Source organism: Erithacus rubecula, assembly GCF_903797595.1.
Source record: "Erithacus rubecula genome assembly, chromosome: 4".
NCBI classification, from domain to species: Eukaryota; Metazoa; Chordata; class Aves; order Passeriformes; family Muscicapidae; genus Erithacus; species Erithacus rubecula.
Window position 1 is genome coordinate 50,349,510 of NC_136686.1, and position 144,179 is coordinate 50,493,688.

Below are 144,179 nucleotides of genomic sequence, written 5' to 3' on the forward strand. Positions count from 1 at the left end.
AGTTCTGAACTATAATGGTTTTAATTCATCTAAAAAATTGCAGTGGAGTATTTGATTCATGTCCAGAATCTATGTGCCATTGCTTTCAGGTGACTCTGAGTGACTGGCAGTGACCCATCAGGCCAGGCACAGACCTTGCCTGCAATCCTGTCACAGGTGATGCTCCACTCATGTACTTGGATGGAATGAGACCCAGGCTATGCAGGTGTAGATTTGCTATTTAAAACCAGGCCAGTGCCTTTTCCCAAGGCTGGAAGGAGACAAGCCAGCAGGAGCCATGGCAGTCCTGTCTCCCAGGACTGAGCTCCATGTCCCCCACCAGCTGTGTGCCCACTGCTCCGGGACCTCGGGGTGTTACAGCCAGGTCCTCCAGCTGTCCCCAGCCCTCTGCCCTGCTGCCATGCCTTGCTGCCATGGTGCTATTGGGCTCCTCAGGCCAAAGAGGCCGTGCAGCTGGGCACAACTGAAGTAATGTAATGGTGGCTTTACATTATGTAAATTACAGGTCCCCCATACTGCTTATCATAAAATCCCCATTGTATGTAACAATGTGTGATGGACTGAACTTTGCTTGGATGGGCTGCTTGAGCTCTGCTATTGTCTCCCTCATAACATGGGACTGATGAATTAAACAAAGCATTTTTATGCCAGATAAGGTAAAAGGCTGTTAAGAAGCCTATCCTGCAGAGAAGGGGTAATGCTTTTCCTCATACCAGTTTCCTCCCCCTAGTTAAGCTGACAGCATAAAGCTCCCTTCCAGGGCAGGTGTTGGGCACTCACACAGAGACCTGAAGCCATTCCTTCCTAAGGAGGCACAACTGGCACAGTCAGAAACCTGGCCAAAGAAGCAGCCATGTCAATGGAAACCATCAAAAGACCCCCAAAGAAAATCCCTCCCTGGGGGAAGTACTGGGGCATTCCCTCATAAGCCTGAATGTATATAAGCTGTCAAACTCTTTGTTGTGTGGGTGCTGGCCTCAACAGAACAAGACTGGCATGATGACTTCAACCATGAGCATCAAAATTGCAACAATCAAGTCTTTTTGCTGGATCCACGGGTGGTGGCATCTTTTCTCCCCACTCTCTACTCTTGTCCTTCTCTTTCTTTCTTCTCCTTATATTGTTTCTTTGTCATATTTTTATAATTGTATAGAGGAGAACCAAAATGGCTGCGTGCCTCCTTTTCAGTGCAACCAAATTGTTCTAAAATAAACTTGCCTTAAAAATGCACATTGATCATTCAGTGTCACATTACTCTAATCCACCCCAAGGGATCTATTGACAAGAACCTCAGTTACCCTGCTTTAGAGGTGGAGTGTAACACTAAGCTAGGAAGTAGTACACATTAAAATATTCAGAATAATAGGCATTTATTTTCAGTATTATTTTCATTAAATATTGGTATAATATATCCATGTCTGAGGTAATAAATTAAAAATAAACTCAAGATTCAGTCCCATATTTGTGCTGCATATTTTTTCTACCATTATACATAATTTTGAAGCAAACACACACAGTCTGTAATTCTGAATGCAGCTAGGAATATTGTTTTAACACAGTCACTTTTTGTTTCACTATCATTTTGCTGAGAATGGTTATTGCATGATACACTTTTAATAGACGTTTTAGTTATACTAGAGTTTTCTATTAAATCACACATATTGTAATTATATAAGATGGGCATGAAGATGTGCTTTGAGCCAAGGATGGCAAATATTGGATCAGTGATAGCACATACTGCAGGATTATTGTCTGCCTTCACTAGAGCCCAGATCCAGCAAAGCCATTTCAGTGTGTGCTTAGTTTTAGACAGGAGTCATTTCAGTGTCATCCATGGCCTTAATTTTTGCTGAATCAAGGACTAGCCAAATCTGTAGAACTAAATTAATAGACTTCTTTAACTGTGTGTTATTTGCAAACAGGTTTGCTGGTTTCATATTTTGTAAGATATTTTGTAATGACCTCTGTAAGCTTGTTTGTATCAGTGAAGCACCCATGAAAGTTTCTAACCTGGTTCATAAATACACTATGAAAAAATAAGCAGCTACAATGACTCTCTGTTCTACACATTTTGTTAAAAGTAACACCTGGTTTGAAAAGTTATTAAAGTAATTTTTTCCATGGTAAAATATATTTAAAAAAATAAACTCTTAATTTAATCATCTTCCATCAAACATATAAGCATGTTAAAGGGCGGGGCATACTTCAGGTATTTTCATTTATAAATGCAAGAGATCGAGTGTATCGATCTTTTGCACTTAAATGCTGGTGGTAGTAAGGCCCTTTCAGCTAAGTCTCCATCAAGCCCAACATCAGTGAGCTAAAGAAACAAACAAACACAAATTTTGCTTGCATATAACTTTTTCATAATCCTGAAATAAAAGAAAATAAAATCCTCCCTGCTTAAAAAAGAACTCTTATTTCACTGCTGCCATTAAAAAGTACACCTCACCTCCATGTTAACTTTAATCAGTGATTCTGAATGCAAAGGATTTAAACACTCACTAAAATTGCTGTGGCACACCATTAGACTCTTAATGTTCATAAATTGTGCTAATTCCCAGTTAAATCAGGAAGCTATAGTTTAGAGTTAGAGCTAATGGTTGTCTTAGTGTTAAAGGTCTATTTCCACCAGATTCTCTTTATTCTATTTTGCAAATGACTGACAGTGCTTATGACGTGATCCTGAAAAGCCGTTTGGTGCTGTTAGCAGAAGCTACAGTCCGTGGGCAAGCTCTCCATGCTCATGCAGCGAGGGCATTGCCGGGGCCGTGGCCAGCGCCGCCGTGCCCGGCTGGCCCGGGCTCTCAGTACTCCACCGAGCTCACCATGGCCATGGGCTCGTCGAACGTGGCCAGCCGGATCTGCTTCGGGGTGGGCATGGAGAGCATCTCCCCGGCGTCCGGCGGGGAGTGGATCCCGTTGTCCATCACGGTGGAGACCTCCTCCTCGTGGTCCTCGTACAGCGTGTTGATGTGCAGCAAAGGGTGGGCTGGGTTGCAGCTCAGAGCGGGCGTGGGCTCTGCCTTGACCTGGTTCAAAGCCATACTGGTGGCAGCAGCAGTTGTGGCTATGTGGTTGTGGTTGCACGTGACAAAAGCCGCAGCGGCAGGCACAGTTCTGCATGTCTCGGAGGAGTACAGGATCTCTTTTGCAGGATGAGGGGTGTCTGAAAAAGAGCAAAACAGATAAAGGACAGGTAGTCTTTCACCATTCCAGTCCATCAGAGAGCAGTGCCCCGAACCAATAAAAGTCATTGGCAGTCTTGCCACTGATTTCAGTGGGATCAGAACAGGATCCCAAACTGAATTTTCTTGGGACCTTTTGAGAAATCCAAACAGGACTGTTTCAAAATAACAAGGTTGTAAGCTCAGGGAAACAGGACAAACAAGAAGTGGGGTTTGCAAATCTCGCTCTTTTTTATGCATGCTCATGCTTCTTTATGTGAATGGTATTTTTGTAAAATGAAGAAAAAACCCCAACTGAAATGCACATTTATTCCCCTCTACAGTCTGGCCAGTGTTTTTAAAACAGTATGATTTAATGTTTTGACAGATGTAATGACTATTGAAATCCACAGGATGGAATACAAAAGGCATTGATATTTTCAATGGGAAAAACTAGTGGTTACACATTGTAAGCCACTTCTCTTTAGAAAGAACTCAGCAATTTGTCATCAACTGAAGTCTCTTTCCAGAAATTGTAAGTCTGCCTTACCTGATGGACTGCAATGTAGGTCTAACTCAAAAACAAAGTTGAAAATTTTTAATATGAATTGGGAGTCACAGAGTCCCAAAACTTCAGTAATTATTTTTTGCCCTTAAAATATTCAAGCACTAATTTAGATGAAGGTAATTGAACCAGAAAACCCCAGTAGTTTTGAGGAGTTGGAATCAGAGCAGGTGACTGGATAAGGAATGCTGTAGAACAGCTCACATGCACATTGGGGAGTTGGAGGGCTCTAAGGAGCACAGGGATTTGGAAGTGACAGAAACTTTTATACCTCAAATCACTTCTTTGCTGGGCAGTGGGGTGACGGTAGAGGTCAGTCTGTCGAAGCCCAGAGGGAGGTCTTAGCTTGTAATGAGATGAGAGCCATTGCTTTAAGTACGTACAGATTTTTCTGTAACTTCAACTGCATAGTGCTTCTTTCTTATGTCAGTAGCTTACAAAAATAAACAAGAAGATATCTGTCTATCAGTTTATCTACTGATCTATCACTTTTCTTAATGTTCAAATGGCTTTCCTCATCACCCTAGCACTTAGCAATTACTGATATATTTGAAATACTCCTTTGAGTTAAGTGACAAGCATTACAAGACACACAGGGAACTGAGGCACAGAATGAGCATCTCCTGTGAGGTCACAGAGGAAGGGAATGGCAGAAATCCTGAATCCCTGACCAGCACCCACACTTAAGAACATCCATCCTCTTGTCCCCGTAACACAGGGCAATTTAAAGTGTGCATGAAGAACAATGTTAACAAGCTGAGCTTTGATTTTCTAAGTGACAAACATATGCCAACCCCTAAGTTGATAGTCTAAGAGATCTTTTTTCCACAGCAACTTTAACTGCCATTCATAGTCTCCCACACACTCCAAAGGGGCTGTTACTGTTCAGGGTACTGGTCATCCAGTTTCCTATGACTGAAAATAAGGCAGGTTTGCAACGTGCCAGGTGCTGGTAGAGCAGGAAGGGTATCATGGAAGCCAAACGCTTCTCATTTCCTTGGCAAGGCATGACCCCATTTGTAGTTGTGAAAACCTGCTTACATTTGAAACATTACCCACACCAACAGCCTGTTTTGTACAGCTCTACCTCTAATAATCCTTATCCTCCATTTAGTTGTTAAAGAGAGAGAACCTCTGTTTCTGAGACCTGCAAGCCTTGAGATTACTAGCTATCCCCAGATCTAGCAAGGTAGGCAAATAGTCCAAATAAACTCTGAGTTCCTTAAGATTGCTATGTAAATTATGGCCTATGGAGGTGATATGGGCATTATGGCATACTGTACCTTTGAGAGAGGAGGTAACATGCACTACAACATTCTCTTCTTGGTTTAAAAATCCACCCTCTTGGCTTTTTGACGTAGGCATCGAGGGGATGGCTTGAACCTCTGGCTTGGGTTTTTTGCTACTAAGTATATATGGATGAACATCCAAGGAAAAGTGCCGTGTGTGCTTTTTTTCACTGCTTGTGCTTGGGATGGCGTTTGGCTCGCTCTTATGAGCGGAGGATTGCTGAGAGGTTTTTGCAGCAGACTCCAGCAAAGGAGCTATAAGGCTGTCTGTCGCTGTTTTTCTCCGCACAGGCTTCGGTTTATCCGGCTTATGGTTCTCAACCTTCATAATGGCTAACTGCTCCTTGAACGGCTGGGGAAGGGGGTTGGTGGTCGGGATCCATTTCATCTTCTTCCTTGGTCTCTTAATGATGAGCTGTTCATTAGCATCAATGTCTGCTGGATCAACACTGGGGTCGATGGTCTGGATCCCCGAATCACGCATGGTTGGAGTGGCATCGTGATTGGACTGGGCCAATGCTGCCAGCAGCTGGCGCACAACGTTGTCGTACATCAGATCACTTTCATTTGTAATAAAATCCAGGCGGTTCAAGGATTTTATGTGGTCCCTATTTTCATTACAAAACATGGCCAAAATATTGATATCACAAAACTGGGACTTCTGCCACTGTTTCTTGGTCTTTATTCCAACTTTGTTCAGTTTATCAAATATGAAGTTAGACTTGCGAAATATGAAGAGGTGAATCAAGTTGATGAGGATTATCAAGTTCATGAAGCAGAGGAGAACGATATCTACACCAGCAATAATCCGCTGGAGCTGGACAGATGGCAGCTTACAGTTCACTCTGATGTGCAATTTGGAACTGCTCGTTTTGTCTGGAGGCTCCCCTAGTGCACATGTAAATTCATTTTGCTTCTGTGTAGCATAGTAGGTGGATAAGTATGTGATTGGTATGATGCTTAAAAAGATGATGAACAGATGTCTTGCAAGATAAAGTTTAGCTAAGAAGTTACTTCGTCCTCTTCTTTCCAGATATTTCTCAAACAAGTTCTGCTCAGGGCTTTTTTCCTTCTCTGCATTCTCAATGATTTCTCTTTTCTCTCTCTCGGTGATCCCTGGACCTTTGGACTGAATCTGTTTCTCTATTTTGGGGGCCCGCCCTTCAGCTGCACGGTGGTAGCAGTTATCGATCTCCTGAAGCAAAAAATTCAGCTCTGAAGTCAGTCGAGTGGAGGCCAGAAATTCCCAGCCCAGAGCTGGAATGTACATTATCCCAGCAAAAGCCAGCAGTGCATAAGGTAGGAACTTATGCTCAAACAAGGAGGGCCAGTGGCTGGCATCAACTCCTGGCAAGGCATCTTTTAATTCTGTCCAACAATATCCTCTGGCATACAAGGCTTGATCGCGGGTGAAGTTGTGTGGTGTGTAACAGTATATTGGCTCCTCTGTATAACAGAGAGAAAAGTCACTGCTGTGCATTTAACCTACAAAAGGAGCTCTGGAAAATAAACATTTCAAATTATATCAATTTTATTTTACTGTATCCTTACATGACCATTAAGCCCTCCACATCCAGCTCAGGCTGCACACATCCTCACAAACCCTATGGCAAAACTATTTACCTGAAAGCTTTAGAATGAGCCTGAGGTAGAAATACCAGCAAGAAATGCATATTTTGGTTTAATGACTTCTCTGAAAACAATATCCTAAGCAACTGAGACTGTAAAGCTAAAAGACCTGATATTTACTACAAAGCCACCAGCTGATGGTGTTCCATGCAAATGCTGAAAATTAGATGAAATTTAAGGTTTATCCCAGCTAAACATTCTTCTAAATAAAAAAAAGTTAGCTGCAGCTTAAGAAAATATTTTTAATAACTATTAACAAAGTCAACCCATTTGATATGGTAGACAAAACTCAAGATATACAAGGATTTAGCCAAATGTATCCCTCTCAGCTAATACTCTTGAATTAAAGTGTGACTAACCAGGACAGAATCTGGTGTGTTAACTATTTATCGGTATGAAAATTTAATTCTACATTTGAAACTGTAACTTTAGGTTTTTTACACGTGTAATTAAATGCAACTTGCCATCAGATACTATTACAGAAGAAACTAATACTGTGGATCAAGAAAGAAATCAAAGTAATAGGAGAAAAAGTATAGCAAGGGTTATTAAATTCACAGTGATGCTATTTCTCTCTCAGGGAATGTTTCAGTCATATTCTGCTGGAGGATGGAAGGGTTTGACAAAGGAAATTACATCACATACTTGCCTATTTTAACACTCCTTCTAAGCATTTGTATTTTATCATCATCATCAGGGTGTTGAGATTAAAGATCCTGACCCACTAGATAAATTTGGTTCTTACATGATCAACCTTTTTTCTAGCAATACATGAAAGAAAGAGAGAAAAACCTGTGAAAGCTAAAGCAGCATTAATTTCCCAAAGAACAACCATTATGAAGACACCCTATTCAAAGAGGAAAATCGTGATTACATGTTTTGACAGGTAGCACAAAAAGAAAATATTTTACAGTGTTCTGGTACACCTTTAAAAAACTTTCCAGGATGAAACCCATTGGAGTAGGCATGCTCTCTTGACTTGAGAATTGTTCAAGAACACCAAGCCTGCACTTACTCTAAATGTGGTCTACAATTCAGATCAATAACAGCTCCCTGGAAGAGCATGGTGGCACTGTTCTCTTTATAATAAGAATGAAAACAAATAATATCATATTGATAATAATAAATAAAATATTAGAAATTAATAGGCAGGCATTTCTCCTTAATCTTTCTGGCTTAATAAATGACTCCTTACTTGACCACTAACTTTTCACATGTGAGCAAATCAAAAGTTAGTTCTTTGGTGTGGAGGTATAAACCTCTTCTGTGACCTAGAGAAAATTAATACTACCAACTTAAACAGATTTGACAAAATAAATGCTGCTACTCAAGACAGCATGTAAAGTAAGTATGCCCTGTAAATTCTTTAATGTTGCTTTTGAAGACTATTTTTAAATGATCTAGCTTCAATCTCAGAGGATAGCTTAAAGCACTCCAATTTAGACTATTTTTGTGTACTTACAGACATGTGGAACAAGAAAAATGCACACTGATTCCCTTGGTTTTGTAATTATGTGGCCTCCCAACACTACCCATGAAGGGATGCATACAAAAAATTCAATCTCCTACTATCAAAGAATTATTGTAGCATTTCCCAGGAGACCAGACAAATTCCTGTGTAAAAATGTTCCCATGGGGTAAAAAAAAAGGCAAAGCAGAATGCTGTATTTCTCAAAAGCAAAATTTTTCTGAATTGGGTTTCTCTAAGTCCAGTAGAACTTTCCAATATAAAACCAAGTTTCCTGTGGCATACATGAGCTCATTTCTCCTAGGTCTCAATATGAAAAATACTTGGGAAAACAGCAGCAAGTATTGTTACAAATCAGCCATAAAGATTATTTTTGGATTCCTGCATCAGTTACTGCTATCAAATAAACTGACTAGTTCTTTCAGTTCTATTCACTGAGACCCAAAAGCTCAAGTGACTTTTGCCAAAATTGTATATATATAGAACAACAATCCAATATCTTATTACTTTATAAATGAAAAAAAAGAAACAAATTAAAATGTCTTAATATTTTAAATTTCCATTGGACAGGCCACTGAGAGACTAACTGCACTCCATCCATTGCCACTGCTTTGGTGAAAAAAGTCTAAAGAGCTTCACAACTTCCAGCTGCATTACAGACTGCAAAATTACGCTGTTCCAAACAGTAGGAAAAGCAAATGTCACTTTAGAGGAATTTGTTCTCTTTTCCTCTGTTAAACATGTTTTTATATGACCTAATTGTCTGTGAGGTTGTAAAAGATCTCTAATTTATTTGGCCAGCTGAGCATGGTGTCCCATTCTTACTCAATGTTTGGTACCTTGTTGCTACTAGTCCAGTATTTTCGTCTTTGCATATTTGCAAAATTGGCCTGATTTCCAGTGTATGACATGTAAATCCCAAGACCCTTCAGACAAAAACAAATCCTCTGTGAAGCCAGTGGGACTTCTGATAACTGACTGAAGTGGAAGCAGTGGGGTTCCAACAAAATTTTGTTTTTTCTAATGTAGAATCACAGAATCACAGATTGGTATGGGCTGGAAGGGATCTTAGAGATCACCTAGTCCCAGTCCCCCTGCCATGGGTAGGGACACCTTTCCTACACCAGGCTGCTCAAAACCCCATCCAGCCTTGCCTTGAACACTGCCAGGGATGGGGCTGCCACAACCTCTCTTGGCATTATCCTTGAGCTGTATTTGCTGTCAGAGAATGACATAAATTTTGGTAAAGTTATTCTATGGGGATATTTAGCTTAACCCTCTCATCAGGACTTGACTAGCAAAGCATTGCATCAGACTTGGATGCTCATTCTTCTAGAAAATGGCCCAGACAATGGAGAAGAGAGGAATTCCCTTCTGAAGTGATTCAAAGCAGAGGACTCATTCAGCTGTTGCCTGGATAAAGAACCTGTCTGTCCCCATTGACAAGAGGCTGCCAAGCAGGACCCACACCAGGCTTTGAGTTACCTTTTGTGAATGTCAGACAGTGTCAGCATTAACCTGGCATTTGACAGACACCCTGAAGGTGTCTGATCCAGGTATAGTAGGGTATGGGACTGTTTCTTCTCCACTGCAGCCTGTGTCCACTGTTAATTAACAAAAAAGAAAAGCACCATGTCAGTAACTAATCCTGCTATCAAACCTGGCAATGGTGTGCAGCTGGATCTTAACATGCAGATCTGATGAGGAGAGCAGAAGAACAAGTTGTTCTCACACACAAAACTCACTTAGCTGTGAGACCCCTGCTTAACTGCAGTTTCAAGAAGACACAGCAGATTTTTTTTGTCTTTACAATGTTCTCCTGATAGGTAAATAGCATAAAAAAAAGGTTGCAATGGTGTTAAAATCATAGCTCTGATGTTGGATCATGCAATATAAAAAATGTATTTGCTTTTAACTATATATTCATAAATATAGAAAGTTTCTACTGATACTCTTCTTTCACCCTGAAAATTCTTAAGCAGTTTATGAAGGTCCTTTTTCAGGTAACTATTCCAGCCACCATGAAACACAGCTTTTTCCTGAGATGCCAGTTTGCATATGGCAATGAAGTAAAGTGTTCTAAAGAAAAATTTTGAAAGGCTTAAGGAGCATTACTATGGCTGAGTGGATTGGTCATACTCTCAATGTTGTTTAGTCTAAAGCCCATAAAAATAATGTCTCTCTGCTCCTTGAAAGAGATACTCCTAATAATCACTACTTAATTTTAATTAATAATTAATAGTTGAAAAAACCAAGTCTTTGATGGTAATATATGATTTTTTTTTTTTAATACCAACTTAAGCCTAAACATGCACACTAAGAAGTTTCATTTCCCCTTTTTTCAATATGTCATATGTTTTCAAGAATTGTACATAAATACATTTTATCCTGCTCACTACACACCTAAGTAGCTTCTAAAAATTTTCAGAACTATCCTCTAGGATAAGGTATGAGACAGATCTCACTGCATTTTTCAGACATGCAATCAAGATGAAATAAACAACACAGAATTACTTAGTTGTGTAATATAACTGATTGTGTTATGCCACTTGAAAAATTAAAATCCCTTGGCAGCTAAGTTTTTTTCAAATGCTCCATTCTGTAACATCTCACCCCATCCCATCATTTTAAGTGTTATTTAAACAGAGAGAAGTGACTTGCTGGAGGTACTGTGGTACAGAAGTCATACCTCAGGGGAATCAAAGTGCATGGCTGCAGAAGATACTCAGGGTAGGGAGAGGGATAAAGGAAGGGGCTGTGTCAAAAACCTCTTCAGAAATAATCTAAACAGACAGTATGGAAAGGAGTGAAGTCAAAGCACTGAAGCCAGGAGCTGTCAGTCTGCTACTCACAGAAGAGGCTTGCAGAAATATCTGTGGGCTTCCTGCAGGCACATGCTCCCACTCCTGCTGTTTCCAATCCAAGGTCACCCCCCTCCTTTCAGGGGCTCCCCAGCCTCCATATGCTTTAATAGACATTCAACTGTCCTCTTTGAGGGGCCCTGAACTAAGCATCATTTTTCAGGCTGCAAGTTCTAGGCATGAAAATATGTTAGAAAAATAAATCTCCCACTAAATTTCAAACTGGAGTTAGAATACTCCAAGTTTTGGATTCCTCAGGAAAGGGGCTGGAATGCTGAGGTTTGGGGATGGAGCCCTTGTAAAACTTCCCACTACAGAAATGAATGTCAGATGTGGAAGTGGAGTTACCAGTGGAGAAATCTGATGACTGCTGTTCCTAGACCATTTCCTGAAATTATACCCCAATGCAGAATCACAGAAATGCTGAGTCCCATATCCCACCCAAAACAGGGTCAGGACTGCTTTCAGACCAGCTTGATTTGGGCTTTGTCAGTCTGAAAACCTCCAAAGACAGGAGCTACTCAACCTGCCTGTGCATCCTGCTCAGGCAGGGACAAGCCTGACTGTCCACAAAGTGAATTTTCATCTTCTTTAGGTCATGTTCAGCAAGAAAGGATGATCCATGCAGGAGTAATTGTTTTCATTTTTGAGAAACGGCCATTTCAAAAAATGAAAGCAATGGCTGTTGCATTGAGAACACATCCAGTAAAATACAGCTAGAAGGCTTTCACAGACACACCAGTGGCTAGAGCTCAGGCAGCAACACTGCATCTCACCTGGAGGAAGAGATGCCAGAGTGTGTGTGTGTGTGTGTGTCTGTCTGTCTGTCTGTCTACACCTGTGCATTTGCCCATCTATAATAAGAAACACTTGTTCTAACAAGAAATGTGGCCTGGTTTATGGGACACCAAAATGATACTGGCAAGAAGATAGAGTGAGACTATAGATATGCATCATTCTCCATTGTCTATTCAAAGCTAAGATTTTACAAGTCTTTCTGGGAAAGTGAATGAGTTGCATCTAACACACTCACCACTTAAAAATAAAGATAACAGTGATAATCTCTTAGCATTCAAAGCTATAAAAAGTCACACCTGTTTGTGAAAAGACTGAAGAAACTGCATGCATTGGCATTTCCCTTAATGTGATTACTCAGTGCACAAAATCTGGCACATGCATTTCTTTGAAGAACTGATGCTGTAGTTATAAAGCTTCTAAAATATTATTATGAGCAAAATTTATTTGAGTAAATGTGGACAACACATTTAGAGTGTTTTGGTAGGCATTACAAAAAAAAGAAAATATTAATAATAAATAGCATATGCTCCCACATAACAGGGCAAATGATTTCTCTTACCTATTGCATTCCCAGTGGAATAAAGTATATTTGCTAAAATATAAACCATGATAACAAATTGTATATGCCTCCTGTGACCTCCAGCTTTTAGAATTTACTCTACATAAAGAAATCACACCTCATTAATCTTCCCACTGAAATGCATTATTTAGCATTCCAGTGCAATAACTGAGTAAAGCAGAAGAAACAGTAAAATTTTCCAACAGCATATAAAATAATGAAATTGTTTTGAGAAAATATAATACAAAAATGTAAAAAAAGATGAAAATTCTTGTACTCGCTACACCAAAGAAAAGGTAAGTACAGCTCTTGTGTGAAGATTTCTTCAAGGATCTAGTAAGCATTCAGCATGACTGCCACCACCCACACGGGGTACAGGCAGCAGAACAGTGAGCAGGTGCTGCTCATCAGGCTGGATCTCTCCTCTGGACAAGTGCCTAAACACCCTTGCTAGGACCCAAGCTAAGCATCAGGTGAGTGTATTGATAACTACATTTACTGAGTTAAATATCCTACAGACTCACCCTAGCCCAGTGCTCTCTAGCAGCTGGCATTCTGCCCTCTTGAAGAGAGCTGCTAAATCCTCCTCATTCCTGAGCTCAGCCTGCCTGTGAAGATAAGCTGGCAATCCAGTCAAGATCTCTGAAGCACCCCTTGTGCAGCCCTCTCCACTTGTCCCAAGGAGAAATTCAACATTTAGGTAGAATCTCTGAATCTCCCTGTCCATCACTTCCCAGTACACACATTTCTAACAGACAAAATAAATTAGAAACTCCTTGAATTCAGCAATAAATGGCAGTACTTAACAAGGGTATTCTTTATCATATTGCTTTGTGGCACATACATGTAAGCAATCTGACATACATCCCTCATTTATCTTGGGTACTAAAAGGATTGACAAGAAAGCAGGTAACAAACTGTTTATTTTTAGAAACAGAAATAATTTATTTAGTACTTTTTCAGCAATTTTTATATGGAAAAGAAGAAATGTCCTGGATCCTCTTCTCTCTGGAAAAAAATGAATAAAGAACATTTATATTACTGAAGTTAAAAATGTAGTCTAAGAAAATAAAATATTATCTAAACAGTATAGTCTTCCATCCCAGTCACACAGTCCACAAGGAATATGCAACTCCTTTGCATGATTTTAACAAATGCTAGCTTTGAATGATTTTAACAAATGCTAGCTAATACCCAAATTAAATGTCAGCAGAAGGAAAAACTCAATTTAACTGGTTTATTTCAACCACTTTATTTAAAGGTTAGAAAATAGTGCAGTGTAAGGATGGATCCCTAAAATTAATTTTGTGTCATACAGTCCTATTTAACTCACTGAGTTTACTGATATGAATAAGAAAACCTCCATCAAACTAAGCCTTAACTTAGCAAGCTAATTATATATTACTAGTTTTACTGAAATAAAAAACCAATACCTTTACCTTTCTTAGGGAATATTCTTTCCAATCTGAATACAGGTCCCATGCCCATGAAGTCTTCCTAAGGTACAAATTTCTCCATGATCAGCAAGGTAAGGTAAGCCTTTTTTGCCCAATCTCTGAAACCACTTGTCCTGTTTAAGAAAAAAATCTTGAAAAGAAGGTCCCTAAAAAAATGAGATAGGAAACCACTGCTCCTATTAGGTTTTATTGGCCTATACTCTGTAAGGATTAGTCATAATGAGTGAGATGTAGATAAGCAATTTCAAAGATTGACAGGTAATGGGTCACCCATAAGGGGAACAGCAGTGCAAGGGTAGCAGCAGGTCTCTGTATTTCCAATTTGGGTATTTTTGCCTTGCAGGACTGCTGCTTGGACTGCATATATTTTGGATCTGTAGAATCAATGAATTAGCAATGCACTTTTCTAGTGTATATATAAATTTACAGAACCCTATTCCCTGTATGTAATAGACCCTGGCTCTTCTAAAAGTAGGTGCTGTGCTCATCCTTACTGACAATCTGAGGCTTAAGGTTTTGTACACCTGCCCAGGTTAGTCAGGAGAAAAAAGACACCTACTCCTGCTTGTCTGGTATGTTAGAAACAGCAACTCTTATGAGGAAGGTGCAGAAACACTCCAATGAAATCCCTTAGGCTGCTCCTATAGAGGAATGTGTCCTCAGTAATGAGCTGCCATCCAACACATGGTGGCCATGCAGCACAGTGGTAAAGTCACTCAACAGAGAGCTTATTTACAGTGGCTGGACTATTGATGCCCAGATTTGAGGGAAGGTTAGATCTGAATTTAAAGGAATGTATTAATGTAAATATAATTAACAAAATTCAGCCATGCAGTCAGTACTACACAAGAGATCTGAAAACCATTTACCTCTAAATTTGGCGCTTACATGAGGAGGTAATTTCAGTGATGTACAGATCTTCTGCACAGGAGAAGTAGTAAGTTGTGAAAATAATATTTTAATGTTTTGCAGAGGTCAAAAATCGCCCTCTAGAGATGGAACCCCAAAGCAACTACATGCACTCAGACAGTATGATAATGTGGACTGCAGTAATACCTGAAGTAAACTGCAATAAATGTTGAAATGAAATGAAACATGAAAATCCAGTGAAATCCACGATACATGAACAATGGTGGCTTCTTAAACCCAGGGTCTAGTAAAAAATTAAACCACAGGAAGCAACAGGCAACAGCACGTTTGGTCTATTGCATTGTTATTATTTAATGACTAGAAATTAAAAGGATGGCATATTGAAAAAGAAGAAAAAGACCAACAGTTAGCTCATTAGGTAATAACATTATTTTAATAACATAGAATTTAGAGGGCAGAGATGGCTGGACTACTGCCTTTAGAAAACTGATTCCTCCATGTGTAGAAAAATTGGGTTTGTGAAGTATCAGAACTGTTTTGATTCATCACAGAAGAGACAGAAGAATCCACCACCCGAGGGTCTCAAGGGCTCTGCCAGTTCCAGTGTGGAGGTCTCCTGACCTCCTGAAGAAAACATGGATCTCACAGGAGATAAAGTATCTCAACTCAAAATGTGATATAATTACTTTATCATAAAAGTAAAACCCTCCAGAAACAGTCACTGAGCTGCAAAAGCCACACCAGAGATCTCAGCACCTGGCTGCAGCACTACCCATGAACTTTGAGTCTGCATGGCAGGCTTGGTGCCACTGAAGAAAAGCAAATAAATTCCCAAAGCCTGTTGTCATTGTGAACAGCTGCACTTCCCCATTCAAATGCAGGAGTACAATACATGCCTGGGACAAAATCCCCAATGATGCAAATACGTGCCCTGATTTCAATGTTTTTCTTAGAATAAATCCTGTATCGTGAAAAAAAGGGAATCTATAAGAATTATGCCAGTCTAGTGTGAAGCTATTCAGCTTTTGTAATTAAACATATACACATACTGAGGGTGTCCACTGCAGCTATTTTTAACACTGAGAGAACCCAAGGAACTCAGTGATGATGCAGATTCTTCCTGAAGACATTTATAGCTGTAAGAAACCACACAAGCTGAAATTTCCTCTGCATCATGGATGCATGATTCCTACCTAGAGACAACAAAGAGCCTCAAACACTTCAGAGTACATTTGAAAAACAGTCTCAACCTTACTCTTTATTTATTCACAAGGTTTCTGATTGATAAAGGTGAACAAATTAAGTAGCTCTTAAACAAAAATATTTTTGACCATCTGTTCAAATCTCTTGATTATCTGAAAGCATGTAGTAAGTTAAAATTCATCCATATTTAGGACCTCTTCCACATATGGCAGTTGAAAAAATGAAGGGGTTAATAATGCAATCAGGTCATTAAAGACATAAAAAATGATGATGTATTGTGTGATATGATGATAATATGTTGATGAAGTCTGAAAAATGAAATTTATGACACGAAAAATATCTGCAGTTACTAGGAGCTGCAGTGGAGTGAGGTATGGCTCATGCATTTCCTCAAGAATACTTTTCTAGTCACCATTCACATGTGTAACTGCAAATCTTTAAATGATCAAAACTCAGAGAGTCCCAGCTAGTGTATCTTTTGCACACCTCGAGTTTGTATGTGTGTAAACAACCCTTATCCTTTGGGAAAAATTCCATGAGCAATGTGAACAGCCAGCAGCCAAACTGCAGCCAGGACTTTAGTCCTTTTAAAAAATGCATGCTAAAAAAGCACTTAAGTGGTACTGTGACACTCCTTAAATTCTCTTTTCTCTGCTAATATTGCCTCAGAAACAATTTCTGCACTGGTGTCACCAGTTTGTCATACACTAAACAATCTGGCTCTGTACTCTGAGCACTAACAAAGTTACTTGGGAAAATGCCATCTTCACTTTCTTTTAAGTGCAGTTGGAGAGAAAAAATGGAAAGTAAGATCAAAAGCCATCTATTAGGTAAGTCACCTAAACAAGCATATGCAATTATTCTGACACAATTCAAAACAGAAATACAAATTAGAAAATTGACCAGAAATACAAAATAAAATTCCATCTCATAACATAAAAATCTGACATATACTATTTCAAACATACCATAGGGTATGTTTCACCCTATGTACCATAGGGTGGAAAGTAAAAAAGACATTGAACTCATGCATATACTGTATTACACAGTAATGTAAGCATTGCTTATGCAAATGATTACAAATCAGAAAATAAAACATAAAACCTTGAACTGATACTTCAGTCATTAGACAGTTTCCTTCCATTGCTTCCTTATGAAAATTTTCTAGCAGAAGGATGGTAGAGGGCTGAACTATACAATTGCTAAGAGACATAGAAATACAGCATTTCTGAGCAACCACTTTTGCATTTTGTAGGCACTGTTTTAAGAACCTAGCATGAAAACCAATGCCAAAGCTTGGCTTCTGACTAAAGTATAAAAATCAACTGGATGAATGCTTTATTTTAATAAAATACCAGCATTTAATAGCTTGGGTGGGAAAAACAAACATGACTGCAATACAGAAAGAATAATTCACTGTGAATAGAAAGCATGAGGCACTGTAGAAGAGGGATATGATCTAGCAACACCTTGACAACATCAGTTTGGAAACCAAAGTATTTCGAAATTGTGAAGATAATACAACAAAACCAGCAATGTAATCTTCTTTGGAACCCACCACTATCTAGTCCCTTACAGAGAGAACTTCCCACAGACTTATTGATGGGGCTGTTTCTGGAATATTTAAACCACTTGCAAATAACACGAATTGATGCAAAAGAACTAAGAAGCACATCATGGAAGCCAAGTGTCTCTTAATTTACTGGATTATAGAAGAGTGTCCTGGAAGTTCATCCAATGCCATGAGACACTTGATACAAAAGGCAAAAAAGGGGAGAGTGAAGGATAAAAAACACATGGAACATCAAACAGATCCACCCCAAACTGGCAGTCTAACACTCCCTTTCTATCACTAAATATAAACCTAAGGATGACTTAGGTTAACAAATAAACACTTTCAATAAAAAGAATCCCAAAACTCTTATTGTAGGAAAGGGAACAATCCAGCAGGCTTCAATGCAGCTAAAATAGAAAGACAAAAGTGACAACCTATACTAACAGACATAAAATTTGCTTTACCACCAGGCAGTACCTGGTATAGTCACCTATTCATTCTCTGGGACTGTGCAGTACTATCAAATCTGAACTCTCTATCCCTATTGGTTATATTTTATTTCTAGTTTGCACAGGAACTGTTGGGAAATAAAAAGCTAGGTATGAGAAATCAAACCCCAGGAGAGTCAAATACAAGCATGGATCTCTACAAAGCACTGCATACACATCTGCATGAGTGCTTCAGAAGATGCCTTAGACTATATAGGGTGTGATGGGGGTTATGTCACTGTTCTGACAGAATTTCAAACACATTTGCTCTCATATTTAAATTTTAAAAAATCAGTTATCTGTAAAGCAGTAATTTTCAAACAAAAACAGAGCAGACCAAAGTTCCCTTGGGACCACCCACTGCATGCATTGTTACCTCAACAAGGACTCTGCTATTGCAGAGGCTTCCTTTAGCCTATGCTGCCTTCTGAGAGCCCTGTGACTCCAGGAAACTCTAAGTTAAATATAGATTCCATCCACTAGGTGAGAGAAAAATCCCTCAAAAACTTTATTATCCTCAAGGTTACCATACATTGGCCTCTTAATAGATGTTTAATAATATGCCAGTTTTATGCAAAGTCCATTCATGGGTGAGTTCTAGAAATGGAAAGAATATTCATTCTTCTTTTATGAGTGCTCATGTGGGCTTTTGTTGTGCTGGGCAGCTGAGTATTGTTCCTAAATGGCTTTATGATGATCTTACACTCAGTAAAAATATGGCTCATGGATTTATTTCAATTAACTTTCTAGGGGCGTCCTGTCTAGAATCACACTGGTTTCCTGGAAAAATAAAGGAGAATTAGGAGACTCAGAAATGACACAGCAGGAGGTTAGCTAGGTAACCTTCTTTCCTCCTGTGATAAAACTTCAGAAAGTGGGGGCTATTTCACAATATGGGCATAGTACCTGCTAAGCAATTAGGTCTTGCCTCTTAAACTCCTAAACCAGTAATTTGTCATTTAGTTTCTCAAAAAAGATGTACAGATCAAGGGCAAACAAATCACTTTCATGAAGAGCACACGCATTTACCTAAGCAATGACTATGCCCATAGCATTAAAGGAAGATAACTAACTAAGTAACTTTATCTTCAGCCACAGGCAAAATAGAATATACACTGTATTATGCTACAGACATAATGATTTTAAGGTTGTCAATTTCAGTCTTTAAATAAACACCACACACTTTCTTTGTCCTCTGTTTTAGGGCTTTGCATGCTGCTTTCAGAAGCATGTATGAAAGCAAAGTTCAGTCCTTCAACAGAGCAGCCTCTGGCCCCAGAAGACTTACTGCTGCTTGGGACTCCCATCTTCCCAAGGTGGTGGGGTGCCTACTGCACATCCAGAGCAGGACATTCACCCTGTGGGACCAAGGAGTTCCCACTACACTTGTTGGACTGACTGTACAGTTGGTCTTGACTGCACTTTGAGCTACACTTTGCACACATATAAACTCAAATGTCAATCAATGAGATGAGAGGCTCTTATTTCCTCTACCCACTGATCATGAGGGTTCTTCCAACCCTCAACAAAAGAGTTTTGTGACAATTACATTTTCATGTCTTGAGTGCACACACCATTGTTCCAAAAGCTTTACCAATACTGATTAAGTAAGATGGTACAAACCCCAGAAAAGGGGTTGTTTTCAGTTTAGTGGCATGATGGTATCTTCACATGGCTTGCACTAGGTATCATTAACTGAATGAGGAATAATGGCAAGTATCAGACAAGCACACAAGGGCCCAAAGCAAAGTCTGGGAAGCTACTATGATATTCTCAACCAAAGGGCAGTAGCTATCTTACTCAATTTCATCAGCAAAGTTTGCACCTGCTTAGCTACTATTTAAATTACACAGAAGGAGTTGTATCCAAAGCAAACAAAGTTAGATTTTTTTCAAGATTGGTGACAGTGTATGGGTGAAACAACACAAACTGTAGAATCAGTAGTAAGCATGAACGCAGCTGAACTATTGTTATTACCAGGGTCAGTATCTCTGGACATGCAAAAGTAAAAAAGTCTGAGTAAATACTGTTTCATTAAAAGAACAACACCCGATTAATATCACATTAAAATTAATGTAAGTTTTGCTCTTGTACTCTGTGGAAGCAGAACTGAACTCACTAACCTGGAACCCTGCAACTCAAGACTAAAAAAGTGTCTATTTAATTTTATTAGATCCTTAGGGTTTTGCTATTACATTTTCTTGCATAATTTTTTCTTTTTCTCATATTATTTTTATATCTTCAGACCATCTGAACAAACATGACATCATATGAGAGAACAGCATTATCCCACCTTTTCCCAGAGACATAAGGGTGTGTTTTGAGTTACCTGGTAAGTTTTGTCCTGGCAGGACACAATAGGCTACTGATCTCTATCTTACTGGGTCAAATCACCATACACAGCTCATAAGAAGACATAAGAAACATTGCTTTTAGTCCTTCTGAAAAACAAATCTGGAACACAACTGTGAGCCTAGATAATAATCTTCCACAGCACAAAATAAACTCAACAGCAGAAATATAGGCAGATGTGAACAAATTCAATAGGCCCTCTTTCTTCCATATGTTTGTGGACTACAGTTTAGCCTTGCAGAGGGACATCCACTATGTAAATCTGAGTCTCAGACTTGGTACTTCCTCCACGATCTGCAGTCTCAGATGACTTCTTCACATGGAGCAAGTACTGCTGTCTGGCCAAGCAGTGAGGAGCAAGGGGCTTCTGCTAGCAACCCTGCACTGTGGCAGGAACACACATCAAGGGGCATGACCTTGCCTGCATCCAAGGCTGTCTTTAGGCTTGCTGAGATTCCAATCTGTACATCTCAAACATTATGGAAGCATGGAAGCATGCACTCTCGTGAGCTGCTGTGGGATTGCCTTTCTATTAGCTTAGTTCTCTACAGAGGAAATGATCACAAAACTTTTGCATTCCACAGAGGGGCCTCAAAGGTGACCTTGAAACCTGTCTTTCAGTTGCTATGAAAAGCCAGTTTTCATGTACTCTGTAAACATGGTTCCTCCAAGATACTTCCAGAAGAGCATCCAAAAGATGAGGATCTTATTAAATAGGGCTGAAGATCTTGAGTTATGTAACTATTTTACTAAAAACTGAGGTAGAGTTGAAAAAAAATTAACCATAATTAAGAAATATCTCCAGACTCCATTTACAAGCAGTTGTACTTTAACTTTACCTCATAATGAAAAAAAGTATGAAGGATTGGAAGTCAACCACAAAGTAGCATGAAAAGCACCTGATTCTCATATGTTTAAACTGGTTAAATACAGCCAATTCTCACCAATTTCACAAGCTGCAGAGTGCCAGATCAGTCCTGTATATTAAAGGGCTAATAATTTCCCATGGATTCTCAGTATGGAGCTTCAAGGGACATTAAAAGCAGTCATGCACTGGCAGCTATACTCATCAAGCCTACAATCCACGCAGCAAAACAATGTTTACACACGTGCTAGTGGCCCATAAGGTGTTGTAACAGTTTACGGCATTAGTAAGTTCCAAGGCTCACCAAAACTTGACCTTCTGAGACTGGTGGTGATGGGCACTCAAACCAGGCTTTTTAATCTGTTACCAGTTTATGCGAGATGCTGACCCTCACCAGAAACAGATACCAGTGACTTCCACTGTCACAATATGGCAAAGCACACTGCATGGGGCTCCAGGCATAGTATCCATAGTATCTCCACGAAAGCATCATCAGCCTCTCCCTGGCAGGCCAGTTAACACTGACGCTGCAGACGCCTGAAGTAACATCAGGGCAATGCTTGACATCAGCCAGGATCCAGCTGAGGATCCACCTCAAGCATTAACCTGCTCTGGCACTCACGCCCGCTCTCACCCGCTGCGGGGCAATGGACACCGTCCCACGCTACTCTGCCTGCAGCTCAGTGACCCGGGGCTGCTCGCCCGGGGGGTGGCCGGGGATCCCTTCCCACCTGCCAGCCAAGACAAGAGACAGCAGCTGTCCCCGGCAGGGACCGGCCAGGAGGGCGACCCCGCTGCCCTGCCCGCGGTGCCAAGGCAGCAGCTCGGCTCTGCCCGCCAGGAGGGGCAGCGGCCGCCTCCCGGGCACAGGTGGCCCCGGGCAGTGTCCTTAGCCGCCCTGCCGCTGTCCCCAGCCGCCAAGGCGAGCCGTGGCTGACATCTCTCAGCACCTGTGGTCTCGTTCAGCGGCCACCGGGACACGACCCTGCCCGTCCTGCCGCCCTTACCGGCAAAGTTCTTGGTGAAGACGAGGGTGACGAGGAGGATGGGGATGAGGACGGTCCCGATGGTGACCACGCGGTCGAAGGGCAGCTCCAGCTTCAGCTGGAGGAGCAGAGCCGCCAGCGCGCCCGCCTTGTCATCCTGCTGCCCCGGCAGGATGAGCTCCTTCAGCTTCTCGCCCGCCAGCAGCGCCGTGGCCATGTCGGGGTGGTTATCGATGATGTGTTGCATAAGCGGCGGCGGCGGGCGGCCTCACGCCGCCGGGCTTCCCCGGGGACGGGCGGCGCCGCCCGGCCTGCGGGGACAACACCGACAGCGGTGACGGCGGGGCCGGGCCGGGCCGCGCTGCCGCAGCGCCCCGAGCGCTCCGCGGCCCCGAGCGCTCCCGCCCCGCCGGCCCGGAGCGCAGACCCCGCCGCCCCGGAGCGCTGCGGGCGGGCCGGGGCCGCCACCCCGGCGGCAGCGGCAGCAGCGCCGTGCGGCGCTCGGCAGCCTCCCGCTCCCCGCAGCCGTGCGGAGCCGAATCACGGGAGGCGGGCGGCGACACGAGATGCCCGGTGACAGCTGTGCCATTAAGCGCTGCCTCTGCTTCGCAACCCGTGCTGTACAGCAGCGGCGCAGCAGCCATGCAACCAGGCAGACCGGAGCCGCCTCCCCAAGTGCTGCAGACAAGGAAGGGGGCATTTACCTGGCAACTTCGCTTTCCTCGGCTCCCGGGGGATGGTGAACAAAATCGGTGGCCGGTACAGAAGAGCGGAAGACGAAAATAAACTTACACTGGACCTTCCTGCCGAAAAAAAGGTCCCTGGACGACCACAAATAATGAAATCGCTCCGGGCTCGGAGCGGGAGGTGGATGATGTGCTGATGCTCGTTACAGCAGCGGGCGGCTGGCTCTCGCATGGAAATGCCCGCCCGCACCGAGCAGCGACAGCGTGCCCAGCAGTTCAAGAATCAAGAGGGGGCTCGCAGCCGTGGGGAGGAGGAGGAGCAGGCGAGAGCAGCCCGGAATGAAGTGCGGGAACGCAGAGGTCGCTGAAGGCACGCCAGCCAACAGCCGGAGCGTGCGGGGCCGGGCGCGCCGCGGCAGGGCGGCCGGGAGCGGCGCGGCCGCAGCAGCCGGTGCGGCACAGCCCATGCGGGCTCCGAGCGCAACACGTCGCGGCGGCCCCGGCCCGCGTCCCCGCAGAGCCCGCGCGGGGCGGCACCGCGCATGCGCCGGCGGCCCGGGAGCGCGGGGGCAGCGGCGGGTCCGGGCAGGGCTCGGGGGCAGCGGCGGGTCCGGGCAGGGCTCGGGGGCAGCGGCGGGTCCGGGCTCGGCTCGGGGGTAGCGGCGGGTCCGGGCAGGGCTCGGGGGCGGCGGCGGGTCCGGGCTCGGCTCGGGGGCAGCGGCGGGTCCGCGCTCGGCTCGGGGGCGGCGGCGGGTCCGGGCTCGGCTCGGGGGTGGCCGCAGGACGGGACCGGCGCCCTGCCCTCTCCTGCCGCAGCCCGCACAGGGGAGCTCCCGCGGCTTAGGGAGAGAGCGGGGAGTGACGAGGGAAAGGGAAACCCTCACCCAAGCGGCCCTGAAGGTCTTGGACCTGCGGGCACGTCAGGATCCAAGTGCTGCCAATAGAAAGCCCTTCCAGATGCCGCCTTTTTAAAGCACATGTGGAGTGACCACACCTGGCAGAACAGCCTAAGAGCAGAGCACTTGCCAAACCGGCAGAGGCCAGCTTCCAGCCACAGCCTCTGATACTGTCTGCACAGAGATGGCCAGACCTTGCTGTCCTTCCCTGGATCGCGCTGGAACGGAGCATCAACGCTCTGGGAAGAAGCTGGACCACACAGCATCAAAGGAGGCCATGTGTGCTGCATCATAGCTTGCAGCAATGGTGTTCAGAGAAAAGCTCAGGTCACAGATACTGCTTCTTGACTTGTTTATGGATTTTATATTTAGCAGTACTTAGATAAAAAACGGAGATGAACAAGTATTGCTGATATTTCTCACAAAGATTTACAGTTGTCATCTTCAACTCACATGAGTAATGCAGGGATTTTTATCTTTGCCTTGAAATTTGTTTCCCTGGTCACTGTGAACAATATGTTTATTATTCTAGTTTAAATACTGAGTGCAAGCTTTAAATAATACTTCTTGGCAAGGGTCCTTCCATCCAGGCAGGGAGATAATGAGCAAGGCAAGAGGCACGTCCTGATGGTGACTGAGCAAGGATCCCAGGCAGCAGACACAAAGCTGTCAGTTCTGCATGCTCCTGAAGAGTACTGAAGATCAGAAGGCAGTAGAGCCTAAACCTGAACCTGTAACCATCACTCGTTTCATCTTCCCTGCTTCAAATCCTCCCGGGGCTCTGCCTCTGCCGGTCTCCTGTAAGGGCTGACAGGCACTATCTGCCTCACAGGCAGAAGGCAGGGAGGAGAGGTACCCTTTTCTCACCCCTTTGTCCAGTGGGTGCTTGTGATACAGTGCAGCAGAGTTCTTGGTCAACAGCTGTACCCTAGGTAGGGCAAGGTAGGAGGCAGAGCAGTGAGGATCCTGATGTGGTGAACTTGGGAACAGAGTACAGCCTTCCCACAGCTGAGGAAACGTAGGGACAGTTTCTGGGTCACAGTTCAAGCCTCAATAATCCTAGCTATCTGTGATGAGGGACAGATACATCAATTTCTCTTGCTCTAGCTGTATTTGGACTACATTTGTATTTTATCAGCCTCTAATATACAAGCTTTCTGTTTCAACAATGAAGAACGAAAATACCTTATGCACTTGTTACTGCTGCTGCCAGAGGGATGATACTGAGCATGTACTGACAGCCCGAGGCAGTACAGCTGATGTGCAAAACTTTTGCTCACTTTCAACATTGTAATTGTTTCACCATGATTTATTTGTCTGCTGTTGACAGTCTTGTTCTGCTCCTTGAGACTGTAGCTGAAAGACCACTTTTCTCACTGTGTCATCTCCTTTCTGAATCCTCTTTCACCCATCCAGTTACTTAATTCAAAACAATCAGCTTGCTTTTTGTTTTCAGAAACTGCCAGTGGTATTTTTGTCTTCACCTTCCTAAACCCTTTAGCACCCATCTGCTATCTAGATGCTGATTCTAGATGCTTACTCATGTTTTTCCATGAAGAACTAATGCCAGCTCCTCATTTCTGAGGAACCTTGGTCTAAACAGCTACAAACTTTATGAACTAGTACCTTGCATTTCCAAATGTGGCTGCAACTGGTCAATTAAGGAAGTGTTAAAATGAGACAGCCTGTGTTGATGCCTTTCCCTAACTGCTCCAGCTTCCAACAATGTTGAGGAAATTTCCCAAACTTGTGGTGGTTAGATAACCCCCAAAAGATCTCAGGGTATTTTTTCTGGTCTCCTGTTGGGACTGTGTAAATTTCTGGCATCCACACCCTCTTTATTAAGGAATTCCAAAGGCCTACAACCTGTTGGATCAAACCTACCTTGTTCTATTTGCTTCAAATGTAATCAAATCATCAAATTTGACAGGCTCCTATGGGAATATATCTGGATCAATCCATACCCATCTTTTCCATGAAGTATATACTTCTGTAGACATCTATTATATCTTCCCCTTAAATGATATCTAGTTCCACATTTAATATCCAAAGCATAGAAGGATAACCATAAATCAGACACTCTGCTTTTAAAATATGACATCCACGAGTGATTAAAATTTCTCTTGTGAAGCTTGCTTCATTATAATGTCATTATTTGATTTAATCATATTGATTTTGTAATCCTGCTTTGCAAGATTATGTCTGTACAGCAAGCCAAAGATATGCAAGATGAAATGGAACTGTCAGACCAAAATTTGGGTAAACAGAAACCTATAGTAAAGCAGAGAGTGGGACATGGAAAATTACTGTCACAATTTACAGATAACACTGTAGCCAAGTTTCTCAGCAATAACATCCTTGCATGTATGCTGCTGGATGATCTAGACAATAATCAGGCTCTGATAATATTCCTGTGCTAATAAATATTTCACAAGTTGCTGGTAGGGTCAGAAATTGATTTACAGATCAAAGTGGAAAGTCATGTGAAGGAATTCTAATTAATTCTAACAAAAGATAAAAAAAGGAATATTATTTTTTAGTTTGAATAAATCACTTGTTATCACATAGAAAATACTGATTATTGAAGATAAAGTGTGGGGTTTTTTTAGTCTTATTTTCTCCAGTTCTGAAGGTTAAAAAGCAAAAGAGAAAAAGTGAGATTGATTTCAAGTTCTGACAGGGATACTTGTAGCACCTAGAATTTACCTTTTAAGCAGAGGGCACACTACCTCTAGGTGTGGTGTGAGATCTATCTATCCAAACATAAAGGCACCTGAGAGAGATACTGCAGAGCACTATTCCTGAATCATGTAGGAGGAGAAATAGCTAAATGTAAGAGTGCAGTTCATGTGACCAAATGTAGATGTTCTCTTCCAAATGAGATGAATCATTTACACATTGTAGGTGTCAAGAGTTTACACATGAATCCCACTCACTGTCTCTTATATTACAGCTTGTCTTAGCTTAGCCATTTCCCCAATGGTGACTGTGTGCTGTCCTTGTCCTTATCACTTCCCAGTCTCTTGAAAATTGCTTTAATCTGAAGGTTTTAAAATTGATCATGCTATCATGAATCCTTCATGCAGTTCCTCACACTGAATTTATGGAAAGGATGCAGATTCCCTGTTAACATTGTTATGAAGGACTGGGAAGCACTTGTGGAGCATTTCTTACCTTCAGCCAGGGCTGTGAAATCCACGTGGTCTTTACCCCACCTTGGGAATCACATCTCTCAGCCCAGGGGTGGTGTGGCCCTGCACAGAGCAGCTACTCCCACGCTGGCAGGGATGCTCTCAGCAGTGCTGCCATGGCAGTGCAGGTGCTGCTGCAGTGCTGTCTGTGTGAGCAGCAGCCACAGCTTTGGGAGTGCAGCCATGCCTCTGCAGAATGCTCCCAGTGAGACAAAACTCTGTAGGGCTGGAAATGGCAACTGGCAGATGGCAGGGAGCTGTGACAGTGTGCCTTAGCTCACAGGTGACATTTTGGTGGTAAAGTGAAGTGAGATGCCAGATGATAGTGAAAAGGAGCAACTGGCAATGCAGCCTGGTGTTTTGGCAGTAACAGGGGGCTCTGTGCTCCCTGGTAAGAAGTGACTCTTAACAGCAAGATGTGATATGTTGCTGACATCAATGAAATATTTTTTGCTGCAATGCACATCTCCTTGCTAGTGGGTCTCTTTTGGGGCTATTTAGAGTAGAATAGACCATTTCAGATTCAGTGAACATCTAGTCCAAGTGCCGGACCACTTTAGGGATGACCAAAAATTAAAGCACATTGTTAAAACAGCCCTAAAACAGTGACAGGCTTCTCTAGGAAGCCTGTGCCAGTATTTAATCACCCTCTCAGTAAAGAAATACTTTCTAATGTCCAGTCAAACCCACTCCTGAGGCACCTCTGAACCATTTCCATGGGACTTTAGATAGCATGGAGAAGAGATCAAAGTCTCCTCCTCCACCTACCCTCCTCAGTAGCAAAGACTTTTCACCTTTCAGCTTTTTCTCCAACCTAGACAGGCCTGAAGTAGTCAGCTGCTCCTCAATGGACATTCCTTGCACCCTTACTGTGAGCCAGAGACTCAAACACTGGGCTTCAAAACCAGCTAATGCCACCCTGGGAACCTGGAGGGTAACTGAAGCTGTTCAAAGGCAAAGAGATTGTATAAGCACAAAATGGGTTATTCTGTTGCTCTGGTATGCAAGCTGTCTCTGCATAAATCAAGAAACTGCTTGGCTTAAATAGCTAGTAGGGAAATCAAGGCTGAAGTAAGATAACATATTTCTGCTCAAAAAGCATATGGCATAGAGGAAATGTAACCAGCTTGAATAAAAGGGTCTGAAGGGAGCCTTGGGACTATCTAGATAACAGCATGAGCAATACCATATTGTATCAAAAGTGCCTGGATAACAGTGTTAGAAATAATAAATTTGGATGTGGATATAACAGAATTTGGACCAGTGAGGACAAAATAATTACAAGCATGTCATTAAATAGGTCCCATTTGTCTGAGAGGATCCTAGGCAGAGAAAGAGGTGCAGTTTTGGTGAAAAGGAAGGTCCAGGAAAATGACCACTAGGAATTAATTAAATAGGAAAAAAAGCCCAGGAAATAAATTTTAAAACAGGCATTAGGTATATTCCTCTGGAGAACAAAGAGGGATGAGATATTCTGGTTGTTGGAGTGTGAACACCTCCAGTGTTAAAGCTAATCTGTGACCCCAGGTCCCCCAGGATGGTCGACAGCACCCCAAGACAACCTGCTGCACTCTCACCAGGGCAATGTCCAAAAGACTTGGTGTACAAGGGTGGGATGAGAAGGGATGGGCTTGTGCCCTAATAGCAAGTGGAAAAGGAAAGGAAACTGTGGCATTATCAGAGCTTGCATAGGAATGATATGATTTCTTCATCCAATTGCAAATTTGTAGTACTAGTAATGGGCAACATAACTGCAACTCAAAATTGGTGTGCTTGTGGTGATACAGTTGTGAGTCCTGCTCACATCAGACATTGTTCATTAGCCAGTTAAGGTGGTATCAGTCTCTTGTGAGTGTGTAGATTAATCAACAGACATATAAGTGTTAGTTACATTATCAGGTCTCCAGTCTAAAGGAGAAGAGTCAGACACATAAGATACCACGACCATAATTTTAAAAGCTATTTTATATGCAAAAAGCTAAAACCATTTGATTTTCCCAAGACTTTCTGATCACACCCAATAAAGAAGAAAATTAAAGGGGCAGTACTTTTTGTCCTGTGATGTGGGATTTTTTCAGAATTGGCTTAATGCTTTTTTTTTTTTTTCTACTCTCATTATAATACTATCTCAACCCATGAGTTTTCTCACTGTGACTCTTCCAACTGTCTCCCTCATCCCTCTGGGGGAGTGTGAGTGGCTGCGGGGGGATTAGCTCCCAGCTGGGGTTAAACCATGACAATATTGATTTAAGGGTGTCTTTATACTTTTATCTTTCTGTTGACAGAGGATTTGTTTCTTGTTTCAGTCTCTTGCTTCAAAATTTTAAATTCTGACAAAAGAAAGCAAAGCATACACTGAATGCTTTGCTCTCAGTACAGACTGCAATCAGCAACATTCTTTCAAATTCCACTCTAAAGCTTGCAGAGGAAAGGCTCCATTCTGCCAGGCGGTGGTATTAAGTATCACATGGAAGGCAGTCATAATTCCAGTTCACTGTAGCAAGGAGCATTTAAAGTTGAAGCAAACTCATAATGCAAGTGAACGAGGAAGCACAGATCAGATCATCTGCTTCTTTTTGTTAAGCCTTAAATGAAGAGATAAGAGCCCTGATATCTGCTCCAAGTCCTGCTTGTTTGAGCATGTTCCTTGGCTCCAAATACATAAATTTCATTTGGAGCCAAGGAATAAAACTCTCCCGAACTCACAAACTGCTGGGAGTCCTCATCTTGTGCTATACTACAGACAGGTCGCCTATAGCTTGTCTCCTCTCCCTGATCCCATTAATCTTGCACTGTGCTGCACTCTGGCTCTGCTCCAACAAGGCAGACGGAGAACATTGCTGTAGCCTATTTCATAGCATGATTAAGCATTTTATTGAGAACTACAAATTCTTCAGGCTGAAGAGGGCTCAGATTTTTCACTTCCAGGGATAAGTGAAAATTCCTAGGATATTACATTGTCTCCTCTGCTACTGGATCTCAGAATTTTCAATAACAAAATAGAAAAAAATGCTAATGTAATTTCACAGTTCCTCAGAGCGTTCTGTTATGCTCAATTATTGCCTTGCTATTTCTGTTCTTCACCATTCAAATAAATGGTATATGAAGAGGAAGGAAGGTTTTAACCCTACATCTTGTCATACAGAAGTATTGCTGGAAGGATTCCTTCTCTTGCACATTTATTAAGGATTTCTAGCTTTGGAGGGAGCTCTCAGATCTGCATGATAAGCTGTGCTGCCAGAAGGCTGAGCATCCTGCTGCTCCCCGGGTGTGGGTTTAAGAAGAAAGCTGTGGAACATTCTGATGCAGAGGCAAAAGAGAGAGACTGTGCTCCAGGAAGAGGAAAGCAGGACAAACAGAGCAGAGATTTTTACACAGGTTTGTGGAATAAAGAGAGTTTTCTTGTGGATCTGTGATCCTGTAGAGAGTTATGAGTTCACAGCTCCCTCTCCCTGCGGTGGGGTCTGATCTCTCTATCTTACTGTGGAGAGAGGCAGATCCTTTTCAATGCAAACATTCCTTTGCAGATGCTTAACAGGGATTTAATCTGGCCTTTACATTTTTGCTACTGCAGTATGAAGGCAATTCCAGGGAGGACAGCTCAAGCAAATGAATAGGAGAAACAAGTCTCATCCAGGTAGCCTCTAGCCATCCCTGTATCACATGTTCAAGTAAAGATTTAAAAGGGAAAGAAAATGAGAAGGGACGAAGGTCCTGCATTTTTTCATCACTTTTTGCTCATGCAGGCTGAAGTCTTTTTGGGACTGTTAAATGTTATTATCTATCTGTAGTTAGCTGATCTAACTACACAACTATTTTAGCCCCCTTGCATACACTGACAAAATGCATACAAAACATAACTTGTCTTTAACACTTGGTATTGTCCATTTAATTGTAAGGAATTAAGAAGGAGCAGCTGTGCCAACACATTATTATTAATGTATTTGAAAACAGTGAGTAATCTACACAGTTCAATTACAGAGATTCCCATGTCCCAAAGAAAGCAACTGTAAAGATTTACATTTTAATTGATATTTTATTCTGTAAAGAAAAATAAAAGCCCTCAGCTACCTAAGTCCTTACAATTAATTAGGCACAAAATACTCCATAAAGATTAACAGTGCCCTCATCCCAGGAGTGCTCAAATAAAAAAACCCCAAAGGCAGAAGAACATTAAAATTTGTAAGTTATCAGTATAACATGTCTAGTTTTGCAGTTACAGACTGTGACAAAACCAAGTCATGGCTGTGTATACACACTTGACATCCAGTCTTGATATTTTCAAGTGCCATTTTGCTTTTGTGTTCCACATGCACACGCCAGCCTTACTCTGAATCTTCTAAATGTACTGGATTGCAAAATACAATAGCTGAGAGCCTGTTTCAGTACTTGAATGGACTCCATCAGTCATGTTCCACAGCCCTGAAAGGCTGGAGTACCTCCCTTGCAGCCACACCATTCTCCAGACACTGTGGAGCCATACTGCTCATCCCATGTCAGCAAGGCAGCACTGTCCCACCTACCAGCTGTGTCTGGTTCTGCTGTTCCTCAAGTGTTGATGGAGAGAATGCAGCACCCGCCTTGTCTGCCAGATTTATCGTGTGCTCTGTGCTCAGTCTCCATACCCAATGAATTCACATAAAGAACTGTCCTTCTGATCCACTGTCCCAAACCACAGCTGCCAGTAAACACAACCAGTGTGCAGGCCCAGCAAAGCCATATGCCTTGGCAGTCCAACAAACTTCTGCCCTTGAGCCTGCTACAAAAAATGAAGTCTCACAATGCACCACAGGGACGTGTCCTCCTGGGAGCAGTTCTGCACTCCATGGAGGAGGGTGGATTTGCTCCTAGGAACTGCCACAAAACTGTCAGGCACAGCATGGCCACTGAGAGCTGCTGCCTGCAGCCTGTTAGGCAGGACAGCTTGCAGGGCGCTGAGGCATTCACAGGTGCAGATGTGTGGATACTTGCCAACACCTACCTACCTTGTAAGGTCAATTATGCTTTGTACATTGAGTTATGGGGGTCAGGCAGTCTTTGTCACATCTTCTGGCAGATGCTGCCTGCATATGAATTTAGGCATTGGCCTACCCACACGTTCCACTGTAAAATGAACATTGTATCGGAAGGACTTTGTGTTCAGGAACTTCAGCTGGTGACATTCGTCATTTTATACCCCAGAAAAGGTCATGCAGAACCAAAATACAATCTTCTACTGTTAATGTTTGCAAATGGAGATTTCCTGGCAATAACTTCCAGACATACGCCTACTTTCTCATGGATGTCAAAATACATATGTGCAACAAGATTGGACAAAAACTCCTAATAAAACCAGTCCTTTGCCAAGTTAATAATACAATTGCTTTTTATTACAATATAGCAACAAAGGTAAAATATCTAATTTTACTATTCAAGAACTCACAATCATCTTTTCCCTTTGACTACAGCTTACACAAGAATGTTTTGGCTTTGTAGATGTGTTGCTGAGTTTGAGCTCAGAGATTTAGAAGTAACTGAAGTAAAGAACTGAGAAAGGAAAAAATCTTGCAGCATTTCTAAAAAGAATCAGAATTCAAATGTATTTGAGAAAGAGCAAATTCTTAAAAGCAATGAGCAATATTGGAGCCACAGATATTCCCTGATGTAGCACAGTGGAAACATGTTTTTGCCCATTAGAACTGGCAGCAGCAGCAAGCAGCATGTACACTGCATCCTGTGGTAGGACTTCTGTTTCTGACAGAAATGCACAAAATCTGCCACAGAGGAGACTCCTCACAACTTCTACATGCACGCTGCACCTGCAATCTGCCCAGCCCAGTATGGCCTGACCAAGTCAGGTCTGCTGTGCACTAGGAGACTCTCTGCTACAGCAGTGTTTGCATCTGCAAACTCAGCATCCCCAGCACCAGATCTTTGTCCCCAGGGGACCTGCACCTTTTCCTTCAGGGTCCCTGTATCTGGCACTGGTGAGGTTGCACCTCGAGTTCTGTGTTCAGTTCTGGGCCCCTCCTAACAAGAAAGACATTGAGGTGCTGGAGCAAGTCCAGAGAAAGACAGCAAAGTAAGGGGGGAAGGCTCTGGAGTATGAGTCTGATGGAGTGGCTGGGGAAGCTGGAGTTGTTTATCCTGGAGAAAATGAGTCTCAGAGAGACCTTATCACTCTCTACAAGTACCTGAAAGGAGGTTGGAGCCAGGTGGGAGTCAGTTTCTTCTCCCAGGTAACAAATGACACAAGAAGAAGAAATGTCCTCAAGTTGTGCCAGAAGAGGTTCAGATTGGACATCAGGAAAAGTTTTTTTCACAGAAAGGATTGTCAAACATTGGAACTGACTTCCCAGAGGAGTGGCTGAGTCATCACCCCTGGAAGAATTTAAAAAAGCTGAAGATGTATAACTTAGGGACATGCTTTAGTGGTGGACTTTAGCAGAGCTGAGTTAATAGCTGGACTCAATGACCTTTACCTTTCCAATGTAAATGGTTCTATGATTCAGTGTCCAGCAGCTGGGTCTGAACCATTGCTGCAACAAAGCGCCCAACGCTTGACAAATTCTCACAACAGTGAATTCTTTCTAGTCCATCCAGTAGCCTTATTCCAGCTTGATGTGGCTTAGTAGCTCAGGTGTAGTATGGGACAAAGGCAAGAAACCCATCTGGTCTGAGCAGGAAGAACAGGAACCACTTCCCAGGAATCTGGAGTGCTGGGCAATGTCACACAAGGTCATTAAGTGTGACTGTCATTTTTGCTGCCAGCATCTCTGTTATCTAGGACTATTTTAGGACTATCTCTCAGAGCATCCTAGCCTCCTGTGACTTTGAACTAAGTAAAATTGCAACTCAAAACCTGAATAAACATATTTTTTGTAATTTATACCCTCTTAAATAGTCGACTGATTTTATGTTAAAATGGTAAGCAAATTTGATGCTTAAAATTATCACAATGCAAACTAAACTGATAAATAATATTGAAATAGTACGATTTCTGTCTTTAACCAGAGATAGTAATTAACAGTCCTTCTATGAAAACATATTCTCCCAGATTTGTTGCAAGGAACTTCTCTCTACTTAACAAAGTTTAGACAAGATTAATTTTTATAACTGACCTTGTCTTATTTCAGATTATTGAAGAAACATTTTTATTTCCATGTTCTTTTGAGGACTCATTTGTACAGTAGAAATTCAAATTAGGAATAAGAAAAAAAAATTAGCAAAATTGTGGCCAAACTCTGGATCCTTGGAACTACTAAAAATCCAACTGTACATGGCTCTGAACAACCAGACCCTGTTGTTGGACAGGCTGAGAACAGGGTGGATGGGCTAGGTGATCTCCAGAGGTCTCTTCCTCACTAAACCTCTGGCCTTATGTTACACTGGTAGCATTTCTTGTCTCTTATATCTGGAAAGATGCCCAAACCCAGAAAGAAAATATGCCTTGGGGCTGCAGTGTGTACAGCTAAGTGCTGCACAGTAGCTGCAAATCATGTCCCTGCATTCCTGGCTGCAAACACTGAGCTTGTAAGGGATGTTCTCCTAAGAGCTATGAGGGTGAGATTACATTCAACACATCTAATGAAGAGCTGGATTCTCATCTATCAACATAACAGGTTTTTCTTGTAATCCTATGACTGAAGCCTTGGGCATACTTTTTAAATTCATGTGGTGTTTTATTAGTTTTGGCAAACCTGCAGGTGCTGATGGTTTACCTGTTTGCTTCTTTAACCCAACACACTTCCTTAATTTTATTGCCTCATACAGCCACGTTTAAAAAAGTGAAAATGCTCTCATTAGTAAAGGTAAACCACTGCACATGTGCACATAAATGGTCTGCATTTGTGCATGCCTTAGCAAGTGGGTGCTCTGTAATCTACTGTAGTAATGTGGAGGTCTCCAGCATTATCCTGGTTGCATTGAACTTACCTACTTACCTCTGACAAATAAATATCAGTGATTGCATTGTTTCTCATTATTCTAAATTTATATTATTAAATACTAATTTGGACACAGCCCCTATTGTTAGACCATGCCTAAGGCTATAAGCTGAAGTTATGGATAAAACTCATTTTCTTTGTCCAGACAGAGACAAGAAGCAAATTCCTCATACTAACTAGGTACAGATGAAATCCTGAGCGCTGAACAGAGCAGACTGTGGGTGAGGATGGTAAAGTTGTCAGTCATGGTGTAGAAAATAATGTATTGTATTAAGGGGAGACACTTTATATCCCAACCCACACCAATTAAAGGAAACAGCTAGTCTGCAAACTGTTTATTAAGGAGTTAATTAACAAGTAATCTGAACAATTTTCAACTTAACTGCTTGAAAACCCTGAAGTTCTATTAAAATGGAACACATCCCTCCCTCCCCTCACCCTTTTACAAAGGGAACTATGGGCCACCATGCAGTCTGCCCTGAAGAGAAACTAGAGATCATGCTGTGTGAGTGTCATAGCTAATGCCAACAAACAAGGTAAGGGCAGACACTCTCTAGCATAAAGGCTGTGGAATGGATGTGCCTTCTTCTCAACCCTGCTAGTGTCACATCATGTCATGTCTCCTGCTGGCAAGAACTGAAAGCTTTCCAGCTCTTCATCATAAAGTAATGTCTCTGTAGTTTCTTGTAACTGATGTGTTTTGTTGAGAAACCAGAGAGAAGAGCAGGAGTTACACCAAGAACCCAGAAAGCCACATCTGAAGCCAACTGTATCAAATACACTTAGACAAAATGACAATTTTGGATGATATACTCAGAAGTAATTACTTGATGCACTAGATTCTTTTGAAGGTTTTTCTAAGATATTAAATATATATTTGTCAGCTTTTTGATACAGAAAATTACAGCATATGAATAACTTTCATGCTTATTCACAAGCTGCTAGATATATGACTATAACAGCAAAGATATTTGATGGAGAAAGGTTAGAGGCATGTATTATTAAATAAAGCTGCTGCTGGAGCAGAATTAAATTAGGATATGACATTTTCACATAAGAAGAAAAAGTAAAACAAAAAAATAAAGTCAAGTCAAGCATCACAGGTATTATCTGCAGAAAATATAATGTTGCCCCTGGGCATTCAGCTATTTGTGGCTCTAGTTGTTAATCATGATTCTAAAGCCATAAAAGGAAAATTAGTCTTTATGATATTAGATTACAGTGTATTTCTTTATGTGAACATAAGACAAATATACATTATTAATTACTAGAAGAAATGAAATAATGTTAAAGGAATGTCAACTACTAAAACCTGCAAAAGCCTATTTTCTGAAGAAAGAAACAAGGTGCTGTATCAACTTTGCTCTGTATCACACAATGGAAAGCAGGAGTGACTCTACCAAAATCTGGAAAACATGGCATGGAACAGTTGGCAGCAGGAGCTGGATCAGGCTACATGGTTTCTCTAAACACAGTGCTTCTGCAGCTCTGCAGAGGGTGTGCAGGGATTCCTAGCTCTGCCAGGGACAGGGAGGTGTGTGCCTCCCCAGGCACTGCTGATGCAGATGATGTCAGTGAGGTGGAATAATTGCTGAGGTACCTGTCTCATTCTATCTGTGCTAAGGGAACCACTCAGGTGTTAATGGATCGAGACACTGCATACATTTACCACAAAACAGGCAGCAGCTGCTCAAAAATTCACACTGAAACTGTAGTATCCTGGCAAAAGGGGAGAGAGATTCAATGTATACCTAAATGAAAGTCATCATTTAAAGGTTTTCATCCCTTGCATACAAATACTGATGTAGAAACAGTGCACTTCCTGAACATAAAAAAAAAAAAAAAATCACATTATCTCCTGGGATTTTAGTGGGATTTTTGGTTTTGCAGTCACTGGAGAGCGGAGAGAGCCCTTACACAGAGCCTGTATTTGCACTGCATTTCAAAGGATCAAAAATCAGTAAGAAAGAAGTTAATTTTCCAGATGCAAACAGTACATGGATATTTTTTAGAAACTAATCTTTGGGATTACTATTAAATAAAACTGGGATGGTTTCATTCCTCATGTTCTTAAACATTTCTGCATTTCCCAGTCTTTAAAATGAGATAAATAAATCCACAGCTCCACAGGCCTGGCTACATGGAAACTGTGGGTTTATTCACACTTTTAACATGATATTAGCTGTCTAAATTTATATGCAGCACTCAGGGTACTTGCATAAACCTCCTCCTCACACATTTTGAGACTTTCTGCATACATACCTACCTATTTACAAACAGGAGATGGGGGAAAAAAGAAAGAGTCAAAACTCTTAAATAAATCTACAGCTTCATGAACTCTGTAATGTCCACAAAGTGGACAGGAATTTAAAATTACATTCCTCTTTGGGCATGGAGTACTCAGCCCTTTCTCAGAAAATATCTGAATTTCAATGGCATTGCTGAGAAGAGGGAATTTACTTCTTAGTATCTAGGTCCTATCTTCAGACTACATGAGGTAAGTTCCTCAAGAGCTGTTTTACCATTCAGCAGAAAGCTTTTTGGTACAAATTTTGTCTGGAGTTTTGTTTCAACACAAATTTTCTGCAACCTCAGGCTTGTGAATTGCAACATCTGATGTGCTATGAGTTTCCAGCCAAAAATGCAGTGCAAAAACTCCCAGCATATAAAACAACAAATGGCAAATTATTTTTGTAAGGGCCCAAGGAATTACTAGAATAGACATTTTTGGAACACAGGTTGCTCTTGCATCGCAAATGTAATTTTATTTTGTAGGAAATAATGAGGAGTTTGATGCACTGGGGACAAACAGAAGTAAAGAAAGAAAATGCAATTTTAAAGACTTCACTATACTCAAGAGATTTTAAAAAATGTATCTACAGTGTTATATGGTAAGAGTTGATTTCTACATGGTTCACTTGAAAATTTACTCTTAAAACTCTCTGAAACATCATTTATAGAAGGAACATGTTTGAGACCACATTAACATGCAGTTCAAACCACTGTCACCAGACCTGTGCTACCATTTCTTCAGCAATGACTAAAGGCAGTACTCTGCTCTTGCCTGGATGTACAATGAGTGACACAAACACTAGGAAATTAAAAACAGAGGGAAAACTATGTTGAACCGTTCACATTTCTTAGGGTGAGGAAATAACAGTGACTTATTTTAGAGTATCTCTACAAGCAGGCAGCAGGACAATACAGATTGGCTTTTAACTCCATACCAAATCTTGTTAACGTCAATCCCGGTAAGATGTGCAGTTTAATCTGGATAAAGATTACACAGCAATATAAAACATAGCATTAATTTGCTTGTAATGAATTTATTGTTATTTCTACTATTAATAAATCCAGTAAAAATTAATTCTGTCTTCTTTTTACATGTTTCTTTCCCTGTGTATCTGCTGCAAGTCACTTTTCTCTTTTTTTTTTAATTAGTCCTTGAAGTTTTCTCTTGCTTCATTTTTTTATGGTGGTAGCAGTGACTCCATACACAAACGAGGCTCATGTTCAGGGCATTACCACAGAGGGCACACATGCTTCCAGCACAAAATAATTTTTAAGACTTAAGTTCTGGATATAATAAAGTAAAAAGGGTAACATTATTGCTACCATTTTCAGTGCAAACAGGACAGAATGTATCTGGAATGACCTATTGTGTAGCTAGCAGTACCCAGCATACTTCAAAAACACCTTGATTGTATTTTTTAGATGAAGAAATCTGACAGAAGACTGGCAAATGAGTTTTTTAAAAAATGTGTGATGGCTTAAGAAAAATTAATGACCAGCCTCAGAAAGTTAATAATCGCCCCATCTGATAAATGTCGAGTCTTAAAAGAGGCAACTGCAGCACAACCTCAAGACTACAGAAATCTGGATAGAAAAATTGCATCACCTGCCAGCAAAACAACAGTACAGCACATGCTGAACTTGACTGGCTTTCACCATGCCAGCACCTGCCCTTTCTGCTGGACTGGCAGAAGTAGGGAGCTTGTGAACACCAGCATGCTACTTCAAGGATGGAAATACACATCTGGAGGGCTACAGGCACAGTTCTTTTTCACAGCAAGACCTGAACAATCTGCAGAAAGCTCTTCCCAAAACAGAAACGATGCAAGGTGAAAATGACTTTTGGTCTCTATTCTGTTCCACACAAAGCACGTCTTCATTTAAGGCAGTCTAAATGGAATATTTATGTTGGATTTCTTCTTCTGCCTCACTTATCCCATCTGGGCAGTTTGCTCATTAATTTAAGGGAAGCCAAAAGAGAGATTTTCACTACCCTTCTGCTCTCACTACCTCCTCCTCTTCAATGCCTCAGGGCACAGCTCTCAGAAACAGAATGGAAACCACCAAAGGCCCTTGACTTCCCAAGAGCTGTTTTCAGGAAATTGCCAAGAGCTGACAATATGCATATTTTCATGCTTCTGCCCTCCCTGCTCCCTGCTGCCAGGGCTGTGTATGGGTTTGGCTCAGCTCTCTGTCCCAGCTGGCCTGGCCACCTGCTCTGTGCCAAGGGCAGGCCTTTCAGTGCAGCAGGAACTGCACCTTGCTCTGGCTGGGCTGCTCTGCCAGGTCATGCTGCAGGCCCTGCCACCCTTCCTTGCTCTAGAGCCACTCTGCTGTCAAGGATCAATTGAAATAACAAATTTGCTTGTCCTTTGGAGCACAATTTTGTCTTTGTGTCAACATGGTACATGTTGTTGCTCAAAAAGTCTCACTATGAGGCACAACACTGTGTCCCCTTTCCCCTTACAGTAGCTTCACTGCTCTTTTGGCTGCTATATGCCCTCTCATCACACACGAATATGGTGATAAGCCATCACCTTCCAAGTTGTCAGTGACTGGGATCATCCCTCTGGTACTCATATAGGGACACGTTTTGTTGTTTGACAGACACAGCATCACAGAATTATTGAATAGAAGATCATTTAGTTCTATGTCCCCTTGTGTGGACAGGAAGACCTTCCACTAGACCAGCTTGCTCAGAGCTCCATCCAGTCTAGCCTTGAACACTTCCAGAGATGAGGAAGTGCTATATTGATAGGAATACATGGATCTCTTATGAAAACACACTTCTGCTAAGCATCATTGAACTAAAAGGCACATTAACAGTCTCTGTTCACAAAAAAGCACCAAATACCCCAGATTTTATTGAAGCAAAATAATTCAGGGGGCCCTTGCTTTACTGTGTGCTAATAAGACATGCTCCAGTACATTAGGATCTGACACACAGGGTATGTTTCTTGGACCTTCCTTCTGCATTATCACCTCTATGGTTTTAAGAAAGAACTGAGAAGCCACAAAGCACCACCCAGGTATCTCAGCCACCAGCTAGAACAGCACCTCTAGGCACCCATGTGCAGATTCAAGACTACTACCTTTCATTAAGGAGAGTGCATATAAGTTGCAGTATCTGCATTTTGTGCATTGCAAGGGAAATAAGCACACTGCATACCATGAGTGGAAGTGACATGAGAGGACTAAAGGCAAACAGAAGGCCTTTGTAACCAAGGCAAACAGAATCTTCCTATTTTTATCCCCTCCTTTGCTTGTTTCTCTATAGCATATACTCCTAGCTAACACACTTTGGTTTGTTATAGAAAGTCATCTTGTTGTACTGGCAATTTTTAAACACAGCATTTACTTGTTGAGCTACTCCTGAAGTCCTGTATAGCAAGACTTAATCACCAAGGACAGGACAAGGAAGAGAAAAATACTGTTTAATGGAAAAGCACAGTGCCAAATTAAGCCAAGAGCAGAAATACTGCTGACCTATCATTTTGTTTTAATTCTGCCAAAATAAAACACAATACTTTATTCTATAGCACATTTACAGAAAGGCAAAACACAGTTTTAATTTTCTTTTTTTCTTTAACCCGCTGTTGCTCTGACCTACACTACTGGACTCAGGTATATGTTCAAAGGCCTTAAAAACTGGAAGTAGGGTTTTGGCATAAGGTACTCAGTATCAGTTGAGTGGAAATATTTAATGTATCATTCCAGTTCACACTGTAGATATATTACTGTAATGCTCCCAGAACAATGACACACACATCTATTTTCTTGGGACAGTCCAGTTTTAAGTGGCATTACACAAGTCTGAGAAAACTGAGAAATGGAAACAATTCTACAATACAGAAATGCTGATGTAGGAGTCCTTCAATACTTTTCACCTGAAGCCTGGAGCATTCAGGCATATTGTTCTTTGCAGAAGCACAGTAATACACATTTTAAACAGAAAAGCTAGTAAGGTGCCACTACTACTTTATTCTATTAATTTCAACTTTTTCACTTAAATAAAAATTTATTTGCAGAAGCTTCTATTTATTTCAAAACATGTATCTCTCCCTGAGGATGAAAAGTGCTTCATCTGCGCAGGACTGAATTTCTCAGAAGTGTTTTTAGTTTCAAAACAGACAAATACCAAGCTCTTGAATCGATCTTGAATACCAAAATACTAGTCACACCTGTCAATTAAAGGGAGTAACATAAAAATCTTATATTTCCATAAACAACAGTTTTGATTAAAAACAATTAGTATTATCTACTGTATAACACCCATTGAACATGGTATTTATTTTATCAGAAGGGACATATTTAAATCAAATTTCAAGAATTTTGTTTTTAACTACAGTGAAATCACCTTAAGTACTTCTGCTGTACCCTCCATCTTATGAGCATCAAATATGTTATCATTTGGGGACACATAATATACCAAAGTAAACAACTGCTTTTATTTAATGATTAATGCTCAGTCTCTCTTGTGGGGTGGGAGAAAATAGGGCTACATGTCACTATGTTTACATAATGTTTACTTAGGAATTCAAAATCCAATCCTACTATGAAAACAGGTTGTTGTACTGATCAATCTTTCAAACGACAGCAGCTCTAAAAACACTGTAAACTGATCAATGTTTAGCAAGGTTAACGTGAACACCAGACACTCACTTCTGCAGGTGCTCCAGCTCTGTGGGCAGGTCACAGCCTATGTAGACTCCATTCATTAAACTGTATTCTAATAGAGCATAAAAACAGGGATCCTACAAAAGAAAATTAACATGTAACTGTAACCATGGTGCACTGTGAAGTGAATTTTCAAACAAATTAACATCGCTCATGAATCTAAGATTTAATAGGACCTATTCCAGAAACAGAACTCAGAAACAGAAACAAATGGTGCAAGTATGGTGCAACATGTGAGGAAGGTACCTATAGCTGCTCTAAATTACATATAGTTATGTGTCAGATGTGGGGGAACTAAATTTTCTCAGACCATTTCTGGAATACTGTTTTTCTTGCTTTTCATGAAGACATAAAGTAAGGTATTAAGACAAGCTCAGCTTATTCCTGGGAAAGGACCATGCATGAGTTCAAAAGGAGTCCTCCTCCCTGGCACTCATTGCATTAATTGGGAACAATCACTTCTGCCACCCTCCATTTAAAAAGTGATGCAACTACATTTTGTGAAGAACTTGCTTGTGTGAGGTTATTCAGAATATGCTTACTGGACTTGCAGGCTGCTGGAGAACTTTAGAGGAGGTCCATGCTAGAGATAAAAAGGAGCTAGGAGTCTGTATGCACAGAGCACCATTTCCTTTATGCTACGAAATCTACTGTGTGTGTGCCTGAACTGTCTGTTTGTACGGGAACCTGTGGAGATCAGATATTCCCAAACACAGCCTGAGGACAATGTACAAGTTCTTAACATATTCTGATGCTTCCTCACATCAGATTAACCACAAAAATAATTCAATTGCTGTGACAAATAACATAGGCAATTCAAAGATATAAACCCAAAACTTACTTTCACAAGAACGTGAGGATTTCCCACAACAATCAGCAAAGCTTTTGCTCTAGTAATTGCTACATTAAATCTCTTTGGGTTACAGAGGAAGCCCAAAGAGTGTTTTTCATCCTCAATTACGACTTTCTGAGATCGCACCTAAAATTAATTATGGATAGTTTTAGAAATAAAATGATGAGAGCACCACATACCACAGTGTAACTTAAACGTAGTATTTCCTTACTGCAACAATCCACTCAGTTGAATGACAATTCACAATGTGTCTTTTGTAGCCCCATCAGTGTGCTTTGTTTTAGCACAGGAAAAACAGCCAAAGCAAGTAGTGTGCTAAAACGATGACTCATGAGTTTTTCACCCATATTTCATTTATTTTTGAACCTATCTTTGAAAAAGAAAATTTTCATGACCTAAATAAGGAGTTCTTATAAATAAGAGTATAGTACATACCTAGAACTACTTTAAGAAAGATCCAATAGTGGATTGAAAAGCTATGGTATGACGTGAAACAGTGAAAGTAAGCACAGTACCATTGCCCTCAGGAAAAAAAAAAAAAAAAAAAAAAAAAAAGTGAGAAAATCCCAGACTCTTGTTCCAAGCTGCAAATCTGAAGTACTACTACCATAATTTAAACAGAAAACAACAGATTTTTAACAACCCAGATTTTAAAGAGAAGAGTGATGCTACAAGCATGCATAGAAGTTCTGCTTTCAAATACTGTGACAAACCGACAAAAATATGGCTTCTATTTTTTTTAAAGGCCTACATCTAAAATGAAACACAGAGAATTAGACACATACAAAAATTCTCAATAGGACTACAGTAAATTTACGTACTGTTGATAAGATGACAGCCATGTACTCCTGCCCTTGAAACTCTTCTACTGTGCCAACCTTTATGTCTTCCAAATCAATGTTTCTGAGAAGAACTCTAATTTTTTCCACCTATCAAAAAAGAAAAAAATGGAAAAAAAGAGGAACTTATAGTTAAATTTGAGAGTGGACTGCTTTACAAAACACCATATCACATATACATGTATGGGCTTTAACATGGCAATGTCAAAAGGAATGACTACACCAAGCTTACTAGCCTTCATTCGCTAGTAAGATTTTAAAATAAAATACTAACTTTTCCTACAAGAAAATATCACAGCTAATACACAGCTTAGGAAGTGAAGGAGTACTCTCTACCATAAATCAAACAGGAGGTGAGAGATTTTTAGTAGTCCAGATTTTATAGAGAAGAGTAACTCAGATCCTTAAACCCTCCTTTTCCAATGTGCATCACATCCAAAACCATGCATACCATAGATGCAGCAGGCCAAACAGTCACTTAGCCCTTCTAGAAGACTATAAAGATTCCACCCTTGCTTGCCAGGTACATCACGCAGAGTGAAAGGCCAAAGTGAGATATGATCTTAAGTACCCATCAAAAGAGACCAAGGAGTCTCAGGCACTGAGATCCTGGTACATGTGGGAATGCTGTACTTCCATCTGCTAATAGTTGTTCAGAGATTATAACTGAAGTGCTCCAAAAGATTTAAAAAGAAATCCTGCCTAACTAAGTTGAAGATTATGGTCAAAGACTACTTTCTAATCAGTGTTCCTGCAATACAAAGTGACTTCCTTAATGTGGATACTACTACCATATGTCTTGTGTTGTAGACAGATGAAGGACAAAATCACATTAAATCATGTGAAATCATTGTTTATGGAGTCTAAGAAATTTAGTCACATCAACACTATGAATACACGTTTGAAAAAACAAGTAATAACTATAAACAAAGGCAAGTGCATGCACCTGACCAGCTGGATTGGTAAAATCAAAGCTTTAATTGGAAAGTGAGATTTCTTTACAAGGGCTTGGTCATTTTCATGTCTCAGTGTTTCCCCTAAGCAAGAGCAAGGTTATGACTGAGATGTGAACACCAAGAAGAATTATGTGCACTGTCCAAAATCTTCTCTGAAAGAGGATTAAGTTTGTTTTTAAAATAAAAGTACAAATCACATACTTAATACACCTGGATACAAATACATTTAAAAACAAGCCACAGCATTTGAAGTTAATGTTCAACATTCTCTAGAGGTTTAAATAGCATTACAAACTTCAAGTCTGACTACACGATTGCTTAAGAAGTCACAGTAATTGTACCCTCTAGTCTCCTCAAGACCACAACAAGGTGTCACACCATCTACTTCACAATAATTCCCTTTTGCTCCAGTCTTCAGTGCTGAGAGTGACAGAACTAGACTGCTGTTCCAGATGTTGGATAATGAATTCTTGACTTGCACTCATTACTTCCAACAACTGAAACATCTGCTTCTCTTTCCAAACTGGCCTCCTTAATTGCTTGATTTTTAAAACTGAAAAGCTAGTAAGATACCATTATTGCTGTCTTTGAGATTTCAATGGGAGCATCATAATGATTGATAATACACTGCGTATCATGATACACAACAGTGAAATTTTAACATATGCCCCCCTGCTTTAACAAACCACAGACACCATATAAATATATGAGATGAAATATAGCAACTTGGAAGCTGTTAAGACATCAGACCTGTTAAACATTATACCTGTTTACGATATGGTGCAATCACTCCAATATCTGTCACTGATACTGCAGAGTATTCACTTCTAGCCAGCTGGCAACAGTACATCATTACTTGAACTGCTTCAGCTGGATTAAACCATGAAGGACTGTGACCTTCACGTGTTTCCCTGCCCTGCATTGGGGGAAAGGAAAAGAGATGATGGAGATCAGGTGCAGAAATGACTATGTATTTATTAATACATTATTCTTACAACTCCTGAATGCAAAAAACGTGATGGAATGTTATATATAATTTCTCTTCCTCTCTATACACCTTTTCTAGAGAACAAGTATCACCTCACATTTTATGTATTTTTAAATACATTTATAAATATAATTTATATAACAACAGTATTTTAAGTAAGCAACAAAGAAGTTATACCATAACTCAGAATAACATATGTTAAGCTAGTATCTTGCTTTTTTCAATGTGAAAGAGTTCTAAACCAAGCCTCTCCAAGCAGCAGATCTTACCACTTTTAACTGACTTCTTGGAAGACTAAAGCAATTTTTATTTCACCAAGGTACTGCTTTTTCCCCTGCCAAGTTAAGCTCTAATGATCCTTTAGTTTTAGAGGCCTGTGCCCATCCAATGTAGGAAACTCTCATCAAAAGCAATCTAGAGTGGCCGATGCTAACTCCAGTCTGGTCATCTACTATGAATTTAAACTTCTATGAGAATGTCTCCACAGTGCACTTCAAGAGGCAGTTGCTCAAGTTCTTAGCAAATATTTGACTTGAGTAGCTGTATTTAAAACCAGACAGTCAGGAAGTCACATTACTTGTGAAAGGTAGTTAACCATTTTTCATATCCTTTCTAGAGTTTATTCTAAAGAAATCAGTAAACTGGTAGCAAGCTTACACAGTTCTCTGCATGAACATTTTACATACCCTTATTCCATGAAAAATTAATGGAAATCCCTTCCTGGGCAATTTCCCCCAATTCAACAAAGAAGTTACTATTGAAGTATCTGCACAAACTTCTAGCTCCTTATGATAAAACAATTTAGATGGCAAGGCAAGCAATGCAGAATGCGACCTGTAGTTCTTTGTAAGTTTAGTGATCTGCGAAGACAAAACCCAAAATCCATAACTGAAACAATTATTCATCAGAACACAGCTACTACCTTACCATCCTCTACCATTTAGCATTTCTAGGGCTGCTAAAGAACTGCATTCAAGGCAAAAATTGCAATTGTGGCCTTCTGTAAATAAAAGGCACATCAAAGCAATTTTTTGAAGGAACGTCTCCTTCCCCTCTAAAAGAGAAACAAAGAGAACTGAATGTACGCAACAAATGGGTCATTCTCCAGTTTCTTGAAATGTTTCATGTATAGATACATTCTCTTTTTTTAAGAGTCAGATTATTTCTGTGCATGTTCAATGGATGCAATGTCTTCTCTTGAAGAAGTCTTGACAGGCAAAAAGGGAGGATCAAAACAGTTGACTGAACATGACCTTAAAACATCTAAAATGTATTTGTCTTTAAAAGAAAGAATAATCTTATGGAATCATTCCAGAAAGTAATAACCAGCTCAAAAAACCTCAGTCTTATAAAAAGGATAACATTCAACATGCCAGTTGAAATGTATCCTTAAAGCCCTGGTATTTCCTGATCTCTCACTGTGCCAATTCTCCTTAAGCACTGTGTAAGGAATACAACAACCGAAGTTCATGCCAACACATTTTAGGAGGAAGCGTGACAGGTTTTTCAGCAGGCTGAACATGACCTAAAGTCCAGGTCCAAACAACCCCACTTTCACTCTATAATCTGCCATCAGATTTCCTCCCTTCTCTACTTCCATGGTCATCTAGTCATCTTTTGCTCTCAGTTTAATTCTTTGAAGTATGTTACCATGAAGATAGGAAGGCACCTTAGGAAGCTTAACATCAGCCCTATGTTTTGGATTCAGACAGTAATTAAAAGCAGCTCAAACATCAGTACTTGTTTATGTACTATGCTATCTCTACTTAACACAGACTTTAGGTACTTGTCCATACAAGAATCTGGGGAAGCTATCATTCAAAGGAAGAGATGATAAAGAAATAAGAATAGTTTCTCTTCTTCCCTTTGTGAAACATGATGTTTGCAAAATTCATCTCCAAAGAAGAGATTCTGTTTGTCTTTTAATGTTAAAAACAGAAATTGTACTTTTTCATCTGTAGAAAATGAAGTTATGGTAAATCTGGACAATGAAGATGAAAGGGAATTTTAAGCTATTATTTACAACTGTGCTTTGTGCTCCATATTTGACTTATACTACTTAAGAATAGAGGAAACCTTCAAAGAAAAGTTTTAACATGCTGGAGGGCTCAGCAACTTTCCTATTCAGACTACATATGCAAATAAACAAGCTTTTCCAGAGAACTAATGCTCAAGCTAGACTTATCACGAAGCACCAGGGAGAAAAATGGTCATAGGAAACCACACCTTCTTTTTTGACTGAGCTGAAAAAGGCTAATAGAAAGTTTAACTCACCAACAAAGGATTGTATGCTCCACAGGCACCAAAAGCATCCTCATCTCTCAGATACAGCTCTCTTGATGACAGTCTTTCTAGCAGAGACATACTTAATCCAAAAGTCTTTGCAAGTTTAGATTTTATGACTGGCCCTAATTGCTTTGGATCGCCAACAAGAATTATCTGTATATGAAATTTAAAAACATCCATCTTAGATTAAAACAATTGTTACGGAATGACATACACATTTCAGAATTCAGAGATCCATTAATACCAAGTATTCTGCTTTCCTTCAAACATTTGTTTGCAAAGGACAGATGTATGTTGATGTCTTAAACAGAACACATCTTTTATTTTGATATCTCCCACACACTGATCCAGTCCTACTGACATCGATTCATTCTAGATGTAAAGAAACTTAAGTGTTGAGAATTGATACTAAGCATGAATAATCTCTATTACAAAACACATTACCAGAAAATGGCTGCTTGCATTCTACATAATCCACAAAATATGAAAATAATAAACATGCTTTTTCCCTTTCAGTAAATGATGTTAAGAAAACTACCTGTCCATCAGCTTCTGAAATCAACCCAATAGGAATAAGACTCTCCGGTTCACTTGCTTGACCTGCCTCATCCAGAACCACATGAGTGAAATGTCCAAGCCTATAATTAAATAACATTAACCTGAAATAGGGCTCTTTTCAAATTAGTTCATTCTGCCACCCTGTGGCTGACCTCAGCAATTGTGTTACTATCCTTGTCAAGTGTGCCAGGCAACCCCACAGACACAGAGCAAATATGGGTATTTCCAGAAGGAAATACATCAAAAATAACCCTGTACCTCTCATTTTTCATCTTTGATTTCACTTACATACTCTGATATACACAACTTTTAATTAAAGCATTCTTAGTAACAATGTGAAGATGTTTAAAAAAATCTCCCCTTATTCTCAGTTTCCTTAAGATACTGAATTAAAACAAGGCACTTGCTGTAGCAAAGACAATCCCCAAGCTTTGTTTCTGCCAAACAACTCAAGATAGTAAGAGTGTCCTTTTCCAGAGTTAAAATCCAAGTCAGCGACAACCTTGGTTAATAGCACTTGACATGATAGCTGTTTACAATTAATAAAGGTGACTTGATAAAAACCAAATAATTTTTAGTATGGCAAACATTTTGAGCCAAAGCGATTACCAAGAGCAATGTGATTCCAACTGCAGGCAGAGAAGTTATTGTTTCAAGAATCTTTAACATTACTCAAGATAGTTCTTAAATTGACCATGGGAAAAGTTTCCGCTTGAACATTACTAAAACCAAGTGCTTTGCTCTCTTACACAATACAGGTGCATGCAATAAGCTATTAAAAAAGCCCAAGTTACAGTTCAGACTGTCTTTAAAAGCTCTGGGGTTTGTGTCATCCAGCCATGTCAGTGATACTCCTATGTATGGTACTGTACCGTGTATCTGTTTGATAAAGCAATCCTGCACTGCTGCATGTTGTAATTACGATCCTGGACCACAACGCCTTCTGAATATCATCACCATCTTTGCAGTAAGGTTTCACCATGTCATCAATTTGCTGCCAAAAAAAAAAAAAAAAAAAAAAAAAAATATATATATATATATATATATATAAAACAAAATGCTGGCCTAAACCAGAACTTTTATATTTGAGTAGAAAATCTCTCTGAAAACGATTTTATAAGCTGAGCAAAAGACAACGATTTAGACCCATTAATATACCAAAATGAATTAATTTATTTGCCTAAGCAAAGTAGTACATATGCAAGACATCTGTGCTTTATTGTAAGGATCAAAATGGAAAATTTGGGTATTTTAAACACTCATCTATATATACACACATAATAAGTGCATATATACATATATGCACACATATGCATACATATACAAATGTATATCTCTCTCCACATATACACGCATATGTATAAATATATATGTATATATGCAATGACCCCACAAGGTGTCATAGTGGTGATGTAGAGAGACATGTGTGTCCTGCACAGAGATGACAATCCTACTTGCCTACTTTCTGTGTAAGTAAACTTAACCTGGACTGATAACTAAAAACCCAAATGAAGTAAAAAATCTCCACCAATGCCTATGTCCTGTTTGTAGAGTTAAGCACAGCAAGAAAAAGGTGAGGATCCTATGTTCATACAATCAAATTAAGGATTATGATCAACATTTTCCAGTTAATCTTCTGGAAAAGCTGGAGCTATGTAATACTCTGGATCCTAAGCAGCCTCATAGCCACTGAGAGTTAAAATACTAAGTCAGTATTTTAAGGTAGAAATATTAAAATGGACATGTTAAGTGGCAGGTATCTGTAATATTTACCTCTATTGACCTGAAGGCAGCATTAACTCGGACCATAGCTCCTGGTTTTAAAAGATTGCTTTGATGCAGCCGCAAGCAAATCAGATCTGTTGCAGTGTTTGATGGTGCACAGACCAAAATCCGACTGTCTGGGAGAGTAAAATGTATCTACATTAAAGAAGCCAGATATTAAAAAAAAGGTTATTTAAGAAGCAGCAATAGTGCAAACATTCCCATTTTATTTCACTGAATACAGACCCCAGAACAGTTTTGCGTATGTGATATCCATTCATTCTTTTGCAGTTCAGTAACACTCCTGCTGATAGTCATGATTAAGTAGTCTCAAACTGAGTGTACCCACAACAGAATTAATTAATGGTTATCATATTAATGTATATCTGTGTTTCATGAATACATTATGCACTACTGGAATCACAAGGCAGACACAGTTCACTGAAGTTTTAAAGACAAAAAGACTTGAAAATAAGCCATTCCAAATTCTGTTAATCCACGTGAAGATGGATTTTCCTCCTTTTATGGAGCTATAGAAAATAATTTAAAAAAGAGTATTTTGAAAACTCCTTTGGAAAAAAATACAATGGTACTTATAGAAATACTATAAAGGTTCCAACATGGAAAACACTAGAGATGACTGATTTGTATTTCACCATTACCTGTAAAATAGCTTCAATTACTGTTACTGTTTTTCCAGTTCCTGGTGGTCCAAAGAGAAGATAAGGTGTTGGGCGGCATTCACCACTCAGTATCCTTTTCACTGCCAGTTTCTGTTGCACATTCAGCACAGGATTAAAAAATTCACCATCTCTAAATGCCACAGTTTCACCAACTAGAATCAAGACAAGAATATCCCAGAACTTCACATATATATTTTTAGCATATGTAGATTAACGCAATTCTGATTCACAATATGCTTCTGGAGATTTTTGTTTTCCTCTTTTGCTAACAACCAATGAATTTCTCAAAAATTCAGTTTTCACTGAATACCAAGTAGAAAATAAGCCATTAATATTTCCAGAGTGTGCTGGCTCTTTACTGAAAGGCAAAAAAGAACCATGATTATATAACCAAACAATCCATAAAAACTCTATTCAATAATTTTAGAATCAAGTTCACTTTTTGGTCCTAGAGCAGAAAAACTTGAGAATCTTCCAGTAACTGGCACTTCGGGAACGGTACCAGTACTACATGATCAGTCCTCTGCTACAACTGCTGGGGTTTTTTTTCTTAATCCTGTCAGAATTAGTCTAGCTTACCTTTCCACACCAGAATCTTATTAACCCTTGCACAGAAGTGCATTCTAGGTAATTACTCAATAGTTCTTTCACATACTTTTGAAAAAAAAATGACATGATCATTCTCCTCTTAGGCATTTCACTACAATGGTATTTAAAGTCACACTTTCTAAAAAAAGCATAGGAATAATCTGGTATACTTGAAGAAGTTTTACTATCTTTAGCAAAGTTTTCCCAAAGATGAGAGACAGCATCCCAGTAACAAATTAAAAACTCTGAATTTGATCGAAAAGCTTTGAGTAAATGACTGGGAAATTACAAAATGTATCCTCAGATACTTGCCCCCCACACCTCCCCCAAAGTGTTCAAAAGCCAGCCAGGGTGGAACTCTGAGCAACCTGGTCTAAAGGTGCTCCTGACTGTGACAAAAAGGTTGGAACTAGATGATCTTTAAGATCTGTTTCAACCCAAACTATTCTGCAAATTAGAGATGTTTAAGTAATGCATCAAAAGCCTCCAGAGAAACTCCCTGTTAATATTTCTGGTACTGGTCTTCAAAACAGAGAGCACAAGGACCTCTTAAAGGTATCTTACTTCTGCCCTGGTTTACTGATGTAGTACTTATCATTTAAGCACAGAAAATATATCAAATTGGCTTTTTTGCAGAGTTACTCTCATCACATCTATTATGTTTACCTCCCTTGATGCCATACCTTTTGTCTGTTTGTTCTGCTTTTTATTGACCTGAAAAGAGCAAGTGAAGATAAATGCAATTATAACCTTAAGAAAACAGGCATCTATCTTTCCTAATACTTCTAAAGCTGCTAAACTTTAATTTTTTCCCATTAAATAGAATACCTACTGTTAAGACAGAAAGGTAAGAGTAGTAGAAGGTGCCAGGAATTTCCAGGTTAGGTTTAAGTATTCTAATAGTTTGGCTCTGTAAACATTAAACATTTATTACACAAATACTTTGCAGGCTCAGATGAGGATTTTGAAACCATGACTACATAACTTGTTTGCTTCACAAAAACAGTCATTCCAGACTGCTATGAAAGATACATGCATCCTTGCTGGACATGTCCCTTCAGATTGTAGCATGGGAGAAAACTGCTTGTAGGCAATGTGGTGTTGGCAAGGTTATGGACATCATGCCTCAATCATCTTAAACATACCGATTTCAAACCAGATTGACTGATTACTCCTTGTTATAAAACAAAAATTACAGGTGAAATAATTAGGGAATTAGGAGAAAATATTGAGTGTAAAGGTGGTAAACCATAGGTTCTGCAAACGCTGTACAAACTCTAGACAAACATAAAGAAATGCTGTCACATGCCCCCAAGCTGACTTGATTTAGTGTTGGTGACAGTCCTGCTTCAAAAAGGAAAGAGAATTAGGCAGCCTACAAAAGTACTTTCTAAGAAAGATTTCTACATTTTATTAGTATAAGTGGCAGTTAAGCCTGAGTAAATCTATTCAGAACAGGATGATTATCTTCTATTACAAAATTATTTCATGCCACATTGACTGGACTAACATATCTACTCAACAGTAGCTATGAAAATTAGTCTAAGGCAAATCTGACAATTCCCATCACAATCACACACTTTTTAAACAAGCACTTTACATTTAGTTAGCTTTACAGTATCAATTATCATAAAATCTCCCATCTCCAGGGAGCAAACAAAAACTTCTGTCATTAGAATGCAGCAGAATAAAACTTTGATTCTTTGATACTCCATTATGCAATTCCTTTCTGGCAATGGTTGTACAGTAAGTATCTGATGCCAATCTGAATGAAGGAACATTCTATGGAACATTTACAGAATAGATACCTTACTTTCCTTCTGTGAAGATTGTTTAATGCCATCATCAACAGCACAATACTCTGTAGTATTCTGGGTCTTGATAGCTTGTGGTGATTGTAACACAAGCCTTTCTGGAAATAACACTAAATTTAGCAGAGAAAAAGAAAGCAGAGAAAATTCAAAAGTCACACAAACACTTTGCATGTTTCACTGATCAATGTTACTGTTGATACATCAGCTTAGTCTGAGCTGCCAAAATTGGTTTATCAGAACTAAGGTAGCAAAAACAGGAAGTTCACACGTATGGTTCGAATGAACCACAGAACAGGAAATCAGTATTTTTTAATAAAATCAGAGGTAACACAAAACATGGCCACTTCACTGGCTATTACTACAGCAGTATGTATTATTCCTAGATTTCTTGTTGGCTCTAGCAGTTTGCTTCTCCTCCTCCGGCCTGTGATAGCCAACAGACAAAATTATTTTGACAAAATCTTCTCTACATTCAGCATTGTTTCCTCCTCTTAAAGACCAAACCAAAACAAAAAGCCCCTAACAACACATAGAAAACTCCTGTAAGAACAAATTACAATGCATTCTTCTTAGCATGCCCTGATGTGAAAGCAATAAAACCCACAACACTGTACAAAGAAACTCCTCTAGGCAGCTTAACATTCAAATGGAATGTACCTTTCTCACCCAGGTAGGGAGCTTGCTGAATGGCCAACTGGCATCGCCGGCTAGGAATCCTGGAACCAGAATACAGATTTGTAGATTCAAGTAAAACCTTACATTTCCATACACTATGACAGGACACTCCCATGAGTTATCTGGCACTTTTTACTGGGCATTAAAAAAAAAAAAAAAACAACAACAAAAACCAGAGTTTTATATAAAAAAACTTGTATTTTCTTAAAAAAAGGCCTATTGAGAAATATGCTGCAGAAATATAAATAGCTTTGCTATCAATAATATTAACAAATATATTCTTTAGCTTTTCAGTGATAAAAAGATGGCCTGGTGTTCAACACCTTCAAGGAAGTTCTTTACAAGGCTGTATTTACAGAGATTATGTAACTCCAAACAGGTAACAACATCCCATGAATAAAACAGAAGTATAAAAGAATGGGAGATTATATCACCAGTTATTTTTAATTTCTTGCATAGTTTTGCAGCCATATTAGTACATTTTGTTCTCAAAAAATTGCCTAAAAACCTAAGAAAAATACCCCCCAAACACCCCACCTCATTCCTCCTTGTTTTTACTGTCTACCTAGAAATTTATGAAGATAACAGCTCTTTGAACACTTGTATAGTTACTGTGTTTTAACCATGAATACAGTGACAAAAGCGTGTTGATGGGAAGAAGTGAAAAAATTGGCAAAATCTTAATTATGTCTTTCTCTGTGTCCACCAAAATAAACAGTTGATGGTAGTATTTTAAAAGTCACTTTACTAGAAGAATCATTAGATACAGCTTTCTGGAAGCTTATAAAAACACCTGCAATGAACAAATTCCACATCCATGGGTTCCAAATTGTAAGCCCGTTCAAAGTCTGCATTAACCTTAAGAGTAACATCTTCCTCATATATCTGTTACAAAGATAAAAAAAAAGGTCAGGATACTGATGAAGATTTAGTACTTGAAACATAAAGAAGCACCTCTGAAAGCACTTAAGCCCCCCACCAACTCCAAAAAGTACATCTAGATTTACCTACTATCAATATATTACATATCTAGATTGTGTTAAAAGTGTTTTCAGAGCAGGCAAAGATTATAACCTCCAAAGAACTGGTAAAACAGAGTTCTCAAAAATACAATAAAAATACAAAATCACAATTCAAAACACAGATAAAAGAAACCTATCTTCTCAGAAGTCAGGTTAAACTAATCTGTAACTCCAGACCATGGTGTTTTCAAGAGCAGAGACACTTTGCTTACCTCAGCGACATACGCAATGTACTCTATTATATGCCCTGAATACACCTGACTTTTCAGTATCACCTTGTCACCTAATTGTAAACAAAGTTAAAAGGCAAAATACTGTTACAATGAATAGTAACATTTTCATTGCAGCATGCAATTTCCTCTTCTGCATGTTTAAACTAGCAATTTTCAAGAGGCTAACCAGCAAAATTGCTGTATCTCTCAGTACTGTTTTGAAATGCCATATGTAGCATATCACACATGCGCCATATTACATTTTAAAAGGCATCTAGTATTGATGCCATCAGACAACATGTCTTGAAAACACTATCTTGAATATTATATTACTTTAAATACTGGATTCAAATCTTAGCTGCTTTCTTGCTACACTTACTACTTTTTAAGCCATTACTTCATTGCAGTTTATTTTTGCTGAAAGCCCCACTGATTACTTCAAAAGAAAAATCCTAAAGTATTGAAACATCTGTAAGAACAGACACATGCAATGCTGTTTCAGACAGCAGCCACTGTGGGTGACAGCAACATAGTGTCCTTGTGTCCCCTGTCCCTAGTCCCCTGTTTAGCAGCCTAAATGAGTAACTTTGTGCTCAAATACTGGAACGACTTCTTTAAACCAATGAATAAACAATATAGTTTGAATTGTAGTGAAAATAAAGATCAACATGCCATTTGACTTTATCACACGTTTATTTCTACCTGGAAACAGGCGAGGTCTGCCCTCTTCTATTCCTGGCACTTCCAGCACTAACAAATTCCCATTCCTTTTTAAAGTAACTCCACTCATGTAGTAATCTTTTATATCCATTTCTGCTTCAATCTCTTCCAGCCATAGAAGGGTAGAAAAGTTTGCTTTATAGTTATCTAGATTAAGACGCTGAAAAAAACCCCAATATACATTATTGTTGTACATTAAGATATAGCTAATGTTAAAGAAAACACTTAAGACAGACTGCACAGCAACTGGGTTGCCCAATAAGATACCTAAATATAGGCATCCATACACTAGCCAATATATCTCATTAATATCCAAAGCAAGATTAGTATAGTCCTTGGAGCTCAAATACAATAGCCCCTCAGCTGAAGAGGTAATCAAGTCTCTCTCTACCACAGTGGCAGTTTCACCATCTGAATTCAGGGGCAGTCTACAAACTGAGTTCTATGCTCAGTTCATGTCCAGAAAGCAAAAAATCTAAATACATGGACAGAGACAGCTGAAGGGAGTCAGTCTTCACCCTGGCTGATGATCATACAACTATGTCAAGCTGAAAGAACCTGAATTTTCTTCCTCAGAGCTTAACGAATCTTACTGCAGACGTATTCTCCAACAGTACCAAGGTCTACCTAAGGTTAGGGTTAGGGTGTGGTTAAAAAAAAGTAACCATTAATAGCAGGCCTTCAGTGTAAAATTATTATAGACATTACAGAGCTTTATCTTCTTTTTGAGAGATGATGCCAAACCCACAGCTTAATGCTGTGATCTCAAGCTTAATATTAGCTGTTTCATCAGCAGAAAATACATTTTAAAAAAGTGTCAGCCCCAGTTTGTAAGTACTTAAAACTTATTAAAAAAAAGTGAATATCAGCAATGTTCCACCAGAAATCAGCAAAGTTTTGGAGAAGGAATCATTGTAATACTCTTGTTAAGACTTTATAGCTTTTTTGGGGGTGTTTTATATGTATTCTGAAACTGCTACACTTATGGGAAGAACTTGAACAAGCTATAGTGAATTAAATTTGAAGATGCTTAAGAAAATAATTTTGAACAACCAGAAAATAATCCTCTGTTATTGCAGTAATTTAAGAGATTGTGATTTTCTATGAAATAACAACAACTTCTCTGATACCTCAAAAACCCTTTCCAGTGATGCCTAAAAAGTGAGAATATAGAGAAATCTTTGCTCAGCTTCTGTGACGTTCCCTCTGTTCCCCTCTCTTTTAAGATTTTCCCATTTATGCTTTTGTGTTTTATTTTAAGCTTGGATTCTGTAACATACTGAAACCCTAAGGGATCCAGACTGAAGTTTAAGTCTACCTGACAAGTGTTATGTCTTCTCCCCTTATAAGGACTACACATTCTTCCTAAGTTAAGGGTGCTTGAACAAAAACATTGTATCAGAAGATATTTTCCATATAAAACCTACATTTACATACCTCTGCTAGGAGGGGCTGAAAGGTTAGTATGTCTAACTGCTGTTCAACACATTTCCTTAACTCATCTGGTATGGTATAATGTGGGAGGAAGTTTGAACACCATCTTCTCTTATTTCTAAAACAAAAATGTATGGCATATCAGTTAGCTTGCTTAAGTAATGTATGCAAAAACCAGCTATATAAGCATGTACAGATTCTCCCAGTTTCACATTTTCTTTCTTGGCATTACAGAACAGATATAGCAGTATCAAACAGAGCAGTGTTATTTATGCTCTAAGTGACAGTACCTTTTGCATTTAGGGCCAGCCACTGTTGTCTTCTTTGGCTGAGAATCTGGAATAATTTTAGGCTTTCTTGGAGAATAAGGTTGTACAGGCGCTATAAGTAATTCTTCTTCATATGTTACAGTGGCTTCAATATAGCGGCCAACAGTAAAATCAGAAAAGCCAAGCAACAGGAGTTCTTTACTGTGTCCATGAGTCCTTCAAATAAACAGAAGTTATCTCCTTAAAACCAACATGTTCATGCTTCATTTTCCCCAGCCATGAGAGAGATTCACATTTCAGTTACATATGAGAATTGCTAATTTAGGGTAATTCCTCACACCCCCCACCTCAAATTCAATCCAGGTATCACAAATAATTAAAAAACCTACCCAGTCATCCACCCAACCAAAAAATCTCAACCCCACAATTTAATCAAAATCTTGGGTAAAATAAAAAATCCCTCCACTCAACATACAGGATACAGAATTAATAATTCTGTCACAAGGAACATCTTGGAACCACTGCTACTGCAAAAGAAGAGCCAAACGTGTCCATCAGAGGAACCTGAAGCAAATCCCTTCACTGCCTGCAGTAACAGCTTTGCATCACCCATGAGAAAGGCTATGCAGAACTGAACCCTAAATGTAAACAAATGAAGTGGAGAAAGCAGGAAAAATCCTCTATTCTGGAAAACATACTTTGTATGTGCAAGTGCTGCTTGGGAAGTGACAAATGGGAAAAAAAAATCAAGAGGGAAAGGTTTGTTCAGGTTGGTTTCTAAGAAACTTAAGCACTACTGCAGTACAATTCTCTAACTACCTGACACGACACTGCTACCATGTGCCTGAACCAAATGCATCCCAGAAGAATTCCAGCTTACCTTCTCTTTGGCAGGAGAACCACTTTTTAAACTTTTGCCAATTAACATTACCTGCTCAGGTTAAAACTATAGCCTAGTTTTCTCTTATATAAAAACAGACACTGAACCATCCAAATTTATGGTCTAAATTTTATAGTCTAATTTATGGTCTAAATCTATGGTCCCTTACGTGAGCAGAAAACACTTGTTAGCTTCATGCTGCAGCCTCCCATGAAGCTTTGTGTGGATTACTCTGTATTATCAGAAGCTTCTAAGACTTTGTGGATTCCAAGGCTTTTATGAATTTACAGTGAAATATAAATTGTTCTTTCTACATGTCTATCTCCAAAAAGGCAAGCCATGCTTGCAGCTCTATCTTTCAAACTAGAGCTAAATCATCCTCCTAAGAATTTTTTACCCCTTGTTTCATTATTTAAAATGATGAGAGAAGTAGTGTGAATATTATTGCAGCATTACTTAGATGAATGAAACCTTGTTTTCTTCTGTCTAACTTTTCCTTTACCATTCTAGGAATCAACAACTGTGGAACACAAAATCTACAGAGCTACAGCTGGAAGCAAGTCAAAGGTACACAAATGTAAAGCTTTTCTACATAAGGTTTCTACACCTACTTGAATGCAAGAGCTCCTACGAAGCAACTTTCCATTCTTAACAAAATTAATGAAATATTTTGCATAGCTGAGTATTTTTTTGTTTTTCAGGGGTTTCCTGAGACTTGCAAATCACATCCTCTGTGAATTACACCTTCAGTGAAGAAAGCTTTTTCTTTCCTATTTCAGCATACCCAACTTGAATTTCCCATCACAGAACAGGAAAACTTGAGATCAGGGCATGTAGCAATACAAGATACTAAAGACTAGAAAAAATGCATCAGGCATAACACAGCAATTCCCAGGAAATCTGCATCAGTCCTAGTGCTCATGGAGTAATGGATTTACAACAAAGAATATATCCATCTGCAGGCATTATCTTCACCTCACTGCATCATTTTAGAGATGCTACATACTCCCACTCACATTGCTTCATTAACTACTTCAATAAAAACTCAGAATCAAGCACTGAAATGGTAACTACTTTCAAAGTCTAACATAGGTTCCCAGTTTGCTAATAGTTTGCTAATATGTATTGGCTTACTTTACACTACACCATGTGCCTGTTTTGACTGGGATAGAGTTAATTTTCTTCATAGTAGCTAGTATGGGGCTCTGGTTTGGATCTGTGCTGAAAAAAGTGTTGATGGCATAGGGATGTTTTTACAGTGTTGAAAAGGGCTTGCACAGATTCAAGGCCTTTTCCCCTCCTCACATTCCCCCACCAGCGAGGAGTCCAGGGGTGCAAAAGCAGTTGCACAAGGACACAGCCAGGACAGCTGACACCAACTGCACCAAGGGATATTCCACATCATAGGCAATCATGCTCAGTACATAAAGCTGGGGGAAAGAAGAAGGGAGGACATTTTGAGTGATGGCATTTGTCTTCCCAAGTCAGCATCACGTGTGACAGAACCCTGCTGTCCTGGCAATGGCTGAACACCTGTCTGCCCATGGGAAGTGGTGAACAAATTCCTTGTTTTACTTTGCTTCTGTTAGTGGCTTTTGCTTTAGCTTTTACATTATCTTTATCTCAACCTATGAGTTTTCTCACTTTTCTCATTGACCCTGCTGTCCCACTGGAAGGAGGAAGGGAGCAGCTGAATGGGGATTAGTTGCCAGTTGGGGTTAAAGCACAACATGCTAAGAGGAGAACTATGCCCAGAATAAGAGAACTGTTAAGTCTATTTTAATTACTTCTTGTCATTGCAATGGTTAGAAATAATGGAGAGAAATACTTACACAGCTGTGCATATAATCACTATGAATATTCTTTCACCTGGTGGTATCACAATTTCTGGAGTAATATTGCTATGCTTAACTGGTTGCTCCACATGGTCTTTTTGCTCACTTTCTCCATTTTGCATATTTTCATCTTTCACCAAGGAATTTTTTTCCTTTGTCCTTGATAAATTTGTATCATCTTGAAAATTAATTCCTTCTGTAGTAAATGTATAACAATAAATTTTGTTATCATAATTTCTATTGCTAACATAGGCAAATCTTTTCAAGCAAACCTACCAGTCTTCTAAGGAGCTAACATTCAGCATTAAAATGTTATAATTTCACTGTACCTGGAATGATTCCATTCTCCATAATGCATGTAGTGTTCAATGACTCACACATCGTTCCTCCACTGCTGTTAAATGAATTAATTGCAGCTTTTGAGACGTTTTCTTGATTTATTGGAAAAGGTGGACTGTTCTCATATTTTTGAGGAATCTCAACACTGAATTGCTTGTCTTTCACCCATCCAGCTAATCTGCAGCTGATTAAAGACTGTGGTACACTCCCGTTATTCCTAGAAGTAATGTGATTAGTTACATAATCCTCTTGAGAAGTTTATTTCTACCTGAAGTCAAACACAATTGTCTGCAGCAGGTTAGCTCCCCTTATTTCCTAACTGCTATCAGAAAGAAACTGCAGTACTGCTTCTAACTAATGAGGACAAGAACCTCTGCTTTACGTTAATATTTCTAGGTACATCAACTACCATATAAAGCATATAAAAATACCATGTATAATATAAATCAATGGGAGCTCAAAATTCATCATTGGGTAACCAACTCTTAGGAAAGAACATGGAACAACAAATAATGGATATGCAGGTGTGTCTTCATTTAAGCCTTTATGCCCAGATGTGAAAAAGAAAACATACACAAAATACCCTAACCAACCCCCAAAAAACCCCAGCACCAAAACCCTCCTACGGATACACCAACATAGCTCTTCAGCATCCAAGTTTAAAAAAAAAAAAAAAAAAAAAAAGTTTCTGGTCTGCTTTTAATACATGAGTATGCAACAGTCCTCTTGTTCTAAGATTTGAAGATGGAAGAGTATCTGCAGTTTAAGTTAAAGTAAAAGCTTTCAATTCAATCCTCATTCCAGGAAGGATTTTACTAGGATCGTAAAGAGATACAGGACTGGGGAGTCTCAAAGCACTATTTGCAAGATAAAAGCTCAGTATCAAAAAGGCTATCCTACACATATTAAATACTGTGTGGATTTAATTCCATAGTATCTGAAGGTTACTTGAAGATCACAAACCACAAGGCTCTACTAGAAGAGGCTTCTGAATGTAAAACAGGTTAACAGATTGCAGAGTGATAGAAATAAAGAAATCTTCAAACAATCAGAAAGGCTTACTCTATCCAAACAATCATTCTTTTAGATTCCCCCTGCTTCAGGGTTCCAAAGTCAGTCATTCTTGATACTTTCAACTCTCCTTTGTCTCTCATTATTTCTTCATAAGGCTCATCCACATTATCTTCATTAGAGTCAGATTGTCTGAAAAATAATTTTAAGTTGCAGTTTTAAAACACTAATAGGCTCAGCAAATATCTTTGATTCAACACTAGTTTAAGAAACACTATACCAAGGCACAGCACAGTCACAATATTTAGAAACAAGCAGGTGAGACAGTTCATCGTTTTCTCAGTCATTTACATTTCCAAGACAATTAGATTAACTAATCTAGGCAGCAACAAGTCTTTACTCAGCTGCACAATAAATCAGCATAAAACTTTCAATGCAAGACTAAAATGATTGAAATTAACAAATCCCTGGTGAAGAGCTAAATCAAATGGTGAATGAAGTCATTATGGCTCTCCTCAGGAGCTGAACAAAGACAACAAAGAGCAGCTCCTTAGCAAGAGTCATGATTAGCACTGCAGCTAAGACATAGAATGTGTAGACTGGAAGTCTAAGTTTAAACCTATCCACTTAAAAAATTAAAAAAACAGTTGAAAACCAAAAACTACCCTTGGAAACTTTTATTACATACAACTAATGAAAAAAGCATATGAAACTGGGCACATGCTCCTTCCCGTCTGAAACACTGAGCACAGGTCTAAAGTCTTGGGCTCTTCTACCTGCAGAAACAATTTTTTACATAGTTTCTATGCTGTAATTAAGGAACAATTAATTTAGATAAAGTGGTATTGAAATAATTTAGAAATATTTTAATAATCTCACTAATATGTACACACCTTTAGTATTCCTGAGTTATCTGACATACTGAAGAAGAAAATGAATACAGTTGCTTTTCAATAGTTACATCAATTTACTAGCCAAGCCCACTAGATGTCTCCCACTGCAGCCTAAGCTGCAGTTTTTGATATAGTAGGATGTACATTAAACTTCAAAAATCAACCTTAAGGTCTACTTTTGTAATTTGGCTTTAGTAATAATCTTCCGCATAAAATCCATATTAAAAATAGGTGCAAATGAAAAAAAGTGAACAATTTGTACAGTTTTGCAAAATTATGTAAACACTTCAAGTTTCATCTAGGTACAATTTATTATATCTGTTATCTCTAAAGAAAACACCTTATACCATTCTTTGTAGATCATTTGAAGGCATATATACTGGACTTGGCTAAATTTCCTAGAGGTCTCCCCAACATGGCATTTGAAAGGTATCAGAATGTCCTTTTGCTCTCCTTTTGGACTTTCCAATCAACTATTTATTTTTGGCCTGCAGAGTTAGATTGTGCAATCCTGCCAAGACCTCAGCAGGGAAAGTGATAGACTTTACAGTTAACAGATCTATTTATTCAGGTGGTATTTGTGTGCTTCACAGGACAGATGCCTAAACTCACAAGTCAAATTTCAGATCTTTGGTGAGGTCCATTATTGACTAGTTGCCCATTTTACTTTTGTGTAGTTGATTATTTTCCTAAGTTTTACTTCTTCATACTGAAGATCATCTGCTTTTTCCAACCTCTTCTGCAGTGTCTCCAAATCCTCCTTGTATCACATATAACATTTAAAGTCCCTGCAGAACCTCACAGTTCAACACTCGCAAGCCTAATGAATCTATTATTTAGACCATGAAACTTTTCTTTTTAGGCCAGATATCTGAACAATGACTGCAACTTAAGCAAAATGGATTAAAGAAACATGTATTTTTTTATGAGTTTTGCTGCAAATTGTTTTCAAACAGTGAAGTCCCTACCAGAGGAGCACAATGAACTTGGCATTTTTCTAGTATGCATGCAGAACTCCTTCCCAGCCTAGCAATATCCCTGAGCACAGCTGCTACTAGTTTTGCTTCTCTAGTAGCACTCCATGTTCCCACCTTCTGGAAGGAGAAAAAAACCCAAACAAAGGCAAAATCACATCATGTTCTGGTTTTTCCAATGGTCTAATATACCTTCTAGTCAACTAGGGAAATATTCACAGTATTTCTTGCTTAACAGATGCAATGAAATGTAAGCTGCATAACTACACCACGTCTCTAACTGCTATAAAGAGAACAAAACAATGTTACCCATCCTGGTTGACTGGAACCAAGCAGAGAGCTCTCCAAATGTAACAGGACTGACTGCTCTCCACCACAATCGTGTTCACTAGATCGTGTCTACGAGGTAAGTAACCATCAGGAAGTCTCAGTGAATCCAAAGTGAAAAATATACTGTCATCCACTGTCCCAGTTCTTCCACAGATGCTGGAAATGTGAACCTGCAATAGTTTGCATTCACTCTTATTTGATACTATCTTTTTAAGAAAACTGACATACTAACATTGTCTATTTTTTCCCCTGAAACAGTCCTTCTAGCATTAATAAAAATGCATTCTGGAATTTCAGTTATTCACAGGAGGTAAACACAGCTCTAACCCAGAATCACTGTGCTTGTCTTCAGATTTAGAAGGGTAAAGAAAAACAAGTACTTCAAATAAGCCTTAAGTTCCACTAAAGTGCATACTACAATATGTACACTAGACTTTCTTGTGACATTATCAACATACCTAATTTATACTTCTATACTAGCAGTAATGAGAATTGTTTTTTACCTATGCTCAACATGCAAATATTCAATACATAAGGTTAAGACAAAAACAATAAACTGCAAATGTAAGATAGCATATGCATTACTGGAGCAAACAAATATGTTTAATAAAATTTAAAAAGGGACTGTGCTTGTTTGTAAGTTAAAACACTTGAATAAATTAAACATAATAAATTCCCCAGTCATGACACATCCTCATTATAACTAATAGTAAGAATTCAAATCAGCAATTTATAATAGGTATGTTAGTTACTCTTTCTGTTCAACCCAAAATGTCTATGCATTTTCAAAACACCTTATTATTTCATAAACATGAATTTAGAAAATGGATCAATTGATACATTTTAGCTTTTAAAGATGTGTTATAGAAGATCGACCAACACTTGTAACTGAAATCAATTCAAAACCTCACTTCACCCAGAGTTCCTCTTGCCAAAAACAAGGTGCAGAACATTTACCTTGTTTACTTGTTTATATCTCAAAGGCCTTACAGCAACTGCTTCACTCTTCCATGTTGTCAAGTTAATATAATATTTTGCTTGCACCCAGTCACCTTCATAAGGTTTGAAACCTATACAAAAAAGAACATTTCTCAAGATTAATAACATTTACATTACCCCCCTATAGAATTAGTCTAAATAAAATAAAAGCCAACAATTAACAATGTATTATTCAGACACACTGATTTCAAAGCTCTCTTTGTAGTCCTTTGCATTGCAGGTTATGGCAAACTACATAGATGCTAGTGGGAAAATATACCTGCTTACATGTAACTTATGGTTCAATGCAGGCCATGCTCAGTGAGAATGAACAGGCAGCTTTCTTCAGCCATGTCTGGCTGTTTCACTATGCTTAGCACATATCCTACTATAACCTATTTGGGATGACAACTGCAAGTTTATCAGAAGATATTTCTATTTCACACATATAAATAATAAGAAAGAGGAAACAAGAAGTCCCTACACACCTTCCCAGACATCTTGCATTGCGAAATATGTATTCTGATTAATATAGCCACCATCCACAGAGAGAGAGGTAATACTGCCAATTAATGTTTTTTTATTTAGTTCAGAGGCATCATATGTAGGACTGGAGTCTTCTTGTGTATTCTGGATGGTGTCTACCTATGAATACAAAAATAACTCCAACATTAAACAGCTGACACTTAGAATTAAATATATATTCCTACAATAAATATACAAAATATCAATTGCAAATGGAAGCAAACCTTCTTATTAGACAGTTACTGTAGCTGTTACTTTTTGGACACTGAAAGAGTAATTAGTAAACAGTAACTTCTCTTTCAGTGCTGTATGCTGCAGTGCTGACAACTGCTACAACTGCATGCTGATTTTTCAAATCTTTCTAACACATCCCTTGCTCTAGGTCTACTTAAGATTTTTCTCCATTTGATAGGAACACCACATCCAGCAATATGTCTGTACACAACTGGAAGTAGAAAATTACTATTTCAGAAAGCAAAAAACCTCATGTTTTCAAGTTGGTATTTATAAACACTACACGTATTTTACACTGACCTTGTCACTTTTTAGTAATTTGATTAAAAAAAATCCCTAAAGCTGCTTCTTACAGATTCTTCATATCACCACCTCACATGTAAGTTGACTGAGGTCTGATCCAATCTGAAGTATAATATCATACAAAGTTTTATGATTTATTTTCTTGAACATAATGTTTACCATTTATGACAGTAACAAATAGCCTACTTCTACTTATACTTCAGAGGTTTGCAAACACTGCAGTTGACTATATATAGCTATTTAGTTTTTAGCCAATACTGATTTATTGCATTAAAAGAGTTATTATTACATAATACTTCTTTGATAACATGAAAATTCTTTGTTAAAAAAATTAAAGAAAAAAATCTATACTTTATGTCTGACAAACATATCTTCCCATTCCCCAGGAAGATCTGAGAATATCAAACTTTCCACAAAGTGATTTTTATGGCTTCACATGGATAGAATATGAATAAACAAATTGTTCCTCAGAAGACTAGTAAATTTATAGTTCATATAAGCTACACACACAGTTACACTCTAAAGTAGACCCAAAAAAATGTTTTTAAGACATGAAAACACATTAAAGCACCCAGCATACATTTTCTTTTGATACTTCTCAATCTTTCTCTACCAATAAAACTAAAGGTCTTTCTCATACTAAGTCAAAAGGGCCTTCCTACTACCTAACATAACAGCCTGGTTTTAAAGCCTGCCACAGAACCTATAATTCCATGTAGAGTTTAAGACTGGACCTCAAATAAATTGAAATCCAGACTTTTGAGTTATGATCTTTCCAAACCACATGGCCACTAGCTCCCAACAGCAGTTGAAGCAGTACACTGAGCAGAGAGCAAGGCTGACCACACTCTTCCTTAAACCAAGTAACAAACACACTGACACCACTGAAATTTGAATTGCACCTTCCAGATTCTGCCCCAACCTGCACGCTGGCAGTGTCCAGGTTGTTGGGCTTGTACTCCTGCCTGCAATTAGAGGAGTATCTTTTAGATCACTTCAAACCCAAAGTTAAGTGGTAACATCTCAGTTATTTGGAAGGAGGTAGTACTGATATTCAATCATCATTTTGTATAGTAATTTATAATTATGCTAGTCAGGAGGCTAAATTTTCTCATCTAACTAGGAGTTTGAAAAGTGACTTAGTTTTTCACCATGCAAAACAACTACAGTTCAAATACTGTTGTCTGTTCTTAGCAAATGTTCAGAGTATCTCAAGTTTGTGCTGCTATATCAAAAGTAAGGCAATACATCACAAAGTACAGAATAGTTTAGATTTTAATTTATGTTCTTAGAACAGAGTTTGAAGAAATTTGCTTTTTCTTCCTGTTTATTGAATCAAGACTGCCTTTGGATTTTGACTTTCTATGGAGTATAGTCAGCTTTGACATGAATGTGTCTCTAAGCTTTTCACTCAGCCACAAATGACATCAGCAGGCCGAGATGCTGGCAGGATTATGGCTCACCAACAGCAGTAAAGAAAACCATCATGCTTTTGAAAAAAAGTACTTTTGAAAAAGCCATTATCTACAATATACAGCAAAACACGCCACAACTGCTAAAATATTCCAGTTGCTTTGTAGACCCATATGCAGTTTCTCAGTTAGCAGGTTTATTTATTTTGGAGCAATGACAGTATTTCAACAGTATGGTGAAAGCTGTCAGTCAGAAGGAAAACAAGGAAGAAAAAGTAAGATTTAAAAATACTCAATTTTCTGACTGTGTAACTACTATTTCACCAAACTGCATTGCTATTGCTTTTTGGACAAACAAAAGTTTTTATGCAAGAAAGTAATTTAAATTTAAAAAGGAGAAACAAACAGAAATAAGAAGACATATAAGGTTATCTTATAAGACATTAGTTTTTGATAGCACTAGAGCTGGTAATACATTAGAAACAAGATTTCCTGTTTACCTTCCTTCTATGTTTAATTTTGGACAGAATAAAACTGTCTCCCCATTAAGTCTTTCTTTGGTTTTATTTAATCAATGAAACATGATTTGCTACAAAAAACTCCCCTCAAAATTTGTGAAAAGGTATAATCAAGCTTGAAATAGGTTTGCAAATGAAGTGTTAAGCAAAAAAGGTAGCAAGACCTCCATTTTTGTAATTATCTACAACACTAAGTTACCAATTTTTACAACAAGAAGTTTTGAAATTTCTGTTCTTATTGACAAGAACATAAATTACTCTGTTGCAAAAAGCACAAACTTTGCACAAGATCAAACTGCTTTGATCTTCTTATCCATTCACATAACAATAACATAAAATTAACTGTAACTCAGAAAAGTAATACAGATCTGGAGTAGCTATGACTAAAATTGTCATATGATTATGTCAACTAAGAGCTTCTTATTCACTACATCTACAGATATATCTATATTCAGAGCATCAGTATTACACATAATTTGAAAGAAGATAGAATGAAACAATAAATTGACCAACAAAATCCCACTTTCTAGGTGAAAGGCTTACAATTTCTCGTATTTTGTAGAATCTGTGGGGCTAAAACTATAGCAACTTCCAAAACAAAGCCTCAAGGTTCTTATGGAGAAAGTGAGACTACTATTTATCTTCACCTCTTACCCTGACAGCCTTCAGGCCACCCGATGTTTTATCCTCTTCCACAGTAGCAATAACTTCTTGTCCGACAGCCAGCATCATGTTTTTTGTAACATCCTTTGTGAAGACTATCATGTCATCTATCATCCCATAATCATGGCAAAGTCTTGTCACTACTCCTTGTACCCTTTTCAATTCTTTATCATCTGCATCAAAAGGAAAAGTGTTTACATAAATCCAAACCATCTGTTTATAGAACTATGCAAAAAGTTATGAATGCTACTAAAAGGGACATCCGTTCTATCAAAAGACCAACAGGAAATAGCAATAGCTGCCAACTAATTATTTTCCCAATTAAATCTTGATATCTTATGGCAATTTATAGTTTCAACCAATTAATAAATCTAATTAAATACAAACTACATTTAAAAACCAACATGCTTTAAGCTCCACATAAAAAAAAAAATTCACAGAATATCTCACACTGAAACAGACTCGTAAGGACCACAGGGTCAACTCTCTGCTCCTCACAGGACCACCTAAAACTAAACAATATGACTCAGTGCATCATCCAGATGCCCCTTGAACTCTGACAGATCTGGTGCCTTCCCTGGGAAACCCGTTCCAGGGACTGACCACTGCCCAAGTGAGGAGCCTTTTCCCATTGTCCAATTTGAACTTCCCCTGATGCAGCTTCCTTCCAGGTCCTTGTGTCCTATCACAAGGGAGAGGTGACCTGCACCCTGACTCCTTCCAAGTTATCGACTGCGAAGAGGTCACACCTCAGCTTGCTTTTCTCCAAGCTGAACAAGCAGAGTGACTTCAGCTGCTCTTCCTAAGTCACACCCCTGAGACTTCCCCGTCTTGCTCATCCTCCACTAGACTCACGGTAATGGTTTGATGCAGTTCCTATATCGAGGCATCTGAAACTGCACACAGGACTTGAGGTGAGGCTGTCCCAGTGCAGAGCAGAGCAGGACAATCCTCTCCCTCATCCTGCCGATGATCCAACCCAGGACACGGCTGGCCCTCCTGGCACTGCTCCTACACTCCCTCCATACTCTCAGCAGCAAAAGTAACCTGTCCTACCCAGGAAACGGCAAAAAAGTGCTTCTGGGAAAATTTCCACATGCTCTGTAGTCAAACTGATGTCCTATAATCTCAATCTTCTCCTTCCGTACTTTCTTAAGAAACAGGTCTGCTCTCAGCTCCAGCCACGTGGGGGACAAGCAGGCCTCACGGCTCAGACGCTGCACCACAAACCCTCAAGCCGCCCGGAATTCTTACCAGAGTTCGCCCAACTCTCATCTTCGTCATCTGCGCGTCTCCAGAAGTAGGAGAGCGCCTTAGAAAGGACAGAGAGCATCCCGGAGCGCTTTAGCGGAGAGTCAGAAGGCCAGCAGGGCGGAGCAGAGCCGGCAGAGCCCGCAGCGCGCACGAAGCCCAGGCGGCACACCGCCCTCAGCAGCGCGCGCCGCCGCGGCCAATGGCGCCGCCCGCCCGGGTCACGGGGCAGCGCCAGCGCCGCGGGGCCGCCCGCGGGTGCGCGCAGGGGCGGCGCCGGGCCGCGCCCTCCCTCAGAGCGGCGCGGGGCGAGTGGCGGCGCGGGCGGAGCTGCCTCTGCTGCGGCTCGGATGGCGGCGCTTGGGGCACCGTGTGGGGCCGCCATGGGAGACCTTACAGGGCAAGGGTGCGCACTTCCTGCGGGTGCTGCCCGAATCGTAGTGCATGGCAGCGTTTCTGTGATGGGACACCCGGACCGGGGAGAACCCACGGACAGACTGTCACCTCCCCTGGGCTGAGAGCTCTCCGTGGCTCTGGGAATAAACCAGCACGGAGTCCCTCCAAGTGTGGTGAAACGGAGCGGGTTGGAAGAGTACGCAAATGGCATATCGATGGATTGTGATGCTCTCAGTGGCAGCCAAGTTCAAAATGATAGGATAAACTCTAGAACACGATAAACTTGCCTAACAGGAAAAAAAGAGTGCTTTTGACTTAATACCATTAGTGAAGAAGCTGCTGTAGTGCCCGAGGAAATAAAATTTTACTGACTTCCTTACTATCTCTGCAGTTCATATTTTTACCGGTTCTTTTCACACAGTGCAGTTCAGATATCTTGTATAAGGCCTCTTTCCATTTGTTTAACAAATACTGATTCACAAAGCAAAAGTTTTTGAGTTGACAAGCTCAACATCCCAATAGTTTCAATAGGAACTGCCATATAAAGCTGTTAGGTGATTTCTAGAAGTTGAGCAGAGCAGTGTGTACTTTTTTGTAGAAATCACAAAATACATTGCCTAAGTTGTATGACTAAAGCAGCAGTTGTTTTTGGCAACTTTTTAGTTTCTAGTTGTATGGTTCACTCGGCATTATTTAGGCAAAGAAGGGCTAGGAATGCATTTCAGGGGGTTTAACACTTTATAGGGTTCTGCACAGTTCCTAGAGCAGAATAATTCTCTTTGCCAGTAACTGCACACAGGTTCCAATGTCACATTCTGAGCTAACTGAGATGATGCCATTGGAAGGAGAAACGCATGAGTGTCTGTAGTCAGTGATGTTTTTAGAAAAGTGCTATGAGAGTGTTAGCCTCTTTTGAATACATTGATTTAAAGAATTTTAACTACTGTTTTCTTCCTCCGAGTTTCCAGTGGGAGTGTGCAGGCAGGGGAGTTTTAATTGGCAAAAATGTGGTGCATGAAGAGGTTGTATTTCTGGAGAGGATGATGGTTTACATGAAGGACTAAATCCAAAGAAGTTTGTATTATACTGGGGGGACAAATGTTATTCTTGGAGAGCAAGATATTAATTTGAAGCTATTTGATCTACATTTTGATCTTGGTTCAGTACGTGCCCCAAGACATGAGCTAGGAAATGTGGAATGAGGAATCAGCATCAGAGAAACAAAATACATCAAAGAGCTGGTTTTAAAAGAGGTGAAAATACTGAACAAGGAATACAAGTAATGAGCTAAAGTAGCATAATTAAATATTGTGTGAAAAAAACCAAATGTAGTGCAACTATTAACTCATCAGAAAATGGAAGAGTTAGTCAGGGTGCTAAAATGTAGACTTAACCAGAGCTTCAGGTGTGGTTTTCATTTAGATTTTGGAACATGTGTGTGAACCTTTGTTTACACAGGGAACTGGCCCAGGACAGAATGCTTTTTCCTTGGTCCTTGATAACAAAAACAGGACTCTTGATAAGTTCATGTACCTTTTTGTCACACTATCCCTTGGCACTTGAGTTATAATTGGTAATCTGTTTTATGTTTTGTGGTTACTGTAGGGGATGCTTGCACTGCACACAGCCTGTGACAAATGACCAGGTATCTGCTATAGCTGCTTTAGGCAGCTGAATTTGTTCAGTGATCAGTCCTGTGGTGGAAGTATGTGGTTACTCATAGCTGCTCATGGTTTGATTTGTCATCCCTTGACATCTTTTGGCCTAACTTAGAATTAAAATACTTAATTTGTAAATCCTTTTCAGAAGCTTCTCATGTTGTGTTATAATTGTTATACTTGCTGCAGTCTTTATGTAAAATTCCCATGCATTCTTTAGAATTAGGAGGAATCTCTTTGTATAGCACATTTGTACCTCACCTAGCATTAGAAGATCTTAGCCAGCAACTTGGGTTCTGGTTATCAGGTCTTGCACAAAAAAAAAAAAAAAAAAAAAGAAAGACTTTTTCTGGAATCAGGAACATGAGATGAAGGGAACCTAAAATAAGGGCCCCAGAAAAATTTTAGAGTGGAAACTGAAGTTTGAAGTTCAAGTGCAGAGGATGTAGTAATTATGCAATGAACCTCTGTGTAAAGGGGAAATGGGAAATAATGAAAAGTGCACAGGAAAGGGGGTAGGAGGAATTTCACTATAACCTGAGAAAACACTGCAATACCATGCTTGAGAGAGAGAACTTTCGGGTACAGTACTGGCTGAAACACTTGGAGCTGTAAACAAGTTGAGAGTTTGAACCCTGCTCTGGTCAGTGGTGCAGGACTTTATAAATTCTTTTTATTCAAAGAGATTAGATCAAGTAAATACCTGAATATCTCACCAATTTTGTGTAAAAAAACAAACAACAAAACCCAAACCAAAAGAAACCCACAAACCTTTTCCCTAAACTGATGAAAAGGGTTAAAATATGATTGTGTTTTGTGTCTATGGTAATTTGAGTCAATCAGTATCCAGTATTCACTGAAAAAGCTGTCAGGAAATCAATATACTCATTTTCCATTAAACCATGGTCTTTGGAAAGTTACAGATAATGGAAATAGTTGTGCAGTGTTTCTTCCATGAGCAGAGGAACAGTAGGGCTTAATTACTTCAGACAGTTCTGCTTGACTGTACAATCTTTTTTTTCCCCCTTTTCTAGCACAGTTTACAGATGTGTCCCTTACTGTGTATGGTTTATTAATCCCCCTGTTTAAATCTATTAAAACAACTGTAACATTTTAATATTTTTTCAGTATTGGCTGACATTATGAAAAAAGGAAAATCTACAGTCTGTACAAACTGAGAAGTTGTGCTGTTCAAAAGTTTTTCCAGCATACTTTGAAGGTGATGCCCTTCAGAATACTGAAGATTTAATTGTGTCTTGGTTACAAGAGTGTTTAAAGTTTACACAAAAGACCCTGTCATTGCTGTAGCTGTCGAGTTGCCAACATCTTCAAGATAAAAACGTCCTTTTTTTCCCTCTTTTCATTGCTTAATAAGCAGGAGGACTGGTTCCAATGTACGCTGGCCATTGCATGTCACTGCTGCCTGCTAGATTTAAAATGTGTTGTTTAGTCATTGGGTGTTCTGTACAGCGTGAAGGAAATGTGTGGGGTTTATCTGAACACTCCAGAAAACTAAGGCTAGTGGAAAGAGACAAAGAGATGTTCTACTGTGAAAATAATAATCCTGATAGATTTCTAACCTCTAAGCTCTAACTTTTGAGCTTCCTGTCCTGTTGAGATACTGTAATACTTGAACTTTTATTCTGTCATTTTTTTTTCTAGGAGAATATTGCATTGTAAGTACATTTTGCTCTTTTGAAACAAGAACTCGTTTGTTAGATATTGGGATCACTGGCTATTATGATACCTAAAAGTGGCAAACTCTGAGGAAGCTTTTATTTAAGATGCTAAGTAAAAGGTAGTCTCAAATTAAAAAAAGACATGAAACTTTTAATTTGTTGGTCTGATTTGGAAGCAGCCCTATGAGATGTAGTACAGTCATTTTCTAGTGTGTTCTGTTAATTAAAATTCAGGAGGCATTTTCCTGTTCCCTGGCTTAACTGAAGTTCTTGCTGTGCTTTTGTTCCATATCTGAATAGATGTTGTTGAAAGCCAAAGTGTAAGGGAGAACTTTTCAAAGCCGGCATGACTCACTGAACGGTGAGAATATCACAAAGTGTACAGGCAGCTGTGTTCACAGGGCTGTTTTAAACTAACAGTTAACTTTTCAGTGGAAGGTAAGCACGAAGGTTTTTAACTGTTGAAAAATCTGCAGTAACTTAATTCTAATATAAGATACTCCTTATGGTATTTTAAGAGATTGGCAAGCAGTGAGGTGAACAAAAAAGGATGAAGTGAACAAGAGAAATGGTTGATACTGGGTAAATTAGAAACAGTTTGCTATAGCTGAGTTATTGTGACTATGTGTGTTCATGGGACTCATAGGAAAGTCTGTAATTTTAGATAGCTGATCAAAAGTGTTGAAATCAAATGGAATTTATATTGAAACCTGTTTATCGTTACTGTCCTAGAGTTGAAAAAGAAAAAAGCTTTTGCTATAGAGATATGCAGTAACTAAACACCTCTGAAACTGGTTCTTAGATCTTGAAATAAAAATTTACTGAGGTATCACAGATACAGAAACTTTGAATTTGTTGGAACTTATCCTATATTATTATGAACTGATGCTGTAGGATATAATTTAGTTAAGGTGTGCAAGCAAGTGGTTAGAAAGCTTACATATTTTGAAATGCAAATACATCCAGTAGCTAAATATTGCTTTTTAAAATAATTTTGTCTTGAATACACACAAAACCTAGTTGAGCACTGATCTGAGTGTGTGAAGGATCTAAATGATATTTTTTCCTCTTTCTTTGTAATTTGTATTATTATTATGATTTAATTGCCTTTGTGAAGTGTTATGACCAGGGAAGAAGGTTACAGAGAAGAATTCAGCTATGACAGGATGCCAACTTTGGAACGGGGAAAACAAGAGAATGGAAATTATATACCAGATATCAAATCCAGTGACCTTCAGCTGTCAAAGAGGCTGCATCCTTGCTTTAGTTACAAAACATGGATATATTCTTTGCTGATGGGAGTAAGTACTTTAAGTGATAGCAAATTTAAAAATACAGGTAAAATCTTAGGGCCCAGAAATGTGTTCTGTTTGACATAATTTGAAGACTATAAGTTTCATCACTGAAGGTATTGAAAACAAATCTTTGTAAAAATAGAAACATATTTAGCAAATTTGGAATGTAGCAATTAGTTGACTACTGGTATTCTCTGGCTATTTGTTTACTAATCAGAGATGGTATTTGAAGGCTTATTTTTATCATTAATCATATAAACAGAGAATAAATGTGATAGTAGTAAATATCAACCCCTGTGTATGTATAAGCATTGCCTTTTGGTAGAGTATATAAAGTATGCAGACCATATGCATTCTTTTAAAAGTATTTCTAACTGTTAAAGGTACTGTGGCTACCATGATAGCCTTTTGGCATTAAAAATACATGTGGTACTTGATTGCCACATTGATCTCTCAGGGTTCAATAGCTACATGATAATTTGGTATAATCGTTAATGTAGTGAGTATATACTTGTGTTTCTTACATGAAAAACACAGTGATCTGAATTTTTGTGTCACTGCTAGAATCACAGGATACTCATCTTGCATGTACGTCATATGCTTCTCCATGTTCTGAGCCAAGTTAATTAAACTTCATTACAGCAATTAGAATTTGATCTTTTTCTGTCAGCTCATGTGTTTTGAAGCATATTTTTTCTTAAGAACTAAGATTGCCTCACTGTAGATATGGTAATTGCTTGCTTTTGCACAGTGAATAAAAGTATTGCCTTATTTTTGTGGAAACAGCTGAGCGTTTTTTCCTTTCTGACAAACTGCAAGGCTTGGATTTCCTTTCAGATATACTGTCACATGAAAAGAGCAAAAGAAGTGCTGGCTTTCTATGTATCAAATTTTCTCAAACTTAATAGTCCAAAAGGACAACTGTCTGTAATTTACAGATTAGCTGTAAATTTTTGGAGATAATAATGTTTAATGATCATTTGTTGAAGTCAGAGTATCAAGAAGAATTAATTTCATGGAAAAATGAAAATACAGTTTTATTAATAAACTCTTAGATTAAATTCCAATTAACTTTTTCTAATGTTTTCTAGTGTTTAATCTCTATGAACCCTTCTGAAAGACAGTGTCCAGAAAAGCAAGTATGCTGTATGCTGGGCAAGATAAGTCATAGAGAACAGAACTGTCTACTTCAGGGGGCAGTTGCTAACTGCAGAGTGACATCAAAGTGGCTGATGGACTGGTTTTGTGCAGAAACAATTTGATGAGCCTTAAGCACAATTTCAGCTTGTGGTCCCATAGGCTGCTTTTCCAGTCTGCTAAAATTCTCTGTGTGTGTGTTTATACATGCACATACACTATCCTTATTTTTTGTCTTTTTTTTTGACAAGGACTTTTTAAAAACCCCAGTAATTTTCTAACATGAAAAAAATGCCCAAATAAAACAAAAGAGCCATTCTGTCTCTTATCTTCCCAGTTCCTTCAAAGAAATGCCTACTCAGAGGAATGACAAGGAAAAACAAAATTATGTTAGTAGAAGACACTAATTGCTTATTGCAGAGTGTGTAACTTTGATAGTTGTGAAATAAACAAATGGCTTATTAAGGGAAGAGGAACAGTTGAGCATTTTTGGATGTGCCACTGAATGAAAGCAGGAGGAAAATTTGAAGTGATTCAGGAATACAGTGGAAGAAACTTTGTTAATGTATCCCAATACTATTTTTACTGCTGTGTCCTAGTTGGTAATTGCCCAGCTGCCCATATGCATAATGAATTTTGGTGGAGTCAAGCAGAGAACAATGCAAAGTAGAGATATAGCTGAGGTTTCTGAAACATTTTTACCACTAAACACTGCAGTTACCTTTTGAGTATTTTATTGAGTTATTTGCCAAGTCAGGACAAAATGCTTGATTTGAACATGAGCATTGTCCATTATTAGGTTTTTGTAACATCTTCAGAGGTCAGCATATTTTGATATTTTTCTTCAAATTTATTCTCACAAAAACTGCATTCTTAGAAGTAGCTCAGTTTGGAAGGGATTGATTACTGATTGATTTGTGTCTGACTAGTTGTTTTTAAAAAAGCAGTTTTATTCATATAAATTTATTTTATTTGTTGCTTTGCAGACTTGCCTCCTTATTACTTCTGGATTTTCACTATATCTGGGAAATATTTTTCCATCTGAAATGGATTATTTACGTTGTGCAGCAGGTTCAGTAAGCATTCTTAATTATTTGCTGTGGCTGTTTGACAGCAAATGCAATAGTAAATAATTTTTGTGGGTTTATGTTTTTTATTCTGTCTTTTTCTACTGTTAATTTTCTTCATGGAAGATTTAATTCTATTTAACAGTTCATTAAACAGATTTTTGTTGCATGATTAAAAGAATAACAGTTGTCATAAAGACAAATGGGTTTGTGTTGCCATTTTTGTTAATCAGCTCAGCACTGGCATTCAATATTAATCTGTAGAGCAGTTTTTCTATGCTTGATTAAAAAAAAATCATTGTTATGTTTTTGGGAAGTTTTAAGGCTATATGCTATGAAAATGTATTTCAGATTGTATCTCAAAGTATTAATTTTTAAATTTATTTTGCCATAATATCCAAGTACTGAAGAAGACCAAAGTTCTCTTGAGTATTATTATTTTATTAGTAAAGTATATATTAAAGATGGCTGACATTTTCCAGAGCCCAATATATTTTTACTATATTTTTAAGGGTGCATATATGTGTTTACTGTTTTACATGTGCTTAATTTGTGCTTTAGGTATTAAGATAAGTTTCACATACTTCCTTCATTTATGGCAGTATTCTGTCATGGTTATCTTCTCGACTTAAATATTTCTTTCTAAGTTAGGTCCAAGACTAATGCTTTACTTGAATGAGTTATCTGTGTGTGAATGAGTTATCACTTGGGTTTCCACTAAAGGTATTAAATTGGAGCTTTTGAAGTCAGTATCTTCACAGATACCTTATTCTCTGTTAGTGTTAGTTACTGAGATGTTTCTCTCTCTGCCCCAATCTTGACTCTTTAAATTTCATGTTCAAAAATTTCCAAAGACCTGGGTGATCTTTGGATACAGAAGGTTATCACATTGAGTTTGAAGGTGTGTATGTTTGGTGTCTGTAGGTGAGGAAAGTGTTAGAGCTTCTACTTCAGGTGATGGTGATGGTGTTGGTGCAGTCAGAAAAGTCCAGATTGATGTGGAGCCAGCCATAGTTCAGCCTGAAGCTGAATTGCTCTCTGGACTTTCACCATCTGGAGTAGTAGTTGGATTCAGTTGCCTAAACATAGTCCTCTAGTGTTCTAGAGACTCCTATGTATCCAGGACATAAAAGGATGTTTAGATTATGTTCAGTAAAGGTCATTTAGGTGTTAAGGGAGTGCTGCCAAGAATTGTACATGTCAGTATTAATCTCTTTATAATGTTCCATTGTTAAGCTATCAGTGTTCAGATGTGTGGGAAGAGAATTAGAAATATGGCATTTATTTCATGATTCATTATTTAACATAAGAACACTTTTATTATAATTTTAGTAGGCATTTGTGTAAAATAGAGTTGAGTCTGTAATGGTGCCATGTCTCTTATGGTGGGGAACAGCTAAGGGATAGAGAAGTTACTTGTGAGACTTTTCATTTGTGCATGACTTTTCCATTTATCTTTGTCCTCAAGTAGGGAAACAGTTCCCAGTGAACAGAGTGGACATCCCAGGCACAATTCTCCAAGTGTACCTTGACTCAGCAGATTTTCACAAGGTTCTTTGGAGCTGGCTTGAGACTGGGCAAATTATACAGGGTGATGTCTGTTTAAAGAATGTGCAGGCCCAGTTTGGGAGTAGCACTGTTTTGTCCTGCTCAAGGATCTCAGGCATTCTGTAGTTAATTTAAACTAAAAAAGGCGTGAAATACCTCATGAGAGACTTTCTTTCTTTTAATCATCACATTATGCTGGGTAGTTAGTCAAAACTGAGGGATATAGAAGTTATATTTAAACTTCTTGTAATCCTCAGACACTGATTGTGATTAATGAACTCAGTCAAGTGATGCATTTTCTTCAGAGTTTCTGATCTTCTGTTTGTCTAAGTGTACTGAAATATGAATTCAGACACATAAAACACGTCTATAGAAGTATGTATAATTGTTCAGAAGATCCCACTAGTCTTCTCTTTTAATTTTCCCAGTGTATTCCTTCAGCAGTTGTGAGCTTTGCTATAGCAAGGAATAAAATTAATGTGGTAAGTATGAAATTTTATTGTCGATTTTATATATCTCTAAGTCTATGTCTATGTATGTCTATATTTATAGCTATATCTATCTCTATCTATCTCTATCTCTATCTCTATCTCTATCTCTATCTCTATCTCTATCTCTATCTCTATCTCTATCTCTATCTCTATCTCTATCTATCTCTATCTCTATCTCTATCTCTCTCTATCTCTGTCTCTATCTCTATATCTATATCATGTATATATCTATATCTATATAATCTATATCTATAGCTATATATCTGTGTGTATGTGTGTTCAAATTTTCCCCATGTTTAAAATAAGAGAGAAACCCATTCTGAAACTGTTTTTCAGATACCAAATTTTCAGATTCTATTTGTGTCTACATTTGCTGTTACAACAACGTGTTTGATTTGGTTTGGATGCAAACTTGTCCTCAATCCATCAGCTATAAATGTAAGTTACTAAAACAATTACTAATAGTGATACATTTATCTTTGTTAAAAAACAAGGTAGGGTGGCGCATTAGGTGGCTGGAGATCACATCATTACTTTGCTGCCAATATCCCTGTATTCCTGCTTGGTCTGTGACAAGAGATCATACAGCAGTTATTTTACATTTCTCTTTGCCCAGTGTTAGTTGCTGTCAATAATATTCACAAGAATCTAATTTATTTATTGTTATTTTTTCAATTTTTGTTATTTACTTCTTTTACCTAGGACTAAGGGATATAGTCCATCAGTTTAGTTACACTGCTTCTGGACTCAAACTTGTGCATCTACTTGGCACTGCACTGCCACCAAGTGTGGCCTTGCCAGCTTGCATTGGTATTGGCACTGTGTCAAAACATGTCTAAATCATGGGAATTTAAATCTGGATTAAATTGTTCTGCAGATCACACATTTGCCACTTCTTCTTTTGCCTAACAATTCCTGTATTCTTTATTGTAGTACATTTTCCAGAAGTTTACCACAATGACTTTTTTCGCTGTTTGCAGAGTCTGTACCAACAGTCTGTTGGGTACAGCAAGGCACATAGTTGCAATTATCGTTTCCTAAGAAAAAGTGAATTTCAGTGTCCAAAAAAGCCTCCTAAATCTTCCACTTACTACTTTTTTCAAAAGACACGTGCTGCAAGATACATGCCAGAGTGTCAAAGAAAGACTCAGATTTCATCATCAACAAAGCAGGTCTGACATGAGGAAACAATATAATTCTGTTCCAAATTGTTGAACAATGGTTTGCTGTAATTGTATAGGTTTGGAATGGTGTCAGTTCTTCCTAGATTTTTGGTACTTTGCTCCAATGGCCTGACTGACTACCAGATGTTTTCTTGGGCTGCTGATGGAAAAACATGGTGCTTTTTAAGACAAGAAAGGGAGATCCACTCTGCCTAACTTGTGTGCCTCTAGGAAATGATTCAGTCCATGTATGTAGATATCTACCTCTTTTCATGAGAATAATAAGGGTCAAAAGAGCAATGTAAAGTATTGCATTCGCTTATTTGTCTCTTGAATATAAGCAATGGCAGCATCCATGTTTTTGCACAACAGTGTAATCTGTGAGAGTCATGAACCCATGAAGAGTGTCTGTGAATGCTTTATAAACCAGCACTAAGCAGGGCACAGAACTGGGATCCTCGGTGCAGTTCTTTGGTTTGTGTTTTCATTCAGTGTCCAATATAGGAGCACACCATCTGGGATTGCAACCTAGGAGTTGTGACCTGTGGCCCTCCCTCTGAGAATTTCCCATTAGTTGCTGCAGTGTTCTGGTTTCACATAGAGGGGCCTGCAAAAAGCAAATGTACCCAGCAAATGCTCCCTTATCATAAGCTCCTCTTCTGGAAGACAGTGATAATATCTTCAGGTAGAATATTTCCATAAATGAAGTAAATGTTTCCTTCTTAGGTTAGGCATTCTGTTTATATGTTGTTTTTGAAGTTTGTCAAGAGCCAAGAAAATAGTTAACAAAGTATGTAATCAGTATATGTGTCTAAATCTGACATAAACTTGACAACCTGCCTAATCATGTTAGACTCAGTCCCTTCCTTTATTTTTAATGTGGAAGACATAATTCATTTATGTCTGGGATTTTACTGACAGATAAATTTCAACTTGATTCTACTTATTCTGCTGGAAATCTTCATGGCAACTACTGTGATCATTTCAGCTAGGTCTACTGAAGACTGCTGTACAAGAAAGAAAGTAGGTATCCTTAAGGATTGTGCATGTTAAAAAATGCCCCATTTTCCTGTATTACATATGCTGACAATTTATTGGCAATGCCAGTGTATAACCTTGCATGCTAAAACAATACTTGAACTATAAATAAAATTGCTATAATAAACAGTTATTGCTTCTTCTATTTTTTAAAAGTGCAATGAGCCCTCTGCAAAATTACCTGTTAAAAATGATACAGCACAGAGTTCTTCAAATATCTTATGAATGGGCATAGCAAATGTTTTATTTCTGTTTTGTAGAATGAAACTTGATGATGGTGAAACATTAGAGTACTGTAACTTGTATGTATGCAAGCAATACCTTTTTGAAGTCTGATGTAGAGAAAGTAATTGTCTTGTATACACAGTTTGGTGGTATCTGCACAACGAATCTTGGCTTCAGGTTTTGAGGCTATTGATAAAATTTTCTTTATTCACAAGTGCTTTCCTAAACCCCACTCTCATTTTTCTACAACAGTACTTCTTTTAGGTAAGAATGAAGCAAACAGGCTATGCCATTGAAAATACTGATTGGTAAAGTTGTGTAGTGCCCTGTCCTCCTTTAGCTCCTGCTGATCCATGTCAGGCTGAAGTTCTTCCTGAAGGCTCAGGAAGAAAGGCTATTCTTTGAAGGTGGAAAATGAAGACAAGATGACAATATCTCATTATTGAATGGCGGCTGTGGTACAGCTAATCTGGGACTAATTAATTTGGTTTAAATGTAATTGATGTGGTCTGACACTGGAAAACACCATGATGTATGACTGCCACCTCTTCTGGGCCAACCAGATGTTGCATACTACCATTAGGTTTTGTAAAGGTTATACAAGATTTTAGAAAAAAATGTATTGGTTTGTATATTTTTTATCATGGTTTTTTTATTCCCCTCTAGAATACTGCATATGACAGTGCCATTGTTTTGAGCAATGTCAGCTTTCCTGCTCGAATTCTGAAGTCATACTCAGTAAGAAAAGCACTGTTTCATTGAATCAGTTTATTAATTCTTCTTTCTAGGTGCTAATGTCCTTTAAAGCCAGGAAGAGATCAGTGTAGTTAAAAACTGAAAAATAAACACAAAAATGAGAGATATATAATAAAATATTTCTTTTGAGAATTGCAAGATAAATCATAACTGCTCTTTATTGTGGGAAGGAGACTACTTAATGACTTAAGGATAAATAGTGGAAACTGAACTAATGTTTGGGGGAGCCAATAAATAAAAGCATAAATATGTATGATGAAGCTGATCCTGTTTCCACTTAAGATAGCTACCATTTTGCCATATTTTAAAGATGAAAAACATAGACTCCATACCTAGCTACTAGCATAAATGCATTTTACTCTTTCCAGTGAGGTCCTTTCTGTATGCAAGTAGGAAATTTTGTGTTCAAATATATTGTTCATAATTTGTGTGCTCTTACCTGTTTTAGGTAATTGAGGTGATTATTGGAATTTCATCAGTATTTGGTGGAATAATTGCTTTGAATATGGATGTTCTAGTCTCAGGTCCATACCTCTCAGTAACATTCTTTTGGATCCTAGTTGCTGTAAGTAGTGCAAATAGAAGCTGCTCTTTTAAAACAATGTCTTTTATTTATTTTTTTAATTTTATTTTTTTTATTTTTCTCCTCCCTACTGGAATATTTATTTGTCTCTGATACTGTTTGGGAATTGCTGCTTAGCAAATGAATTAGCATTTCAATATACTTAATGTATTTATGCAATATATTTTATCTGTTTTGGTTTGCAATACTTCAGTAAAATGTACTGATACATTCTCAGTCCTCAATTCAGTAAAATGGAAATGAGTATTAAAACAAGGGTATTAGAAGTGAGGTGTTTTGTCAAAGTAAAAAAAAGTCATAGGTTTTAGAATATTTCAGGCTGCAAAAGAAAAAGTTTAGTTTTAGCATTGTAGAATTCTTAAAACATCTTATTTAACCTCTCAGTTTTAATAGTTTTTGAAGTTCTGAGACTGTGATTGGTAACCTTATCCCTCTACTGAGGAGCAGTGAATTCATAAGGGATGTTGTGTCACCCTTGCCACGAAGGAACTGACTGAGAAAGAAGACAATGACCATTAGGTTTATGTATATGTGTCTGTAAAATCCATTTGCATGAAGTGGAAAAAGTTCATAAATAAGCTTGTCAGCATTCAGAATTCACAAAAGAAAAAAGCTGTGAATATTGGGAATTACTGTAATTCAGTTATGATTTTTGTAATTTTCAAGTCACTAAGTACTTTGTTACACTCTTTTGTTTAGTGCTTTCCGAGTGCTATCGCCAGTCATGTAGCGGCTGAATATCCAAGTAAATGTCTGGTAAGTGTGCCAAATTCTTAGATTTTCTCATTAGAGTGGAATAATGCTAAGAAACTCTGCCTGATAGTGGGCACTAATCAAGTTTGCTCACTTGTTTTTAGCTGCTTCTACAAAATGTGACAGAAATATGTAGCAGGAGTGTTAGCTGGTATCCCTTAAAAGAACTCTGGTAGGTCCTTTGGAGGCTTAATATCTTCAGGCTGCCCTCAACATAGCAACTATTTTAAACAAATTCTTCATCTTCGTGATTAGCAACAAGAACTAAGAATATTCAGTAGAGTGCATTTATTTCTTGAATGTCTTAGATGTGTAATATCTAAGTAATAGTCATGTGACCATATTTAAGTGAGTAGTGAGGCATAACTGCAAGTGAAGTCAGAATATAATCCTGTAGGGGTGATATTTGAATGAAACTTGGCTGCTGCTGCATGGCAATAAATTTCCTCAGGGCACTGGAGTTTATTTGCATAATATTTTTTTTTGGTTGCAAGTCTGCAATATCTGCTGTTGAGTCTCATTACTTCATATAAATTGAAGAATAAATGGTGGCTTCTATACCAGCTCTCCAGATTCAGCATTGCTTCCTCTATGTGTATGTGGAAGGCACTTGTAAAATAATAGAAAGTCATCATCTGTATTGAATGAAATATGAATTGCAAGCCAACAGTGTTTTGGCTAGGAATCTTAAGTTATTCAAACCTTGCTTCTGTATCTCCATGAAATGTGGATGGCTCTTAGTATTTGTCTTTAATGTATAATCTCACACAGTTTTACACACTTCTGTTATGCTTGCTTCGAGAAGACATAGCTCACAAACAAGAGTTAATTTTTAGATTATTATTTAACATTTATTGTCTTATTTTTTAGGTTGAGGTCCTGATTGCCATTAGCAGTGTTACCTCTCCTTTGTTGTTCACTGCTTCTGCATACTTATCCTTCAGTATCATGCAAGTTGTTGACATCTTTAAAAGTTATCCACCTGCCGTTAAAGTATGTGTTTTTTAGGCAATTGAAAAATGAACCTCTACATGTTACAGTGTTAAGGTAGTAGTAAATCAGGGAAATTAGACAAGGCACTGCATTATAAAGATTGAATGAAATGTTGTAGAAATTATTTAAAAACTCTTTAACTTAGGATATAAATGAAAGTATGTTACATCTGTTGCCATTCCAGAATTGTAGTTTTAAAAAGCTAGGATATTATTCCAAAGACACAGTAAAAGTAATATACAGTATGCTAGACTCCATGAGGCTTTTATAATTTGTACTATTTAAATTAATGAATCTAGGTTTCCTTGAAGAGTACATTTTTCTGTTTCTTAGGATGTTTACCAATCATTGGGATTGTAAGCATACACCTGGTTTCATCCAAAGTCTGGATTGGACAGAGAAGAAAAAGTTTGCAAAGTTTAAAGCATTTCAGTAAGAAAAGTTACCTGTGCATTGCTGAGGAGCTTTCTAGGGCTCTGCTGGCAAAGTGTTTGCCAATCCCTGATGTTGTTCAAAGAACCACTTAGGGGCACTAGACCAATGTCATTAAGTCTTTACTCTTAGTATCTGCTAGTCATTAAGTAGTCTTGTAACTTTAGAAGAAAAGAGGGAAAATGTTTATTAAACAGATAGATATCTCAGGAACTGGAAAATCAACTTCTGAATATGTGATGCTGTTCTTATCCAGGAGAGATATACTGTGTTGTTGAACCTCAGGAATGGCCATAGCAGCTTACATACCCTCTTTAAGTAGCTTCTCCTGTCATACATTAGAGAGAGATGACTACACTGTCTAGACAGTTGGTGTGACCCTGCAGAGCATTTCTTACATTCTTACTCTGCTTTGTGTCTGGGTACAGTGAGAGTGGGCTGTTCTGCACAGGGCTGGAGGCACCATGGAGAAGGAGGTAACAGCAAGGCAGAAAAAGAATGGTAACTTCATTGGCAAGCAGGGCAGTCCTACAGTACCCCAAAAAATAATAAAGCCAGGCAGGTCCTGCCATAGGAGCCAGGTTCAATCAATGGTTCAGTGATTGCCAGGTCAGTCCACAGTTCTGAGGCAGATCCAAGGTCATCCAGGAACTCTGGTCAGCAGGGCAGGGTCAGAGGCAGCAAGGCACAGGGCTGGGCCCAAGTACAGCTGTGGCATTGATTAGGTCAGACCCAGCAGTAAGACACTGTTTTAGAGGATAGTTTCCTCAATTCTGTTCTGTCCAGAGGAAAAGATAATTTGGCAAATTAAAATTTTCTGAGAAATTACAGATCTCTTCTACTTTCAGCAAACTTGGGTGCTGAAATTTTAGTTGAAACTTTACACTTGAAACAAACTGTAAATTATAATTTGATTTAAAAAGTCCAGATAGGAATCTTAAAAGTATAGAGATGGAACACTATAAAATATTTTATTCAAGTGATTAACAATATATGTCTGTTTTCAGCAATCTTATGATGTACTCCTGTTGCTTCTGATGTTGATGCTGCTAATTCAGGCATGCCTTACTATTGGAACTGTAATACAGTGTGTGAATTACAAGACAAAGATGAAACTACAAGATTCTGCATGGACACCATCACAGGTTAAAAAACAGGAATACAGAACAACAGAGGTTTGTATTTATACCCACAAGAAAATCTGAAAATATCTATTTTAGAATACTCTTTTTTGATAATGTTTTGTGGTCTTAATTTCTGATTTTAATTCAGACCACAATTAAAAGCTGTTCTATGCAACTGAAATGTGTAATGCAGAGGTAATAGTTTCCTGGCTAGATGATAACTGGGCATGACATAGGGCACAGAACTGTACCACTTAGGCTATCCTCTGTACAGAGCTATTAAAGACTCTGAGAGAGTAACTCATGCTTACTGCACTAGAAATATGGTGCTGGATTCAGTCCAGCCCTGGATGGAAAGCACTGGGAGCAGAGACTGAAATCAATCAAGTCAGTAAACAGCTACGGATGGAAAGTGGAAGCTTAGGAATTATGTCCCCTCAGGCTGCTGAGGATATTTGGTGTAGGTTGCTTATTTGCTGGATCTGTGTCTTGAGATTTAGCATTCTGTATAAAAGATGAAGCACAGCAGCACTTCCACTGCTGCAAGTCATGTTTTGGAGCATGGGTCATGGCATGGCTAAACAGAACTCTGCTGGGGATTATTTACAAAAGTATTCCTGGTTTGTGAGTCACTGAGAAATTAGGTGTGAGTTAAATGCTAAGGGAGCACTTTCTCCACGAAAGCATACATTTTAGTATTTAAACACAAGAATAATGTTATAGGTGAAGTTGCAAGTCCCTTTGGCTTCTCAGAAGTCTGTATTCTTAGGCAAGACCTTACTTTGCTTGTGTGAACCTTGCTTGAGTTGCACCACAGGGTGCTGCTTTTGGGTTTGGAGTTAAAGGTTTAGGTGTGAAGGCTTTCAGTCAAATTTTAGGAAAAAAATCTTGAAAAAATGTCTTAAGTAACATGTTTAAAATAGGAATTTGGCCAAGTTTCTTAGATCCAAATGTTTCAAGTATTGTACAATACTTAATATACACTGTTGTACTCTATATCCTAAATATGAACTCTGTAATTTACAAAACTATACAATCATAAATGTATAAAATATTTTAATAGCTCTGACTGTAACTGTTCACATTTGCATTCTCCTAGCTTCTCTCAGATATTTATTTGCTTGAACTTCAGTTTTTAATCAAAACATTTTTTTCATGTTTGCATTTGTCTGAAATTTGTTTACTTTTAGGTTTCCAATAACACCTTAAAGGATTTTGACAAAGATAAAGCTTGGAAAGCAGTTGTGGTGCAGATGGCTCAGTAGTTTGGATCCTACAAATGCAGCCAACACAGCACAATCCAATAAAAGAAATCAACTGTTTGAATTAAGGTTTAAAAACTTTTCCATTTTTAAACAGCAATAGAGTTGCAGCAGTAGGAGCCATGGAATAACACAGTATATAATGTATCTTTTTAATAATCTTAAAATTTGTTGGTAATATTTTAACACATCTGTCTTTTCTGTTGGTATCTGTAGTCTAGTGTTTAGAAAATACCTTTAGAAAAAGATAATGAGTCATATGGGTTTATGCTGATGGCAAAATAAAATATTGCAATATGTAGTAGGCTTCATGTATTTGCAAGAGATTGTTATAACTGCAATTATGCAGTCAGTGTGACTGATAAATGCTTTTGTAAAGTTATGAGTACAAGTCATAATTGATGTTTTTGCTTATACTTCACTTTTGTAGGAGTTGTAAAGTTGTTCTGCATCTTATTGCTTTTATATAAATAAAAGTCTTTATTATGTGAAAACTCGACAATGTGGATTGATATCTGAGAGGTAACAACAGAATATTCTTTCCCATGAAACTTCAATTTCTGGACTATTAAAAGAGGAAGAGGTGTTTTCTGAGTGCTGGGACACGTAAGGTACTCGCCAAACCAAAAACATCCAACAAACAGAAGCAATTGGCCAAATAACAGGAGATACTACCGATATTGAAAGAGGGTTTTACATTTTTTTATTTTTAGATATTACTTTTTATCTATTTATTTTCCTAACTATCTTTAAAACCTATGAAAAACCTTAGCTGCCCTGAAACTAGGGACACCCCCCATACAGATTACATTTTCTTATAGCTGAGCTATGTGTACGATTGGGTGGATTTCAAACACTGTTAGAAATTCCATGTTAATAGGGATTCTCATGGAACAGGATGATAGCTGCTGACAAGGTGGTGAGCTTATTTTTTTCTCTCTTTTTATTGTTTTATTGTTGGGTTTTGAGAGGTTATAAACTTCGAAGCCCATTCTTTTTTGTAATTTGAAATAACTCAGATGATTTGTTTAGAGCATGCTGTAAAACTTAACTCTTTGCTTTTGAGAAGGGGAAGGAAAGAGAGAAAAGTGTGTAGTGTGTGAAGCCTTTCAGGTACACTAGCATGCTTCTTTTTGTTTTGGGAAAGCTCACAGGTGTGGGATTTAAATACATAGTGGGTACTCTTCCAAGTTTAGAGCACTGCTTTTTAAGAGCATGTATACAGCAACCTCCCTGTCCAGCTAAAAAATAGGGTGTCCTTTTGGTCCAGGCTACTGCTTCAACAACCACAGGCTGCAGCTGCTGTTTCTTAAATATTGCAAAATTTTGTGCTTGTACTAGTGAACATTCTCTGAATGTAACAGATTATTAATTGTATATCTGCTACAATCCTACCAGCCCTGCTGGTACCTCTGCTGTGTACCTGCCCTGCCTGACATGACAAGCAGCTGTTAAGTTATAAACAGCAGTCCTATGGTTGATGTGAGTCATCCTGAGGCAAATGTCTGTTACCCGGAGCAGGAATACAACTGCACACAGAGTTAAAATAATAGCCAGGGGACTGTTATAATATGGTATGTGTGCCTGTGTTGGTGAAACTGGGAAGTATGTAGTGATATGTCTCAGAAACCTCTTGCAAAATGTAGTGTGAATGTGGCTATTGTGCTCCAAAGAAGGCTGGGACTTCTCCAACATGGATGTGACAGGGACATGCCTTCCAGCAAAGACATTGACGTTAATTTAACAAAGTCAAAAAATAACATAGCCAAAGCAGAAATCTATTTGGAGTTCTATGCTTAAGCTCCAACACATCAGGTCACAAATCAATTTCTGGCTGCTCAGATATGTCTGGTGATACATCTGTCCTAACTTTCATTTTCAAATGTTTGCTGTACACACTTGACCAGTGGTAGAATTATGTTCTCTTTTGAAGTGGGCCAACTATGTATCCAAGCATGCAAAACTTGTGAAGACAGAGAGTAATTAAGAAAAACATTCTGAGCTGATGGTCCAGAGATCAAACTTGACCCAAGAGAAAATGGGCAAGGCAAAATGCTGGATTTCACTCTGTATTCTGAGGTCTACCTGCATTTTACTAAAAACTCCCTGAACAACCAAGCCACCCTCCTGAAATGCGCAAGATTTGGACTCAAACCATCTCCGACAGTGAAATGTTTAGATTCTTGCTTTTCTGTGTTCTTGACCAGTGCTCTGAAAAAGATTTAGAGTGCAAAATATCTATATTACCAAAGTGCAAAAGGAGGCCCTTCCTATTAAGGATTTTTTAAGAGGTTTTTTTCTGATGATGGAGGGAACCTTGGTAGAAACAGAACTGTAGTTTTTGCTATCATCTGTTCTTCAGGGATTAAGTAATGAAAGCTTGAAACTAATCATAATAAAGACAAATGTGGATTAAAATATAGGTAAGATATAGTAGGTAAAAAGAACTAAAAGACATCTGTTAGAAAAAAAATTATTTTCAAGACTTAGAGTCCCATTTGAGCAGGGTGCCTAAGAGATACTGTCCCTGTAAATTTAAAATTCATTAAGGCTTCTACATAACTGATTGTTTTAAGAAAATATGGCATGGGTCAATTATAGTGCCCATCTTTTACTAAGAATCTTGTTAGAGGTTCTGAGTGGATGAAAACAGTAATTCCAGGGTACAAATTATGCAGGAACAGTAAAGTAGCTAGTTTAGACATGATTTTACAAAAAGGTTGAAATGAAGCAAATGACAATAAGGTTGTTACCTGTTGAACTTAATACCAGCTTCAGTCCACACAGAAACTGTCCCTTCTGTTCTGCTCCTGCATAGAAAGAGTACATTGTTAGAGCTCTGCTATGATCAGCTTTATTCAGAATGTGACAGAGGTGCACTAAGAAATACCAAAAACAGTAAAGAGAATAAAATTTCATAAGGTTAAATTACATCATTAATTTCTGTGGAAACTAGATATAAATTATACACTAAGGAGAGTCAAAATGGCATTTGCTAGAGAGTAAAACATCCTTGAACTGCTCACTCCTGAATATTGTCTGCAGGACCCCCATCTTACAAAAGGGTATAGTAAAAATGAAGAGGTATATTACTTATTGTAGAAAATGTAGGGAGGTATGCTGTAAAACAATACAGCTCTGACTATTTTGGCAAAGGTGAGATGAAAATGGATATTCTGTATTTTTTAAAGCAACAAGGGGGAACCCAACTGAACTATTTGGGAGCAGTTTTAAAATAAAAAAAGCAAATAAACATAGTTTAATTGTACAACTCATTGCTCCAAGAAGTTTTGAAAACTGAACGGATAAATAGATGCAAAGAGTGGTTTTACAAATACATTTAAGAAAGTTCTAGAAGTGGCTATTAAAACAGTGATGTGCTTTTGGTGGCTTTTGGTTCAGTAGATCCGTATGTCCAAGTTTAGGACAAAGTTTTTCTGCACCTATTAGGTAATGGGCCAGAGGGGCTTTGGGGGTATTTTGGTGGTCTCAATACACCTCTGCTGGGTTGACCCTTCCTCAACAGCTCCTGACTCCTTCTTGTTGTCACTGTGCTTTATGTGGTCACCTGGACAGGGAAGTGGGCCCAGAAAGGTGCTGCCCCACCTCCACAGGGCTTCCCTTTCCAGCCACAACCTGTTCTGACTTGCCTGCTTGAGTGGCCACCAGTGTTTGAGGCATAGCAATGCATTAACTCCTTAATGTCCAAGTTTCTATAAGATGACAACATTTAACTGGTTTTTTTTAACCAAAACATTTAAATTACATTTTATTCAGTATGGTGTTATCTAAAAAATAAAGTCTTGGAAAATTGGCAAATTGGACTCACATGAAGTATCTAAAATACAAGTACAGTAGGTACATTGGCAGAGTAGATGTATTTTGCATGTCAAGCCAGATCCAAGTGGATGCTGTTGGCTGTATATTCCCCACTGTAACCAATGTAAAGGTTTTGTAAGAGCACAGAGTACTTGGGTCCTGGCACTGTCCTACTCAAAGATATCTCTCACTGGTGAGCAAGCCCTCTCTGTGGAGCAAAACTCCCTATTCCCCTAAGGCATATCACATGTAGCCTCCATATGAACCACAGTGTGTTTTTGAAATACTTGTTCCTTACAAAAGGAAGTGGGGCTATGTGAACATAGCACCCAGAGAGGCATTCCTGGGCATTCTGTTATGCCAACAGGTATTGAGGTATTGTGACTCATTCCTACTCTGCTTTCAGAGTTGGTGGTGTTGAGCTATGAAAAGACATTTTTATTTCTCAAAGTTGGAGAGAGGTTATATAGCAAGCTGCTTCTATTGATACAATTAGATAATAGCAGAAAAAATTTCAAGGTTCAGATTTCTAGGCTGAAAGAATCTGGTATTCCTGCTGATGAAAAGAAGAAACTAGTCTTCCAAGACCACCCACCTCATCAAGGCTGGTTTTCGTTTCATTAAAAGCACTAGAAAACCAGGAAAATAAGACTGCATTTTAATCCCCATGAACTTGTCTGCCACATCACTCTAGAAACAAAATTCCCATTTATATATGGGAATTTGCAGAAAAGAAATCTCTTGAAACTGATCTAATGCTGATGTGATGAAATCCAGAAGGAAGAGGTTTTGACTGATTGTCAGAAATCACTGTTTCCTATTTTTCAGTTTGGAACATATGAAATGAGTTGAGCATGTTTTATATTTCCCAGAACTAGCAATTTTCAGTCTTTGGAAAGTTTTAGAGGGAGGAGCTCAGAGGTGCTGTGGGAGGGACTAAAATTCATATTAAAGTTTTGGCATGAGAGGGAGAATTGTCAGAGTAGAGGGTTTCTTCTGAGGTTTTGCTTTTTGTATTTTTTTTTTTTTTTCAATTTAGGATGATAAGTATTTATGTTCAGATTCTTCTAATAATTCTCTTTTGGAATACTGATTGTCAGATTATTCCCAGGATTGAAGAATGTGGACTTTCATGTTCTCAGGTAATCTCTAACTTGTTCTAATTTGCTGTCTATTAATATAGTAGTTATATACTGCCAAAATAATTGTAGGAAAATCAAGAAAGAAAAAAGGGAAAAATGTTTCAGCTGTCCTGAAAATTCACTTTATATTCCTATTATTCTGAATTTAGTATCCAAAGTGGCAAAAATGACTCTGAAAGGGGGTAGGAAAATGCATCTTTATACTGTTTGCAACTGCTGCTGTTAGTTTAAAATCTGTCTTTTGTATTTAAAAAAAAAAATTTTTGTTAATATTCATTACTTTTCCACAGTTTTTACAATAGCAGTGGTGCCAAAGAAATGTGAGAGGGAGGAATGAGAGGTTTCAAAAATTGCTAATTATGTTAGGAATATATGAAACACTGTCTTTGCTGTGAATAAATGAATTAAACATGAGAAAGAGTAAAACATGTTTTTAATTTCATTTCATTACTGAATGTAACTTTACTATTAAACTTAATGACTTCTGTATGTGCATGAAAGGAGTGTGAGCCATACCATCTCCTTAAGAGCTTTGGATTTTGTATTATTCCAAACATCCCCGCAAAGGGGCAGTATGGAGACACTCTGCCCTTGGCATGCTGAAACTGTAAGCACAGATAGAGTACAATGAAAGATAAATTAAAAAAAAAAAGGGATTAAATTATAGACAATCTGACTTTCAGTCTTAGTGGAGGAGGATAACTGTGAACTGGCTACAGAGAAGTGAAATTGATAGTATGAAAGAATTTGGCTGTCTGTATACACTTCTGCTTGAAGATGTCAGTCTTTAGGACAAGCACTGAGACATTCTAAAGATTGTTTAGATGTCGTGGTACTACCCAGATATTAAGTTAGTCCACGTTAAAGCAATTTATATTTAATATGGTTATCCTAGAAAAGGAGTAGGAATAAAGATACTTATAAAACACTAGATAGAGCAATAAAAGCCCTCACTATATTTAAATATTCATGCAGTATAGTTAATGCTCCTATATTCAAGCTCTGTAGTCTGTATCTACTTAGATGTTTCCAGAAGAATAAAATATAGCCATAAGAGATTAATCTCTTGATGTACATGAATACTTTTCAAGAATTTTTATGTACTTATGTTCATGAATGCAAATACACATGTATTTTAAATAATTTATGCTTCTTGGTCTGCTGCAATGAGAGTTTAAAATAGAAATGATTTACCATTCTAATTTATTCCTCCAAAGAGTATAGGAGTATTAGACTCAGCATGTAAAAATCAATATCAACCTATTTTGATTGGTTTCAGTCTAGGGGATAGGATTTACCTCTGGGGACCTTGAAGGGTGTCTTTCTCTGTCAAACCATAGGTATGTATGTTTCACAGGTTGATTCACTAATTGCCAGTAGGCACAGCCTTGAGGTTTGGCAGACTGGATCCCTTTCTTTACCTTCTAGAATGTGTCTTCTACTGAAGATTGATTAGCAGAAAACATGTTTTATTTTTCTTATTTACATGGGAAATGCATTGTTTCCAGTACAGCAGAATCAATCAATCAATCAGTCAATCAACCAATCATTTGTGATATTAGGGACAGGATTCAGTTCATGTTCTGTATGTGATGTTTCTGCTAGTTGTATTCAGTAGAATCTTGAATGTATTAATGACTTTTTAAGACAAAAATGTTTTCTCAGAGGGAACAATAATGACCTCAACAAGCTAAATTACTGCCAGCATAGTATTTTCAATCTAATGCAATGTACTTTAGCTGCATGAACTTTAGAATCTCATGACTGGCTTGTTAGAGGAAACTTCTTCCTTTTCCTTTGAAAATAACTTCAATTTCTCAGTATAACTGACCATAATTTGTGGGCTCAATCCAGCTCATGAGTTATTCTAAAAGGGAGCAGTGAATCTTCCCCATGATGTGTAACTCAGTGTTCTTCACAGGGGCACTAGTCAGGGGTTACAGTTTGCCTTTGTCTGTATGAAATATGTGTGTTCTCCCTTTTGCTGGAGCACATCAGATCACAAAGTAGAAACACAAATTGTTTCTAGCAATTTCCTTAATGTGATAATGAAATATTGTAGATCTAAAACTATCAGCGATTTCTGCAGCTGCTGTTCTTACAAGTGAATATTGTATAAAAATTGTTTTTTTCTTATGAAGTTTTTCCAGAAGTTTGTACAGTAAATTTCTCTCTTGCATTCAAACTTGAGGCTGTATGGTTCTTCATAATGCAATAGGGATATGAAAAGCAATTAATTTGAATTTTTCTTCATTTTTCAGACTATGGATATTGTCAGAAGTTTTTTAGCAGGTTTCAGAACTGAAACTGTTGGGTTTGACCAAAGACTAGACTTTAGTGTGGCTGTGTCCACTAGATATTTGTGAGCAGTTTTGACCCCACTGGGTACTCCTTATCAGAGTAAAGCTCTGGCTGTACTTAGGAGGGAAATAGTGACACAACCATTTGGAGGCATATGACATGCAAAATATCTGCATTGAACTTCTATCACAACTTTATGAATCATTCTTAGTTTAATATAGGCATTCAGCAAGATATCCTTACATGGCCTTGTGTAAGGCAATATTCAGGTTTCATTACTATAACACAAACTGTGCATCTGTTTAGTACAGGAGGAACAAAAAGACAACATTGGATATTTATCCCAGTATTATGTGAAATTTGAAACAGCATGAAAAATATACAGTTGTGGGTTGAATGATGGCAAATGAACAATTAAGCTTTTATGTGTTATGGTTTATTTATCCTTCTTTATTTTAACAGCTCGGCTTTAGAGGTCATGTGATATTCTAGTATTCAAAGATTAAATGCTATGGACATAGTGTCCATGCCCCACCCAATAGGAAACACAGTTATCAAGTAAGTTTCCCCATAAAAGCATAGGGGAATCCCAGCCTGCAAGTGAAACTGGATTTGTGCCCTACTCATTTTACAATCCACATTGTTTGCAGGCTGTACACAAAGAAATGGGCTTATGCCAAATTTGATTCAACAGCTGGTAAAGATCAAGAGCACTACATTTAAAAAACACTCCCCAGAATACTATGAAACATCATTTGTATTGTCTGCCATTAAATGCAGTAATGTTTCCAAAGTTTATGGATAAAGAAGGAAACACTAAACTGGGATTTCCCTCTAATTGTAAAGGTTATTGGCTGATAATTCTTGATATAACTGCTGCTTGTTCCTGCTATTCATAATCAAAATATGTGGTGTTTCCTTCCTGGATATTTATACCATGGATCAGTCAATTTTTGCTGCATACTACATACTGCAGAGCCAGTGATATAGTATGGCCCTTAGTCCACAAAGTCAACTGACATAAATTGGATTCTTTGTTCATTATTAAGCAATTAATATTTAAAAGTGACCCCAAGCCTCTAGAAAATAGACATGATAACATAGGTGACATAATTCAGTTGTTATCTAAAATTTGAATGAAAACATGATTTTAGAGATGGGAAATATATAAAGAGACTGATCAGAGACCTGGCTTTCTCAGGGTGAGTGAGGGAGATGGAGCATGAAATCCCATCATACGGATGCAATTCAACACAGACTGTTTTGGGTATGGATTGATATATCTGATGACTGAAGGAGATGCATAAGAATATAAACCATATCCTTTACTAATATTTGCTGAAGTGCAGTACAATCCATGAGAGCATGCCCTAGATGGAAAACCTAGGGTCTACTTCTCTGCCTGTCATCAAGTCTTTAAGTAATTTCATTTTCCTGGTTTTCACAAGTACCAAAGAGCTCTGACCTTCCTGTGTTGTGTGTCTTAATTATATGTTTTCATTAACTGCTTTGAATATTATGAGCACTTAACACATTAGATAAACAGTTAAGGTGCTTAATCATATTGAGTTATTGTATTAGAGTGATATTAACCCATTTGCTTGTATATCCTTTCTTGTTTTCTCTGCTGATACTTAGAAGAGAAATTTAGCACATTTGGGTGGCTTATCTCTTGGAATGTGTTTCACATTTGCTCTTTGGGTTAAAAATAGCTTGGCAATGATATAAGACAGCTTCCTGTTGTGTCCTATGCCACTGGTTGGTGGTGCCAATTTCCTCTCTCCCTGAAAAGGAAACAACCAGTCACAGGTTCAAACAGGGACTTCCTACAGTCTTCTCAGTGTTACAGCATGTACCACCAGCTCCTAGAAGAGAGGTGGAGATGGAGGAAGATCTGCAATTCAGAACTGGCAGAAAATGCAATGGTAGCTTTTGGGCTTTCTCCCCTTCCCTCTTCCTCAGGAACTCTGGAAGAAGGTTGCTCTGGTAAGAGACTAACCACTGGAATAGCAGGCCCAGAATACAAGCAGTCATGAAAGTTGGGGGCACAACTCAATAGGTGTTGAAACTGCTGCTGATAGAGTGTCTTGAAACTGAAACACAAGGCAGTGCTAGAAGCTTCACCACAAGACCTCAGCATCAGTTATGTGCAATCAGTATCCATGGCAGGAGACACATATTTAATAAACCCAAAATGGGATATATAAGCAAGCTCAGCACAAGATGGGAGCAGCTGGTCTTTATTATTGACAGTAAATTTTAGCTTACAAATCTTTCTCAGCCCTAATCTTAGGGATCTGATCTATCCTTCATCTCCAGTTGGACCCAAAACTAAGTAGTGGGTATTGAGACTTGGAAGTAGGTGCTTTCCACAGCCATCTGGCTCCTTTGCAGTTGGAAAAATACATGTAATTTGATCAAATCTGGGTGTGACAGGTTTTCTAGGAGTGGTAATAACTTTAATGAGACCACGTGGTGTGACCTAGCTGGAATTCTTGCAGTAAGGTCTAGGAATAGTTTAATTTGTACTTTTGTGGAGCTGGCAATGCTGTACCTGTTACATTGTCATGTCTGTTTATACTATTCCATTCTTCCACTCCTGCCAGAATGCCTGTGCATAGGAGAGAATCAGGGATGATGAAAAATGAGAAGGACCAAAAGTGGTCTGAAAGACTTCTTTCTAAGGATAGGTTTGGACACCCTCCTGGCTTTTTGGCTCAGCATTGAAATGCTAGGCTTTGCTGATGGATGGATGGATGGATGGATGGATGGATGGATGGATGGATGGATGGATGGATGGATGGATGGATGGATAACTTTGCACCTAAGAAAGGAGTTTCCTCCTATATCTCTCTAAAAGTAATTTGTTTCTGAGAGCCCTAAGTTTCTGTGTGCTGTGTTGTGGCTTGGTGGTTGTTCAAACCAGAATCCCACGTTTGAAGTTCTATGAGTTTTGTCACCATTATCCCCACAGTGGATCCCTAGGTCTTATATATCAGCCTGCTACAGACGTTCTCATAGTAGTCTTCATACTGTCAGAAAAATATATGTTCTTATAATTTTTTTCCTGATTTTGTTAACATTAATTGGCTATTTTTTGATAATCAGAAAATTGTTTGCCATCTTAAAAGTACAAACCAGAAAGTATACCCCAAACTGCTGTGTGTTGCTGAGGAAATTCCAGACCAACTCTGAACTACTTGTCTGGGAATGATGATGGAACCAGTAAATTCTGTATGCTCAGTTGTGATACAGACATATCAAAGCACTACCCCTACATTAACAACCATAGGAATTCACTGGACCAGAATTTTCTGAGGTCATGAATAAACTGGAAAATCACAGTAACTAATGATGCTGAGCACTGGGATAGATCACCTGTGGAGCTTATAGAGATCTGCACACACACTAAGAAAATATAGCCAAGATATGTCTAATCTAGTTCATGTCTCAGATAAAGGTCATTCTTCCTGAGCAGAAATGTAGAGTAGATGCCTTCTTGAGTTTTTTTCTAAGACAAGTATCTTTGCTTTCATTCATTCATCCTCTTCTCTTTTGCAGGATCTACAGATGGTCCTTCAAGTAAAATTTGACTTAATCCTTTGTAACAGTCAGCAGAGCCAAAGAACTGTTTTGCTCTATGGCATGTGCTGTCCTTCTGGCATGCAAAATACAGCACTTGCCATGAAAACTGTACAGGACTTGCAGTCTCATTCAGGAAGTGCCTATGCAAAAATGAACAGAGTTATAGTTTTAATTTGCAAATTACCTGTGGCTCTTTCTCTTGCAAGGAAATGTTTCAACATAGTTGCTTTGAATAAGTGTGGTAAATTTCAATAATTTCTGGAAAACTGTTTGTCTTGCTATTGCCTCTACTTGTCTGCATATTTTCAGAGAATATGAATCACATAAACAACACTGTACAGTTCTACATGTGCATTCAATATCTTTTGTTGGAAAAACTATATCTAGTTTTATTTTTCCCCTTCATCCCTACATATATGCAAGCTTCCTTCATCTTTTTCCCACTTCCTCACGTCCTTGACTGCTGTTCTTTTTCCTATGACTGCAATGATTTTTCTCCTTTGCTTTTAGAATTTTGATATCTTTGTTATAATTTTTCATAATTGAAGTTATCATTATAGTGTGATGCTTCATGCTTAGTTTTGATAAGGAATATCTGTTGTTTGGGGTTTTGCCTCCCTCATTTTCAACATATTATATTTATATATGATACAATATTCAGAGCATGGTCAGATGTGTTACCATTCAGTCTGCCTTTGTGGCTTATTTTCTCTTCCACTTAGAGGTCAAAAATCATATACAGTTTTTAAGCAAATGTATGGCATAGGTGGTTTTTGGTAAGTGCTGTCATTAAAAATGAGGCATAGTATGAAGCACCATATAAAAGTAGTGAACACTAATGGGTTTATTTAGCTGATGTAAAATTTGTAGAATCCTGCTTCTTTGGAAGCCCTTCTCTTGGACCTCTGCCTCTTTTAACTGTCTCTGCTAAGTTTAGCAACTACAGGAGCAAATACAAGGAGGATACATTATATAAAGGTAAGCTATCTGATTATTCCACAGTTTGTTCCCCCTTCCCCATGCCTCCACAAAATTATGGTTAACAGTAAAATTTTGAGAAATAGACAAACGTAATGACATTTCAAAGAATTAATTTGTTTTGTATATGTTTTATTTCTCTTTAATTTAATTAGCCTCTCTATAAATTATCTCAAACTGCAAATATTTCAGCTACAATACCCACTAGGTATTTTCAGTTGGGTTTCTCTACACAGTGAATTTTGAATTTTTGAAATTTCTCATGTACTCACACAGCTAGTTCTTTCAGGGAAAGGTGTTTTTGGCTTTTGTTGCTCATGATAGGAGAGCAAAGGCATGTATGTAGGGATACTGGTATAGGGTTTCTGGTGAAGAATTCAGACTTTCAGACATCATAATAATACAGATATGAATAGCCAGGAAATAGTCCTCTCTCAAAAATTTCCAAGAATACAGCTGCAAAAACTTTTATGTACTAAGATTTCCCTCATTTCATTGTGGCTAGAATGTTTCTGTAACTCAAGCAAGCACTATTAGAGCCAATCAGGCATGTTTAGCATTGTCTTTAATAGAAGCATTTCCTTAACTGATCCTGTGGCCCCAGGCAGGAATGCAGAAACCTCCCAGGACAGTCATCTGAGACTACCATGGCTTCTACCATGTCCTGTGGGATCATTTGTATGGCCTTGCATCCTTACACAGCAGAAGCTAAGGCTAGAATATAAACAAAGTCAACACTAAAAATTACTTCTCATCTGAAAGAGCTATAATCAGGGTAGTTCCATTATTATTTGGATTTGAAATTTTCTTCTGTTTAAGGAGAAGAGAGAGAAACATCATTTTAATTGAAGTTACAAAACACAGAGACGTGCTCCTGCTTTGTAGGGAGACTCAACCCTGAAATGTGGCCTCCAAAGGAACTGTTATAAGAAATTTTTGCCAAGTGTGCTATGTTATTCTAAATTTTAGTATGAGTTTGTGATCCATGTTGGCAGAGTTAGCAAGTTCTTTTTTAAGTTCCTGCATCTCCAACATTTCAGGGTACAAGATTCATCCATTTTGGGATGCTGCTGTGTTCCTGTGATTCGAGGTTATTAAATACAGATTCAGTGGAGATCATGAGAAAGCATTAGAGACTTGTCAGGGCAGTATGAGAAACGTGCATGCTCAGCATGGTGCTGCAGCAGGAAAGGCAAGGGAGAAAGTTAAGCACCTGGTTAGTCTGATCTCCACTCTCTAGAGCCCACAACCCTGAGTTATGAGCCAGAGTTTAATGTTCTCTTTGTGGAGCAGCTGCTGAGAGCTACTCTTTCAAAGTTTCAGTTTCTGGTTTGTTTTGTGCTGACTGCTTAGAATAAAATATAAGTAGGAAACAGATCTCCCATGTGAATGTCGAAAGCACTCAATAAACTCAGCTTAAAAATTTCAATGTGTCTTCCCTGTCCTTCTCTCAGACCAGAATTCTTCCATTTCCCCTCTGTATATTCTGACTGCTTTGACAGGAGGCCTGGGAAACCCTCTCATTTAGCAGGCAGTGTGGTAAACAGGTAACTCAGAACTGCTGTTTAAGGGGGATGTTGAATCTGGTGGTCCCTTGAGATAAGAACTTGAAAGCTGGAGTTTAAAAGCTGGAAAATCCCCACATTCTGATTTCCTCTTCTAGTATTTACAGTATGAAGGAGGCTTGAGCTTTGTTTTGATCTGTTGCTCTGAATTCTCCAGCCACCTGCTATGCTAGGTGATGTGGTTGTGTCTCACTGTGAGTGTCTGCTATCCCTGCCATGAGCTAGAGGTCATTCCAGGGTCATTCTAAACACCAAGTTGCATGCATCCAGGGATATTTCAGATCAGAAAAGGAAGTGTCTAATGAGCTTAGGTGCCTCTAGTGTTGTGTGGCAATTTATTGGGTATTATGGATCATGGTGCTGTGCTGAGATTACCACAGTTTGCTTAGATTATATTTCAGGTACCTAAGCCCTCTTTTAGATTTGGCTGATTTAATCCTTTTGAAAATGGCTGAAAGCTTTGGGTTTATTTCACCACCCACTAATGCAAAATCCTCACAGAGAAATTGCCTTACTTGGGAATGATGTGACCCTTTTCTCACAGGCAAAGCTGATGTTTGCACAGGTGTGTTGGGTTTGTGAAATTTTGGCAGCTTCTTCTGTAAGAAGCTTCCAGCCAGTTCCATCGGTGATGATGGTATCCTCTGGGATATCAGCTTTCTGTTGTCCCCTGATGGAGCAGGTGGATGCCTTAAGGAGGCTGGGACCCTGTGGGAAGCTCAGCCTGGAGCAGGCTCCTGGCAGGACCTGTGGCTGTGGAGAGAGGAGCCACACTGGGGCAGGTTTGCTGGCAGGATTTGCGACCCTCTGGGGACCTGCCCTGCAGCAGTCTGTTCCTGAAGGACTGCACCTTGTGGAAGGGCTCCACTCTGGAAAAGTTCATAAAGAACAGCAGCCCATGGGAAAGAATCACTTTGGAGAAGTTCTTGGGGGTCTGTCTCCTGTGGGAGGTCCCCTTGCTGGAGCAGAACAAGGAGCAATAGAATAAGGAGTGCTCTCCCTGAGGAGGAAGGAGCAGCAGACAATGATGCTGTGATGTGTGATGAACTGACTGCAGCCCCCCTTCCTTCTTCCCCTGCATTGCTGAGGGGGAGGAGGTGAACAAATCAGGAGTGAAATAAAGAAGGGAGGGATGGGAGGAAGGTGCTTTAAGTTTTGTTTTTTATTTTCTCGTTAACTTACTCTGGTTTTCATTGGGAATAAATTAAACTAATTTCCCAAGCTGAGTCTATTTTGCCTGTCATGGCAACTGCTGGATGATCTCTCCCTGTTCCTATCTCAAACCAGGAACCTTTTGTTACATATTTTATTCCCTGTCCAGTGGTGGAGGAGAGTGACAGAGTGTCTATGGTGGGCACCTGGCATTGAGCCAGGGGCAACCCACCACAGTAGGCAAAAAAATTTACCCCCACTTGCATCAGATTCAAAGATTATTCAAATCAGTGGAATGTGTCCCACCCAACCATACAATTTCTGAATGTGAGCAGTGTGGCATCTTTCATTTATAAATCTCACAGTGTACAGCTCAGCACTGTGCTCTGCTCCTGGGACTGACTTTAGACATAAATTAAACGAATAGTTGCCTAGAGCAAAACAGTGAGGGCTTTGCTGTGTATGCCAGAACACTGGAAAGCCAGGCCTGCAGTGTATCTCCTCTTTTTGCTGAGCAATAGTGTTAGGATATATGAGAAGACACTAACTGGAATAGAAAAGTATCTTCAGGCAAAAATAAACATACATATTCCAAAATGAAATAATTTCTGTCTCCAGCAGCAGGAGGAGCAATTCTGTCCTGGAGAGTATTTTCTCACAATCTTCACTTGAATTTTTTTTTTTTTTTTAGTTTTTTTGTTTTTTTTTTTTTTTTTTTTTTTTTTAATTTTTTAACAGGTTTTTTTTTTTTTTCCTCCTTTATCTTTTTAATTTTTTTCTGTGGCAATCTCACTGCCCACTGATTCTGGTCACCTCTGAGACTGCTAGTCTCAGTTCTGTCAGTGTTGCCAAGGGATCTTTTCCCTTGTGACCTGTGCTACAAAGATCATTATAACATCCTAACCTCAAATCACAGGATATCCATGGTTGTCTGGAGGGATTGTGGATTCTGTGTCCTCCAGTTTTTCACGAAATGACCAGAATAACTGATAACTTGATCTTGTGCTGGTGACAGTGCTACTTCCAGCATGAGGCTGGGCTTGGTGACCTTCAGAGACCCCTCCCAGCCTACATTTCTTTGATTCCATTTTATCATCCCCTGTATGAGATCTCCAGTAAGTAATTGAAATAATTAATGTTGTCTCAGTGTCCCTGTCTCATTGTTATACTAGAAGTGCTGATTTGGTAGATTAGTTCTCCTTTCATGTAACTGAGTGGTCTGAAATTTTTGACACTCTGTGTATGGGGTGGTGCTGATTTATACCAGCTGAGGGTATGGCAGTCAAAGTACATTTTAATTTTACTGTGTCTATTGTATGCTATTCTGTTTTGTTAACAACTTGTATTAATATTGTAGGAAACATGACATCAAAATGATTGACAAATTTTGGTTGTTTTTTTGTTTGGTTCTTTTAATTTCTGAAAGAAAGAAGTTAATGCATACTGTTGCTTCAAGCAAATTCTGTTTCTCATCCTGGAGCTGAAGCATACAATAGAACAGCCAGCTTTTATTTCAGGCAGTCATAGCTGCCTTTGGTCCAATAAATTTAAAAGCAAGTGGTTTATATGTAGGTCCTTTTTTTTATCTCAATATTACTTTTAAATAAAATTAATTAGAAAAAATTAGAAGCAGGGAATATTCTTCCCAGTTGAGAGACCTCAAAGCAACATTGTTTTGTCTGGCTATTCACTTATAGAATAAATGTATGTCACTGCCAAGAGTTCTGAGAAATTACTGGGCTTCTAACTCTTGCAGTTCTGCTCTGTGAAAGGGATTCAGCCATGCAGGCACTGCAAGGACCAGAAGATATTATATTCCACATGCAGTACTAATAGCATATGGAACAGTGCAGTTAGAACATAGGAACAGGATTCCTCTGCATCAGTACAGTGCAGGAGGAAATGCACACAGCCTGGAAGACGGCAATCCCTGTTAAACCTGACTAGCAGCAGGAAAACAGAAGGGAGCTCCTGCACTCCTGAAGGGCTGCTAGGCTGTGATGGAGGTGTTTGCTTGTGACAAGGAGCAGGCTGAGGAAGACAGGGTCTGTACCTTGGCATTTACAGGTGAAATGGAAGGTGGTGCAGTGACAATTGGTAACAGTCTCTGCTTGAGATCCCAGTGAAATCTTACTGGAGAGTGCCCAGAATCTTCAGCAAACACAATCATGCCTTCCCTGTTTGTTAATGGCTTTCCCTGATGAGCTCAGAGCACATCCACAGAGCATTAACACAGCCAGATGTTACCTGCTCTGCTGGACTCCAGCCAGCTCTCATCCAAAAAGTGCATGACCTCATTAGCACTGTACTGGGCTTCAGCTTGAGATCCCACTTCTCAGCAGCAATTATTCTTTCAGATTCAATGATGCACTAATGTGATAGGATGTTTTATATTCTGCTTGGAACACACAGGGACAAGACCTGGAGATGGATAATGTGTAGACATGACTCAGATGTCTTGCTTTTAGCATTCTATAAAACCATCTAGCAGCATCCAGGTGTTTTTATAGTTTAAAGTAGTCCAAAATAATGCTTGGCCATAAGTTTGTTTGCCTTTTTCTTTTCTGCATGGATAGCAGTCCAAATGTTTCCATCTATAAAATCTTAGTGATCCCACTGCAGGCTGCTCACATGTATCAGATCACCACGTTGTCAGTAAAAGCTGAAGAACAACTTCATGGTTTGCCAAAAATTGAAAATTATCATTAGTAAAATAGTTTTACCTTGGCAATGAGAATATTTACATGTGATGTCAAAACAAATACAGATGCTCCTTTAGAGAAAAGGTCTTTTGAGGGCACTGTATCAGCAGTACTAACCACGAATTTTTAACAGTTCTAAATTTTCATATTAAGTGGATTAATCATTGCAATTTCTCTCGTTCTTGGTAAATATAACCACAGTTTTATTCACTTGCCAAGTGTGTTTCAGGGGTCTATTATTTTTCCTTTCTACTCATTTCTAATAACAAGCTGTTTTGTATAAATACTTGACCATTATATAATTAAGTCTTCTTTCAGTGGGACAGGAATCATTATGTTAACATAATATGCTTTCTTTTACTGTAAAGAATTCTGTTTCCTAACATTTGGTGAGATAACTACAGCAGTGACCTTTCTAAGAATATAATGAGAAAAGTTCTATGAGATTCCAGTTCCCACTACCATCAATGATGTGTAAATTGTAAAGGCATTATGGTCTTTACCTATGAAAGGAAAGCTAAAACATACTCAGTTGTTTCCCTCCATGAAATAATCCCTAGGTAATTTCTGGGGCTGAATGTCTCTGTGAAAGGAGTTGCAGTGATTTGTTGATGGTCTGTGGAACTTTTGATACAGATAGAGTGCTGAATCCTCTCTGTTTCCATACAAAATTCTTTAAATGGTGGGGATGCATATAATTTTGACTGTGGCTGTCCACTGCTCAAAGAACTTTTCCTTATGGAGGTGACTGAGGTCACATTGACATGCCAGATTTTTTACTAGAGGCCATGAGAAATCATTGAGACTCTAATGGACCAGCATCTGTGGGTCCTCCCTCTGTGCACTGAATGGGCAAAGAGCTGAAGAAAGGAAAGCTGCTGTTGGACTGCTTACACAGACAGGGTCAGTAGCTTCCCCTCTGTGGTGGAGGACATGGCATGGCTGTGTTCCCAGCTGAGACAAAGATTAGTATGACTTTACAAGGCACAAAATAAACCATCACTGCTATGGGTGGTTCTGGTCACTCCATTAGGACAGAGACACTAAAGTAGAAGCTGCTGAGAAAGGTGTTTGTAAGAAGGAAGATCTAATTTATTAGAGAGGAGTAAAAGAGCTTGGCTTTTACAGCCTCACAAAAAAAGCTGAGAAAAGGTATATTACTGGTTGCTGATAAATGGAAAGTAAATTCCAGGATGGGAAGCATCTATTTAAGTGAAAAGATAATGAGCACAACCAGAAGTTAGTGGAAGCTAACCATTATTGTGTGCATGTAAGAAATTAAATGGCTTGCTGTAGACAACAGGTCTTCTGGAATAGCCTTGGCTCTCACAGCAGTGCACATGAAAGCCTGGCATTTTAAAATAATGCTTCACGAGTTTTTGAAAGGGATTAGATTATATGGTACCCATGGTTATCAGATGACTTTACTCAGTGATCTGGTACATGCTTCCTATTTGTGTGCAGAATAAGATGGATTTTTGCAGAGTATCTCCTCTCTATTGGAAATAAAACAAGAATGTTCAGATTAATAATTTTTATTTAGCCCTTTGGCTAAAATTTGAACATCAATGATTGCAAACCCACTATTTCCCTGTTGTAAAAGTACATAGAATCCCATGCTTGCTTTAATGGTGGTTAAATAATAGAAATTGTTGGAATAGACGGAAACATCAGAATATAGTCATGTTCTTTTCTCTCTGCCTTCTCTGCAAACTGAACCTAAAGTAGTAATGTAACTAATAGCTTTGCCAGTAAGCACCACTCAAAAGGGAGAAAAACTCTTTGTTCTATATTCACTGAGTAATGTAGGTATCTTCATGAATGGATGTTAAATGTCTGACAGCCTGGTCCCAACTAAAGCATACATCTTAAGGCATTTTCAGGCTTCTTACTATTCCTTGCAGAGTTGTGGAAGAGCTGCCACCAACTCTTCTATGAGCCAGTTACAACAGAAATAACAGGTGGACTGTGAACTCAAATTTTCCTCAGACTTTTTTCTGCATGACAGAACATACAGGGAAGAATTTCCACAATTCTGCACTTGATTTAGTGCCGGAAGATATGAGAGGAAATGGGAAGCAGATTTGATCTTGTTTCTTTTTCTTGGCAATTTTAATTCATGAAAACACTCTCTGTGCCCCCTAATCCAAGTCTTCCTCTGCTGAGCTCACTCTCTTCTCTACAGTCATTAGAACAATGGGATGTACAATTGTCTTAGTTTAAGGAGAAGCTGCTGTGCTAGCTAAAAAGTTGGCACCACATCTTCTATTCAGAATGCTGCATGCTGGTGGTGTCTGTTCAGATAACCTCTAGCTACAGTTGAGCAATACCACAAATGGGGAAAACCCCAGAGAAATAGGAAAATCCCTAACTGTTTGTGCATTGTGTAAGTATATTTTGCTTAGGCTCTTTGCCAAAGAAGATATGAATCAAAGATTCTCCCTGTATATGAGTAAAAAGTACTGTCATGTTCAGGATCTTATTTTTGCATAAAAGATGCCCTTGGCATTTGTGAAAGGGGAAGAAAATTTCCATTCTGGTTTTAGTGTTATGTTTTTCTATTGCACTCATCACTGAAAATTCCTGAAAACAAAAGATATAGAAAGTGGGAGAGGAACTTGGTTAATTCATTTGAGTTTTTCTTTCAGACAAATGGTCTCCTTGGACTGTTTTGCAAAATGATTGTAAAAGAAAATACCACCCCCACCCACTTGGTATTGTACAATAAAAAGAAACACTTCTTAAAAACAAATTGGACTGTGAGCAAATGTTGCTGTAACTGGCAAGTGTTTGTGCAAATACTTGATAATTTATGTAAACCTTCCCAACAACTCTTCACCCATAACACAACTGAGTGCCCAAGAATGACAAAACTTCTCCCTACCAGAACAAAAGTCACAGAAGGATATTTCCTTCCTGTGGAAAAGACACTAAAATTAATGTAAGAGTTCAGATGATAGGATTCCTCTATAAAATAGTGAAAACCAGTAATTGATTAGGATAGACTAAAAGGTATAAGAGGACTTCTTCATCATGCCACAACCTGCGGAAGTGGGTGTTTTTGTTTTCCCCCTGCAATATATGTAATTTAATAATTTTACATTCAGTTTTCATTTTTCAGGTATCATAACAGGGGGATGACTTTCTCTAATTAAAAGGCTGTTCCTCTGATTTTTGTGGGATTTTTTTTGTTCTTTAATTCAGAGTGATCTTGATCTTTTAATATAATTTTTGCACTAAGGTTTTAACCAGAAAGAATGGTTAGAGAAGTTAAAGATGGTGTTCTAAGAAATTTTGACTGGCAGTTAGGAACTCTGTCAAGCCACCTAACCAAAATATTTTCAACAGTCTGGCTGCAAAATGGGAAGTTAAAAATATGGAAGTAATTTGCTGAATGATCAGCCTCATGAGATATTAATTTCTTCCAGTAAATGACTGAGAAATTAGTTGATCCAGCAGTTGGGTTTTCTCAATAAAAAAGTGAAGTCCCTAATTCACTCACTTGATTTTTCAGTAATTTTGTATATTTGGCTATTCTAATTCCTAGGGCCATAGAGAACCTCAAGTAAAGTAACTCAATTCAAGTTTTCTTGCAGCACACTTCTGCAGGATTTAATAAAAAATAATTTAAAATTAGGACTTTGAAACAGCAGTTAAAAGTCCAGTAATTTTATATGAGCTGGCATGTTTCACTTCTATTGGCTTAGTGTTGCACAAATAGTTCAGAAAACTATAGTCTTCTTTTTACTGATGGATGTGCACTGGGAGCATCACCAAACTCCCAGTGAAGCTTATTTTGGGGGGAAGGGGACAGACATAGTAAATGAATAACAAGTATTTCTTTGATACAGCAGCAATTAATTCTTATCAGTTACCGTTTTCAGTTCTTCTTGGGGATTTGATAAAATTATTATACCATTTAAATAGAAGTATCCCAGTTTTAGAACAGTTTTGTAAAGAAGTTTAATATACTTTATAGGATCATAAAATGATGTGGGCTGGAAGGGAACTTTAAAGATCATCTAGTGCCCTGCAGTGAGCAGGGATAGCTCCAACTGGATCAGGGTGCTTAAAGTCCCATCCACCCTGGCCTTGAATGTTTCCCCACCTTCACTGTAAGACTTTTTCTTACTTATGTCTGATCTAAATCTACTCTCTTCTAATTTAAAACCATCACCCATTGTCTGCTTGCAACAGGCACTAATTTGAGTGTCAATGTATTATGCTGTAGAAGCAACCAAAACAATATCTCTAACAATGTCATAAATAATTTTTCTAATCTTTGGTCTATGACAGTGTATAACCACATCTGTCTTATTATAAAATGTAGTTTTAAATACCACCTTTTATACATTTGCACTTTTTTAAACTCAAAGTAACAAATAGTAAAAGATGACAACTTATATCCAAAACTGATTGTTAAAAAAAAGAAGCTCCAAAAGGACAGAAGAATGAGAACTGATACAGGTTAGACAGTGGTCACTGGTTTTCTAAAAGCCTCCTTTAGGAAGGAGCTTATTTAGATTAATGAGAAGCTGTCATGAAGGAGAGGACACACTTCTCAGGTACCCCAGGCAGCTGCCACAGGGGAGTGAACATGCTGCCATTTCTCACCTGCAGCAATAATACAGTTTTGCTCTACAGCTTTGTTTGTGAGGAGCACAGCATTCCCTGTGGATGAAAGCCTCCTGGAAAACCAAGCAATAGTTATTTTACAATGTGCTAATGGCTTGCCCAGGCTGTAGGCTCTGTGTTTCAATTCAAGAACGTCTAAATGTCCACCAGAAGACTTTTGCTGGGTCTAAAACTCATGGATTGTTGGCTTGTTGACAAGATCCTAAAACGTTTTAAAAGTCTGAGAGCTTCCATCCCATTTGAGAGCAGAGGAGACAAGGCAGTGCCTGCTACTCTTGTGGGTGTGATAAAAATATCTCTGTCAACAGGATGCTGCTTTTAAAGGAAAGAAAATGGGAACGTATATTCTAAATGCAAAAGAATACTGGTACAAGGCTTATGCCAGAAACTTGAATGCCAGAACAGCAGCAAACAGTATTTGCTGGCTAAGGAATAGCCTTTCTTTAGAATGTCATGCTTAGCAGTCAAAGTAAGATTTGTTATTTTTGTACTCTACAAAATTTTAGTGTGTGGTTGCATGTTTATTTTACTGGGAAAATGGATGCAGTCTGGCTGGAAGCTTACTAAAATCTCAGTGCCAGGTTCATTTTGCCTCTTAAAAAAGACACTTTCCCTTGAACACAATAAGTACTGTGGCTGAGTAAATTAATTTTCAGTCTTCTAAGCCAGTTGTCAGAAATAAGTCCTATTTCTAGACTTCATTTGCAATTGCCATAATGCTTCCTTTCTAGTGGGATCTTCTAAAAATCATATAATATTCAATAATGTTCTAGATATCTTCCATTATAAAATCATGAGTTTCTTTGCTGTGGTATGAACAAATCCATCGTACAGTTTAATGAAGTAATGCATAAACTTTTGGTCAGTAGGAATGGCAGTGCTTGATAAAAATATGTCTTTATTTGATCTTATACTTGTTAGAACAATTACACAACTCGGTGGAAATATGTGAAAATGAGGATAATGCTGATCTTGTGTCCCCATGCGTATCAGGCTGCCATATGCAGGCCTGATGTGCTTTTCCACTGTATTTAAAAACATTTTTTTAACCTTGAAAATTATTTCTGTTGTGGACTATGAATATATTTACCTGTTTAAGGTATGTTTACTTATATACAATGATTGAGTAATATTTATTTTTATTATTATCTCAGCTCTTACAATATTTTGTTTCTGTTTCCAGGGGATTCACTGTAAAAGCAAACCTTCCGGTGAGTACACATCATTCACCTTTTTTACTGTGTTTGTTTTTAAAGATAATGTTTGTTATTAAAGATATTAAATCCACTACCCTAGTGATATCAGATCACTGTCATGACAGGGTATTTACCATCAGTTCTTTTGTAAAAAACATTGGAAATTGGTAGGTTTTGATAAATAATAGGTTAATAATGACAATTGCTTTATAATTTTCCTTACCATAGTGAAGGAAAGAGATTTTGCTAAGTCATTTTACATGTTTTTATTCCTCTTACTCATTACTGATATTGCCTATAGTAATAATACAGGGGCTTGAATTGCCTGAGGCTGAAGCCTCCATCACTCACTCCTCCAGTTCACACAGTCATTTGCAGGGAATACGAGGCAGCTGCCTCACAAACAGTCCCTCTGAGAGGACAGTCACAGCCCCTCTGAGAGGACAGTCACAGTCCCCTCTAAGAGAACAGTCACAGTCCCTCTGAGAGAACAGTCACAGTCCCCTCTAAGAGAACAGTCACAGCCCCTCTGAGAGAACAGTCACAGTCCCCTCTGAGAGGACAGTCACAGTCCCTCTGAGAGGACAGTCACAGCCCCTCTGAGTGGACAGTCACAGCCCCTCTGAGAGGACCATGCTAGTTGGGGGCTTAGCTCTGAGCACTGCTGGTGCCTTTCCTGAATCCAGGTGGCAGTGAGTACACAGACAGAGAGAAGATGTGATGCTGAGCTCAAGCATGTGAGATGCTGATGCTATGGCATGGAGCATGACCTGAATGTCAGCTGGCACGAGCTCCTTGCTCAGAATGCATGGCATTTATGGCATTGTGCTGAGGTGGACAGAAGGAATATGTGTATGGAAGTGATGCAGTTAAAAGTCCCACCAGGAAAAACCTCTAGTCTTCTGTCAGTCAGCAAAGTGAACATTTGGTGGCTGGTTCAAGGATTGTGAATGAATATTGTTGTGAATGAATCTTCTAGTTGAAGCATGTCTTTACATCTTTGAGCAGTACAGGCTGAGAAAATAAAGCCCTTCAGCCTGTTCTCAAAGGGAAGGACACCTGAAATTCTGTTGGTTATGAGTTAAAATCTGTGCTGGGTGTTACACAAATGCAGATCTAGATTAGTGGAGACTCACAGGTACCACGAGGTGGTGATTCATTCCATCCATTTTAGGACAAGGGGATTTATATGCTGGGAGAGAGGCAAGAGGGGTTGTCATTCTCCATTGACTGCCAGAGTTGCACAGATCACAGACACTGCCTGGGAGTCATCTGGTCCAACCCCTGATGCAGGGGCATGCAGATGATGTATGTCAGATAAGCTAGATGTTTCACTCTTAATTGGAAGGGCAGTGAAGGATTTGTAAACTCAAGATCTATATCTTTGAAATGCATAAAGGTGGTTGTAGGTTTTTCAGTGCTGTCTGGAAAAAACTTATCAGCTATCTTAAACACAAGAAACATGTAGGATAACTGAGTCTTACAGGGGTGATGAAAAAGTATTTTTTGTCTTCATCCTAATTCACTTGTGCAACAGTGGGTGTATACTCCTTTGCATACCTTCTTTTCTATATTATTTTTAAAAATGATTTATTTGAGGTAAAATTACCTTAAAAGACCTTAACTCTATAGCAGAGGACCTTTGCAGTATTAATTTATTTTAGCTGCAACAAGAAGATATTTCCTAAAATTCGCAACTACCACCTTGTTAGTATTTGGCAGTGTGGCTTTGACTCTGTCTTCTTCCTCCTGCTCTTCTAGACTGTTAGGTAGCACATAAGAACTACTGTAGTATTTGAAATTCACTGTAATATAGCCGTACATTGATATCAAAATATTGATGGTTTTTAAAAAATTGTATTTTCAGAAAATGTATTTGGCACAGTATATCATCATGTTGTTCAATATCCTTGGAAATTTGAAATGTTTTCTGAACACACAACCATGAAACCCTTCTAATTTACTGTGCATTGCAATCTATTGTGAAAGAGAGGCTGTCAGTCTGAAATTTAATCAATTTCTTAATTGCAGTAAGTACTTTCAAGTAGTGAATTTTGGTACTTATTAACTGAAGTGCTCCATGTGGTTACTGTAGGAGAGCATATCTACTTTGTTGATGAATTTTGTTGAATCATCCTAATGAACAGATGCAGCAGATACTGTGGTAAATCATATGCAAATAGGTTTGAAATACTACTGTAATTTATATTCATGGAATGATGTGCCAGTGAAGCAATTCTAGTAGGCTTTAGAGATGCTCACAGATTTAGCACTGTCAGTATCCTTAAGTAGTTCAGATTCTTACAATACTCATAGGGAAGACATATCAGATAAAAAACCAGCAAGGATTTTCTATTGGGTGTTGTCCCAGTCTTGGTATTAATAGGTTTTCTCTGCCTTTTTTTTTTTTTTTCTCATGCTCTTCTCCAATTTCATCTTCTTACCTGAGGCTTCTAATTATCCATCTATTCATTTTTATTGCGTATTCATTTCTCAGCTCTGGTTTCTATTATCTAACTGTACATAAGGTGTGATTTGCTGTCATGACAGTTCTAGGTTGATTGCTGCATCATCAGATTAAAAAAAAATATCTGCTGTGGTTGAGCTGATGGCAAAAGTACAAGGAAATGTCTACATGCTGAATAATAAGCCTTGGTTTCTTTATGCCTGGGCTTATATGTACCCATAATTAAGGAACCTTTTATTAAAGCAACAATCCCTCTCTCATGTAGGGCTAATTACAGTTATTATCCATAAACACAAAATTTAGGTAAGATTTACTCAAGAGATGGTTTATGTAGCAAGATGTATCTTTATGTCTTCTGGGGTATAGATAAAACTACTTGTGTGAAAAGGAAAACGGGGTGTGTTCCAGATAAAAATACCTTAAGGGGGGATTAAAAGATGATAAAGAATGAATTTACTGAAGAATTAGTCAGAAATGAGTCTCATACTGTGATGATTTATGCAATGAAAATTATTTTCTGTCAGGTCATCCTTGTATCATGTATTTATTGTAATCCAATGCTAGTATCCTCATGCATGATATGATCTATTTAAATTATTATTAATGAGTTTTGCATCATGTTTTGCAATTCTCAAAATCTATCATAAAATTCATGGAAAAAAAAATCCAAAGCGAAAATTTTATTCAGTGCACAACATATTCTCAGTTTTAAAGTAGAAACTGTGATCAAGGAGAACAGTGTCTCTGCTGACAGGACAGCAGAGTGTGTATCCATCTGATACTGATCCAATGTCAGTAATGCACCCAGGTTGACTTAGAACTCTTGTGAATTAGTTCCAACCATGTGACATCTGAAGCTATCAATACCTCAGGCTGTAATAACCAAGGAGGAAATTCAACTAAGTCATGACAGTTTCCCCTTAAAAATACAGTCAAATAATATGGTCAAATACATCCAAACAGAATGACAGAATGGTTTGTAATGAACTGTCCACTATATCTATCTATCTATCTATCTATCTATCTATCTATCTATCTATCTATCTATCTATCTATCTATCTACATATGTCTAAAGACATTGCCCTCCCTTTAAATAATTTCTGTGCTGAAATGGGAATCAGCTAGGTTGTAAGCCTGGATCAAGAAATGTACACCAATAACCAAAACAATAACACGAAACTATCTTCTTGAGCAGAGACAGAACTCAAACTAATCATCACTTAACACATTATTAGTAATAGTTATCAAGTAGTTCTGCAATATGATAAACTTCCAGTTAATAGTGGGTGGATTAATTGAATGTTGTACAATAACTTTCCATCCTGAGCTACCTTCAGGATTATTACACCACCCATTCTTGGAACATGGAATATAGTGTTCATATCCAAATGCTGTGCACTGTACTTCTGAGGGCTGTCTCATCTCTGTGGAAATGTTTGCAAAGTTTTCAAAAGTCGATGTACTCCAACTACTCTTAAAGCCTTATGTGTATATTTTGAGTAGTCTGTGTTGTTTCATCAGTTTGCATAAATTGTCTTCTCTAGTTGCCAGTTTTTCTTTGGATAATTCAGAGTTGACCAACTGCCAGTTGAGGTAAAGTGTCCTTGTTTTCCCAAGCTTTTTCACTTGGTTCATATCAGCATATCCTGTTGCCTCCAAAATAAGCTCAATGACACAAAACCAGGCGAACAGAGTGGAGATTTGGGTGTGAAGGGTTTGTCTCTTCTGACTGTATGTATGTGACATGTATCACACAGGACTTATTTCTCCTGATACCAGGTGTGAAGGCACTTAAGGCCTAACAAATTTAAGCAAAGCTGCCTCATTTATGTCAGCCTGTCTGTACATCAGTATCTGATCTTTGACAATGGGCTTCAGCTGCAACTGGACACTGGGAAAATGAGAAGCCCAAGAACTCATTGGGGATTAAATCCACTGTACCAATATGAATTCATAAATAAAGAACTGATTTCTGTGCAGGGCAGCTTGAGAAGCAGAAAGAGATGAAACATGCTAACTGATGAGATTTGGGGCCTTAACATTATTTTTTCCTTTTATACTAGCCTACAGTTTTAGCTCTGCAAACCCATTTTCTGAGGCTTTGGAATGCCTAAATTCACACAAGGAAATAGAAGAAGACATAGTAGCTGTGTTCTGTGCCTACTGATTACTGTGTTCTGTAGAAGAAGGCCTGGATAATATTTATTCTGCTCTTGTTGTTCTGGTCTAAAGCAGAAGGAAATCCTGCAGGTGTAAGGTACTCTTCCAGGACTAGGAATGCAATGGTGCCCCCTTGTGTGAAAGTGAAATTTTAACAGCAATGGACACTGACAGAAAGTCCTGAAGTTAAAGTACTATTATGAGAGTGCTCACAGTATACAGGTAATGGTTTTGAAAATTTTATATAAACTATTAGTTTAGCCATGACCTAGCAGATCTAATTAATTGATAACAGTGTTAGTCTAGGTGTGTTCTGCTAACCTTAGTTGTTAGGAGTGTGATTGCTTCCTCTTGTGGGTTAACATTTTCCTAAGCCTAGAATTTATTCCAACTCCCTACCTTGCCAGTGAAGCCAACTAGCTATGCTGGCTGTGTGAAAGTCTTAGGTAAAGTGCTGGCTATGTTGGTCAGTGGTGACTTTCTTACTGATTTCAGGAGAGCTGGAACTTCCCCTGCAGCACTTGCTCTCTTCCAGACATCCTGTGTGCAATGAGTTTATTCCTGTCCTTGTGTTTGCATTTGCAGGTGGCATTTTTAACAGCTTCTGCCATGATGCTCCTGCATCTTTATCTTCTATGGTACTGAAAAGCATGAAGATCTCAACAGTGATGAAATGTGTCCAAGGAAGCCCATGCACTCTTCATTTAAACATTAAAGGAACACTGAGTTTGGATGGTAGGGATCAGCTTTGCTACTGAGCCCTTTCTGTTCACTTTTTGCTTATGGCTGCTCAGCCATAATTTTTTTTCCATATTGTAATATTTGGGTCCAAGCTATTTTCATGTAATGTTACCAGGAAAACATTTTAGTGAAAGCATTTTACTGTAAAACAGGATGAAGTCATGACCCTTCTCAAGTGAATGAGAACTGAGATAATGAATTTTTTCTTCCATTGTAACACACGTAACTTGTCCTTTGCCAGTGCCCCAAGCACACAGCTGCCCTTTCCTTTCTTGCTCTCACATCCATGCAGGCACACACACTGATTCTGTCTGCTCTGATAATCTGGACATGAGTGACTGCCCCTGCAGAAGGAGAAACAGTTTATTCATCTGAACTTACAGTTCTGCACTAAAATAAAATGGAAGTGCATGAACTTCCTGTGGATAGTCTCTTTTTAACTAATATCTTGCAATGCATGTGCTTCAGATGTTACCATTTAGATATTTCCTAGTTGCTTCACTCAGAGTTAATAGGTTAATTTTTAAAATTTGAGTAATTAAAACTTCATTTATAGCAATCTGCATTAAATCCTTGTTCCTACTTCCATGTGTGAGTTATATATAATGTCCCTTTTTTAGTAGAGATAAAATACATGCGCCTTTCACTTATGATATGGTGTATTTTAATTTTTGTTTTTGATCTTCTTAAAGATGCTTAAATTATATTTTTGCAATCTGTTCCTAACTCATTTCAGAGAATGTCCGTGGGCTGGAAATATGTTCTTTTTCAATGGACACACAGCAATCTCAGTGCATAAATGTGAGATTCACTAGAAAAAAAAGCAAGATGCTTAATGGAAAGAAGGTAAACTCCTTTTTGTGGGGAGTAATTCTTCCTTTAAATGTTTACTAGCCTTTGGAAAAATATAGGTTTTGTATCTCTTTTTTTTTTTCTTATTGACTTTGTGGAAAAATACAATGAAACATATGCTTCAGCATAGCCAAATGAAACTCCACAACAAAATTCCCTTTTACAACATATAAATTAAATTTCCACCATCTTTGTACTTCTGCTTACCATTAGGAAGGGAACCTGTCTCTGCAGAGCCTAATTTTCATATCAGTCTTGCTAAATTTCTTTTTGTGCCCTCCAAATTGTGTGGAAGCTTTTCTGACTCCAGTGTCTAGGAAGAACAATGCTAGTTTTTAAGTGCATATTACTTCAGTCTAACCATGTTGATGGAGTTTACTCATCTAGAAGACAGACAGGTGCCTGAGCACTTGTGGCCCTCTGTCCTAAGCCCTTGAGAGGGGCAGTATTTGTTAAGAGAAAGTATTTGTAATTAAAATTTGCAACTGAGACAAAAAAGAACCACCCTTGACCAACTGTTTGAAAGGCATGACTTTTTTTTTGCAGTTACTGGTGGATAATATTTGCTAATCCTGTACACAATGTGTTGCTTCATGTGCTTTGTACACATTACACTGATTGCACACATGGAACACAATTCTCCCAAACTGCAGTTGCAGTTTGCACTTGGTGTCACTTGGTGATGGAACACCCATCCCTATGGGCAATGCAAGAGCACCAGCCAGCAACCATCACCTTTTAGAGTAAGGCAAGTTTATAGGCTTGAGCCAAAAACTTATTTAATGAAACTTTCCTAGTTTCAGTTCAGTGACTAAAATGGTGACATAAGACATCTTTTACCCTCCAAATGCCTTTTACCAAATAGGAGAGTATCCAACATGAGAACCTATATGGAATTTAATAGTTAACTATTAATAGCAGTGAGGGGATGACCTGCTATAACTGGACCCCAGCTTTTGTTTATTAAATTACTTTCTGCCTCATAAACTGTTACTGTAATTAATAAATTTTCTGAAGTTGACATTAAATGTTTAAACAGACTTTTTTTTTTTTTTTTCATTCTGCAAGTCTCTGTGCTTGTAAAATGCCTATAGACTATGGCTTTTGGTAATTTTGTGCTTTTAGGATTATTTGATATCTTGTAGATATTTGGATTTCTAAAAGTGAAGGTGATAGCAAAGAATAACAAAGAATATTTTTTTCTTAAATATCTTAACCAAAGGTTTTTCTGTATCTGGAAGTCACGTATGAACTCAGTTTTATAAATGTTTTAAACAGGTACAGGTAGAGTTCAATTGCATTGAAGTCAATGTAGCACAACACATCTATGTGACCATGAAAACTGTGCCACATTACTGTGAAGTCAAGCTGAGCCAGCAATATTATGTTGAAGGTAGGAAAACATCTTAAATCAGATGCTTTTCAAGAAATATCTTGTAAAACAAAAAACCCAAACCAACCAACAATAAAAAACCCTCAAAGGAAAAAGAACATCCAAGTCAGGTTCTAGGAAATACTGACCTAACTGATGGCAGATCACATATGCCTGGACCAGTCTGAGTTTACTTTTCAGTGATTTTTTTTTTTTGCTAGCAAGTAAAGGTCTTGATTTGCTATGAAACTAAGAGTTTATATTTAAAAATATGTAGAAAACTGAATTTACACTATGCATTTGTCCCTGTTCCCCTTGTGATTGGCATGTGTTCCTTCTCTGCCTGCTCTCTGTGCTTCAGATGGAGTTTCTGCTTCACTGCATGGGTGGCCCAGGGGTGGTTTCAGAAGCTGAGGAAAGCTTAATAAGAAAGTCTATAGAAATTTATTTTTACTTTAATTAGCTAGCTGTTCTATAGCTTGTTTTCATGTAACTGGAAAAGATTAGGTAGCATTTTCCCATGTTTTTGGGGTGAAGTGCCCACACATTTTTTACAAATTATGCCATATGCATACAAAAATAGATTCAGGACTGTGGTCCAACCATGATACAGTGTGGCCAAAGAAAGAAAAAGCAAAAAATGAAGTGAGACCCCTTTTTGATGGGATTGTCCTTCCCATCTCCAGAGCCCACGGGTGGGTGGTTCTTGCCCTTGGTACAGTGTCATCCCTGCTATAAGGTTTGACACTTTGGTACAAGCAAGGCCTTTTTGTGCTTAAAAAGCCTTTAATTTCCTTATAAATCCTGATTCACTACTGAAGTATGTAAATACTTTGTGAACAAAGAAGGAAGGAAACAAGGTTTTATGAAGCCCAGTATTAAGATACATTACCAGGGTGAGTGAACAAATGAAAATAGGAAATATTTCTTGGTGAAAAAGAACTCTGTGGGAAAATTAGAGTAAAGTGCTTCTCCAATACTGTGTTATGCAAGGAGAGGTGAAAGTAACATGTGAAAAGTTGTTTTAATGTTCTTAAGAGTTAAGTTTTAGATATAAAAATATAAGATGTTCTGAAAGTGTTGCCTGGCTTCTAAGCCTGGTAAACTCCCTAGGAGTTAGAGAGGCTGTTTCTTTCAAGACTGGAGTCAGAACAGCAAAAATACAGAATTATTCATAACAGAGAAATGAGCCTGGTAAACAACAGGAGTTGTTTTTCGAGGAAAAAGTGACCAAAATTAATATTATCACTCAAATTATTGTTAGGTTCTGAGTAAAGTGTGGTGCTATATCCTCAAATGCAGCCTTAACTGCTGCTGAGGTTTCCCAGCAGAAACCCCAGATTGGGGAGATAGATCCTTAGGGCATATTGTGGTATGATCCCTGTGTATGGGAAGAGTACTTATCTTTTTTTCTCTTTATCTTAAAATGAATGTATTAATCTTTTAAAAAGAGGGATGAGAGAGGTTTCCTGTTGGGAATCTATTGGATAATTTGGCAGTTTGTTTACACAGTTATATGAATAAAGCAGCACGGAGACAAACTCTGCTTTCTACTTTGCAGATTGCAGAAACAGTGATGTGGGAAAATATATTCCAGCTTGTTCAGGTGAGCTGATCTTCTGTGCAACTTAGACCTGTGAGATATTTCCAGTGACCTATACAATGCCATGTTGCCATACTTAAAAGAGCAGGAAGAAAAAAAAAATTTCCAACTACTCCTACTACTTATAATTACTATGCAGTTGATAGGCAATGTTCTGGAAATGTATTTCTGTGTACTTCTACTGAAATGGTACATACTAATGTTCTGGAAATACATTTATATTGGAAATGCTGCATGGGAGGTAAAGGTTTTGATAGTCTATTTGATTTCTAAACTTTTGGAAGTAGATTTCTATTCTTTTAATCCACTTTGGATTGCTGGTTTCATATTTTGTCTATTGACAGACCTCATAAATAGATTGAAATTAATTTGCAAAACTGCTATTATGCTTTTGGCATACCTGTGAATATATGTATAAAAAATGTTCCTTCCACATATTGCATTTTTCTATCACAGTTGCACATATTCTCTGTGTAAGAAAATTACAATCTTGAGATAATCAGCCCTTCTAGTAGTATTTGTGTGTATATTTCAAATATTTGTACATAAAGTACATAAGATCCCCGGTACTAAGGTTGAGGTAAAATTGGTAGGTGTCTTAGCCTCTCAGTATTACAAGTGCTAAGCTAAATAATGTTGAATGAAAATTATATCTTGTAAAAAAGAATATGAGTATTATCAGGGTATAAAAGTAATAATAGTTTTGAACATTCTAGGTAAGAATCTCTGAATGTTGAGTTTCATCTCTATCAAGTTATGAAATACATTCTGTACCTTTTATGAATAGACAAAATAGATATAATAAAGCTGTAAAGAAACTGATACAGATGTAATAACTTCATATTTTATTTTATTTTATTTTATTTTATTTCAGCTGGAAAGTTAGATTATAATTTAGATAGGGCAAGGAAAATTATAACAGTGAATGTATCCAACTTTCCCCGAGATCAAGATTATTATGTTCGTCTGTGCCACAAATGGTTCACCTGTGAAGATGTTGGGGCATTTGCTGTGGTGAGTTAAACTCATGATGGTTTGGGGAACTGCTGGAGGGTGCCTTGCAGGTGGCAATGCTCATTAAGGTAATAGTTATAGGAAATGCCATATCTCTATCTCTATCTCTATCTTTATCTCTATCTCTATCTCTATCTCTATCTCTATCTCTATCTCTATCTCTATCATCTCTATCTCTATCTCTATCTCTATCTCTATCTATCTCTATCTCTATCTCTATCTCTATCTCTATCTCTATCTATCTCTAATATATATATGTCTGTCTATCTATCTATCTATCTATCTATCTATCTATCTATCTATCTATCTATCTATCTATCTATCTATCCCATCTATCTATATCTATCCTTTAGCTTTATTAAAAGTCATTTACTGTTCCGGATTTATGACTCTCGTTTTCATTTCAGATAAAAGGAAAGGAATCTTTTAAATCCGTTTCTCTGAAATATTCTCAGCTACTCCCTTGTCTTTGCATAGAGGTAATACAGTTTGGAATTTGGTATATATTTGTGTTTCTGATTAAATAAATTTTCTCAGGCATTGTGCTAAGAAAGGAGGAAAAATCTGAAGAAAAGGGCTCTAGACCAAGTTTTTGACTGAAGCTTTTTTTGAACATAGGATTACGTAAATGTAAGGAAGAGACTTTTTAGGAAATGCTAATTAAAACATGGCAATCAGAAGAAAATGGGATAAAATTTACAATAATTTATTAAATGCGTTGTGTAATATTATTTTGACTGTTTTTTTAGAAATAAAAATATAAAAATAAAATATAAATTTTAAATCTTATATATTTCATAAATAATTTTTAATATATAATATATATATAAATTTATATATTTTATAAATATTTTATATTTATAAATTTTAAATTATAAAATATATAAAAATAAAGACTTATCTGACTGAAGGTCAGCAGCATTTGATATAGTATTGCATGAGAAACTAAGACAGGAATTGAGGAAACTGAGAGTGAGAACAAGATTTGAGTGGTAGATAAGACCTGGCTGCAGGGCTCTCTCAGTAACTCCTCTTGGATGGGCCTGTGCTGGTAGGGAGGTGATTTAAGCACAACACTTAGAGTCATTCTCATATAAATGTTTTCATCAATGACATGGGCACAAAATGCAGGAAGAAATGTGTAATGGGATTTGCTGGAACACAGTTGGGATGTGCAATCAAAATAGAGGAGGGTGAGGGGGATTGGAAGAGACCAGAGATCTTCATACATGGCATAACTGAAGGATGATGAAGTAAAGTATGAAATGCAAGTTCATGCATTTACTGTAATAAAAATTATTCTTGATGTATGATGAGAGTCCCCATATAGAAATAACAGTGGAAGAAAAAAGATCTGGGTGAAATAGTTGATCACAGGGTTATTACCTAGCTTGCTTCCATGATGTAAAACTGAACAAGTCTAGTGATTTGGATTATTCAAAGCTAACAGGAAAATATTTTAAATACTGTAAGCAATTACTGTATCCATATTCAAGAAAGAATAATTCTAAAGGAAGATGTACATAAAAAAATTGCAGCGTTTGGGGAATGAAGAGATTGTTTCACAAAGGAGATTCAAAGACCATGTTTCCATTAGCCTCATAAAACACATGCAAAGAGAAAATATGCTTGCTGTGTAAATACAGACCAGAAGGGTCATTTATAAGGAAAAATAAGATATGTTTCAAATAGAAGTCATTCTTGCAGTGAGAATGAAAGGGGATAATCTTAATTCCATTACTATATTCAGGTTAGTAACAGATTTTTCTCATAACCTGAGAAGTGAGATTTTGGAATGTCTTTCATACAAGGATTAAAAGGTCTCAAACAAAATTTACCTTGATAACATAGAAAGATACTATGTGAACCTAGTTTTCTCACTGAATTTTGGGATTGGATTTATATTGAGATTAAGATATCTAAATGCAGATATCCAAATATAGATATCTACATTTGAATTAGGTGTCCAGACTCTTGAAGTTAGTGGAGATCTAATTAATCCAGTTAGTTGCTCAACTGATCTAAGGTAGATGATGGCTCTTTTGGGATGTGCTGGACTGCACTGTAGATTCCACTGGCTGCACTTCATAAGGCTACTGTGATATTAATTTAGGCACTTTAGTCACACCTAGATATGTACATTATGGGACCTAAAATCATATACCTGAAGCTGAACCACAGTCTTGTCCAAGCTTAGGGAATTTTTTCATTCCACTCTGAAAATATGAGGTCACTAGAAAAAATTTATTCCTCTCAGTGTATACACAGAAAATTCTGCAATAGGATTGCTGAGCAAACAGATGGCAACTCCAAATAACAGAAACATTTGCACATGAATCTATATAAATAGGGCATAGCTGCAGCCATGCACATATACTTGAAGACTGGGTTAAATGTCTGTCTTCAGATTTTAAGGATGGATCCTTTAGCATTGCCCAAGTCAGGAGATCTTATGTTATGATTATTGAATGTTTTGATTCCCCTAGAAAGTAATGACACTATAAGAAACTTAATGAAAATCAATCTGGAAGACTTTCTAAATGCAAATGAACCAAATATGTGTAGAACTAGTAGGAGTATAGTGTTAGAAGGGATCACCTTAGTTCAATGCCCCTAATGATGAACAACAAAATTAAAAAATAGTTCAAAACTTATTTTAAAAATGACTTCCAAAGCTTTCTAGCAAACATAGCATCCTTATCTTTGGTGGGAAAAATTTCTGTCACATTCTACCTGCAATGCTGAAAACATATGTATCTGACAACTTCTAACTGATGTCCACTGTTTGGTTGTAGGGTTGGCTGGCACTTCCAGATGCAAGGAGAATACAGCTTTGCCCCTTTGAAAATGGCAAGTACTGCATGATTACTCTATAGGAGTGACTTTCAGCAGCTCCATTAGTATGTCACAATTTAAATTAATCTACGGTGAAAATCATGTATTGCAAAACTTCAAGGAAATCATCATATTGGTTTGTTTAACTGTGGGAAGATGAAATAACTTACTTTCAGACCAAATAGCTCACCAAGTTTATGCCAACATAAACAGTTACCTTCTAGTCATTTCCCACATTTTCTTAAGTGACATGCAAACTGTCCAGAAGGAATAAAAGGTCAGCTTAGAATTGTGTGAGAAGAGGACTTCAAGGAGACATCTGAAGGTGTCCAATACCCAACTTAGAGGTGGGAGCAAGGAGTTGAAAAAGGAGACAGTTAACTACATATGAGTTCCATCTTTAACAGGAAATTATTCACACAAATATTCCAGCAGTGTCAGAAATCGGTTTGAGATGACAGCTCAGAAATAAACAGAAAAGCAGAAAAACAGAAAAAGAAATTGTCTTGTTTACACACATATGAAAGGAAATCTTTTACCAGAGAAATAGAAAAAAGCATGGCCTAAAAAGTGTTTTATTGTGTTAAGTCCAAGATTTTGATTTAAAGCACGTGTAGACTCATTAAATGTGTTGATTCCCCTCTGGATGTTTTGAATAATTTTTTCCCTCTCTCTTTGTGCACAGATACACAGGTGCTGTGGGACAATATTGTTTATAACCCATTGACACAAACCCTTGCTTGGGAGCCAGCCTGTCCTGTCCTTGTCACAGTTAACCTATGCAGGTTCACCAGGTCAAATGACCATTGTGAAGATATAGAGAACACTTTCAGAAATTCTCCTGAGAAAGTAAGAGCTGTGTGGATTAATTCAAACTGTGAGATTGAAAGGCATCACCAAAGGCATAATGTGAAGAGCTAGACTCTGGAATAAGAGTAGTTGCAAATTCCTCTCTTCTTCTCTGATACTTAAAACTATTCACATAGTCTTTTCTTGCACATTAATCACATTATTTATTCAAAATAGTAACTGACTAAAGAAATAGAAAGTGGAGATACACATTGAGGGGACTACCCTTCTCATCTGTAGATAGGCATAATAGGTTGGAGGGATTTCTCTCTGATGGCACCACCTTCTTTTTACTGTCACAATAGTCTATTGTGATTTGATCAGATTTAGATATTTAATATTTAGACACCAAAAAATATAAATTAGATGAAAGTAAATATCTTTAAATATTTCTTGAGACATAACAGTACTTTGGTAGGACGCATTTGTTTTGTAATTAAGATCTTTCTGAAGTGCCTTCCTCAGCCTGGTCCAATGTCTTGAAATGATGGTTAGTGAAATATTGTGTCCCTTAGTTTTTTCCAGGACTTGTTTTCTCAGGTTGAGAAGGGTTTTCAAATGCATATGTCTTGAATGGATTAACACTTCAATATGAAGTCTGTTGATACTGGATGCTCTAGGTTTTTGAGGTTCATTAGAATTTGTTTCGTCATGGAAAGTAAGTTTCAGGCTTTCCTGATTGTGGAGAGAAAGCAGTAATCTTAAAGTAACAATTGAAAAAGCAAATAAAATAAAACACAAGATACTAATTCTGAAACCTTTGGATTAATATTATTATTCTGATGACATGTTTGGGGAAAGGGTAGGGCTGACTCAAGACTATCAAATGTTTTTGTCATTAGGAATTCCTGGCCAAGCCTTTAGTGATTGTTCAGATTCATCATTTATGAGTTCCAACAAAGCTTTGATCTTGGAAACCAGATTAATTTAATTCTAGATGTGAGTGATCCCTGTGGGATTATTCATCTGCTGGCAACAAATACAATTCATTGCTTGCAGGAGAGAAAAAGAAAAAAAAAAGAAAATAAAACTAAAATGGGGTCTGGCTGGTAATGGTTGTATCTGTTACCAGAATCCAAATTTATTAGAGAGTATGAGGGTTTTTCTATATTTACTGGTTACATTTGATGATTGAACATTAATGTTATTCATAGAACCACAGAGTAACCTGAGCTGGAAGGACCCTCAAGGATCATCAACATTTCTGGATAAAATGAATTCTCTTTTTTTTTCCCCTCATTAATTCTAAGAAGTTTGATCTTGAATTTGGTTCATTTATTGTACTGTAACCCTGAAAACCATTGCTGTAGTATGCTGAAACAGGGATAGCTGCCCTGTAAATCTAACACTGTGCACATGTACTGATTTAGGCATAAAAGCTGCATCCCCCCTCTTTACTGAGGCTGGGGCTTTCTCTGTCAATGACAATGCTGAGTAAACTCCTACAGAACTATCTCCTGGGACAGTGTTATGTTCTCAAAAGAAGTTACAGGAAGGAAGTGTTTAGCTGTGTACTGTGCTCAGTCACTTGAGTAACAGGGTTTATTTAGGTAGGATCACTTACATGTGTAGCAATTGTTTATAGAAGACAAGGCTTTTCGTGGTGAAGCCCTTGGTGGGTAAACAGTTGTTAATCAAGAAAACAACATTTTGTGGATTGCTTAAGTGGATTTCTAAACTTCAGCCTATGTTTCACTATTCTGAAATACGGGTATGGAAAATTGAAAGATTTCTCAACTGATGGTAGAATAGTTTTGGATGTATATTTAAGTGAGTTGTTCATGAGTGGCAAAAAAGGGGTTGATACAAGATGACTGTGTAATCAACATTTTGCCCAAGCCACCACAGAATCAATTAATTTAGCTCAGATGGGTCAGGCTGACCATAAAAAAGGCTACATGTTGCAGATAAAAAGAAGCAAACTATTCAGTAATCCAAAGCAGCAGTTGTTTGTAACCATTTAATGTGATTAACTCCGTGGGATGTTTATGAAGTAAACAAGCCAGTTTCTTTCTCAGTAATCACACCACGAAAATTTTCAGTAGTAGATTTTGAGAAACTAGTTAATAAAACTACTAATGCTGAGTGCTCTGTCTTCCAGCAGGTTAAATATTCTCGTGTGGACACTCACCCAAGACTCTGCATGAAGGTAAAGGAATTTCTTTGTAAAACACATATTAACTGCCCTTCTGTCTCTAAAACAAATGAGCTACTGATGTTCTTTATGACCAATATTCTGTTTCATAGCTCTGATGAATAGGAACTGAGAATGAAGGAAAAGGGAAAGGTTAGATTAGATTAGATTAGATTAGATTAGATTAGATTAGATTAGATTAGATGGTGATTGTTTTGAAATGCAACAGCAGTGGTAGATAGGACATGGGTCAGATTGTTCCCTTTCTTTTTTCTGTTTAAGAAAAGCAGGAAAAACTATTTTTGGTCAGTGCAAACTTTTAAGAACTCTGAAGTGCTAAACTTAACATATAAAGCTTTTCATAGTAAATGTTCAAAATTTAAATGATCAATATGCTACATTTAATAGAGAATCTCTTACTAGAGTAGTTGAGAAAAAAAAAGCCAAATAAGGCTAATACAGGTGTAGTATTGTTTTCTTTCAGATTACTTTCAAGTCAGTGGAACCAGATATTTCTGTAAAATATGCATGACTATAAATACCTGAAGAATTAGGGAATCTAATTGAAGTCAAGGGTTGGAAGATACCATAAAGCAGAAAAGCTGTGAATTAATCTTCTGCAATTTTCTGGAATGCCCTGATCATCACTAGTTGGATATTTTGTCACAGATTGAAATGGAAAATTTGGTTTTCCTAACAGATTTCTCTGCTTTCAGTTTACAACCAAACGAGGATCCTGGATTAAATGCCCATTTGCTCATGGAGAATTTCCAGGTAAATATGTATTTTTAAAATTGCATAACCTTATATTGTGGAAAATATTTAAATCACTAGATATGAACTCTCTCTTTTAGATGAGAAGTGTCCACAACACTGTAAATTATAAATTAAGTCAAAGAGATTTGACAGCTTGATCTAGTGTTCATCAGTATAAAAAGTAACTTGTAGGAATCAAAGTAATTACTTGCATATCATTTGATAGCACTTAAAAATACAAAACTTTTTTATTTTAGGCATAGATTTTAGAATATAATGTATGGTCCTTGTATATCTAAAAGTAAGTATTTTTCCCTAATATCAGCCTGGAAAATGAAGACTGCTGCAGTTGCAGAACAAATACAAGTTTTCTTCACATCCCAAACCAAGGCACAGTTCTCAGTGCTTGTGTGTAACAGGACACAGATGGCTTCATGTGAATCTCTTGGGATGCACCATTCAGTCTCTGTGGTGTGTATATATTATTTCTTAAACATTTTAAGACTTTTAAACATACCTAACTTCATTCATTTGTTATTCCATATATTGTTTTGCAGCTTGAATCCATTAATAAACCATGAACATATTGGAACAATTACTGGAACATTTTAAAAGCATGTAGTTCTAAATCTGATCTCACACTGAAACAAGAAATAAAGAAAGATCCTGAAGTCAAATGAGTCACATCAAAGGATGTGACTATTGAGTGGAACCTTTATATTCTTTTACTGTAATTTTTGTAGTGTGGTATTTGTATTAAGTATAGAGCAAATGTTACTGTTGATATTTCATATATGGGTCACTGATATAACTGACCTGGCAAATCACACATCATGAAATGTAAGACTTGAGGCATCAATCCATGATGAACTCTAAATGTTACAGCTGCCAGTACAAACTCAACACGTAAAAAGGGTTAATTTTCAGCCAAATTATGTTTTTGAGCCAGCTGACTGTGTGCCTAAACAACTACTCCTTCCAACAAAGTGGGGACAAAGTGTGCAAAGATTATGGGAGGGTGAGATTTCAGTTTCAGACAGCAGCTAGCCATGAGGGCCTCATTCCTCTCTTGCAACTTAGTCTACACATTTTCAGAGCAGCACTGTGGTTTGCCCTTTAACCCTGCCTATCAGTCACCTTTTTGACCTAAACTGTGATCTACTGAGAGACACATCTGGAAAGTGAGGTCAGAGAACACAAGAATGGCCACAGCATTATTTTTCAAACAGAAGAATATTAGCAGGATAGTTCCTAGTAGCTACTAGAACCACCATGTTAAAAGACATCCCTCTGGTTCAGCAGCCAGCTCCTCAGTAGTCTCATGTCCACTGCTAAATATGTGCTCCTGCTGTCTGCTTCCCTGACCAGGTACAGGAGATGGCATATGATGAATTTTGACAAATTTGAGAAATCTAGATGTTGTGATTTGAATTGTTACTCCTGACTGTGCCTGTTGACCTCACTCAGCTGTAGGGGGATGTGTTTGTGCACAAGCACAGCTCCTACATCTGTCCTCCCTTTAAGGTACATTCCAGCTGCACTTATTTGTCACTATGCAGGGACAGAATGCAACTGTGCCTTTTTCCGGTACTTGTGATTCTTCTAGTGAGAAGAGTGCACATACTAGGGCTTTGCTGATGGCCAGGCAGTTATGAACAAGGATTTCTTAAACATAATGGGCTGGACACTGCATGCTGAATTTATTTTCTAATGAATTAGTTTAGATCATTATTGCACCTTTGGTGCTGAATGTAGCAGCATAGCTGTTAAAAGCAGAATTTTCCAACTCACCTCAGTCTGAGGACATGCATAACTTGTTCCTCTAGGAGATCCCAGAGTTGAATAATCATGGGGAAAGGCCTGGGAAAAAACAGCTATCCTAATTAATGCAGACCACAGAGGGCAGGCATTGGTGGTAATATCAAGAGCCTGTCCTAATGGGAAAAGCTGTCTGGAAAATGCTGCATTACTGGCAGAGATGGAGATCTGTACCATAGAATAGTTGTCAACACTCAGGGAACTTTCAGTGCCACTTCCCTTCAACTGGTCTATTTCACATGAAATCTGTAGAGTTTATACTTTCTGGTTTTAAAGGTTCCCTGTGTGGATTGCTAAGTGAAAGGGGTAATGGTGGAGCAGCAATAAATCAAGTGTGTTTCATGGAGGCACTGATGCCTTTAAAAATGCTGTTTTCTTCCCTGTGGTAGAAAGCTGTGACAGAATGGGGCTCCACATAAGTTGCATAAATTCCTATCCCAACACCATGAGCAGTATAGACAAAGTTCTCATCAAGACCTAATTCTGTGTTCCCAGCAACCAATGTTCATCCCCAAACTACTAATTTGTCTTCAGTCATTCTTGAAAAAAAAGATATTCACCTAATTTCCTCCAGATTACTTTAGGAGTTTGCCACGCTGAAGAGAGTAGTGTGGGATTCATAGCTATTGGTAGAGTAATAAACATTATTTTGAGGACAAACCATAATCAATCAAATATTAAATGTCAAGCCAGTCATTTAGGACAATTTTACCCTGAGGCTCAGCTTGTTCTCTGCATACAATGGGATGGGAAGTCCAAAAGAACTGCAAAGACAGGGTCATTCCTTCAGCTCATACACCAGGGAAAAGAAATGAAGATGGTGGGAGGAAGCAAACAGTGAGGGTGAGTGTCCTTCTTATGATGCTCCATAAAATGCAGTAACATTAGCCCTCTTTCTGTGCTGCCACACTGTGCTTGACAAAACCACACTAGCTGCTGATGGTCTTTGAGATCTGGGGTTATCTCTGAAAATAAATAACCTTCCATTAATTTTCTACATTAGCATTATTGGAAGCAAAAGCAAAGAGCTCCAGAGACACAGTGTGTTTTCATTGTTCCAGGGAATGAAAAATACTGATTTTCAACTTTTTTTTTTTTTTTTTTTTTTTTTTTTTTTGTTCATTAGGGAGATTCTGTTTCAATCACTGTGTCAAGGGAAATGTGTGGGTCAACAATTTGCATTCAGGTATGTGTCTTTCTTTTGCCATGTACCCTGTGCAAAAATACCTAATAAACAAATAATTGAAAAGCCAAGCAAACCAGCAGGTACTCTCACTGCTTTCTCCTCCCAGCTAAATCTGTTTATTCTGCAAATGGATTTAGCAAAGAGCATTATTTATAGCTTGATATGCTGCCACTACCTTTCTTTGAGGTGACATTAATTAACTGAGAAGTTGCTCTCTGTCATCTTGCTCCTTTGTCAGTGGCAGATAAAAGGATATCATCAGGATATTGCTAATTCTGTCTTTACATGTTCCTTCATGTAAAGGAAGCTCCAAAAAAAAGCTCCAAGCTACCAAAAGATCCAAGTAAATAATAGATGAATTTTCAAAAATTGACATTGACTAAAAAAGGTGAGGCATACAGTAAACAGCACAGAAAGTGCATGGCACTCAGGAAAGTAGAACTGAGAAAATTATTTCTGACATTTCTGTGCACTATTTCTATAGGTGAAGTTTATTAAGAAACTTTATTCATAGAAAATGAGCCTGAAGCTGATAGGTTTATTCCTCTCTGGAGTTAATTTTCTGAGACAAAGAGAAATGAAAGTGAGAGTGCAGCTCTGAGGCTCCAGTAGCTGCCCTAGAAGACCCTTCTCAGCTTCACTTTCTGCTGCTGGGATGAAAGAGGCAAGATGAAAGTGAGATTGGCAAGGGCCTTCTGAGTAATGAGAGTAGTAGTTCTTTCCTGACTGAGAAATGAAATTTCTCAGTGGGAAGACTGATAATTTCCTGCATAAATTATTTATTTTGTAAATAAGACATTATCTGTCAGACAACAATAACAAAAAAAATTATGATTAGCTCAATCATTTAGACATCCAAAAGTGATTGCAACTCACTAATATACACTAGACTAGCAAACTCCATGTGTTTATTTAAAAATAGATTTAAAATGCAGTCACTTGAGCAAACTAATAAAACAATCTCATTTTGTCAACAAAAGTGCTTATTAACAGTTCTGCTGAAAGGGGCAATAAGCTTCAATTCTTTCTTTTAATAGGGCTGGAGAACAGATGTAGATTATTCAGTTCCACTGCAGATCTGTGATACTTACTGTGGTAAGTAGGCATGTTAGCAAAAGCAGCATTGGGTCTTGATTCTGTAGAAGAGAACATTTCAGGTGAAGTGTGTTTTCACTGGGAAACTGAGGTGGGATTCACCTGACTGAATGTAGATGTGTGCATGAGAGCTAGATACGCTCAAATTCCTTTATGGGCAGTGGACTCATCTACCTCATGAGCTACTTTAATTAGCTCTGCTGGAGCAACTTGTGTGGCTGGCTGCTGCCTCTGCTTCCTGGGTGAATTTTCCACCCTGTGCCAGGTTCTGTGTGTCACACCTCTATTTACCTTGCTGTCAGTACATGAAGTAATTAGTTAAAAACACACCTTGGCAAGAGGCACACACTGCTGCCATTGCAGCCCTGCTGTCACTTCCTCACCTCTGCAAATGGGACAGCAGGATTTCTCTCCACTTCCTAGCTAGCAGAAATTTGCTTCTGAATATTGTTATTATTATGATCTGAGGCACACTCAGATACACTGTGGAGTCAGAATATTCTAAAATCTCCAAACCCTGAAAGCAAGCTGTTGTAGAAGTTAGTAAGTTCAGAGGAAACTAAGGCTGTGGTGTTTATGGTGAGCAGCACAGCAGTGAATTGACTAATTTAGAACTAAAAAGTCTAAAAGGAATCATGCTGAGAGAAGCCTCAACCTGAGCATTGCCAAAAACACTTCTCCAAATTCACACACACAACCAAGCAAGCAAGCAAGCAACCAACCAACCAAACCCCCTTCTAGTTCACTGCAAATATAGTAAGTCCTGTGACAGATTTTCCCTATTGTCTAAAAACACCTGTCAATTAACTGCAACTTTGGATTTGGAAGCCTGACAATATGATTTATACAAAGTCAAAGCAAATGTCAAATAATCTTGTAATGGCATAGTGAAATAGTGAAAATAAATACTGTGTACATCTTTGTAAAATAGAAGTGTTCATGTTAAGTGTAACTATTAAAGATACCAAGCACTGTCAGAATGTCCAGAAGACTCATGATGTTATTAAAAAACAAGATTCCAGTCATAACAGCATCTAAACATAACAACATATAAAAAAGTAAGTCTAACCATCTGGAAGGCTCTTTACCCAGGCTTCAAGAAAAGCTTTCTGGGATGTAGAATTTATTATTCTACAATGGACTGCATTTTTCTATAAGTAGCTGTGCTTTGGGAATTACAATGGCTTGGTCTTGTTTACTCTACAAAGAATGGAAATGGGAAAATAATGTGGTAGTTTCTTTTTTAAATGTGCATTTAATATAATTAACTTGGAGGCAAAACTTTGTGTTCTTTTTAATTTTTCTATTTCCTTTGACCACTTTTCTGGATTATATTTAATAAAGCCAAGCATTTTGAGACATTATTTCACCTGTAAAATATGAAACTTATGTGTTTTGTATGAAACAATAACCCATATCAGTTACTCTGAGAATAAATATGTGAATCATAATGCAAACAAAATGGAAACCTATATTTGAACTTGTTCCCTCAGGTTTTCATGGTCAGTCACACAGTGATGGAAACCCAGCAAAGGCCATGACACACAGGTATCCCTCTAAAGTAAAGTTTAAAACATCTGTGGGAATGGATGGAGTTTTTAATTTTGAAACCATATCACTGGCCTTGCTACAGGCACAGAAGGAATATCTGAATGAATTTTGTATATAGCTAGAAGGAATATCAGGTTAACTCTCCCCACTAAAGACATTACCTGCTTCTGTGCTCTTTCTTCTCCTGCTTTCTCTTTTAGCAGTTTAGTCTGGAATCAGAGGTAGCAGCCTTGCTGCCAAAATGAAGAGAAAGGGAGACAACTGGTGGAAGTGAGAAAGAACAATACAACCTTCAAGAGCCCTGAAATAAACCCAGATGTGCTGTGCATGATATTCACATTATTAGTACCTGTCCCATACTTTCTTACTGATGCTTGCAGCAGATCAGATCCCTCTGTGCTCTCACTGATTAGACACCTGCTCAGTTATTCCAGTGCTGATTCTTACTGCCACAGTCCTTTACAAAACACCTGTCCCAGGTATTGAAAAATCAGTAAATAATGCAGCCCATGCCATTCAGAATAAAGTGTCCTGGTTTTGTTTATTTGTTCATATAAACACTGTTTGAACTATGACAGTCAAGTACACAAGCTGCAGACAAGTGGTTAGATTTGTTATTTTACACTGTGTATGAATGCAATGAACTTTTTCACGCTTTGGAGAAAATAACCTCACAACAATCTTTCCTCTTCTGTTTTTCTTCTAGGATGAAGAGTGTGCAGTCCTTGAATTGAATTTAACAACATGTTTTCAAGGTCCTTAGTATCTTCTCAACATTGTATTTTGATGCAACTTGCAAATCTTGTCTAACTGGTCATCTCTCATGATCGTAGTTTCCAATTCCTATGAGATTATTCTCATGAGTGAAGAATTTAGCAAGTTGAGCCTACTCTAATATGAAAAATTCAGATTATGACTCCTTATTTCCCAGTATTTAAAAAAAAAAAGACGTCCTAAATCATTTAGAAAAATCAGGTCCACATTTCCCATCTAAAGTAGTATTTTATAAAAAACATGTTTGAATACTTTCATAGTACTTTGTGTACCTACAGAACAAGTATTTCAGATTTTCTTGTTTGTAACTTTCATTTTTAAACCATAAGCAATAGTTTTTGAGAAATGAAGAATGGAGGAAGTTTTCTCAGCTTTGATACATTATTCTTTGCTATTTCCCATCTTGATTTTCTCATGCCATTCTGATGATCTCACTATGACAGACCATGTTCTTAAGTATATCTAACAACTGCTTTCTGTGTTTGCATTTGTGTTTGCCGTGGAGATAATTTTCCTGTTTGTCTGACGTGGTACATGTCTTTGGTTTGATAGCTATTTAAAACTGTGTTCTGGAAATCTGGTCGAGAAGGAAACAGTTTAATGGAAATAATGGAAATATTTTTCTTCATTATATCAGTATTTGTATGCAATTGTTTGGGATAATATTACACACTGTACTGATTATAAAATATTTGGCTTTTATTTCACTGAATAGTCCTGTCAAACATCCTTCCTGTTGTGTAACATTGGAATAAAGTCAAATAAAAGATGATTAATAGGAAATATATCCTGAAACCATGTGGAATTGATCATGTGAGATCAGGAATATGGGTGAGGAGTAAGGGTCTGAAACCAGAAGTTGATCAATAAAAAATATTTTCCATATGAATGTGTGGGGTTTTAAAATTTGTTTGTTTTGTTTTGTTTCAAGACATTCATTGACACACTCACTGAATATGGTATAAGAGATTAGTCCACTGCATTGAAACACAGGAATTTTTGAGGTATCCTGGAGAGGTTAAGCTCTGCTTGACTGCTTTGATATAAAAGCTTTATTGTTTAGACTGCACATCTGTTAGATCTATTCTCATTCCTAGCAGTGCTGCAGCTCCAAAAGCAGAGTGGCAGGGCAGCATTCCTAAAGCAGTTAGTTACTTCCTTTGCCTGTGAAGTTGAAGCTCTACCTATCCAGATACTACTGCTTTTCTCTAATACCTTTCAGGCTGCAGCCAGAAACAAGACACTCAGCCAGCTGAGAGAGCATCAGTACAATACAATTCACTTCCTTCCAGTGGAAAAGTCTTTCCTATAGGAAAGGCTGATTTCTACAGAGTGATTTTTATTGCCATGATATCTTAAGATTAACTTTATGAATATATCCTCAGTCTGAAAATGAATTAAAATGATACAGATGTATCTAAGGCTCAAGCAAAACACCACCTCCAATGGCAAGCTCATCTGAGATCCTGAATGAAAAACAGCTGCACTAAGCTCTATGCTTTCAGTGAGAAATCCTGTTTCAGCTGCATAGACACTGACTCTCTTGTAGTATATTATATCCTGTTGGCTGAAGTGCTTAAAATACCAAAGAGAATATGACCAAGCATGGTCCTGTTTTACAGGAAAATTTGAATGACATGGCAATCATCACTTAAACTGAAAGTAAAGAGTTCATCCAAAGATAGTAGTCTAAGCTCCCTTGATGGCTACTGTGGAGAGACAGGTAATTTCCAGACATATATTGTTCATATTTCATTCTTGGATACTTGTTTTAAAGGGAGCCTAGGCAACTTGACCTAAATGTTTTCCATTACAACATTCCTGCTTATGGCAAATGTTTGCAAATAATCCTTAATAGTATTTCTGTACTTAGGCTCAGGTCTGCCTGTTTGTATTTGAGTAGTGAGAAAATTGCTGGTAGCTATTCTGACTGTATCCTGAGCAGATCTGTATGAGTCCTTTTCTAATACTATGCTTCAGGCAAATGTTGTCTCCTTTAATTACAAAATTCCTGCTTCTCCTGGGACCAGCTTTCCTGCTTTCCCAGATAGTGACTGTACCACCCCATATAGGTAACACATTTGGAAGATGTTCCACTCAGGTACAGTATATTCTAGAGAAGTTACAGCCTCTTCTGTTCTTGTGACTTCATAGCTGCAGAAGTACAGGTGTTTCCATTTTTTCATGAGACGTTTTAAACACTGGTAGGTCAACCCTGAAAGAAGGTAGTACTAAAATCTTTCCTAACCCTAAAAGTATTCATTACACTCTGCTGACCACTGCAATGTTTTCTTTCTCTCACCCAAAATATGCAACAATTTTGCAATATTGACCAATGCACAAGTAACTGTGCTGTAGCAATAGTCAAATGCAAAAAGCCCCTATGTGTTGCTTATAGACTTGGCTAATTGTCTAGACACTCCATTCCTTTGTTGAAGGAAATTCCCTTCTTCCTTATTGTGGGTCCAGTACAAACACCCTATTTTGAGATTACCTACATGTATTAGTTTTTCATTTAGTATCTACATTCTTAGTATTATCACAGTGCATCAATGTCCTAGTCCTTCTGAGATCTTAGCATGTATCAGAGTATCATTGAGATATAGCAAAAACACTGATAAGATGCTTTTTAGTAATCTTTCTAAGACTTTCTGTTATGTCTAGGTATTGCACAAACCTGAAACTAACATTTAAAGTTAACACATAAATTAAAGCAATTTCGTTCTGCTTACATAGGGACTTATTTTCTTGCTATGCTGACATATGGTCTGTGTGGGAAACCAGCCTGGCACTGCTGCAGTATTCTTTATTTGCAGTAATGCATATATTTCCTTGATATCTGCAAGGTGCAGTTGAGTGCCACATCCCTCATTAGAGTGGCTGTGTATTCACCAAGCTGTAACAACAGCCACAGCAGAACTAGTCCTGCTCTGCAGGCTGTCTTCCTGATCTCTCTTTTTTGGATTTCTGAAAAACTACTTCAAGGAAATAAATGGGAAAAGAAATTATGACTATTTTTGTAGGGCTATTTTACTGCTGATTTCACTTCCTGGACTACAAAACCAGGCCTCTGTGAGCCAGAAGAAGGGAAGCAGCCCAGCTCTAGGGGAGTGCAAACAGTTCTGATCATTAGGTCCTTAGGTAGCAGACTGACTGAATCATCATCCTTGACAATAGACTTCAATCTGAAATCTAACACACCTGTGCTTAACAAACAGAAGGAAATGTACTTGCTTCAATTTAGTGTGAAAAGTTCCCCTTACTCATATCCTGTAACAGCTGGCCCCAAAAATAGTGACTTTATCTTATATCTCATATCCCCTGTAAGTTTCTTTACTGTACACAGAAATATCCTTCCTGGGTTAAGAAAACAAATTCTCTCTCTTATTCAGAAAGCCCTTTAGTGCAAACATGCAAAGCTGATGTGTTCAGTGAACAAGCCCAGTAGCAATGATGGGAGCTATTCCTCTCATCCCCCTGCTGGTTTTTTACCACTTCAAGCCACTGCCAATATCACTGACATATTTTTCAGGAATAGGTCGTTTCATGTGGTACTAAGTGCAATTTTTAAATGACTTTAACTAAATGAACAAGGGTCAGTTCTGGCATTTGATTCACAAGCACTCTAGAAATTATTATTTTCTAGGAACCATCAGACCGATTAATTTTCCAGTTTATATAGGTCTAAATGACTTCTTAATATGTAGCTGATACAGTAAAACCAGGACATCTTATCTACTGAGAAGCAGATGATAATTTCTATAGATTACTTTTTTTAATAAGTGAATTTTGTCAGATATATTTTCTGTCATTGACTACATTCTAAAGAATGACACCTAAACCATCCTCTTTTAAAGCTATATAAGTTCCCATTTAACTTCTAAAAGTCATTTCTCAAAATCAGCCATGGATAGGACTGAGCTACCCACTGCTGTCTCCATGAGTGCACTAAGGTTTTGTACCTTTTCACATCATAGCCAATTGAATAAAAACACTCTTGCCTTTGAGTTAATAGCCAATAGTCTCATATATTTCATAGGTTGTAGTGTCAGACCACACACTGCAGAGCTTTCCAAGCTTTGCTTACATTTCTTGTATGCATTCAGAAGCTGGATTTGTGCTTGATGAACAGTTTTATCATGAAAGATTCCCTGAAAAGATGTGTTTGGAAGTAGAAAGGATGAAAAGCAAAAAGCATGCTCAGAGACAGGATACCTAGATAAAAGATGGGGAGAATGTACTTACAGTCATCTATGGTCACAGGTAGGGAGATGCACCCAGAAGGAAATGCTGTATATAGAGCCTGCAGAAGGAAGCCCATAAAGGATGAAGAATGATGTGGACATGTGGGAATTGAGGCAGATGAAAGAGGATTCTGTGATTCCTGAATGGATGCTGTACTCCAGCTTACCAATGCTCTCTTTCCAATACAAGAGAAAAGTAGAGACTGTGTGTTTCCGATATTTTAAAAGACCCAAACACTACATGTTAATTTATTTTAGATTATCACAAGGTTATATTCTTTTTCTTCAGAAAATACTCCAATATATTCTTTCCAGTTCACAAAAATGAAGAACCATTGCATCAAGTGTTGAATGGAGATAATTTGTGTATGACTCAGCACACAGGGTAGCAGCATTCCTTTATCTATTTCTTAAGGTTTGTAAAGAAATTACTTTTGAACATAATAGGCAATTTCATGGAATTCTGAAAAACTATAGCAAAGGGGGAATGTCACTAAAAGAATGTCCATTGTAATATAATTCATAACCACAATTCCCTATGCCTAATATACTTGTGAATTTTTGTAAAGGGTGTATGCTGCTCATGTGTGTGAAGCTTGAGACAAAGGGAGACAAAGAAAGAACATTGCAAGAAACTTTCTCTTGCATATCATCTGCCCTGTGAACCACTGCCTGACAGCAACAATTTCTATGCCTGCCAGAAACAATATTGTTTGTTCCCTGCCCACTTAGTATTGTCACGAAAAAAACAGCTATTGTCCTGCTCCAGGAAAGTATGCCTCAGATCTGTAAGCCATCTGTAGTAATCAGTAGTAAATCTCAGTCAAATACGGATTCCATTTTTCTTTTACATTACTTTTTGCTTGGCACTACTGAGTTTCATTTCCCAGAAGCACAAAACCTCTTAATTCTTCTATGAACTCCAGTGATTCATTTCCAGGTAAATGGAAACCAAGTTTTTAGACCATGAGGCATATGGAACAGCTTTTGAAATGTGGGTAATTACAGGTTTATTTCAGAGAGAACAAATCATATGCATGAGGAATCAAATTTATTTCTCACTAGGCAAATTTTAATTGGCTTTGGATCAGAACATTATAAGCTTCCGTGCTTCTGCTGACATCCTTGCTAGTTCCTCTAAAAACTAAAATTTATGTCTCTGTCTATACTAGTCAGGGCAAGATGCTGTTTGGATATTTTGTGGGGTTAGCTAGCTTTTCATCATGTCCTGTTGCTATAAACTGTAACTTCTTCCTATGTATCCATATGAAAGAGCTAGGCTTAGCATGGAGATAAACACAAGGTTCAAAAGAGGCTCCTTGCCTTTATTTATTTCATGGTGGTCCCAGGGCAAAAAAGGGAGAGGATCTCAGGTCTTGGCTTTTTCTAGGAAAGGGTCAGGGAGGGCATATCTGGCTGTCTGCCAATAGGACAGGGGCAGTAGGGAATTGGTAAGACCTTCCTTGTACCTCTGGTACAGGATTACAACATCCTGTGACAAAGATGCTCCTCCTTTAGCAATGTTGCGTCTCATGATGAGACAAGCTGCTTCCCCCTATGCCATCTCCAAATCAAATCCATCCTGAGGAAGGATTGTGAGGTTGGAGCTAGAGGCACACATTCCCATTTTGCCATACAACAATATATTTTCTCCCCTGTTCATGAGAGACTATTGATGTCTGGGAAAATTGAGTTTAAGGAGCTGGAAGAAGCAAAAAGTACTGTGTGGGGAAAGCAGGAAATCACAGACAGTTAAATATTTTCATTTGTAAATCCTATCCTTCCCTATCTGTTGCAGAGCATTCCTAGTCAGGAGCAGAGCTTCTCTGAACCATTCACTACCTTTCCCATGTATCTATCCTGTCACCTTGGGCTTCCCTAACTTTGTGTAAGGACATATGAGAGTTTGTACCGTGTCAAATCAAATGTTTGTCTAGTTTACATTCTTTCTTCAACAGGTTCATCTTCAGAAGTTAATGAATGAATTATTCTCGTGTGTTTAGCATTTCTGGAAGAGTTTTTCTTATACAAATTTACCTAAGTGTTTTGTTGAACTCATGTAAATCTTGTATTTCCTATTCCTCATTTCATTAAATTCCACAGTTTAAGCAGGTGATGTGTGAAGTATCTGTCCTTGCTTTAAACCTGTCACCAGCTACTATGACATTCACTGAGCTCTAATGTCCCCTAGTTTATGTCAAAAAGAACAACGAACTCTTTCTCTGTGCTTTTTCCCATGTTCCTTATTTTTTATTGACTTCTGTGTTATCTTCTCTTGACCTTTTTGTCAGTTTGAAGAACTTAGGTCTATTTAGTCATTCTTTATATGGCAGCAACTTGAACTGTATACAGTATTCAAGCTATGAAAACTTATGATTTTATACAGCAGCATAGAAATGTTCTATCCTCTTCTCTCTTCCCTATCTAATAATGCTGACAACGACCTGCCTGCTTTTAACAAGTAATTCTAAGTATTGAACTGTTGACAACATGGAACTCTTAGAAATCCAAGATCTCAATCCTTATGGCTAAATCAGAATATAGCACCATATTACAAAAAAATGCAGCTTTATGCTTTCTTCATACCCTGCTTCTTGTAGACTGGACAGAAGAGTCAGATGCTTCAGTAATATTCCTTTAACTAAGCAAACTCACAAGGAAAAACAGACAACTGCTCACACTTCCCTTGCATTAGGCAGTTTCTGGTAACACTTCCATTAAAGTTAGTATGCCCTGTGCCAATCTGCAGGGAAAACCCAGCCATAGGATGTTCACTCTTTACTGGAATGTTTGTACAATAAGTAGGTGGCTACATATGGTATATATGGTCTGGCCATGCAGTCTCTTCATAGCTGGGTTTGAAGGGAAAACAGTCCTGATCCTCTAGTCAAAATCACTTCTGTCCAGAGTAGCAGGCTGGATCTGGCAGTACCAGATATGGATTATAATATTTTTCTAGAAGACAAGCAGCTTTAGGAAAGTTTTGCAAATTACTCATTATGGTAGGTTTTTTTCCATGACTCTACCAAGGCACTGTGAGCCAGCACAGGACCCATTCTGCATTAGTTAAGATTCATAGCAGGAGTGGTGATGAACGTGGTAGTGTCAATGGTGTTTTGTGTAGCTGCAGAGATAGGATTTTTTTTCCCCACACACATCACTTTATTTATCAGCATTGTGAGCCACCTACCATTTTATCATCAGCTGCTCACTGTTGCAAAACCCATTTGTAATTTTTCATGTTCAGCTTGAATACCTTAGGCTCATTGGCAAATACTATCAGCTGGATATTTTACAAGCGTGTTGAACAGTTGAGAAACCAACATGTGCTTCCTCTGCAACAGTAAAAATGTACATCAGTATTTCTTCTTTAACTGCTGGATACGTTTTCCATGCCCTTTATTTCATCTTCATATTTTTCTCACTAGAGACATCATTGTCTTCAGACAGATTGTTAATAGCACAGCTGGGGACAAAAGTGAAAACTGTGGAATAGCATTGCACTTACTTGCAATTAGTCATGGAGTGCTCCAAAGGGAAGTGGTCCAAAGGGAAGTGCACTGCAGTGAATGATACATCTCCCTGCATTAATCTCTTAATTTATGCAAAGTAGTGTTTGCTTTGGATTAGTCTTTCTCCTTCACCTTCTCAGCTGTGATCTTTATCAAGTGTTTCTTAATAGCTGCGTAGGTTTAGCAATAATTTGATCAATTGTGAAAAACAACACAGCTTTTATAACATAATGACTGGCAAGGAAAGAATAGACTACCCATTGGGTCTAGGCTCGAGTATTGCTGAATTTGGGCTCCTGATGGGGAAATTTCAACCTGTGTTGAAAAGTACTTCCACAATTGCATGGTTCCTCTGAAACTGCATCACAAAATTCTCCACACAAGATCCAGGACACTTAGTTAGATGCTTGTTTGTTTAATTTATTTATTCATTCATTGGCATTCCTGACAAATCTTAGATTTTTCGGTCACCCCATTTGGAAAACCTTCTGGATGCTGTTGCTCTGTGTTTTCAAAGCCTGACAAGACTCCTCAGCAACAATTCAGCTTCTCTTTCTCTTAAAAGTGACAAAGCAAAGAGGAAACAGAGGCCTTCCCTCTCTTTGTGCACTGGAGAGCTGAAGGCTACGATGTGATGGTTTGGAAATTACCTTATCCAGAAGATTAGTCAGTAGGAGGTGAAACCAAGTGATTGCCAATGTCAGCATGTGTCTGAGGTCTGCTGTTGACTTTTTATACTGCTCTCTCTCCACAGTTTGGGAATTATGCAAATTACCTATTGGATCTGAGAGAAAAGAAGAGAGGAAAGATGGACTCTCATCCAACTGTGCAATAATAAATGCAAAGCAGGGTCTTCTTGAGGTATGGTGAGGAGAACAAACAAGGTTGGAATCCCTGTCTGGGGACTGGTGAAACTGAACTTTAGTTCCAACTTGTGATGATCAGCACCCCAAGTCTGATGTGTCTTTGAGCTGCCTTTGGCTGGTGTCTGGGTAACTCATGGGAAGGAGCAGGACTCCTTGGTCAGAGCCTAAGAACTGTCCCCAGAGCACATGGCTGTGCTGGGATATTTGCAAAGGCAGCACTGCAGCTCTGGGGCAAGTGGGGAATGCAACAGTGTGGCCAAGTGTGCTGGAAATAGACTTCAAAACCTGGAGTGAGCCAGACTGTACATTGAGAGAACCAGCCGTGTGCCAGGAAAACATCTCTGAAGCATTTATTTGGAAAAGATACATATAATAGGTAGATGGAATGTTCTGCCTTCCTGTCCTAACATGCATTTCATGAAACACTCACATGCACATGCAATGTTGGTTAACAGATGAGGCACAGGGGGCAGGCCCAGGTGTGGCTCTGTCTTGGCTGCTGCTCATTCCAGAGGAGAGCTGCTCATCCTGAGGTGCAAGGATTACTCTGGGGGTGACCTCCCTGCTGCTTCACAGGAAAAGAAATGTGGGTTCATAAAAGAAAATGAAAGCCAATTACAGATTAATCTGTTATAGTCTGTTGTTTCATGGTATTTGTTCCTCAGAATGAAAAGCAGTGGTAGCTTTGCCATGATGGCTGGAGGCTTTCTGGCACTTTCCATATATTTGGCTCTTCTGATTTCCCTAGCATCACTCCATGTACAGCTTTCAGAGGAAAAATGGGCACAAGGCTGTGAATTGTCACAGAGGTTTTTGCAAAGCTTGAAATCCACAGTTCCCTAATTTTTTTTTTGACAAGGCAGCTAAGCAACTTTTTCATATCCCTTTTGTTTCTCACATCTCTTCAGACATCTGTTTCCCACCCACCTCTATCCACAGCAGTTTCCTTTCCATGATGCTTCTGTTTCAGCTTCAGGGCTCCAACAATCTTTTTTCAAACTGAATGTTTAACCACAGTCAGAACAGCAAGCGCTGACATTTTTTTACCTCACAAATCTCTCACTCTTGGCTTCTGACTAACTTTATTTGCTAATACAGCAGCATGAGACCTTGCAGGAGGTCCTTCCACTTTGCAAAGGCAAGCATGGGAAGCAAATGTGAGTTTGCAAATTTTTTTCCCTATAAAAATCTCAATTCCACTTAGATGCAAAGGGAAAAAAAAGAAGGTTGAAAGGATATATATGAGAGGAATGTGCAACATATGACTAATGTAGTACCTTTTGAAACAATATATAAAGGATATATCTGCTGTCAAATTATCTCTTCTTATGAGGTTATGACTGAGATATGGATTGCAGAGCCAAGTCATCAGGGACCACACATGCACATAATAAGACACAGTTTCTAAGGAGAGGAAATTGCTTGACTGTGAAGCCTGCCTTCTGATATTACAGAAGTATTACTTATTAGTTAATCTTAATATGCCTCCCATTATTGCATAAAGAATTATCTCTGTCTGTTTATAGCATCCTTGGTTCCAGCCATGCAGATCCAAGATTGGCTTCCAGCTCTGCATTCTCACTAGCCCTTCTTTTCTCTTAGTTTTCATTTAGTTAAAAAAAAAAAAAAAACAACAAAAAAGCTCATATACATAATATTGCTTTATTGCACTGTGATGATACACTCTCTTTCCAACTCGGTTTTCCCAGAGATATAAAAATATTTATTTTCCCCTACTTGTTCCTTGTGCTGAAAAACTGGCTTCAGATGTAGGTTTTGTGTTTTCTTCTTATCTCAGCCATTTTACTTTAGTAATTTGTTATCTGCTTTACTTTAGTAATTTGCAACCTCCAACTGTTTATGTGGTGAGACATAATCTGTCATTGGGTAGGAAAAGGTATATAGTATCAGTATTTGTCTTTCAGGTGAATTTAAATTTATTGACTTGTCAGAATTGCTGCCCTTTTAGGTAAAAATCTAAAAGCTGTAATCAATCATATTTTCTTATCTCTTTCATTATCTCTTTCCTAATTTTTTTTTTTCTAGACCTCCCTTAAAATTGTTCCAGTTCTTAAACTTTTTTTGCCT

At 38.2% G+C, this 144,179-nt stretch overlaps 4 protein-coding genes across 10 annotated transcripts; 2 read left to right on the forward strand and 2 right to left on the reverse strand.

Moving 5' to 3' along the window:
- Positions 1 to 1,353: 1,353 nt before the first annotated feature.
- On the reverse strand, positions 1,354 to 23,323 carry PANX2 (pannexin 2). Of its 3 annotated transcripts, XM_079304317.1 has the most exons (5): positions 22,134 to 22,272; positions 13,776 to 13,906; positions 13,292 to 13,344; positions 5,016 to 6,467; positions 1,354 to 3,169 (listed from the first exon to the last, which is right to left on the reverse strand). In XM_079304317.1, exons 4-5 carry the CDS (start codon positions 6,289 to 6,291, stop codon positions 2,808 to 2,810), a joined length of 1,638 nt encoding a protein of 545 aa, XP_079160443.1. In that variant the 5' UTR covers positions 6,292 to 6,467; positions 13,292 to 13,344; positions 13,776 to 13,906; positions 22,134 to 22,272; the 3' UTR covers positions 1,354 to 2,807. The 3 variants fall into 3 exon arrangements, with proteins under 3 accessions (XP_079160443.1, XP_079160441.1, XP_079160442.1); XM_079304315.1 differs by lacking the exons at positions 13,292 to 13,344; positions 13,776 to 13,906 and adding an exon at positions 22,817 to 23,323 and having other exon boundaries at positions 22,134 to 22,423; XM_079304316.1 differs by lacking the exons at positions 13,292 to 13,344; positions 13,776 to 13,906 and adding an exon at positions 22,817 to 23,323 and having other exon boundaries at positions 5,016 to 6,520; positions 22,134 to 22,423.
- A 17,198-nt stretch (positions 23,324 to 40,521) lies between these two features.
- MOV10L1 (Mov10 like RNA helicase 1) lies at positions 40,522 to 69,732 on the reverse strand. 2 transcript variants are annotated; one of them, XM_079305250.1, is made up of 27 exons: positions 69,590 to 69,732; positions 68,327 to 68,508; positions 65,169 to 65,325; positions 64,660 to 64,772; positions 63,682 to 63,872; positions 61,557 to 61,697; positions 60,485 to 60,711; positions 60,153 to 60,351; positions 57,462 to 57,656; positions 57,175 to 57,289; positions 55,720 to 55,897; positions 55,018 to 55,088; positions 54,577 to 54,668; positions 53,766 to 53,824; positions 53,103 to 53,218; positions 51,978 to 52,008; positions 50,686 to 50,858; positions 50,033 to 50,179; positions 49,132 to 49,253; positions 48,240 to 48,339; positions 47,690 to 47,854; positions 46,102 to 46,275; positions 45,194 to 45,343; positions 43,454 to 43,561; positions 42,621 to 42,758; positions 41,765 to 41,856; positions 40,522 to 41,283 (listed from the first exon to the last, which is right to left on the reverse strand). In XM_079305250.1, the coding sequence occupies exons 1-27, from the start codon at positions 69,666 to 69,668 to the stop codon at positions 41,274 to 41,276; spliced, it is 3,525 nt and encodes a 1,174-aa protein (XP_079161376.1). In that variant the 5' UTR covers positions 69,669 to 69,732; the 3' UTR covers positions 40,522 to 41,273. The 2 variants fall into 2 exon arrangements, with proteins under 2 accessions (XP_079161376.1, XP_079161377.1); XM_079305251.1 differs by having other exon boundaries at positions 41,175 to 41,283; positions 60,153 to 60,348; positions 69,590 to 69,698.
- A 3,035-nt stretch (positions 69,733 to 72,767) lies between these two features.
- MLC1 (modulator of VRAC current 1) lies at positions 72,768 to 87,680 on the forward strand. 2 transcript variants are annotated; one of them, XM_079304750.1, is made up of 14 exons: positions 72,768 to 72,859; positions 73,620 to 73,757; positions 73,840 to 73,936; positions 74,437 to 74,620; positions 76,738 to 76,827; positions 78,795 to 78,848; positions 79,194 to 79,295; positions 80,942 to 81,043; positions 81,950 to 82,021; positions 82,488 to 82,604; positions 83,322 to 83,378; positions 84,246 to 84,368; positions 85,808 to 85,975; positions 87,115 to 87,680. In XM_079304750.1, exons 4-14 carry the CDS (start codon positions 74,441 to 74,443, stop codon positions 87,187 to 87,189), a joined length of 1,140 nt encoding a protein of 379 aa, XP_079160876.1. In that variant the 5' UTR covers positions 72,768 to 72,859; positions 73,620 to 73,757; positions 73,840 to 73,936; positions 74,437 to 74,440; the 3' UTR covers positions 87,190 to 87,680. The 2 variants fall into 2 exon arrangements, with proteins under 2 accessions (XP_079160876.1, XP_079160875.1); XM_079304749.1 differs by lacking the exon at positions 73,840 to 73,936.
- Positions 87,681 to 91,963: 4,283 nt separating this feature from the next.
- Positions 91,964 to 134,340, forward strand: IL17REL (interleukin 17 receptor E like). Of its 3 annotated transcripts, none has more exons than XM_079305139.1 (17): positions 91,964 to 92,147; positions 110,249 to 110,276; positions 115,475 to 115,624; positions 116,367 to 116,476; positions 117,761 to 117,875; positions 119,416 to 119,460; positions 120,332 to 120,471; positions 120,879 to 120,950; positions 123,267 to 123,321; positions 123,992 to 124,155; positions 126,260 to 126,304; positions 127,006 to 127,063; positions 127,371 to 127,516; positions 129,990 to 130,049; positions 131,087 to 131,144; positions 132,638 to 132,692; positions 133,402 to 134,340. In XM_079305139.1, the coding sequence occupies exons 1-17, from the start codon at positions 92,046 to 92,048 to the stop codon at positions 133,427 to 133,429; spliced, it is 1,431 nt and encodes a 476-aa protein (XP_079161265.1). In that variant the 5' UTR covers positions 91,964 to 92,045; the 3' UTR covers positions 133,430 to 134,340. The 3 variants fall into 3 exon arrangements, with proteins under 3 accessions (XP_079161265.1, XP_079161266.1, XP_079161264.1); XM_079305138.1 differs by having other exon boundaries at positions 91,966 to 92,147; positions 126,257 to 126,304; XM_079305140.1 differs by lacking the exon at positions 132,638 to 132,692 and having other exon boundaries at positions 126,257 to 126,304.
- The last annotated feature ends 9,839 nt before the right edge of the window (positions 134,341 to 144,179 follow it).

What these genes read in the sequence shown, in the direction of transcription:
- PANX2 (XM_079304315.1), bottom strand. Translation starts at nt 22,359, where the DNA reads ATGCAACACATCATCGATAACCACCCCGACATGGCCACGGCGCTGCTG. An exon ending in CTTCACCAAGAACTTTGCCG is followed by an intron (nt 6,468 to 22,133) that starts GTAAGGGCGGCA and finishes TCTGTTATACAG; the next exon opens with AGGAGCCAATATACTGTTAC. An exon ending in TGTTACCTCCTCTCTCAAAG is followed by an intron (nt 3,170 to 5,015) that starts GTACAGTATGCC and finishes GCTCTTTTTCAG; the next exon opens with ACACCCCTCATCCTGCAAAA.
- MOV10L1 (XM_079305250.1), bottom strand. Translation starts at nt 69,668, where the DNA reads ATGCTCTCTGTCCTTTCTAAGGCGCTCTCCTACTTCTGGAGACGCGCA. An exon ending in GCAGAACAAACAGACAAAAG is followed by an intron (nt 50,859 to 51,977) that starts GTATGGCATCAA and finishes TCTTGATTCTAG; the next exon opens with TTGGTGAAACTGTGGCATTT. An exon ending in GAGCATACAATCCTTTGTTG is followed by an intron (nt 46,276 to 47,689) that starts GTGAGTTAAACT and finishes TTGTCTTCGCAG; the next exon opens with ATCACTAAACTTACAAAGAA.
- MLC1 (XM_079304750.1), top strand. Translation starts at nt 74,441, where the DNA reads ATGACCAGGGAAGAAGGTTACAGAGAAGAATTCAGCTATGACAGGATG. An exon ending in CAAGGAATAAAATTAATGTG is followed by an intron (nt 78,849 to 79,193) that starts GTAAGTATGAAA and finishes ACTGTTTTTCAG; the next exon opens with ATACCAAATTTTCAGATTCT. An exon ending in TCTTTTGGATCCTAGTTGCT is followed by an intron (nt 82,605 to 83,321) that starts GTAAGTAGTGCA and finishes TCTTTTGTTTAG; the next exon opens with TGCTTTCCGAGTGCTATCGC.
- IL17REL (XM_079305138.1), top strand. Translation starts at nt 92,046, where the DNA reads ATGATAAGTATTTATGTTCAGATTCTTCTAATAATTCTCTTTTGGAAT. An exon ending in TGCACCATTCAGTCTCTGTG is followed by an intron (nt 127,517 to 129,989) that starts GTGTGTATATAT and finishes TTTGTTCATTAG; the next exon opens with GGAGATTCTGTTTCAATCAC. An exon ending in GATCTGTGATACTTACTGTG is followed by an intron (nt 131,145 to 132,637) that starts GTAAGTAGGCAT and finishes TTGTTCCCTCAG; the next exon opens with GTTTTCATGGTCAGTCACAC.